At 37.8% G+C, this 131696-nt stretch overlaps 2 protein-coding genes across 2 annotated transcripts; one reads left to right on the top strand and one right to left on the bottom strand.

Annotated features, from left to right (window-relative positions):
* Positions 1-17753: 17753 nt before the first annotated feature.
* Positions 17754-92118, top strand: LOC127644952 (thymocyte selection-associated high mobility group box protein TOX-like). Its single transcript, XM_052128412.1, has 10 exons — positions 17754-18155; positions 58774-58839; positions 64560-64667; positions 74130-74375; positions 82052-82303; positions 83352-83582; positions 85510-85590; positions 86213-86569; positions 90242-90390; positions 90612-92118. The coding sequence occupies exons 1-10, from the start codon at positions 18057-18059 to the stop codon at positions 90646-90648; spliced, it is 1626 nt and encodes a 541-aa protein (XP_051984372.1). The 5' UTR covers positions 17754-18056; the 3' UTR covers positions 90649-92118.
* A 5868-nt stretch (positions 92119-97986) lies between these two features.
* On the bottom strand, positions 97987-103384 carry LOC127644953 (cytochrome P450 7A1-like). Its single transcript, XM_052128413.1, has 6 exons — positions 103248-103384; positions 100977-101217; positions 100258-100862; positions 99783-99913; positions 99485-99663; positions 97987-99166 (listed from the first exon to the last, which is right to left on the bottom strand). Exons 1-6 carry the CDS (start codon positions 103328-103330, stop codon positions 98870-98872), a joined length of 1536 nt encoding a protein of 511 aa, XP_051984373.1. The 5' UTR covers positions 103331-103384; the 3' UTR covers positions 97987-98869.
* Between the last annotated feature and the right edge of the window lie 28312 nt (positions 103385-131696).

Here is a 131696-nt window from a genome sequence, read left to right on the forward strand (position 1 = left end):
CAGTTCAAACAAAATCGATGTTTAATCAATCAAATCAAATCACTTTATTGTCACACTACCATGTACACAAGTGCAACAGTAGGTGAAAGTCTTGTGTGCAGTTCCGAGCAACATAGCAGTCATGACAGTGACGAGACATATACCAATTACAATAAACAAACACTGACCTTTAACACTTACTTAGTTTAATAATTTTAAACTATAAATATGTAAATATTTACATATTATAAAAAACTGTAAATATTACTTTAACTATACATAAGTAATATTTACATTATATTCATGATGTTAGTCAGAGGAGAACTGGCCCCCACAGTGAGTCTGGTTTCTCCCAAGGTTATGTTTCTCCATTAATCTACATCTTATGGAGTTTTGTGTTCCTTGCCACAGTTGCCTTCAGCTTGCTCACTGGGGTTATTAATACAATTATTATTTAATTACTTATTTTTAAACACGATTAACAATCGTATTTTATCTAATTACACAATGATGATTAATCGACATTATAGACATTACAGTTTTATCGTCTGTTATTGCCTGATCTTCTGTAAAGCTGCTTTGAAACGATGTGTGTTGTGAAAGGATCTATACAAATAAAATTGACTTGACTTGACTTTCTTAAATTTCTATTTATCAAAAACAGTGTGTCAAAATGATTGGTTTTCATTTCTGCTCTAAAGTGACGTCATGTTAGAGCAGGCCTCGCCCACGACTGGTGACGGACTCCACCCTATTATCATAGACATCCTCCCCTAAGTAATCTACACTCAGCGCTGGAGCAGATACAGTGAGAAGAATAATGTCTCAGCTTCGTAAGCATCATAAGTGTTCTGTTGTTGGCTGTAAAAGTGAACATAAGAGTCTTCATGTACTCCCGGTATCAGTGCCACTGAAGACGCAGTCGACAAGCTTTGTTTTTGAAGGAAATGTGCCCGAAAACATAAAACAATTTGTGTATGTTTGTGCAAATAATTTTGCACCGGACTGCATTGTGAATGAGTGTCAATATAAAGCAGGATTTAAAATTTTATTCTCAAGCATGGATCAGTACCAACTGTTCGTGTTCCAGCTTTATATCCTGAAGATGTAAGTACTGCACTTTATATTTTGTGAATGTTTGCAAATCGGCTTTCTGTATATGCTTGTTAGCTGATTCCACGGCTAATGCAGCAAAAGTTACCTAGGGCAGCTCATTTGCATTTAAAGAGACACAAAGGAAAACAGTGTGTTTTTGATTCCACCCAAAAAGAGGCATTTACAACATGGTATAATAAATGATCTGTAGGGTATTTTGAGCTGAAAATTCACAGACACATTCTGGGGACACCTGAGACTTATATTACATCTTGTAAAACGGGCATAATAGGTCTCCTTTAAAGCCGGCATAAAATGTAAATTCAAATTGTAAATGTAAAATCTATTTTCTAAATGCTTGTGAACAATTCATCCATGCATTTCTTTTTAGTTTTTTTGACCTTGTAATCTTTAATCAAAATGTAATAACTCAATCTTCCAGTGAAATGACAGACTTCTCTCTAGTGACATATGCAGGACTTCTCCAATCATTTAGTTTTAAGACGCGTCACTCGCATGTTGGTGAAGATGGCAAGGTGTATTTTCGTCTGTTTTTCTTCAAAACTATTGTTCCTTAACCCAAAGTTCATTGGCTACGGGTCAGCTGGCTTGAATTTATATTTAGAATGAGGAGGAATAACGGCGAATTCGTGGTTGTGTTTGAGACATTTCACGCCTGAATTGCTGAGGTAATCACAATGAATACAACTCTTAGAATGCCTCTGGAGTTTATTTATATTTTTGAATGCAATTATCTTGGGAGGCACAGCACGAGTAAGTGCTTTTTTCCTTTATAGTGTATTGTGATTCAAAACGTTTAAATGTGGTTATCTTGTACTCACTCCTTTTTCAACGACTATAGCCTCTTCGTATGCAAAGACCTCGATGTGCTTGTGCGTTTATGTTGTCAGTTTGATCATAAATGTGTTGAGATCGCTCCTAAATTTCACCGATAACAGGCTCTGATAAGAGCAACACTGTGGTAGGGGTGTGTGTGTGTGTCCACTGCAAACTCGCATTCACAATCCAATCAAAAAACAATGGATAAACGCAAATCCCCACCCTACATTTTTTTCTTGTTCGATTAGCTGTATCACTCAAAAACACGGCACAATACGGATGTAAAGTCAGTCACAACTTCCATTTAATGCCGACTTTAAACAGGCTTGTCTCATTTGTTCATAGTCTGTAGAGCTCATAAATAGTGTTAATGAATGTGTTGATATTGCCAAAAGATATGGGCTTTAGCAGATCTTATTGTTCCTCTTCATTTACATAGTTTGTAAAAAAAATAGTCCTGATATGTTAAAATAATCAATATGTTTTTATTTTTAAAATAAAGTTGATCAAAATATATTTGTTAGTTAAGGTTATTAAGTTAAGTTTTCTTCAGCCAGATCAATAAGCAGGAACTTATGGCCAGACCTTATAAATGTTAACCGAATATGTTAAAACACATTGTATTAATGGTGTTTAGTTTTGTTTTATATGTTAACATGTTCGTTACAATAAAAGTGCTGGATAAGATAAATATAGAAAAAACTTTTTTGGCCCTGTCAAGCACTCTCAAGAAAGTAACTGAAGAGTTCTGCTGTAGGTAAAAAGTTCTTCAGCTGAAATTGTTCTGTAATTATCGAAATGTGAAGCACAGCCTCAAGTGGCCAAAGCTTGAAGTGTTGTTGAACGTATGTATGGGCATGTATGAGCTCGAGTTTCCAGCTAAAATGTCAACACAGTGGCACCAAAAGCTTATAGTTTTTAGTTTTAAATCATGAAATAATCACCAGGAATGCATATTTTATTAACATATGCACTAACCCAAACCCAAACATTTCTGCATTCCACAGACATGAGGCAATTGGTTCTTTCAACACTAAATAGATTGCATGAGAAAAGAGGGGAGGGAGACTTCTTTAAACATTTATGACTAAATGGAAGAAAAAAGTGCTGGGACATGCATTGGAAAATAAGAAGCAAATGGTTTTGAAAGACTATTAAAGAGTCTCCTCAATCCTAAAGACATCATGCATCATTCAAAATCAAAAGAAAACTATTATTTTAACTGTAAAGCTTGTATTATTTACAACTCTAAATAGATAATGCTCAAACCATAGTGAAACTCTGCTTCTATTAGTTACTAAATGAAAATTTAATTGATCTTGATTATGGTTATGATATATAATTGTGAGTTAAACAAAAACAAAAGTTCTGTCACATTTGCAACAGTAAAATCTCAAGTTCAACACCAGAGGTCAATGTGCCCTTGAACTGTATGGCATAATGGTTTCAGGTAGTGGTTACACATGATCCTTGTTGTGTTTAATGTGTTACTTTCTTCAGTACCCAGGTTCTTTATGATATCTTGTATTTGTGTTATTCCATCTAGATTTGTCTTCTCCGTGTGTTTTCTATTTGCTGTTTCACATTCTTGTTACATGTTTGTACATTGTGCATAGATTTGCTCTACATTAATCGTAATTGGACTTATTACCTGTGTTGCAAATTTATGAGATTTAGATTATACAGTATGGCCTGATAATTAAGAGGATCCTGTTGTCACAGAATTGTAATTGTTCAAAATAAAATGAACATCAGTACACAAATCATATATTTATTTTTCCTGCATATGCATGGTCACATCTTGAATTATCACAGCTTTCTGATGGATCTAAGTACAGACTTCAGCTTATCTCATATGTCTAATTGTCCATAGCAACATCATAATTTTATTAGAACTATGAGAATAGACAATAGAGTTTTGCTAAATTAAAATGGATCTTAATTAATAGGCTATCCTATAGGTTCTTTTATCAAATGCTCTTATTGATATCTTACTGTACAATGATCTCACATGGTAGCTTATCTAGGAATCTTATCGAATATCTGGGTAATTCCTGTAATGCAGTACATTTCAGCTCTGACTTTTGGGTTAAAAATGAATATGTCTGTGTTGTATTTAAAGGAAGTATTTCTATGAAAGGGTACACCTGACATTCAGAGCAAAAATACTTAAACTTTATTAAATATAACTTGATTATTTACACAACGGCAAGAAAATTAACAGGATGCCTTTACAGGGAGGAAATATAAAGCTAGCCACAGCTTAGCAATGGATTACGAGTTAGAGGGTGTACACATCAAGTTAATTTCTATATGTTTAGCCATATTTTGGAATATTGTTAGTTTAAGGGAAATTTACAGAAATAATAGGATGGGAAGTGAAACTGAGGACACATGAAAAGTATATGAAATAAACAATGAAAACAATATCCTTAGGAGAACATGTTGTTTTAAAAGAAATTATTAGAAAAAGCTAGTTTGTTGTTAGTAGAAGGCAAAGATTATGCAAATTTGTTCACTAGATTGTAATAATGTGATCAGAGAAAACTAACTAATATGTTTTACATTAAATTTTAAATTTGTCATGGCTTCTTTTATCCCAACTTATCTCAACACATTTATGAAATAGTTGTGTTACTGTCAATTTTTTACTTTTAATCTGAATATCAACATTTGTGAGATTTATTTAATTGATCTAATTTTGTGATATTGAAAAACAGTCATCTATGACATTCAGCTCTATTGAATATTAAAAGTTGTTGTGTCTGTTTGTTAAAGGGGGATTGCAGTAATGTTTTTAGATTTGTGGAATAAAAATGTTGTTTAAATTTTTTAATTGGACGTAAAAAAGCTAAAGTTGGATCATTGGTGTAAGATGCCCCCTCAGAACTGGGGCAGAAGGCCCCTAGTGCCAGGTTGTAGCTAGTGTTATTTTATTTATACATTTTAATAATTAATATAATTAATGGGGTTATTGTTGAAAAACTCCATGCATTAGAAGTATATTTCAAACATCTTCACTTTAATTTTTATGATAACTTGTAATAGTATGAATTAAGACTAATTATAGTCTTAATTCATACTATTGCTATTTTGACACCCCTTCAATAAATATTATGGGTGTCTAAATATGTATGTATTCATAGACCTCGACGTTATAATTCAGAGAAGAAGTTTACCTTACAGAGGAATCTCTTTGACTGTGATTCTGTTATTTAATTTGTCTGTCATTATTCAGCTATTCAATTAGGCAACTAAATTGTGAAAATGCATAATTACACAGAATGTTTGATTTAGTATTTGGGGGCTTTTCATTTCATGCTTTGACAACTAAAGCAAACATTTCTGTTTATTTCCTGTGATACTCCATTCTAGGCTTAATCTAAATATGTTTCAATTTAGTGCACATTGTTTTCAAGGGGGCATCTTACCCCTATGATGGGTACATGAAAATGTACTGAATAACATAATGATCCGTTTATCTAATATCCTAGACCTCTGTATACGTTTTTATGGAGTATATTTCTAAAATGGTTGAAATACACTAAATAATTAAGCATTCTTTCTAAATTTGACTTAAGACCATTTGTGTAACATTACACAGAAATTCAGAGATTTCTTCCTCCACTGAGAGGTTTTTCCAGTTTTAGTCAAGGAAGTGCACCCAGAGAGGACTGGGAATGTATTTTAATGTATTTAGAGGAATGTATTTGTTTTGAGACTGTGAATGATGAAGAGAGGATGCCAGACATAATCTATTTTCCATGAGTCCCTGTGACATTATTTAATTTAATGATGATGTGCCCGCTTTAAGAGGCTGAATCAATCTCATTGTGTCATTGTGTTAGAGCGCTCAAGCGTTGAGTGTGTGTGTGGTGTACCAAGTTTATTTGTTTGTGTGTCTACATGTGTGTAGTCACTGTGCTGTGTATGCATGACTGTATGAAATGTGGTCTGATATTTGTGTATACGTGGGTTTGTGTGTGGTATGCTTGTTTTATTGGTTGTGTATGTGTGTGTGAGTTTGACAATGGGGTCAAATCAGACAGTAGAGGATGGAATGAAACCCAGTGGAACAAACTGCTGATGAGGCCGTGCTCCCCTCCTCCCCCTGCAAAGTATAACTCAAAAACTCTCTATCATACATCAGTACTAAACCCACACCTCATGCATACTTCATTGTCTTTTCATTGTGATACCTTTAGAGCACAAGATAAATCACTTCAAGAATTCCAAATTAGCTTAGTTATGTCGACTTATTCAGGAATTGTATATGAATGACGACCTACCACAGAGCAAAGGATGATAATGCGGTCTATTTATTTAATTTAAATTAATTTCTAGTTAGAAAGCATAGGGTGCACAACTGGGCTCTGATTCCTAATGTGTGAAGCTCCAGCTACTGACCATGTACACTGTAAGAAGTAGTAACCTGCAATTTATACCTTGCTGAGTTATGTTTACCTCCAGGGGCGGAGCCAGGGGTTTTTCAAAGGGGTGGCCAGGAAGTGGCAAGCGATCAGTCTGTGGTGGCACAGAAATGTTCGGGCAGTATTTTTATATCGTCGGACTGTGTGCGCACATGTTAAGTTTTTACATTTGTACAGAGATGATTTCACCTCTAAAGAACTAAATTGTGCCAAAAATGACCAAAAATTTACTAAAACAACAACTGCAGGTGTTGTTTAGTAGCTCCGCCACTGTTTACCTTACCTAACTCTTAGATTAGAATGAAGTCAGTTTGATCCCGACATGATAAATTATATTTTTGACTTGAGTCAAGCCAGTTAATTTAGATGTTATCACATGAAGCACAATGTTTTTTTTATAGTACATTGCAATTGCACAATAAACAAAGATCACTGCCTCTATTTTCCAAGGATTTAACAATGTATATATATATATATATATATATATATATATATATATATATATATATATATATGGTTTTCACAACATGACTTCGTGAGGTTATTAAAATAAAAGTCATTTTAATCATTTTTACCGCTAAGAAATACATTCGAATATCCATCTGATATGTAAGCAAATTACATTTTTGTGTTACTTTCTTCTTTATTACATTATATGACTAGCCACTGTTGTTTTTCTAATACAGGAAGGGAATGTGAAACAGAGTTGGCCTGTGAGGGGTACACATACACACAAACTTGCACACATTCTTAAGTAAGCACACAAACAGACATGTACACACACACACACCCACACAGTGTGGTTTATGCCGACAGCAGTGCACACATAAGTCAGTCACCAAAAACTGTCAGTGACATCATGTCATGGCAAAAAATAAGTCTCATAAGCTTTAAAGTGGTATCTGAGCAATGTATGATAAAATGATGTGGAACATGTGAACAGAAATGCAATGCAACTTATGATCACAAAAACGTTTCTAAAAGAGATAATATTACAAACAAATAACAAATAGAATAGCTAAAGTCTAACTCTTCTTATGCCACTTCCTTCCTGCTGTTTTAGAAATTATTTTAGAAATCCATTAGCTCTGTATATATTACACTATGTCTAGGCCTCAGGTTTTGAAAATGCAAGAGGACCCCAGAAATGAAGTTCCCACTCTTGTGTAAAATAGCAGCCTTGTCATATTCTTAAGTCTCCAGGCAATATCTCCAGTCTACACCATGTGACAGGCAAGAGACTTCCCGATCCAAAATCAAAAGCAAAATTGAATTTGATCTGATTGATTCAAAATAATCTGGTTGTCTTGGTGACGGATGTGAAAATCAGAAGCACAGGAGTCAGAAAGGATTGATATCAACAGAGAACTGGACAGCCTTTCATTCCTGGCAATCAATTTTTATCTGACACACTACACACACACACACACACACACGCACGCACGCACACACACACACAGATGTATGAAGTGCTTGCAAAATCCAATTGACTTTGTTATTCAGTATTTCCCTGCTTTACATGCAAAGGTAACTGTCATTGATGTCATGAGGCTTGGTAACACAAAAATCATAAAATACATTGTAACATGACAAATAGATTAATGTATAAACTATATATTCATCACAAAAATTATAATTTTATTATCAGTTAATTCTAATTAGACTGAAATGTAAGTTAAGTAAGTTAACATTAGCTATCAATGAAAACTACTTTGACCGCATTCATTAGGCCTGGTTAAAGAGAAAGTTCATTCAAAAATGTTAATTCTGTCATCATTGTTACCGTATGACTTTTTTTATTCCTGGAGCACAAAATATGTTACACAGCATGTTAGTCTCAGTCACCATTCACTTTCATTGCATCTTTTTCCCATATAATAAGAGTGAATAGTGACTGAGGATGTCATTCTGCCTACATCTGCTTTTGTGTTCAATGTAAGAATGTCATATGGGTCTGGAACAACATGAGGGCGAATAAATTATGATTGTTGTATCTGGAAGCATTAGTTAATGAACTAACATGAACGAACTATGAACAATAATATTTTTATAAATGAACATCAGCGCAAGTGTTTTTCCCCTCAGAAATACAAAAAGGCCACGAACACAACACAAGCCTCACATGTATTTAGCAGCTCTGAATGAGAGAACTGGTGTAGCACTAACAGGATATTCAGCAAGTTAACTCAAGTGTTCGGAAAATTGACCAAATCAAGAACAATATGATGTAAATATGTCACTGAATATGCGAGAAAATGCTCTGGCAACAAATGCATTCATTAATGATGAGATTTATGGAGAAGGAAAAGTGTTGAAATTCCAAATGCAGGATGGCCCCTGAGCAATGAAAGCGAAAATGTATTCAATGTACACTACTTGACATTCATATATTGAAAGACAGAAAGATCACCATGCAAGTGTGTATATGTGTGGGTGGGTGAAGGATGATTATATTTGGTGTTAGATACATTTTTTTATGTAACAGATAAACAGGAAAAAAGAAAAAGGAGTAGGAAGAAAGGAGAGAATACATTTCAAAGTGTGATATGATGAATTCAGCCTGATGCTGTGATGATACATCTCCCACAGCCAGCAGGTGAGATGCATACACTGTTTCAATGGATTAAGACAGTATCGTTATGAAAACAGAATCCTACATAATATATCTTCAGCAGCACACATGCATTCTATGATTTCATGGTGAAATGTGGATTGTCAGTGATTGAATGATAAAATGCTGATCCTGCTAATTCAGCTGAATGAGAATATTTAGTGCTTGATGCGCACTTTATAAGTATTTGGTGTGTATAAAGGTTGAGATATCTAAAAGGTCTAATTACACAAAGGTGCTTTTTCTTAAGCAGTGGTTTTGCATGTTGGTTTGTGTGTTTAATGTTGGTTTTTATGTTGGTTTTCAAAACTGTATACAATTAGAATAAAATTAGAATTCAATATAGATAAAACTTAAAATAAAAAAGTGTCAATATCATCATGATTTTGTTATACCGGTTGGGTGAATGTAATGTATTTAGAATGATCAAGTACTGTAAATATAATAAAGCCACACTAGCATACATAATATGGGTATTGTTTTCATGCCAATGTCCGCTTGGGACAGGTTGTCACATTTTTATTTATTTTAAAAAATCTCATAAATAAAGAGTTTTTAATAATCAAAATATTTGTTTGCCAAAACAATGTTTTGATATTCTTATGTTATTGTTATATGCTGTTGTTATATATTTTGTCAGTTTCATTATTATTTTGTGTGTGTTTCATAATTGTTTTTATGTTTTTTTATTACCTATATATTGTGACCAGTGCTGGTTGTAATATAATTATAAAGTAATTAATTACTGTAATCTTTTTTTCAAGTAGTGTATTACATTTTAAAACTCTTGTAATTAGATTACATTTACTGATATTTAATCAAATTGATTAAATATCAGTAAATTAGTGCTACACCAGTCCTCTCATTCAGACCTCCGGGCGACGAAGGTCACGGCGCGGACTCTCAGGCAGGCGATGTCCACCCTGGTAGTCCAGGAGCACCACCTTTGGCTAAACCTGGTCGAGACAAGGTTCGATTCCTTGACGCCCCAATCTCCCAGGAAGGCCTATTCAGTGACACTGTCGAGGACACTTTTGAGCAGTTTTTGACGGTTAAGAAGCAGATGGAGGCCATCCAACACATCCTGCCCTGGCGCGGCTCAAGATCCCGCACCCTCATTGCTCATTGCCAAGGGATGCCACGGGCTCCACCACAGCCCGCCCCAGTAGGCCGGCCCCGGCATGGAGCCACCCACAGGAAGAAGGTGCCACCTGTCTCATGACCAGCTGCTAAGAACCCGAGGAAGGCTTCAAAGAGTCCCTGAGAAGGGCGACCCAGGGAGACAGAGACCCCCTACACAGGAGCTGGTAAGATGACCACTCCATCCCCCGGTGGAGAGCCGTGTGGAAAATCCATGTTTATCTTTTAGAGTACATTTTCTGCATGGCTAAGGGGCTGCGGTACCCACATTTTCAAGAAAAGAGTGGTTTCCTCACTTCCTGGGTCACACATTCGGTGTCCACAGCCATCGTTGTCATGACCGGCAGGCACCATTCCTTTATGGTAGTTACGGTGCTTCAGGGGCTTCTCTGACCGAGGCTCCCTCAGCACAGATGTGCTGGCACACAGCTGGCGCTCCCCCAGTGAGCATACTTGCACAGATGCTGTGCAAGATCAGGGAGGACAAGGAGAAGTTCTTCCTAGTAGCACACTACTGGCCCACCTAGACCTGGTTCTCAGACCTCACGCTCCTCGAGACAGCTCCCCCCACCCAATGAATTCCCTTGAGGAAGGACCTTCTTTCTCAGGGATGGAGCACCATCTGGCACCCGTGACCAGACCTCTGGAATCTCCACGTCTGACCCTTGGACGGGATGTGAAATACCTGTGACCTACCACCTGCGGTGACACTATCAATCAGGCTAGGGCTCCCTCATGAGGCACCAGTATGCCTTAAAGTGGCATCTGTTTGCTAAAGGGTTTTCTTCCCAACGCAAAACCCCCAGTGTTTTCCTTCCTGCAGGCTGGAGGGCTGGCTGTCCCCAACCACCTTGAAGGTGTATGTAGCCGCTATATCGGCACACCACGATGCAGTAGACATGAGTATTTAGGGAAGCATGACTTGATCATCAGGTTCCTTAGAGGTGCAAGGAGGCTGAATCCTCCCAGATTGCATCTCGTCCCCTTGTGGGACCTCTCCATTTTCCTTCGGGGCCTATGGGGAGCGCCATTTGAGCCCCTGGAGTAAGCTGAGCTAAAGGCACTCTCTTTGAAGACTGGCCTGCTGACTGTGCTCACTTCCATCAAAAGGGTAGGAGACCTGCAGGCGTTCTCTGTCAGCTAAATGTGCCTGGAGTTCGGTCCGGATTCTCTCATGTGGTCCTGAGACCCCGACCAGGCTATGTGCCCAAGGTTCCCATGACCCCGTTTATGGATTAGATGGTGAAACTGCAAGCATTGCCTCAGGAGGAGGCAGACCCAGCCTTGCCGTTGCTGTGTCCAGTGTTTTACAAAGACAAAGTGCTTTACGCATCTATTTGGATCACACGCAGAGCTTTAAATGCTCTGAGCAGCTCTTTGTCTGCTTTGATAGACAGCGGAAAGGGAGTGCTGTCTCCAAACAGAGCATTGCCCACTGAGTCATTGCTTTGGCATATCACGTCCAGGACGTGCCGTCCCCTTACGAGCACACTCTACTAGGAGTGTGGTAGGCTCCTGGGCCCTGACCAATGGTGCCTCTTTGGAAGACATCTGGAGAGCAGTGTGCTGGGAAACACCTTTGCAAGGTTTTACATGCTCCGGGTGGAGCCGGTCTCGTCCAGTGGGTTGTCAGGTATGAGCAGGTAAGTTCCGGGACAGCTGGCCGGGTGTACCGCTGGTGCATAGTGCCTTTCCCCTGCTCGAGGTGAAGACGTACACTTTTTACCCCCAGTCGTGTTTGTGAAGCCTGTGGTAGACGAATTTATGAAGAAACTTGCTGCCTAACATGTGCTATCTAGGCCCTGTACTGGGGTGGGTGCTCCACATGTGCTGGTTGCCCGTGGTAAACCCGTGGTAACACTGTGTGATGTATATCCCGCCAAACGGTTTCCCCACTGGTAAACCCATGTCTTCCTTGGGCAGAGGCCCCTCTGCCCCAGGATACTATGTTTGTAGAATGCAGTAGAACGTACTGCTTACTTTTGTAACCTCCGTTCTCTGATGGTGGGAACAAGATGTTGTGTCCCTCCTGCCACAACACTGAACTACCCGCTGAAATGGCCAGGACCTTGTCTCGGCTAAGCACAAAACCTGAATGAGTGGTTGCAAGCCAGCTCCTTTTATACTCATATATCCGGGGGAGTGGCATGCAAATTCCACTCGCCAATTCCCATTGACCTTTTCTCAAAGATCAGAGGTGTTTGGGGCTCACAAGGGCAACCCCTAGTGTCACTACATCGACACAACTTCTCATTCCCTCCATCAGGGAATGGAGGTTACGAAAGCCTCCGCCAAAGAGACTGCTGATTACAAGATTTATAGTGAAAAGGAGTCACATTTCAGTCCGTTCTCAACCCAAAATTGATTGGATCCTTCCAAAAGACATGAATCAAATGACTGGATTCTTATGGATCACTTTTATGCTGCCTTTATGTGCTTTTTGGAGCTTCAAATATTTGGCCACCATTTACTAGCATTGTATGAACCTACAGAGCGGAGATATTCTTCTAAAAATCTTTGTTTGAGTTTAGAAGAACACAGAAAATCATAAATGGCTCACACACATTTGGGATGGAATGAGAGTGAGTAAATGACAAAAAAACTCATTTTTTGGTGAACTAATCCTTTAAAATCATTGTTTCATTTACATCTTTCTAACATTTTTTTAAAGATATTTTCTATCAGGCATTACCAATTCATTTTTAATACATTCCCCTGAATCTCACAAATCATTTAAAAACTGTTTGAGGTTTTTTAAAAAGCATTTGTTTAAAATGAGCAGTTCCTCGAAATCAAATAGAAATATGCTATGTGTGAATGTATGATTTATTAAATAAAATAAAAAATTTGAGAGTATGTGAGCATAGGTCTGTGAATGTGCTTATGAATAATTATTTAAGATAGCAGTTAGTGTGCTAGCATGCATATGCGTGTGTGATACTGTACAGATTTGTGACTACATATTTTCGCTTAGATCAAACTGCACAGTGCATGGGGGAAGGTATACATTTCTATAGGGGGAAGGGTATGTGTGAGGGGTAGTTTGAATTTACTTAAAAGGCAATACAGTGGGGGATGGGGAGTTGATATTCAGAAGATGGCTGTTTCTGAGGTAAAGTTATGATTCCAAGTACATTTTCTGAATGTCAACTTCTCATCCCCCCACTTTATGTAATGTATGATGGGCATACAGTGTCTTATTCATTGTGAATCTGTTTTCTCAATGGCATGAATCGCACTGAAGGCCTAGACTTAAAATGCATGGGCCGCGGCTGAGATCTAGCACAAGCACATGTTCTCTCAAATATACAAGAGATGAAATAATTGACCATCAAATTATCTGTTGCTTATACAATTACAATAAATGCTACCGACACCCCAAAACCTACCTCTGTAGACTGTATATATCCTCATTTGCTACAATTTAAAAAGATTCTGAATCTTTGATTGGTAGGAGCTCAAATCCAAACTCATTTTTTTTAACTTCATTCAGAGTGCTTTTTGATGAATATGTACAAAACCCCAAACATTAGAGAACTCTGAATTTCAGTGAAATTCCACTGTGCGGGCAGTCTGGTGCAGAAGTTTGTTTAACACTGGTAGTCATATTTGATGCTGCTGTATTAGATAGCACAGATACCATTGATTTTTGGTTCTGTGTACATCAGTTGAAATAACATATTGACAACAAAGGAACTTCCCCATGGACACAACCTCCAACCATTCCAAATACTCTGCCCAAACAAAAGCCACATAGTATTCTTCCACAAATATTTTGGGAATACAATTGACAAATTTTTTAAATAATGTGCTATTCATTTTGCATTGTTAACCTCTTGTCCTACATTTGATTAATTACTGTAACACTGTGTCAATTAAGTCTATTTATGAACTCTCTCATGATGTGTGTGATGGCTAAGAGTTAGTCTACCAACACAATGCTTCAAATGCCAACTGATTCTCAAAGGTTAATGGAATAGAAACCTCATTGTACATTTATTCACCCAATGTGAGCAACGAATTGTTCTTTAACAAAATGTCAGCATAGCTCAAATGTTAATGATTTCCAGAAAATATTTTCAGTTCTGAAATTATTCGCTATATATATCAGGCTACATTTTCACAAAGTGGTATCTGTACAGATTAGAATTTCAATGTGAACAGTACGTGTTGAAATCACCTACATTGTAAAGCCTATCGATAGATCCCCACAAGAAAATGTATTATTTCTAAATGATGTCTTAATGAACAAAAAAAAAAAAATCCATTGGCTTTTTTTTAAAGCCAATGGATAGTCCAGTAGTGTAATCCATCTCTTTAATAATAAAATAATAAACGTAGATTTTATGGCTGACAATGTCACGAAGCCAGGATAGCCTCTTTTTTTTTTTGGCTGCCACTCACATATTGTTCAGAGATTAACAGCCTTTGGGGGGAAAATGCTGACTTTGACCACAAAAAAGAGAGCTGTTGTGTGCACCAGCATTCAGTGTTCAGAGGGTCCACATCAAAACAGAACCAGAGAAAACTTTCTTTTACTTTGATGCAGAGAAGGTACTATAATGATACATTCTGATTTGGAACATTTGTTGCCAAAAACATTATACCAACAGCAACACTGCCATCTCTATCATCATCAACTCACCATCAAAATCATCATCATAATCATCAAAGAAAATGATGAATAATGCCAATTTCTCCACTGTAATTGACAAGAAATAGGACCACCTGCACCCTGTTCCTCTGTCCTCTTCTGCGCTCGTTCATTTCCATTCGTCTGAGGAAAACATGCTAATTTCCCTCCCCAAAAGCTTTATGCTCTGTCATGGGATTTATTTTTGTATTTCTCTGAACTTTTGATAACCTAGTTCCCTGAGAAATGAAAGAGAGAGATAATAATCTAGACACACAGACAGACAGACAGACAGACAGACAGACAGACAGGCAGGCAGGCAGACAGACAGACAGACAGATAGATAGATAGATAGATAGATAGATAGATAGATAGATAGATGGATGGATGGATGGATGGATGGATGGATGGATGGATGGATGGATGGATGGATGGATGGATGGATGGATGGATGGATGGATGGATGGATGGATGGATGGATGGATGGATGGATGTGGTGCAATAGTACCAGTCAATGTTTATTTAAAGAGATGTAAGGCAGGCATGTAAAAGCTGCCTGTGAAAGAATGCAAATCTTGAATACTGAGTGCAAAACTACAATCCAGAATAGCTCAAGCCCATCTCCTAAGCCTGTGCACAGAGCTGCTTAATAGACTGTGAGTTGAGGTCCGAGAGTGAGTAAAGCCTCTCAGCTTTCTATTTTAATTCTGTAAAAACAGCTTTGGCTATAGCTGCCTGAGTTTTGAATTGCTTTGATTCATCTTGATTGATTGAGAAATGTGCTTATATTTCTCAAGATTGCCTGACATTTGAGACATTGTCTGGACTGCATTAGAACAAACTATATAAGGAACTATTATTGATGTATTTTCTGAAGACACACACCCTACCGTTATATCTCAAAAACATAAGTCACATTCACAGTCAGCTAATGTTTTGGCTTGTTTTTAAGGTAGAATCAACTGCTTGACTATTTTTTTACCTGATCTACCCCTTAGTTTTGTTTTTTGTAACCTAATGTATTAAGGTTGATTCAGAAATGTTAAATAGTTTGTTTTTAGATGTTACCGGAAAAGCACATATTTTAGGAAGAAAAAAAAAACATCAAGGCATGTCAATTGTTTAATACCATATGAAACATAAAACAATTTCAAAGGCTGAGATCCACATAAATATAAACAATTCAAATTTTAACCTTCAGTAACTTGATTTAGAATTGCCGTTGCTACACTATAAAAAGTGGTAACCTGCAATTGTAACCTTAACCCTCCAATTGTCTACAGAAACTTCACCCTCCTTTTGTCCTTTGGGTCATTTTTGACCCATAATTAAAACCTTTCAAAAAGCATACATTTACGATTAGTGTAAAATGCGGCATTTAAGTCCACCCTAATGAAAATCTTTTTTGTGGTCCCAAAGTGTATAATGATAGGGGGGAAAAAAGGCAAACTGTGTATTGAATATAAGGTAACATAATTATTTAAGAATTATATAAAATTAAAATATTTAATTATTTAATTAAAAATTGAAAAAAAAAAGGATTTATCAATTTACGTTATTCAAATAATTTTTTGCATTTTATAATATCTTAACTATTTTAAAACAATTTCTGATTGTACATTTGTACTTTTTAAGTGTACCATTTTTCAATTTATATATATATATTTACTTGAACTGAAGATGTTTCTCTTTGGGTTTATACATCTATTACTCCAGCATAAGAAAGCATTAATAAACAGTAATAATTTTCCAGATAATATTTTGATAAATGATTTTGGCTTCAGAAGAATATAAAGTCAATTCTTTAATTCTGCAAACAAAAACTCTTCATAATATCATGTTTACTAGTCTATCACTCAGGGGGTCCATCAAATTTGGGGGTCCTTGGCACCAAAACATTTGAAAACCCCTGGTGTATATAATTAATATGTTTACTTGTAGTCTAGTGTTGTGAATAAAGTCTGCCATATAATCTTTTAATGTGTTGTTTATTGTTGTTTATTTATTTACAAAACATCTTCCTATGTGCTTTTCTCATTTAATTGTATCCGACTCGATTATGTTATAATTGACACATGTATAGGTAACTGACATGTCTGAATAAATTAGCAAAATCCAACAAGTGTTTCATTCCTGCTGCTCTTCCCCTTCATCACTGCTTGACTTTAGCTAAATGAAGCCATGTCACTTAAAATATATAACTTTATTTTAAAAAAAATTGCCTCTGGTAATTTTGCCTCTTTTTGTAAATAGAAACTAAAAAAAATATCTACGTTTTGTTGCATCCCTCAGCACAGCACATTGAAAGATCAGGAATATGGAAATTTGGTTACAAACATGGTGGCACATTCATACAGTGAATTCGAATGAAACAGATAAATACTTTTTAAACGGTGTGTATTTTAATGCTTATGGATGTGCCATTCACATACACTGTGAGTGTACCACTGTAACCCAGATTATTTATTTTTGTGTTTTTTTTTTTTTATGAAAAGGAGGGACAAGTCAAAATTAATATTTATGGTAATCAACATGCAACAAATGCTTTCGATTGACCTTAACTTGCATCAAACCCAGAATATTCCTTTAAGGATACACATTTCTAACCCTTTATTATTAGATGTGCAGGTGTAACCTACAAACCAAGTTTTGTTGTTTTAGCCAGGTTGATTCAGCTGTTTTAAATGATCTTTCCAAGTTGTACCAAAGTAGATTTCACCACATATTGCACATTTGAAAGGAAACATGTTTGTAATTGTGCTCAGTACCCTTCTTACAGCTATTTTCTATTTTCTGTCATATAAGCCATTCTAATGATGTGAAAGAAAACCCTGTCAAAAAGATGATTTGACCAGAGACAAAGGCACAACTAAACGGACTGTTTCCGCCACCATATGTTCAGACAGTATCATACGCAAAGTGATGCAAATCCAGAAGTAGATGCGCACATCACAGCGCCCCCTATATGCCGCTCACAGCCACAGCCGCGTGTCTTGCGAGTCTTTTGTGTGTGTGAACACTGGCAACTGCTCGCTACTCTCCATAGTCCATACAGCAGTTACACTGAGCTACAGCTGCACTGAAGATACACATCTCTACACTCAGCAGTCAACACAGACTCACCTGAGCGCTTTCTTCACCGGTGTCTCACTAGTGTAAGACGGATGAGATAGAGGTTCATTTAAAAGTTTTTGTGAAAACCGCGGAACGGATGTGAGGCGCAATAGAGTGCCTCAGTTAACACTTATTTGCGTTGCGATTTCTGAGTAAGCGAGGAACACGGTTTCTAGTGGAAAGGTAATAGGGACCGGTTTATGTTTCTTCTGAAATGGACGTGAGATTTTATCCTCAACCACCACCATCATCAGCAACAGATCCTTCTCGACTGGGACAGTCGCACTATTCGGACTCTCCGTATTGCAATAAGGTAAAGCCTCTCATGATGTTGTTCTTCACGAGCGTGTTTGTTTGAATGCAAAGTGTTTGTGTTTTGCTTGGCTGAACTTGAATGAAAACTACCGTTTAGGACTTGAGCAAAGTTTGTCCTTAACTGACTGTCAAAGTAACTCTGGGGAAAAAAGAAGTGAATGAGTGCGAGACCAAAAGGTTTCCAAACTGGGATCAGTTAATGACTGTATCTTTTCGTTATTTTATTTTCGTTAAGGTTCTCAAGTGAGGTATTTAATTGCTAAAAGCGAGTATCAGCGCATGTTCACGTGCCTCTAAACTTAAAAGCGCTGTTATTGGATGTCACAGTCTCGCAATGCGCGCGCAGACTGTGATAATATGGCAACAATTAAAGATCACCGTAATGAAGTTGGTAGCTTGAAGTGGCGCGCGCACTTTAACCAAGTACACCTGCTCATCACAGCTCCAAACGCAACATGGGCATAAGCAAACATACAATAACATAAGCAACAAATTACAAACGTTTATGTATGTGCATTAATTGGTGGTGCACATTATCCTTCACATTTGTGTTTTGTACCAACAGCATCATTTATTCTCCAGTTCCCTGTGGAACAACAGAGATATTTAGGGTTTGTATTCCTCTTATCTCTCCTAATGATGGTGCTGTTACTGTGTGCGTAGTGCATGTGCAAAGGAGAAAGAGAGAGAAAGAGAGATGGGGAAATGTGTGTGTGTGTGTGTGTGTGTGTGTGTGTGTGTGTTTGAATGAGGAGGGGGGTAGGGTTACTGTGGGGTGATAGAGTGGGGGTTGGGGTTGTATTATTCCTTTCAATGCTTCTTGATTTACTGCCATGGGTCTTATATCCATGTCTAAGTGTAGTTACATACACAACAAAATGTTTTATGTATGAATCACACATTTTTGGAGGCACTATTATGACAGCCCTAAACAAGGGGGGGAAAAATATTGAAAGCCCCATTTCACCAGCACTGTTTCAAGGATTCATTTATTAGATGTAATTTTGATGTGCAGCAATAAATTGTTAATATCTTTGCTGAGTTTATAAAACCTTTTCAGTAGAAAGACGGAGAGGGGTAGAGGTTGGTGGGGGTAGGGGAGGAAAGGAAGAGGGAGGGGAATGGCTTTCAGATATAATCTATATAGTGTAATTTTACTGCAGTGGCAAGTCAGCCTATATCAACTCCACTCGAGATTTTTCATTTTAGCATTCAGAAACATTGGGAGGAGGGGGAGCAAGAGTTTGGAGAGTGAGAAATGGGGTGGTGGTGGTGGAGACACAGCAGAGCAAACAAGTGAGATTATGACAGTGGTGTGTGGTATCTCTAGAACAAATAGACAGAAATGTATTGTTTGTGGCTAAACAGGGTTCACACTGCCAGTGGGGATGATTCAGTCTCTGCACATAGCCCCCATCTGATTATCTTCCTCCATACCTGCTGCACTGCTCTCCATAGATCCTTAAAGACAGTGGTCCGTACGGCCCCTATTTGAAGCATATAGAAAGATATAAAAAACAAACAACATACTGTATCTTTATTATTCATATGGTATAGATTTGAGTTCTTCCCAGTTTACAACTCTGCCTTGGAGACAGAGGCTGGTTTAAAAGCTTTCAGTTGCCATACATTTTGTTGTGGATTTTCTGCAGTTCAGCAAAACGTGTAAGTGCAGGAAGGTCTATGTTTGTGTAGTGTGATGCTTTTTGTGCCGTGAAAAGTACATGTTTCACAACTGAAGTTACTCTACTGGAAGATTATATGCGCTATTGCTGCTTGCAAGGATAAAAAAAGAAACTCAACTCAACTTTGAACACACTGACTGTCTAAACTTAATGCACCACACTTCCTGCACTATACAGTATGATCCTTATCGCTTGGTAAGAAAGTGTGTGCCAAGCAACTAAATGCAAAAAAGCTATTTAAATGTGAAATTCAGGAACTTGGACCCCATGAAGGTGGCACCATTGATATATGTTTTAATACAACAGTCACTGCTGTTGAGGAAGTCAAGAGTGGTCTTGAGGAGTGCTTAAGAGGGGTGCTCCGGAGAGAGAGAGAGTGTGCGGCATCATGGGTAGGGTCGGATTGGATTACAGTCTGTTTAAGATTATGAAAACCGGCAGAGATGCAGCCCCTGACCAATAATGGCCAACAAAACAACTTGGCTGAAGCTGTCCCATATCAAAGTCAATGATTTATTTCATGCCTAATGACTTTCAGCTGGTGTTCACGTCGCTGCCTTAATGGAGTTTGCAGGCTTGAAGTTATTACAGCCAATGAGATAATGCAAGCAAGCTGTTAACACTACACATGACTCATTGTCTATAAGCTTGTAGTTGATGTGGTTTTAAGGAATTGTGAGACAAGGTTTGTTCTTATATGTGCCCAAATTTCACAGTTTTTGCTAATTAATGACCAAACAGGAGTGTAGAGCTTGATATTGATACAGATTTCCCAATTCAATTCTGATTCACAAACTCTCGGGTGGATTCGATTCTGATTTCAATTCGATATTGATTCATATGGGTACATTTCAGTTACAGTGTCCCTTTTGCTTGCATCTGAAAGAACATCTCTGTTGTTAATTATACAGGGGACCTTCTAACTAGGTACATTTTGAAAATATTAATTTGACTAATTCAATTGTATTCATTATTTATTATTTTGGTCACATTTTAGCTCTTTAAAATGAACAAACCCATGTATTCATTCAATCAATAAATATATTATATTTAGGGCTGGGATAAACAATTATTTTTTAAACGATTAATCTAGCGATTATTTTTTCGATGCATCGATTAATCTAACGATTCGTTTTTTCAGTCCGATTCGATTTCGATTCGATTAATCGACTTGTGACAACACTGGTAATACCGGTTTCATCGGGGGTGGGGGTGTATAAAATGTAAAAAAAAAAATTTGCCGGGAGTTTGATTGACTGGCGATCTGATCAATCAATCATAATATGCCATTTTTGTCCGATAAAGTAGTCAGGAGAGAGAAGATTAACGTCGGTGGATTTGAATTTGAATAATGGATTGTAGGCTACTACAACAGTCCTTCTGATGTAGGCTACATTCATGTTTAGCCTATTTGATGCTATAAATTAACCAAGGAAAAGATGATCGGTTCGCGAGCAGCTTTAACTGAGGCAATCTGTCACGACACATTAAAGAGCCACAAAATAGTAGGCCTATTTATGGTTTAATTTTCTTTGAATGACCACATTTGAAAGTTGAGACTTTATTAAATGTTACCTGCTTGGTCCTGTCTGTCAGCGCGTTGTCAGTGTCCTCTATGTATTTTTCACGACATTCATAGCTATAAGCACATTATTAATAGCTATAAGCGAAAACTTTAGGTGTCGACAACGTACTATAGCCTACTCCAACATCGAGTGCAAAGTGGGGAGTTGAAAAAAAACTTACGGTGCTCTGTCATCTGCAGCTGCAACCGGGTGGCGCCTCTTCAGATGCTGGTGCATTGCCGTGGTGCTAGAATGGAAGGCCATCTCCATTTTGCAAAGACGACATATCAAGGAATTGTTTCCTTTTAAATTAAAGAATTCCCATACTTTAGAGGAACGAGTGCATGCTGCCTTGCACTTCTGATAGTCTGAGGAGCCACTCGTGTTGCTACTACTTGCCGGCGCCGCCATCTTTGTTTTGGGTCCGACGAATCGACGCGCATATTTTGAGTCGACGTATTTTTGGCGTCGACGTCATCGATGACGTTGAGGCGTTGTCCCATCCCTAATTATATTGCATATATTTGTAAGATGTTTATTGTTTAATTGCATAATTTGTACTTTTTACAGGTATTTAAATTTATTTTTGAACATGTCCTAAAACCAGTAGTCTCTTTAAGAAAACCGGCATTGTCTGTAAACAGTCCGTGAATGAACGCGTATAATTTGTTCAATGTATGATTAGAATTAAATGTTTATTTTTTGTTGTTTTTGATAAACAAATGACCATAAGAACAGAAAAAGTATTAAAAGAGACATTATTCAATAACAAATGGGTTGCGTGGATCTCGTCCTTGAACACAAATTACACGGAACTACTTTTACTCACAACACGCAATGAAAGGATCTCGCTGCTGAATACTCCACCACTATACTACACTATCACCGGTGAGTGAAATCTAAACATTTACCAGCCAGTTGCCAAATATATTCACTTTAGTCTCATAGCATGAAATTTGTTTGTAAATGCGAGTGGTTCCCTCTCATTGTATTAGAGGTTTGTGCATAAAGTAAAAGATTGATCTTGGGATTTAAGAATCGATATTGAGATTAAAATGTATTGTTTGAGCTGTAAAGTTGTTTATATTGAAATTTTTAAAGTTATTTTAGGGTTTTAGTGTTCGTTGACGTTACATCATCATGGCAATGAAGTTGTAAAATTGGCTATAACTTTCCACAGAAAAGGTTAGTAAGCAATTTTTATCTCTCTAAAATCATGTTAACACACATAATGTTTATGTCTTGGGGCTATACTTTTGAAATGGTGTGTATTTTAACGTTCACAAATAGGCCCCCATTCACTAAGTGCCTCACTGTAACCTAGATTTTTGCTTTTTTTAAGAAAAGGAGGGGGAAGTCAAAATAGTTTTTTGTGGTTACCAATATTACGCCACAAATGCTCTCAATTGAGCTTAACTTGTATTGAATCCGGAATATTCCTTTAATTGTCTGAAGTAGCTGACCATCTGGAATTATTACAGGCGTCTCTGAACATGTCATTTGTCAACAGAAAACCTGCAAAGCAACTCGAGATGAAACTAAATTCAAGCTTTTGATTAAAGTAAATGTGAATTGCCATTCGCAACCCATTTAACATTTTGTAATACTGTATTACATTTTTTTCTGAGTGAAACAGGATATTCAACCAGAAGAAATTTGAGGTTAAGACTTTATTTTATACATCTGGGATAGATTGGATGGTTCAAAGTGACATTGCGCACCAGAAAAGAGCCAGACCTGAATGTGAGTTTGCAAAAAACAAAACAAAAAAAACAATATAAACAAATAAGAAGAGAAAAGTTGTTTCAGATGAAGAATACATTTTTGGAATAACATGCACCAATCAATCATTCTCAGTCTGTATAGGTTTACAATTATAATTAAGCTACATTTTTGCATTGTTGAGCTGCAGTTTTCCTCTGTCTGTCCAAGTATACATGACACAATGCATACTCAAATATTTAAAGGAAGAATGTCATCTTTGGGAGTGAAATACATGCCTATATCTTTTGTCATAACCATGTCTTTTTAAGCAGGCGAGCAGCCCAAAGATCAGTTGTGATCCGATTAATGTGTATACATGCTGAACAAAGCCAAGCTACAATCAAATTATCTAGGTCTGTTAATCTGACTTAGCAAAAATCTAATTTGTGTTTATATGATATTTTAAAAAGACAAATTATTGGGGGCCTGGGTAGCTCAGCGTAGCTGGAGTCACAAGTTTGAATCCAGGTCGTGCTGAGTGAAAATGCTATCTACCATTTAAAATACAATATAATTTGTTTTAGATTTATGTGTGGAATTGAGTGCTAATATAGTGCTAAAAAAGGGTTTATTATTATTATTATTTTTTTTGCAATCTTTTTCTTGTATTTACTATATTAAATTCTGTGATATATAGGCATTGTATCGGCCACCCTGCTCTCTGGATATATTTGAATGGCATCGTCCATTAAAAAAAAACCCATATTGGTCAACCACTATTTTAAAGTGCATGTAAACAAACTTGATAAGACCAGGAACCTTAGGAAGACAGTAAAGTAGGGTCCATTTTACATTGGTTTGAAAAATATGGACAACTGTGTAGCCTCCAGAATAATTTTCTATGTGTGTGTGTGTGTGTGTGTGTGTGTGTGTGTGTGTGTACATGTTTATACTACATTGTTGGGACCAAATGTCCCCACAAGGATAGTAAAACCTGAGTCCACCTACCTAGTGGGGCCCAGCCAGCGGTCCCCATGTGGGAAATGGCTTATTTAACATACTAAAACTATGTTTTTTTTGAAAATGTAAAAATGCAAAAAGGTTTCTGTGATGGTTAGGTTTAGGGGTAGGGTTAGGGGATAGAAATTATTGTTGGATTGGTATAAAATCCATAAAATGCATGGGTCTAGAATCCCCACAATGATAAAAAAAACAAGTTTGTGTGTGTGTTTGTTTGAAGTAGTTAGAAATTACTCTGTGGAAGAAAAAAAATGGAAGAATGGTAATACATTCCAAATGTGATTCCTGGTCTTAAGCAGATTACATTAAAAACGGATGAGAAATTAGATATCTCAAATTTGTATTGCTGTCATGGACCATACGCTGTAATATAAAGTATGCTGTGTGTGTCTTAGCCACAGGCATTTTCAGTTAAGTAGAAATTACTGAGAACTTTGGTGGTGCTTGATGTCAGAGGGTCTCAGGATGTTGACCCTGACATAATACGCTGTCTTTTGTGTTTGATAGTCAAGCACAGTACTTAAACCCCACTCTGAAACTGCCCAGCCCCCCCAAAGACCTTAAACTACAGCTGCAATGAACATTACATGCTAGAGGTCGACCGATAGTGGATTTTACTGATACCGATAATTAAGTTGTGCAGTACCTGCCGAGTCAATCAACTGATAGTTTTAAAATATATACTGAAGGAAAAAATAACAATCTAAGTAAAATAGTGCTGAACTTTATTACAAAAAGAAACAGTACTGAACTCATTGCTTAATCTGAGGAATGCTTATAAGAGAGCAAGATGCCATGGCCAAAGATCTCCACAACTGTAAGTGGCTGTTTGCAACCATCCATTTGCTTTTTCTATGTAAATGCGCGCCAGACAAACGTCTTTGTTTCCCTTTGTTTTTGTTATTCAGCACTGTTTTTAGATGATGTGTCTAAATAAAAATAACTTTAAAAGCATATTGAGACACCTGCTTTCTGTTAAGCTGTATTTGTTGCGCTGTCTAGCCTTTTTTTATGGTAAGAAAATTATCTAATTTTGCAAGTCATCGTATTACAATGAGGGTACATTTTTTTTTATTGAAATCAGATGCGTTTCTGATTTATGCATTTCTCTCGGCTGCATGAAGATAATAATTTGCTTTCTCAGGTCACTAGCTTTAAATATGCAACTTAGCTGGCTAATGAATGCATAAATGTGACCAGCTGGATATAAACTAATGCTAATAGATTGTAACAATTGTGACATTTAAACATTTGGGTAGGAGGTGTATTTCTGTCACATTGCATGAGGTTAGCGTTCTCTCAGCCTTGTCTGCAAACATACTGCTGTTCTCTATTAATGCAGCACCTAGTCAACAAATTAATTACTTTATAATGGTATGACAAGGTGTACTGCATACATACCTTTTCGTTTTTTATGTTTTAATTCTTCTTCTGAAGTGTTCCGCTCCATGCAGAGTGTAGTCTCACGTGTCAAAACAAACACCACAAGGCATCAGTGAAGTGATAGTTTGAATTTTTTTCTCCAGAGGCCGCTTTCATACTGTATAACGACAGCGGGCCCTTCCCAGCCACTCCAGCACCGGACGCAACGGGGAAAAACTATCAGTGTGGAAATTTGTTGAAAAAGATAGTTCAAGAAATCTGTTATCGGTGCTGATTAATCAGCAAAACCGATATATCAGTTAACCTCTATTACATGTATGTGCATCTTTACCAAAGGAACTAATAGACTTATCATCAGAGCTCTCAAAGTGGAAGCTGATTTAATGATAAAGAGAAGGAATGAGGAGCTTGCTCTGATAATCTCTGTTTACCAGGTCACTGCTCCTCAGAAATTGATGTGATGACAGTGTGAGACTGAGTGGGCATTTCATTTCTGCCCCCTCCTGCCTCTGCCTTTAGAAGAGTGATCAGACCACACTCCTAAATGTGAGAGGAAATCAATGCATGCAGTAGTCTGTTTGGTGTAAAAAAACTGAAATGTTTATTGTTCTGGGCTCATACAAAATCCCTTTCAAGGCAAGTCATTTAACTCAGTGGCCATCTCTGGAATGCTCTCGGGCAAGGTGGGCAGCTATTTTCTATGTGGTACATAAGTACACATCCTATCTACTTGAATGGGGAAAGACCGAAATCTCCAAAACGGTTGGTCAAGATTATGATCAAACAACATATTTATGTTGTAAAATCTGACAACAATGGTATCATAAAATTGTGCTTCTTTAACTCCTATGCCTTTAATAAATGCTAATTTTCAGTCTGGTTCAGCTAATATGCAAGCATGTTGATTGACAGGTGATGTCAATATCTATAATGTAACTGGCTCTTTTACCTAGAAGACGGGACTTCCTTTTCTACATCCACTGGCCATTCCAATTTCTCCCATTAATTTTAATACTAGTGGTTCGTCTCTGGCTCAAACTGAAGCAAAAGTTATGTATTGTTATGAAGAAGAGAAGTAAGCAATAGGAGTTTATATCACAAAAATCTAATCCCTTGTTGGTGTTTAGCACTATTATTTTGATGCAGTGATCATGCAATTATGCACCAAACAGAGTTTCCCCAGTTTCCTAAACACTCCCCTATTTTCCATTGGTTGGACAAACCGATAGTCCCAACCCAAACTCAAGCCATCAATTCAAGCCTGCTTATTAAACCTGGATACAAGAATTTATTTTAACATTAATAACGCATTACCTTTAACAAACTCAAATGTAACACCTCCATGTTTAAATACTTTTGAAAGCATTGTACTGTGGCTAACACTCAAAATGTCTTCTGCTTCGGATTTAAAGACCGATGCCCTACCACTGACGGATATCTGGAAGTTTTTCCTGTGTCAACAGCTAATGTCAATATTACACTGGCCAGCCACACATGGGTGGATTGTCATAAATGTGAGATGTTTACCAAGACTGTGATCTTTGCTCATGTTTTGCCTAGGTCAAGATCCAAGCACAACAAGCCCTATGCTGCACATCATGGATGTGTCTTTTTGCTTTCCTGATGCTTTTCCATATGTTGTCCAGCACCACTGTATATCTTATGCAGTGCAGATATCTTGTTGGTGATTTAAATTTTCTGCTGTTCATAGATGTTGATGTCAGAATGGTCAGAATTAGTAAGTCCATTGCAAAGGCATAAGCATGACAACTAATGTGGCATGTTTGAAACATAATGCAAGTATTAGGTAGGTTAGTATTTGCACGATATGGGTGTAGTTTCTAATAATATTAGGTAACTTATATACTGTTGTCATTGCAGTAGGTGCTAAATCAATTGTCAATTATTAAACTAAAATTTACTCTTGATGAAAGAAAAAGCCAACACCGCAAGGCCCAATTAATATACAATATGCACAAAATCCATATATTCTCATTTTAAGTTCAACTTAATTGCATCCAAATTTGGTCTTGCTGGTAACAAAAGCCATTACTGTTTGAGTTCCTGTTCACTGGCTAGCTGGCATGGTTCATTGGCTACTGTCAAAAAGGATTTGCTTCTAATTGACAGCCACACTGGAATGTGAATGGAGTTTTAATTGCACATCATGTTTGCATATCTAAAAAGACAAGCTCTGTGGTTCATTACTACTCAACAGGTCAACGTACAACTAACTAATAAACACAAACACACTCATTACATGAGAGCATTTCATAGTGGCTTGTTTCACCTCACATCCTTTCATGTTGTCCTTTTATGTAGTATAAACTCAATTTGTTTGGTTTGTCTTTATGGACATGTCCAAGTATCATCTTCCTCCATGTGAAAATCACATACAAAATATACTGTACAAACACAGACTGGAACTGTAGCACAGCACCAATTATTTGCTCACCACATTTCAGTTTGTTCTTAAACGTGTACTCAGTTTTTTGTTTATTTTGGGCTGGCCAATATGAAAGTCATCTTAGATTTATAATGACAATTGATGGCATGGATGCAGCATAATGCAAAAGCAAGCTATTATTAATTTATTCTGAGTGAAAGTGTCTGATAATAAGGGGAATATCATAATAATGGATATAGTCAGCCTGATCTCATTAATATACTTAGCTATTTGTACATTAATATTTGTAACATTTAAACTTAAAATTTGTACATTTGAATAGATGCTAAAATGTACAATATGTAAGGTTTGAAAGTATCTAAATGTTTACCTATTTACAGCTTTAGAAACATAAAATATTTACAAATCCATTACAAATATATTTGAGTACATGAATCCATTATAAATATATTTGTATATTTTTACTGTTTTATAGATATTTTAAATCTCTTAATCCTACCCTGACCCCTAAACCCAACAGACAGATGAATGTACAGTGACAATACATTGTGTTGCTATATATTACATTAAATATATTGTACAGCAGCTAAATCCCACACCTTCCTCTAAACCTGTCCCTAACAATTTCTTAACCATAGAAAAAAACGTATAAAGTGGGATAAAGGCAGACTGCGGAGGATTGTCTCTCTCTCACTGCCGCTCCGCATTGGCCTTTATCCCCCTCGGAGGCTTGATTAGCCTGATAAGGGACCGGGTGTGTAGAATCACGACCCAGCCCCGCCCTCCACCCTGCCACACAGGCAAATACATTTAATCACAATAATTTATTCAGCAAAATGTAAAAATTCAGTACAGCAGTAGTTCAAAGGGTGATGCGCTGCATCCGATGTGCTCCCTGATGGCATACAGTAGCTTTATGTGAGGTAGAGAGTGGAATTTAAATGATTAATTACTGTAAATTCTTCTCCTGGTACACTCTATAATGGCCCTGTCATTTCTCATTCAACCATATACATTACAGAATACAGCATGTCGCAAACGGTTACAAGAGAAGTGAGAGCCAATGAACATTCGACATCACTGCCATAAAACTTGTGTCATAATGCTTGTTGAGTCTGCAATTTATTTTTTAATTGTTTGGATGCACTCCTCATACAAAACTATCTGAAGATTACATCAAACAAATAAAATGCTTTTATGATTGTTTTATGGGCACTTTTGTGGTTTATTTAGTTTTTGGCATATTCTAAAGTTAAATCTGAAGTATGTAACTTTTTCAGTATTAAAATAGTTTATTCTGTCCTATCTTAATGTAGAGACAACAATAAGTAAACCATTCGTAGGTTAATTCGTTGGATATTCTCAAATGACTTTTTTCTTCTGCAGAACACAATGATTTTAGAATGTTAGAAAATCACATTATGATTTTTAGAAGAATATTTCAGCTCTGTAGGTCCATACAATGCAAGCGAATAGGTGCCAAAGTTTTAATTCTCCTAAAAGTATATAAAGGCTTCATTAAAGTGGTCCATTCGACTCCAGTATTTTAACCCAAATCTTCAGAAGTTATATGATAGGTGTGGGTGAGAAACAGATCAATAAAGTCCTTTTTTGCCAGAAATTCTCTTCCCTGACCAGTAGGGAGCGATATGCATGAAGAATGTGAATCAACAAAAACGCAAGAAGGAGAATGTGAAAGTTAGCGGTGAGCATTGAAAAGAATTTATAATTAAAAAGCCCTTATAGATTGATCTGTTTCTCATCCACACCTACCATATCACTTCTGAATACATTGATTTAACCACTGAAGTCTTATGGATTACTGTTAAGCTGCTTTAAGTGATATTTGGAGCTTCAAAATTTTGGCCCCCCATTCACTTGCCACCAAAAGAGCTGAGAAATTCTTCTAAAAAATCTTGATTTGAGTTTAGCAGATGAAAGTGAGTCATACACATCCGGGATGTTATGAAGGTTAGTAAATGATGAGAGAATTTAAATTTTTGGGTGAACTATTCCTTTAAGTATACATATGAATTCTCATAAGATCACGTTGAAACAGTCATGGTCACTGGTCATGTGATCTCAACATGTTGGCCAGCATGAGGCAACCTCTAGAAGGTAACACCCCAGTTGCTGAATGTCTAACGAGAGTCGCATGCGACATTCACACACTGTGTTTATTTGGAGTCCCACAGAAACCCTACACCTACCCCTAAACCTAACCCTAACCTTGTCCCTACCATTACAACTAATCCTAAACCTTGCCTTATTAACAGCGAATGAGTCTCTCACAATACTTTGGCTTCTAGACACATCCAGGCAACATGCTCCATGTAAAATAAATAAGCTGAAGTTTCTGGCCTGAGTTTTCATCTTTTGTGAGAGAACATATTCTTCAAATGTACTTTTTATTTCAGGGGTAAATGTATTAAAGGAAAGAGGATGACAAATATACTGAGTGCACCTTTAAAACATTTTCAGTCTTACCTAGAATGATCTCTGGCCATTATCTCCAAACTCACAAAAAAAATATGTTTTCTTTTAGTGTTGTTAATGGATGCCGAAAGAATTATTGTTGTTGTAATTGCTTGTTCCACAGATCCAAATGAGAAAAGTAATGTGGTAACCGCAATCAGCCAGGGTGGCTTGGGAAATTTTTCAGAGATACTATTACTTGTGAATGTCAAAGTAAGATCTGCATAAGTGAAGTATCTTGTAAAGAAGTGAAAAAATGTTGCCTAAGTTAGATAGAAGAGACCTGAACTGAAGTGTTAGGACACTTTGTGAAATCAAAAAGATGTCACTTACTGTCTAGGGATGAAAAGATGTAATTTTGCTTGGTTATTATGCTCCATTTTTGACACACGAGCATTCCTGCAAGAAAGACAACATTCAGTTGCATTTTACAGGCTTAGTTTTTAGTGACATGTTTATGTCGTTGTCTGTGTTTTACGATGTTGTTCGTCAGCCCCAGCCCTCTCCAATCTTTGCATCTGCCTTTGCGTCTAATTCAAACAAATGTGACAGCATTGCAGCCATGATTGTTACAGAATAAGATTATTTTCTCAATATAATTAGCTTTCTATCTCTGCCACTTTATCAGCCAGTGCAGTGTGATGCATAAAATGCCAAAAGATCAACTCATTAAGTAGCTGAACATAATGATCATAAAATCTGAACATGTGTTCACTTTATTTTGGCAGGGGGAATTATTATTTTTTTTCCAAACATTTTCCGGCCTGCCATGCGCATCGAGGAAACTCTGGCACAAATCTGTGATTGTGATTCATTGGAGGCATCTCATTTTTTGGGGGTTTGCTTTGCCCAATGACAGTCTATGAATAGCTGATTAGGCTCCCAGTTTGAGGAAGCATCCAAACAGATGGCTCTGTGAAAACCAATCCAGAATATCTTAATTGTTTGGTTTAATCTCACTATGAAACATATTGCAATCATTTTCACATAAAGGCTTTTTTTCTCATAATGTAATGAAAGTTGTGGTGCAGATCCAGGATTTTGGAGCTGCATGAAAATACTCCAAACCTTTGCTAATATCTTCAAAGTACTCTCACAATAATAATTCATTTTCTGCTGTTGTTTGTAGCGTTTGAGTGCATTAACATACAAAGCAAAAAATGTTTCCTCTGTTTATGTATTCACTGTCAATTTATTTATGGCATCCTTCTCTGTTTTTGTATGTGTAACAGAGGCCAGCATCTGTTAAATACGTCTTTGTGTACAAGTGTTTGTTTGCATGGTCTGTGCTATTTTGGACAGAACAATAGTGTCAGCTTCTCCATTGTGTGGTGCTGTTGCATGGAGTGACTTCGCCCCATTGACTCCCAGCCACACATCAGGACTGAGATACACACTGCAGCTTTGAGAAGGAGCACACCCTGGCCTTTGTGGGCCCATCTGTAGGTGAACTAATGGCCTGTTGCGTTTCCTCTCATTCAGCTCAGTCTTTGGTGTTTAAGTGGCACCTGTCAGCCTTTTGATGCCTGGCCCCATCCTCCTGTGATCAGGAAGGACACACTGGGAGTTCCCGATCACTGTCTTGTGACAAGTGTGAGATAGCATTTCAGCAGCAGTAGAACAGGTGGGCCCCACACCTTTCTCTTCTGGAACATAATCATCAAAATGGACTCCACGCTCTGAGGCTTATCATTAGCTGCAATCAAAACCTATAAGCGCAGAGAGTAGGGTGCTGCTCATAACATAAAAACTGCACTAAACATGAAGTGGTTTCAGCATGATAGGAGAATTAATGAAACCTTGTTTTATATTACTATTGCTAAAAATATTTATTATGATTATATGTAATATCATGTAATGTTATATTAAGTGAAGTGTATATTATATTAAGTGAAGTGTATATTTTCTTTGACTAGTTTCACCCAATGGAATTGTAAAAGTAGTGTCTGCTTAGTAGGCTTATGCCACTGGTTGGGCCAGTGTAGTCTCATGACTTGAGATATCGTACTGCTTGGCTCATATGAAAAGGGACACATTTTATTCTCATTGAGACCAATCATATAACAAACAGAATTTCAAATCGATACAATACAGGCATCAAATTTCAGCTAGCATCCTATACAGTACTGAAGAAAGGAAATGTCTGTCAACAAATTTGGTTTCTCATTCCACTTTTTTTCTTCAACACAGATGACTAATTTATATCAATAGTGTGTAACATGCTTCTCTTGTCTCTTTCCAAGCCCTGATGTTTTCTTTTTTCTGTGGTAAACAAACATTTATTTTCCTATTAAAATAATGGTTAGGCTTAGGGTTTATGGTAAGGGTCTGGTCTTAATAGTTAAGTTTAGGTTTGGGTTTGGGGTTAAACTTGTATGAGGAAAAATCGTATGAATGCTTGTTCAAAACCCTGATGTTTCCTTTTCTTCCAGTGATTCGCATATTAGCATCATGGTTAGATTTAGGTTTGTGTTAGGGTTTAATAAACCTTTGAAAAACCTTAAAAACAATGTTCGTTGGTTTGCTTATTTTTCTCCATGGGAGAAAAAGTCGTATGTTTCTGTATAAGCCATCTCCTGCGATTTCACCATCTCAGAGACGGTTAAGCCAATGTAGCTGTGTTGGGCTGCTTGGGATGCTCAAACAAACAGAGTAAGGATTTGAAAGCTCCACAGAGTTTGAGGAAATAAACTTACAAATGTCTTGTAGTTGTCTTTGCATTTTAAGCTGGTGTAAGAGAACGTATTTTAACATTGAAAAAACACTCTTCACCTTCAAATATAGTGTTGATGTGAGTCATAGGTTTATTAATTTGGCAATGATTCATAATAAACAATTGGGTTTGTCTTTCTTTTGTTTATTATATTGCAATATGTATTGTTTTGTAAATTACAATTGGCATCTGAGTTGTCTGAAGAATTTCCCAAGGTTAATACACATTATTGCATTTGGTTGGTTGGGACTTTAATAAAGTCATAGATAAATGCTTTTATTGAAATGTAAAAAGTGTGTGTGCTTATTCTTGAAAGTCCTTTGGATGTTCCTCTGACATGCAAAATTCAAGAGCAAAAAGCATGAGATGTTTTCAACAAACATCATCTCTTTTATTTTTTCGCTTTTTTTGTCCTCACTGCGAGCAGCTGTGTTTGAGGTCAAAATCGACCCAAAATAACAGACAGAAAAGTTATAATTGCACGCTTGACTTTCAGAGAAACTCCCCTCAGTGCTTGTTCATGGTCTGCTGAAAAGCTTTGAAGCAAGTCATTTGCCCAAGTTATTATTTGAGGGGTTGGACTGATCGATGTTCCATATTTTGGGTGTTTGCACATTCTGCCAAACGGACTCCATGCACCTAAAATAAGGCATGAAAATATGTGTTCTGACTTCAACGTACAAAAGGACCATTAATTTTAGCACGGCAAGTACGTACACTGTTCTTAAGGAAAGGAGAAGGTAATTCAAAGAGACTAAACCCTTATCAGGAGAGCTAAAAGTGAATTGGAAATGAAAGGCAGCGGACAGAGAAAACAAGCATCTCATTTTAATAAGGAAAGCAGCAGAAAGTCATACTCAATTTTGTTTGGTATTAGTCATACCTTCTTCGTGGTTTCCAGCTGAAAGGATAGTAAATGGCCTCAAAAATAGTTCCAAACCCATTTGTTTTAAAGAAACACTAGGAAAAGTTTGTGGTTGGGGCTAACATTTGATAGGTTTGGATATGAGATTGTCTGTCATCAGCGTGCACAAAACTGCCTTTGATCCAGTCATCATTTCAAACTCTTGACATATAAATTGCCGTTGAGCTTTAAAGCCATTCATAACATTTTCAGCATAGCTTTGAATAGTAACACTGTCTTGTGGTCCTGATGTTTTAAAAAATATGATTTTTACTGTGTTAGAAGAAGGACACAGTATATTAATATATGGTGGGTATATTCAAGCCTATTTTGCATAAGAGTGCAAATGAGCCTGTCATGACAAATATTACACCAGATCTATAAAACAATTCCTCGAGCCATTCAGTTTTGTGACTTCCCTGTTTGTGTAAATGCAAATCAGTATTACACAGGTGTTCTATGTTCTTTAAAAGATGGAAATAGGTCCTTTGTCATTTTGATAATGTGGAATTTCTTTTATTAACCTCACAATTTGAAACGGTAGAGGTAAGCTGAACCACAAAATCGTCCCAATTTCAGCCTCTGAAATCGGTGGACACAGTATTTTGCTCTCTGCAAACAAGACCCTGAAAAGAGAGCGATACGCATGCGCACACACGCACACACATTCAAATATATGACCCCAGTGTAAATGAGGAACAGCTGCACCATTGTAATTAAACATGGGCAAAGAAAACTACACAAACAAATGAAGCTCACAGCCGTAGGTCCTGAGGCACATTAAGGGGATTGGAGAGAGAGAGAGAGGGAGAGAGAGAGTGTCACAAAGCTTCCTACAGGTGGTTAAAATGAAATTGCTTCTTGGAAGACAAATGAAGCACCCTATAAATTTGTCAGATAGGAAGTTAATGCTTTTAGTGCTGTTAACGGAGATCAGGCAAGCGCACTAGCATTTGGCCTGTTTAGATTCACTGGGTGGTAACACTGCTCAGCTGTAGTGAGATTAATCCAAATATTATTTTAAATCATTCTTATCTCTCAAAATGCTGTTGAACATCGTATAGTAAAGACTGAGATGCAAGCAATGTGAGCAGATGTTTTTCTCTTAGTTAGTTATTTTTAATTAAATGATTATTAAATATAAAAGCGATTGAGTGAGCATGTACGCAAGAAAAACCCTTCCTACAAGACAGATGGAAGTGCTCACATGAAATTTCTTTTAGCTTTGTTTTGGTTGTAATTCAGCAAGAATGAATGTGTCATCAAGGTTTTTGTGAGCATTACTCTATTTGATTAATATCCTCATACATCATGTTTTCCTTAGGAAACTTCTAAGTAAATTAGGAGCTCAAGTTCACCAATCAATACTGTAAACTGATAGAGATATTTTTGTCCTCTTAGCATATACGCTAGCTATTTGCAGACTACAGTTCAAGAGATGACTTCCAAGGCACCATTATTCAAGTAAGAGAAGAACGAGATAAAAAGGCAAGTTTTGTTTTTAGGTTTTCATCTAATCAATAGTTTTATGTACAAAAATACAATTGCAGAGTTGCTGTAGGCATGGCTAATAGGGAAACTGGCCTGTGGATGTCATGGAGACCTGTATAATGCTGATCAGTCCAAATCTCATTAGCCAGGCCAGATTTGTTCAATTGCTCAGGATGCTAAAATCTCACACCAAATGGATCTGCTGGATGCTTGTCATGGCAACAGCATGTATTAATAAAGCAATCCTTATTTCCTGACAGGGAACAAGACCTGCATTCTAATAGATGAGCTGTTGTTGCATCGTAGCTCGGTACCGTGGCATAACCGCAGCAGTCAAACTAGATTTAACCCATGCATTTCTCTGTTAATGTGTGGACTTCGACAACAGGCTTGATTGACACATAATGGGATGTTTGTGCCCAGTAGCATCTGAGCTTGTTTTTCCATGTATGTCTTTAGTGGCATCTCATTGGTCAGGCTTCATTAATTCCTATGTGTTTTCCTAGCAGGGGAGGTAATGAACAGGAAGGGATTGTGGTCATGAGTTCAGACAGGAGAGCTTGTGTCCCAGCATCCCTGATGCTTATCACCCACTACACCAGGGCGGCAGCTGCAGAGGAAGTATAAAGTGGCGTAGCAACAGCCCAAGAGATGAGAATGACATTTTTTAAGCATCAAGGCTCACAAAAATATGTCGCAAAAAAACAGGGCAGTCAAATCGCTCATTTGAAACTTTGGTAAAACTTTACAATAAGGTTGTAGATGTTAACATTATTGAACACAATAATTAACATTAAATCAAAATTAACAATAATTTTACAATTTAATATATGTTAAGCTCAATCAAAAAATATAATTTTGACATTTTTAATTACAGTGAGGCACTTACAATGGAAGTGAATGGGGACAAATTTGTGAACATTAAAATACTAATTGTTTTAAAAGTATAGTCACAAGACATAAACAATATGTGTGTTAACATGATTTTAGTGTAAAAAAAAATCACTTAAGGACCCTTTCTGTGTAAAATTACAGCCAATTTGACAACTTTGTTGCCATGATGATTTAACGTCAACAAATCCTAATTCCTAAAACGACAGTAAAAACTTTTTAGCTCAAATAATACATGAGTTTTAACAGAAGAATGAATGTAACTGCTTTTATAAAATTATAAGCTTCACAGTAGCCTTAAACCCTCCAAAAATAGGTCCCTATTCACTTCCATTGTAAGTGCCTCACCGGGACCATGTTTTTTGCTGCTTCTTTTTTTAAATAAAATACATTTTTGTAATAATTAACATTATGCCACAAATGCTGTTGATTGAGCTTAACTTGTATTGAACCCAGAATAGTCCTTTTAATGCTATTTTCTACATATACACCGATCAGCCACAACATTAAAACCACCTGCCTAATATTGTGTAAGTCCCCCTCCTGCCGCCAAAACAGCTCTGACCTGGCAAGACATGGACACCACAAGACCTGAATATGTCCTGTGGTATCTGGCACCAAGATGTTAGCAGCAGATCCTTCAAGTCCTGTAAGTTGCGAGGTGGGGCCTCCATGGATCGGACTTGTTGTAATTTGATTACTGATCACGAAATTGTGTGGAATGTTAAATATTTATTATATTATGTCATTGTAATCATGTAATCACTAGCATGCAAGCAACAGCAAGAGAGGATCAGGCTGTTTTATTTATATGAAGTTTTTCGCACCTGCAATCCAATCTACATCTTGATGTAATACTCATGATCATGCAGCATGTTTTCATCCGCTGAATGGGAGACTAAACGCTATTAAAGTGTGATGAGACCCACGCTGCACGTGCAATTTTGTGCTACAGTAGCTCTTCTGTGGGATCGAACCAGACGGGCAAGCGTTCGCTCCCCACATGCATCAGTGAGCCTTGAGCGCCTTTGACCCTGTCGTCAGTTCACCAGTTGTCCTTCCTTGGACCACTTTTGTTAGGTACTAACCACATCATACTGGGAACACCCCAAAAAAAACCTGCCGTTTTGGAGGTGCTCTGATCCAGTCGACAAGCCATCACAATTTGGCCCTCTTCAAAGTCGCTCAGATCCTTACGCTTGCCCATTTTTCCTGCTTCTAACACATGGAATTCAAGAACTAACTGTTCACTTGCTGGCTAATATATCCCACCCCTTGACAGGTGCAATTGTAATGAGATAATCGATGTAATTCACTTCACCTGTCAGTGGTTTTAATGTTGTGGCTGACCAGTGTATAGCTTGCATGTTTAACATTGAATGTGGATGTGTTAACATTAGTCATTCACCCACCCTCATGTCATTCCAAACCTTTAGGTATTTTATTTGTTCTGTGGACCACAATAGGAGATGTTAGGAAGAACGTTAGGAACTGACAGCCTCAGTCACCAATAATTTTGATTGTGTGGAAAAAAGATGTAATGGAATTGACTAGTGATTGAGGCTTACAAATTGCCTAACGTCTCCTTTTGTGTTACACTGAAGAAAGTAAGTCATAGGAGTTTCGGAATAGCAGGAGAGTGAGTAAATGAAAACATAACTTTCATTTTTGGGAGAACTAACATTGAAAAGTTACATGAACTAAAAGTATTACAAATAAACATCAACTATATTTAATAAATGTTCTAATAGTGTTTATTGTTAATTCATGATACCTAATGCATTAAATAATGTTAATGTGAAGAACCTTATTGTAAATGTTAACCAAAATATTTTCTGAAGCTCTCGTATACACTTTCAAATGTGGAAACTTCCAAATGTTACCTAAATGAGCTATTTTTACCTGTTCTAACCATTAAAATATGTTTTGTTGGTGTAACCTAATGGATTAAGTTTGATTCAGGGATTTTAAATAATGCTTTTGTCTTTGTTTACATGTTACCACATGAAGCACATTTTTAGGTTAATCGTTTCTTAAGTGTAGGGTTATAAACGTAGCTCTGACATAGACGAAACAATAGTGCACTGGTATAAATCCAATGCATGAGCCATAGATTGAATGGAACAAATGTGGAGGAGATGCTTTTGGATTTTTAGTTAGTATGTCCACTGCTGGTAGCATTCCTTGTCTCTCGTGTTGTGTTGCTGTAATGGGCAGGCCGGCACTGGGGATGTGTAGCACTGCTACACTGTTGACTGAAGCTGAGCTGAGAATGAGAGCACAGTGGCCCATTGTACAGTATTCAGATACTGAGCGCGATGTGTGAATCTGGTTAGCTTCTGCGGGGAGCTTTTGTCAAGCTACTACTTTCCCCCCTAAATACTTATGTTTCTGTGGGAGATTTAGGGAGGGGCCTCTCGTAAGCGAACATGCCTCTTTGGATTTGCCATCGCTGCCCGCTATGAGCTGCACATCACCCCTTGTGTCAGCGTAGTGTCAGGTTAAATTATGGATTAGCTCTCTTTGTGGCTTTTCGTGTTTTCAGCAGTTGGTAAGACCTCTGTAATTGATTACAACACTAAGATAAACTAAAATTAATGCAAACAGCCGAGTTCATACATTTTTAAAAAGTGACTTGTGTACATAATAAAAATAGCTTGTTAATTGTGCCCAAATGCGATGAGTTTCCATCTCCATGTCAATCAGTTGTGACAAAGTTGCTTCAGAATTCAAAGTAAGGCAGATTCATATTTTAATAAGCCTCATGCATGGCATTCAGCCATGAGGTAAGAGAAAAGAAAAAAAGTAAACCTAACAACTGAATTAATTGCTTTGGAGTTTCAATTCAATTTCACGTAATGGGACTTGGCACATGTTTTTTTTCCCCCTGCACAATAGCTGAAATTGCAGCCCTTTCAACTGGTTCTTGGCAGCCATCCACCCAGGTCATCCTGGATCCTGCCTTCTTGTTTTCTTATTTTCCCCTTGTGTATAAAGATACAGGCAGAAAAATTTTAATCCTTTCTGTGTATCGCACCTGTTGACATTTTTTGGGATCTATCTGTCTGGCAATTACCGTGATTTAGTGTAGCTTACTGCCCTGAACCAAGCAAGGCAAGACAATTCTGGGGGTTTGTGTCCATTTTCTTGATGCACAAGGACAAATTCTTCAGCCTGTTGAGAGTGATTAGATTTCTCAAGGGTCCTTGTCTCAGAAATACTACCCTACATAAATTACTCATGCTCTTCACTCATGGGCTCAGGGTCCGCCTGACAGCACTGGAACATATCAGCCATTTGCCTGTTGTTTGTTGAAAAGGTTTGGTGTGGTAAATTTAGTAATACAAAATTTACCACTCATCTTCAATGCACAACCGCCACTAACACAAAAATGATGCCTGAAGATTTTCAAAGTAGTAGTAGAATTTATTGTGAGTTAAAGGTGAAGTGTGAACATACTTGGATGTTAAAATAATTTCTATAGTCCAACCTTAATATGCAGCTAAACTACAAGTAATTTCAGCCTGATCTTGTGAACATTACGTGACCTTGTGAACATTTTTGCAAAGTGAAATTAAGTGCTTTATTACACATTTTGCTGCAGTTTCCCAGTGAAATATCCAGCAGGAGGCGCCAAAAGCTTATGAGATTATGTGGTTATCAGACAAGTTTTTCTATTTTTATTAGATGGAGGTTTTAATGAGTAAAGCATATCTCCCTAACCTAAAACTTTAACCTAAACCTTACCAATAGTATTCTTAAAGCAAATGAGAGGTGAAAAACAGACATCCTTACCCAAAACTAACAATTAAGCTAACCAATATTGTCCTATAACAAATGCAACATGAAAAGTACATTTTCTGAGGCAACCATGTTATTTCGTGTCACTTCTATTACACTTTCATGATCAACTTGCTTGGTGGGCTTGAACCGCGTTCTTCCAAGTCTAAAGTCCAGCACTCTGTGGGATGAGCTACTGCAAAATATAATAACATTGGAGTAAGTGGGTAAATGTAGGTGAGTCTGTAATACATGTGTTAAAATGTGTCATTGTTCAAATGATGCGTTATAGTAAAAGTGTTTACTATAGAGTATCTTAATATACTTAATATACTATACTTACTATAGAGTGTTTACTAGAGTAATAGTGTAACAATTAAGTGCTTATGAAGTCATGATCAGCCGTTGTATGATTTGTGTGAAAGTTTATAAAAAGCACAGTTGTTGAAATGCCTCTAGTGTGCATTTAATTTCACCTGGAAACTGCGGCGAAACGTAAAAAAGTGGCTTGCAAATCACTTTGTCCCATCAAAAAAGTAAACACTGTGGCTTTGTGCCATTAACAAAACATTGCTCTGTTTGTTTGAACATCATGACCAGCATGACACGTCAACATTGGCTCAACCCTTGGCATGAGTTTGGGGCGGGACTATCAGTTAGTTCAACCAGTGGAAGAAGGGGGAAAGTGTCCGTGAAAATTCATTTTTGCTATTGTTTGGTGATGCTAATTGAGCAGAAACTATACAGTTCACCTTTATTTTTGGTCTTTCACAACATTACTTTGCTACCTGAACAACACATCATGACTTTGATGCCATGTACACTGTGTATATAATAATCTGTGCTGGTAACAGTGGTCTGGTCACTATGTCATGAAGAAGGTTTCATGTCTATCTCTACTGTGGTTGAAGAATTAAGGGACATTGGTATAGACATATGTTGGACTACATCCCAGACACCATTGCAGCCTTAAATGTAGCACACACAGACACACTCACATACACACATTCACACACACTACTCCTGTTGAGATATATAAATAACGTGACCTACCTTTCAGCTGCAAACATCCTCAAGTGAGCAGATACACTTAAACACTCTCCCACACGAGTTAAACATTGTTGACCTTGCACAGCTACACCAAAATCTGCACCATTTATCAAAATATAGAAATGAAACTGACACCAAAGACAAACAAGGAGAATAAATGTTGTCTCTGGGCTTTTGATGCTGGAAAACACTTTCCACAAGTTCAAACAGCCTTATCAAACCAAATTTCCCCCTCAACCAATCGTAAAATATAGCAATTAAGTGGTCATGTCACCATCTATAGGTCTCTAGTGAAATATTCCTTAATTTACCTCCATCGGGATTCCTGAGGCAGTAAATTATGATACACTGTAATTTTGTCTCACTGTGAAAGGATATTTAACAAGCCACTGGCTGCTCACTCTGAAACTTAATCATTTTTATCCCCCATCCTTTTTTTTTCAGGTCAGCTCTGTTTTAGATGAGATTCAGTGTTGAAGCATATCTAAAGACCCAGTTAGAGGAAACAGATATTAAAGTTCTCTAATGATTTAAAGACTAATTGATGGCCCCTCTTTAATTGTGTTGGCACAATGAATAAGACCATGAGCTGTACAAACTGGTAAAGCACTTAGTCCCCATGAAATCAAAATAAATAAAGTTCTGAGGCTTTTAGATCTTGTCTGTTAGCTTTGAGGCCATCTACAGTATATGCTAGTGTACTCCAAAACATTGATAAAATATATTAAAACAGGAAAGAAATATTTCAAGCAATTTCATGGAGTCTTTAAAAAAGAAAAATGTCTGGCCAAAAGGTTTGTTTGAGGTCGTTGCGGTTGTTTGTAACAACTTGCCAGTGCAAACTCTTAAGGAAAACTTCGTACCGGCTGTTAAACACCTTCTTACTGCCATTGGTCCACGTCATCTAAGGGTGTGACTTGGTGCTTCACCTACTTTAATGCCAACCTCTTTTTTTCTGGTTAAAGGGATTGTTCACTCAACAATTACAATTCTCTCATCATTTATTCACCCTCATGCCATCCCAGATATGTGACTCTCTATCATCTGCTGAACACAAACAAAGATTTTTAGAATAATATTTCAGCTCTGTTGATCCAATCAATGCAAGTGAATTGTGAAGTTCAAAAAAGCACATAAAATGAGCATAAAAGTAATACAAATGACTCCAGTGGTTAAATATATATTTTCAGATATTATACAGCTGTGGCCAAAAGTATTGGCAGAGACATAAATGTTGTGTTTCGCAAATTATTCTGCTTCAGTTGTTGTGGTGTTGATTTACATTGTTTCTAGATTATTGTGCAGAGTGATCAGAGGCATTTTAAATAATTGCAAAAAACTGAATTGGCCAAAAGAATTTACTTTATCACAAAAACCCAAATTTCACAGTTTTTTGGTGCTGGCACAAAATGACCAGCTAACATCATTTCACTAATCATATCAGCAGCACCTGGGAAAGTGTGAACGAGTACCAGTCAGGTGAAATCACTCTATCATTCTGATTGGATTATAAGAGCAGACTGATTGCTATAATAGGAGGGAAGAAGTGCTTCCAATCATTGTGTTCTTACTAGCAATGGTTACCTCTAAAGAAAGACGTGCAGCAATCATCGCTTTTGCATCAAAATGGCCTCACATGCAAGGAAATTGCTGCAAAGAATATTGCACCTGAAAGAACCATTTACCGGATAATCAAGAATTTCAAGTAGAGAGGTTCAACTGCAGTTAAGAAGGCTTCAGTACGTCCCAGAGTGTCCAGCAAGCGCCAGGACCGTCTCCTCCTGAGGAGTCAGCTTTGGAATCATGTCACCACCAGTGCAGAGCTTGCTCAGTATTGGCAGCAGGTTGGTGTGAGTGCATCTGCATGCACAGTGAGGCGAAGACAATGGCCTGGTGTCAAGAAGGGCAGCAAAGAAGCCACTTCTCTCCAAGAAAAACATCAAGGACAGACTGAAATTCTGCAGGAAGTACAAGGATTGGACAGCAGAAGACTGGTGCAATGATATTTTCTCTGATGAAGCCCCCTTCCAACTGTTTGGGATATCTGGAATATCGAAAGTTCGGAGAAGAAAAGTTGAACGTAACCATGAGTCCTGTGTCGTCCCAACAGTGAAGCATCCTGAGACCATCCATGTGTGGTTGCTTTTCATCCAGGGGAGTGGGCTCTCTCACAATTCTGCCCAAAAACACTGCCATGAATAAAGAATGGTATCAAAACATACTGCAAGTGCAACTTCTCCCAACAATCCAGGAGCAATTTGGTGATGATCCGTGCATTTTCCAGCATGATGGAACACCGTGTCACAAGGCAAGAGTGATAATGAAGTGTCTCGGAGATCATTACATTGAAACATTGACATTTTTGCCAATAAAAGCCTTTATAACTCATGAAACGCTTATCATTGTTTTCCAGTATACCATAGAAACATGTGAAAGATAATCTCCAAATACTGAAGCATCAAACTCTGCAAAACACAAAATTTATGTCACTGCCAATAATTTTGGCCATGGCTGTAGGTGTGGGTGAGAAATATATCAAAATGTAATTCCTTTTTTACTATAAATATGCTGAGCTGAAATATTTTTTTCTAAAAGTCTTTGTGTTCTGCAGAAGAAAGAAAGTCATACACATCTGGGATTGCATGAGGGTGAGTAAATGATGAGAGAAATTTCATTTTTGGGTGAATTATCCCTTTCATTTCTTTACACAGTTGAGATAAGTCAACATGAACAGTTGGAGTGCACAGTTGCCAAGCTGGTGCAAACTCACCTACATCTGTACGTTTATTCTTGGAAAGAAATTTTCCAAGAACGTGTTATGAGATTTGTTTATTTGTATTATTATTTGTTTATTTGTATTATTTATAGACTAAAAATGGTTCAAGGAATGAAAACCAAAAACAAATATTTTAGCAGAACATAACCGAAAATGGGAAAAAGTCATTTTCTATTGTTCCAGAGTGAAATTTTTATAGTCTGTTAACCAGTTATAACTAGTTAATTTTGTTCCAATAATTTTTTTTTATGAAACCAAAGGCAAATGGTTTATCACAGTAAAGTTTCAAAATTACACCACTTCCTGTTGCCCAAAAAAACATGTCCATTGATCCTGAAGGAAACGGCTGCATCACACATTTCTTTGCCTAATTGCCTATTGTGGACATTGCATTCTGTGAATGAAGATCTTTTAAGCAACTACTGTCTGTAAATTCACTACAAATACATGTACAGGTAATCCAGATAAAAAGTACATTTCTCAGTTCACTGAATTATTGTTAGATATGATGCATTAATACAGGTTTGATGCTGCCAGGTTTTGACTGAGAAGCACATCTGTACTAAAAATGATACTTTAATTAACTGAAAGATTTTTATGATTTAAATGCTGATGAATTCATCACACCAGAAAACAATATGATGGCTTATTTTTACTTGTTTTGTTGAGGCTGGAGGCTTATTTTGTGCTTTTTTTCCAGACAACATTGCTTGTTTCTCTTGCTAGATCTGGTGAAATTGCAACTGGTATTTCACCCACCCCTTAGCACAGAGTACTGCCATTTTAAAAGAACGTTATTAAAATACAATAAAATATGGTAACAACTGCACTTTATGGCAATGTGCAAACCCGATCTCATGAAAATTCTTACATCATTTACGAGTGGGCTATTTTGTATGGTCTCGCACAATGTTGTTCGCATAAAGTCGTATGACTTCATCACGTCCAAATTCCTGGATGGCTAATGTGGATTTTAGCGCGAGTTCCGCATACAAGGTGTTAAGGACATACTTATTAATATTATGTCCTTACCCAACCCCCTTATCTAAACTTAACCAATCAGTAGAGTGTGTAAACATGATAGGAAGCTGTTGTGTGTGACAGAAGCAAGTAATTGACACATATTAAATGGAAACGATGTCCATTGGCTGCAGTGAAAGTCGTAGGAATTTCGAAGGAGTGCAGTCGCACGATATCATACAAATTAGCCAAATTTAGCAAAGTCTTATGAATCCTGATGATTTCACCATGAGAGTGTGTTGCAATGTGTTGACATTAGCACCATGAATGCAGAATGTATAAATGACAAATGACATATTATATACTGCATTTATTTGACTTAAAATCATCATCTAGTGGTTAAGACTGTTTTTAATCATCTCATGTGTATTCTGTTCATATAATGAGACGCATAGTAATTGATAACACATTTTATGTCACATTGCTTAATGTTTTACATGTAGTCTGTTGACAGGAAAATGAGCATCTCAAAGCTACATGATCCTCTAAACGGCCACCCCAACGGCATGGGTTGTGTCCGAATATTCACAAATAGTATTCCGTTGACCAACTTTCTATCTCTAAGCAAAGATTAAATAAAAAGTGAGTGTATTGCAGCCTTTCAGCTTCATAGCAACAATAAGCATCAATGTTAGCAATCTGAACATCACCTAAATGCATATCAATGGCAGAAACAGACAAGGAGAATTGCAGTATGTCATCGTTCATGAATCATTTAACCAATGGAGTAAAAAATGTCTTCAGCGGCCAATGTGCCTGTTCCGGTCTGGAATAAGGGAGCTGCGTCATCGTGCCATTCCCCCCTTATACAAATTACCATTCAAATATAAACTGCCATACTTCACAGATCTATGTCAGGCCATTGTGAAAATAATTGTAATATAGGAGGGTGGTTTCTCGTCAGCATTTGTCTCTCAGCATGGAGCTTACGCATATGCTCAATCAGCAATCAACTGATAGAAATTAATACATGCATTACGGTGTAATATATTCTAAAATAAATCCGCACAACAGCTTGGAGCCAAAGCGCAGGGGAAAAGCCCAACATGATTTTTCAGCTCGACATGAAATCGCACCAATTCAATAAGAGCTAGGCAGTGATTTATACTTCACCCTCATCTCTGGGCCTAATATCAGAGTGCCTCTATAGGTAGTCATGAAAGTCACTCTAGCTCCCTGTAATAAATTACAGTGGTGAAACATGGAGGAAGATGCTTTCAGTTCAGCTTCAGGCTCTCAGAAAATTGCCATTTTGAGGAGGGGGAGAAAAAAAAAAGAAATCACTTTGTGCCGTAATGCAGTACAGACAAAGGTTATTCATCAGAGGAATGATTTGAAGTCAAATATGACTGCCACTCTTGATATTGAATGCTAGGGAGCAAAGAGACCCCCCCCTCCCCACACACACACACACACACCTTCTCTCTCTCTTTGCCTCTATTTCTCTCCATGACGACCCTGACCCACTTTTGTGGCTGCTTATTATTCAGGCTACGGTTTATCCATGGAAAGTATGTGTGTAATTTTGTTTGACAACAAACCCCTGCATGTTCCTCCAAGAAGTGGTTGCTATCGACAGTGCCTCCTATTGAGTAATTTTTTCTTTCTTTATTTTAATAGAAAATAAATCATAATGTACTCATAACTGGGGAATAAGCTATAATTTTCGACACAGGAACTGTTTGAGTATGCACCTCGCTCAGAACTATTGCTTTTAGTAACTGCATTTGACCTTTAGATTTCAGCTGAAATGAAACCACAAGGAAACCTCTCCGTTTTGCCGATATAGTCGCTCTGCTGCATGCCATTATTTTCACATTTTTCTTACCCCCTCTGTGTTTTAAAAACGATGACATGTTTAGAATGTGAAGTTTCACCAGTGACTAATTACACCAGGGAAAGCGAAGGTGTACAAGTGGATGTTGATACTATTCATCACACCAGCATCTGCTGATCAGAAATGAAACGGAGAGCATTTCTGGCATGTCTCCAAGACAGCATTAGCATCTTGCGAGAAGGGAGAGGAATATTCTTTATTGACTGACATAGTGGGGCTTTTAAGGGTCTGTCCATGTTGACATAGGAAGGTCGACAGAAGGTTGGAAAGGCCACGTGGGTGCAGACATTTACGTTTAAGCTGATACAGAAAGGTAGATAATGAGACAACATGATTAATTATTTCCCTCTGTTTCCCAACAGTCTAATACAGGAGTAAAATAGTATTTATGTAATATTTCATCCCCTTTATGTTTTATATAGCTCTTCAGAAGGAGGATCTTAAATATAACCAGCTTGGAACAAAAGATGTTTTGTTTTCTCAATTTGGTTTAAGCTCAGACAAAACAATATCCACCACCATGACTGGTCCCAAAGCAAAGTAAAAATACATTTTTGCTGCACAATTGCATTTCTTGCCTCCCTGCTAGTTTTAATAGACTCGTGCTACTACTGTGTAAAATTAATTTGGATGCTATTGTGTTCTTACTCAAGTAAGAAACTAACAAATTGCATGAATAATAATTACAATATCATGTTTGCAATTTCATATCACACACACACACACACACACACACACACACACACAAAGTTAACGTAACAAATGTGCTTCATGTGGTAACACCTAAATTAGCTCGTTTGATTCATGTCAAAAGTATTAATTAACATCACAGAATCGACCTGAATAAATCAGGTTACACCAACAAAAATTATTTTAAGGGTTAGATCATGTAGAAATTGCTCCTTAAGGTAACAATTGCAGGTTACCGCTTTTTACAATTTACATGGATAGCCTACTTTTTTTTCTTCTCTTTTTATTTAGCTGATGCACATTTTCTTGCATTGTATTTTGCCTTTAACCAAACTGAACTAAAATTATAACTTAAACTCAAGTTGGTGTTAAAGACATTTTTAGTATTTTAGATGTTCCAAGAAATAAGACCTAGACGTAAAACACAGCCCTAATATATTTCACATTTAAGAAGCACATTAACATGTTGAAAAATGCATTGTATCCATTTCTGTCAGTTCAAGAGCTTTTTGTAATATACATTTTAGGGAACCTATATATTCCAGCAGCTCAGAGTCCAACATAAAAGGCTACAAAAATGAGCATGGTGCCGAGTAGTGAGTGCATTTAAACCACAGGGTGTGGAAAGAATACACACTCGCAGTTTGATTTTCCCATACCCTGACCTTCCATAAGAAACTGATGAGGAATGAAATTGGTTCCAGTCTCCTGAAAAAAGAACTCTGATTCACATCTGTACATCTGAGAGAGAAAGACAAACAACCACACATACTCAAAATGTCCTAGTTGGTGCAGCAAAAATGATTCCTTACTTTCAGACAATCTGCACTTGCGATATGAGAAAAGATGTCTTACTCAAAATAAGGACCTGTTCCACATTCCTGCCGAACAAATGCATTTACTGCGCTAAAACATTTGCAGGGAAAAAGATGATGCCATTCACATCTGCATCACATGGAATGAGTACAGCACAGCAATACATTTTGAGCACAGGTGCAATGGCAGAAATAGGATTGGTTATATTTATTATGTATCTGCCAGAGAAGCAAATGCATAAAGCCAATTTGACAAAGGGGTCAATGTACGGCATCCAATAAAAAATAAATCTACAAGATCTGCCAAGAGCTAGAAACATCAAAATAATGGCCCCACTGTTCAACAAATATATTCAATTGGCTCCTCTTTTCTTATTTGTTTTTTGGGATATTTGATATTTTTTGCCATTTATAAAGTCGTAGAAATCAAACATGATACATTATGGTGAAAAGTATGCCATGTCTATGATGATACGTTAGCCATGTCAGTACAGCAGGCAATCACAGGACATGATGCAGGGCTTATTGACTGCACGCAAGTTGCATGATTATGTTGCACTCCTATCTCATTACCTCTCTTCCTGAATGGCAGCCATTTTGATAGGGCGCCACTATACCAGATAGAATAGTGTTGAAACAAGAGAGCACCATCGGCCTTCAGTTCCACAAGAAATGTATGACCATCTTTTATATGTAGTTTCACCAACATGGAAATCACGCGAGCTTTGAATTTAGGGATGGGACGGCTTTAAAATGCCCTTTGTGTATAGTGTCAGTTGCGGACTTGTTTTATTTAAACCTATTCTGTCGCCAGTATGTCTGCAGCATCATATTTCTCTCCATAGTTCCCTTCCCCCTTTCTTATGATACAGTTTCTGTTTATATTGGATCTGTACAATATGAATAATGTAGAGCAACCAATCTCATTACCATGCGTAGATATAGAATACAGATTATTGTATAACATTTGCATAAAATTATGGCTCTCTTGTTGAGGGAGAGAGAGTGTTTCCTTCAGGAGTTGATTTATTAGGTTCATTTATGACGTGAAAGATTAGTTTTGAGCCACATAAAATTGGCTTGAATGTGAAATTTATGATACTTAAGTTGAAATTCAGCACTTTAAAATCCCATTTTAATTGTGGAAAAGTTTAGACACATTTCAGTTGGAATTACTTGCACATAGTATTTAAGAGAATAATGCACATCGAATTTAACCATCAGTACCACTTCCAAAAATATAGTTGTTTCATTACTTGGCACATGCTTATATTTTGCATCACCTTCTTTTTTCATAATGCATGCAATTTAAAAAGCCTGACACAGGGTTCCCTCGAATCCTTAACAAGTCTAAAAATGTCTTAAATTAAGTTTTTAAAAATTTGAGGTAATAAAAAGTCTTAAATATCTTACTTGAAACAACAAAAGTCTTAATTTTCATTTAAAGAGCTCTTAAATTGGGGAACGGAAAGACAGGAATCGTGATATGACCTAATGTGATTATCAAACATCAAAATAATACGATTTAATTAAAGAAATGCATGCGCTGCGTCCTTCAAGTGAAAACGTGGAACTGTTGTATTTTCTCCAGTTGAGTGTTATCAGCTGTTGTAGAGCAGTTCACAATCATCAAGCCATATTGGGAATTTATGACAAGCGATTACTAATGATCAACTGTTGATGATGATGATGATAGTGTTGATGAAATATGACAGTGTTTACTTTTAGTTGTTTATATTGCTATACGTTGTAGATTATTGTAGGGGTACACATTTTATATCCCTTAATTGTTTGAATGAGCAGCTGGAAGCAGTGAAGTACATACATTTTAAAATAAGAGTCTCACGTGTATTTCAAAGTTAAAGTGCCTTTAAATATAAAAGTTCCATTCTATGAATCAGTGGTTTGTTTTTGTATGTGGATACGGTAGTCATTTTATTTGTTCAGGTCTTGAAAAATGTCTTAAACAGTCTTTAATGTGATTTTAAAAACTCTGCAGCAACCCTGTGACAGATGATGTATGCTTCTCATATAGCAAATGCAACATTTTATAGCTGTTATAAAATTTTACACAATATAAAAACATATCAGATGGAATTTTTCTGGAAATGCAATATTTTGTTGCCTTAATGGGTGTTTCTCTGTCCAATTATGTTGCGTCTGCTTTTCATATTTTAGTCTGCTGCGCATAAATCAATAGCATATCATGTTAATATTAAGCCCGTAATTTTGGTTTGGAAAAACAGAGCCACGCTGTCAAATATATTTCTCTGTATGATTCGGGACAGTTTTACATGAATGCAGAACAATGTAATTAGGTGGAGTAGCCATGAACTTCACTCAGGGGCATAAACTGGTTATAACATAAAACAAAATGGTTCAAACTCGTCCCAGATTCACAGATTGTTTTCATCCCAGAGCCTTTCAGAAGTCCTTGCCCAGCTAAGTAGCAAACATTTAAGATTAGAAGAACAGAAGTTCCACATATATTTTTATAGAGAGTTGTGCAGGGCTTGTTAGTGCTTAGTGTTGGCAAGGTGCTCTGTTACCTTCCTCCTCAATAGCTGGTACACTTATATAATGGTGAATGCCAGAAAAAGAGTTTGTCATGGAGCAGGAGAGCTTGGGGGATGGTGTACACTCATAGAAGGGTTATATAGTTTTAGCCAGAACGTTTCCATTTTATCTGTGTACACAGTATAATTATGATGAGGCCAGGCAGGGTTTTTTTTTTATTTTTTTTATCAGAACTCCAGTTGACCTCTAGAGAGCTCGGTGGAATACACTGATACTAGCTGCTCTCAGACTGCAGGTGCTGTAAGGTATTACTCTCTAGAGCAGATGTCTCAAACTACTGGCTCCAGGGGCAAATTCATGCAGCCCCTCAATTGTTAAAGTGATAGATCAATTTATACATTTTCTCATCGTTTACTTACATCATGGCATCCCAGATGTGTATGACTTTCTTTCTTCTGCAGAACACAAACAAAGATTTTAAGAAGAGTATCTCAGCTCTGTTGGTCAAATTAATGTAAGTGAATGGTGATCAGAAGTGTGAAGGCCGTAAAAGGAAATAAAGGCAGCATAAAAGTAATTTGACAGTGGTTAAATCCATACTTTCTGAAGCGATATAATAGGTGTGGGTGAGAAACAGAAACATTTCTTTTATCAGTCCTTTTAAAAAGTCATTTTAGTGTAAATCAACATTTTTACTTTCATTTCCACATTCTGGTGTGGAAGTGACTTTCACATCCAGCCACCTACTGGTCAGGGTTGGTCAAAGGTGGAGATTTATAGTACAAAATGACTTAAATATTGACCTGTTTCTGAACCACACCTTATATATATATTTATATAATTATAAACTCTGAAGTTATGGATTAAACCACCGGAGTCGGATGGATTACTTTTTGTGTTTAATTTTGTGTTGCTTTTTGGACATTTGAGTCACCATTCACTTGCATTGTAAGGAACTACAGAGCTGAAATATTCTTCTAAAAATCTTTGTTTGTGTTCAGCTGAAGACAGAAAGTCATAAACATCTGGGATGGCATGAGGGTGAGTTAATGATGAAATAATTTTTATTTTTGAGTGAAATATTTCTTAATATTTGATAGTTTATCATTAAATATGGCCAGCAAATTACTGCATTTTGCTTTTGAATGCTATCTCACTTTCTTAATCAATTGAGAAACAGTGCAGGCCTAAAACATGAATATAAACATGCATTTGTAGCCAACAGTAGTTGACAACAACAAAAAAATGTGTTTGCTCACATCCGTCAAATAAGCTTGGGTATAAATAAGGGTGGCCGATGTAAGCAAATAATTATATTGCGATATACTGTATTTACATATTTGTTCCATGATGATATGTATCACGATATACACATATTCAAAAACTACTGAAAAACGTAATGACAGTTCCTTTTTTATTTAAAATAATGTCCAGAGAAATGGTCGACCTTGGCATCGTTCTCTTGTTTTAGTTGAACTTACATACAGTATAAGTGTTTACTTTGATTCTGAAGCAAAGCACGCCATCATTTGTTTGTATTTGTTTTGAATGTAGCCTTCATTTAGATACTGGAAGCTTTTTGGTGACTATATAGTAGATATAAATGCACATTTGATAAAGGTGTTATTTAATCATTCCTAAAATAATTTATTCAGTGAAGTCACTTCTCTCTCTATGTTTGCAGCAGAACAGGAATGCTGAGGTATCAGTTTTATTCTGTATATTGCCCAAACTTTTTGTTACATTGTTAATATTTGTTACACATGTGTGCCAAGTTGTACCTAAGCCTGTTTTCTGGTCTTAGCTGTTTTATACTTGTCAGCTAGCTGGACTTCCAGTCTGACCAGCTGAAAGTACCCCAAACCCTTCTAAAACCATCAGCCAGTCTAGGCCGATTTAAACCATTTTTGTCAGCACTGTGCCACTAAATTTAGCCTATGTAGTTAAAATTGATGTTTGTAAAATCACTTGTACCTGGTCACCAATGGAGAACACAACCTTGCTATTAGCCTCCAGGTAATTTGAGTTTCATACCCTAGCTCTAGAACAACCCTGATCCTGGAACAGCATACTGTATCTCATACAGTCATCTACTGTACATGTTAAGTTGAAACCACTCTCAGGTCAGTATCAAATACAACGTTTTAAACACCTTGCTTCAATTGAGCATCAACACTGAGACTCTCTGGTGTCATTAATTAGAATAAATTAACTGAAAAGCTAAATGCGGGTATTAGCAAATGAGCACATTTCAAGCCACAGTTCAGTCCCCGCACACTCTATGGTCCTTAGGCCTTGTCGCTTTGAACCAGGGGAGTCGTTTAAGGATGAACAGTTTAATTACAGCACTAATAAGTGTTGCCACAGACTTTCTAATATTATTCTGGAGAACACTAGCATGTCATTATCCTCCTCCCCTAGAGAAGCGTTTCCTATTAATCATAATGAGGAATTAGTTAGCATGTGGTCATGTCAGTTGGGATCAATTTCTTTTACCTAAGCTTCCTGTGAAGCTACCAGATGCTAGGGGCGGAGTGTGGAAGGGATCGATTTACAGTCCCACAGCCATAAGACCCTGTTTTGTTTTTGTTGTTTTTGTTATTTGATATCTCATTTGCATCACCTCAGCAGCTGCTGAACGTACATTGTAGTCGTTTGTTGACCTGCTTGCACAGATACGTTCTTTCTTTCACACTAAAAGTTTTGTTTATTTTAGGATGTAGCTGATTCCCAAGGCCATACAGCTAGATGATGGATCTTGTTTTTCATCAATAACGTAATAATTTGTGTAAGTAGTTTATGCAATCAAGCTGTCAGATTTGAGAATCAGAATCTACACTAAGTGTGGTTTTATTGGCCATGTAATGGCACCTCGGGTGTTGAACAAAATGCTACAGTGACATAAAATGGCTTCCAGATTGCCACAAGATTGAGAGACGCTAGTTCACATGAATCAAGGAAAACTTCAGTCACAATCGCCTGTAAAACTCGCAAAATGGAGTTCACACATGCCAAGGTTTGCTCTGAAAGCACATTCGGCATGAAGGTGAGGATGGGTGTTGGCCAACTGTTGCTGGATGGATTTGGTGTGAATTTGTTAGGTTTAGCTCCGAGGTTTCACTTTTTAAGCTAAGGCTGCCTCACACTTTCCACTGGCACATTCATATGCAAATAGTGTCTGGTAGAGGGTGAGAGCTAAGCAGAAAGAACAGTGCATGGTCACAGAGAGAGAGATGCGAAAGGTCACAACAGTGTGAAAATGGAAAGAATCTTTATATAAATGGATATGGCATGAAAGATTCTTGAACATTCTGCTATAAACAACTGGCTGCCATTTGAGTGGGAGACAAAGGCATTGAAATGAGGCATGAGGTTTTATAAATCTACATAACCCGACATAGGCTGTTGTGTGCTTCTGAAAAGACTGTAATCGTTTGGCAAATCAGGGTCAATAATTGAAAAAGTATAGCCACAAGACTATAGCCGACCGATATGGGATTTGTGAGACCAATACCGATTTTAGAGGGGGGAAATTTACAGATTACCGATATGGTGGCGATATAGTTAATTTTTGAGCTGGATTGAAAACAGACCTTTTCTATGTGGATTGTTCACTGATTTTGCTCCGATATGACTATGCAAAGGTTCTCAAAAGGCTGCTTCTTAAACAAATATTTTTATCAAAGTATATTTGATGTTATTATTATATATTGTCAACAAAATAAATTTTTTATTGGAAAATAAAAGATAAAGAATAAATAAAAATACAATAAATAACTTTAAAAAAATCAGTATTGTATGCTGACCATTTAAAAAAAGAATAAATAAAAAGAAAATAAATGGCTAAATAAACATCAGTAGTACTGTTTGGTATCAGTTAAATGCTAACTATTTTAATACTGCCAGTCAATTATTGGCAGGTTGTAAAAGAAGAAGCATCTACACCTGCCGAATCGAGAGATAAACAGCAATATTCTGCTATACAAGTTCAGTGTTTTCTGCATTATATGTTCTAAAAAAATTTTTATATCTGCGCATATCGGCAAAAGGCTAATATCGGCCGACCGATTTATCGGTTGGGCACTACTGTACACAAGACATAAATGTTAATATGATTTTAAAATAATTTACTAACCTTTTCTGTGTAAAGTTATATCCAATTTTACAACTTTGTTGCCATGAAGACAGAATGCTGTAAACCCTAAAAATGACTTTACAGCTCAAATGTAAATGTAAGTGCTATTAAAAATATACAGTACTGTGCAATAGTTTTAGGCACTTGTGAAAAAGTTTCACGTGTGGTGATTTCTTAGAAAAATAATTCCATAAATAGTTTTCATTTATCAATTAACATCTTACAAAGTTCAGTACATTTAAAACAGCTAAATCAATATTTGGTGTGAACACATTTGCCTTCAAAACAGCACCAATTCTCCTAGGTACACCTGGACACAGTTTTCCTTGGTTGTTGGCAGATAGGCTGTTACAAGCTTCTTGGAGAATTCACCACAGTTCTTCTATCTTTTTAGACTGTCTCAATTGCTTCTGTCTCTTCATGTAATCCCAGACTGACTCGATGCTCTGTGGGGGAAATGACACCTCTTGCAGGGCTCTCTGTTCTTCTATTCTAATCTTTTCTATTTGCAAAATACATTTTTGTGAGTATAAAATGTATTTTTCCTATTGACAAACTAAAACTGAAGATATAACTAACCATCTTAACCATCGGTACAAATGTTTTTGCGAAACATCTTATGTACCGAAGACTTATGCACAGTAATAAATGCTTCACTTTTTTGCACAAAAAACCTCCAAAAATTGTCTCCATTCACTTTTGTTTTTTAAATGTCTCACTGTAACATTGTTTTTGTCTTCGTCTTCTTTTCTTTTTAAAGATATGGACGAGTGAAAATAGTTTTTTGTGGTAATGAACATCATGTTACAAATGCTCTTGATTGAGTTTAACTTGTATTGAACCCTGAATACTTTTTAAATAAAGCAATAATCCATGAGAGGTTGTGCGTTTCAGTGATTTTACCATGGGTAAGGGGTGCATGACATGAAACCGAGTGCCAGAATCCCCCTTAACCTTGGTTGAATCACAGTAACGCACAGCCTATGATGACGTAATGCTTTTATCAAATATCAGAAACATCAATATTATAACATTTTCAGTTATCAACTACTTTTATACTTAATTGGGTCTTATTATCTGAATAAATAATTCCTTCGCCTTAATGGTTGCCCAGCAACATAGCAATTTGGCTCATTTTAATATGTGCGCTCACAGGTGTGTTTTTATAGTTATTTTACAATGGCTTTGAACGTAGCTCATCGTATCAGAATTTAGAGTCGGGACTATCCATTTTATAAGCTAAATAGAGTATATGCCTATAAGATATTATCATGGGTCAACACAAATGACTGCAGCTTGGTTGAAAAATGATGACACGCACTTTCAACCTTTTTATAGCAAACAATTTTACCAACTTATGAACAGAGTCTGTTACACTCTTGCCATAGGTTGCAGTATTGTTTCAAAAAGAAGCACATTTCATAGTTTATGAATAGCCACATCTTAGATCAACCTGATCACATTAATCACAATCAATAAGCTAGCATGAAATTAACTGTCATCCCTGCGCAAAAACCAATCAGATCGGGCCATCAACTCGCACACTTAAAAGGTCGAAATGTGAAATGCTCTCATTACGATTATTGCCATTTTATTTTTTATAGAATTATCTCAAGCAAGTACAATGAAATGAGATGTGATGCTCGGGTGAACAGAAATACAAATATTGAGCCATTGACAGGCCTCAGCCATGTGTCCCTGAGCCTGTCTCTCTTCCTTCGTTGTGATGCTCTCTCTCTCTTTCATAACACTCAAAAAATAGTCATTGATTTGCATTAAAGACAACCCTGTCCAGGAGAGTCTAACTTATTGACACACATATATTTTGCTTAAATGTAGTGTGTCAAATAAACATCAAACATTCAAGACTTCATTGACACACAACTCTGTTTATATATATTACACATTAAATTGTAAAACAGTACTCCCTAAATTCTGTGACAATGTTTTTGCTGATGTTTTCTATTGTCACATTTAAGCAACTAGTTAGCTTAGAAAAACAGGTCTATTTTCCCATAACTCTATTTTAATAAACCAAGCAAAGTTGCAACTCCATTCACTAGTGGATATATAACAGGAGCAGGGTCTCATTTCTTTCAATTTTAGTTAATGACTTCACTGACTTGATTAACTTGACCTCAAATCAATGTTGAAACTGACCTTTTCTGGGAGGGTTTGGGGCTCTGGGACCCATCCCCCCTTCAGCCTCTGCATCCACCACCACCAATCAAACATTTGTCCAGGACCTCTATATAACTGAGCTGAGAATGTCTGTACGAAAGTTCCCCATTCACTCATAGCCAACTGAAAACATATCTGATTTTTGCTATTCATATTAATCAGTCATTTTTCATGGGTTTTAAAAAAGTGGAGCAGATTTTAAATTGGTGTCTATTTGCCTGGCCCTTTTGTTAGGCAGACGTCAGCAGAATTCACTCTCTCTCTCTCTGTGTGTGTGTGTGTGTGTGTGTGTGTGTGTGTGTGTTGCTGAGTGGACCGTAGCAGGCAGGCAGTGTGGGCTGCTGTAATTTCCCAGGTGTGCTGCACAGCTGGGTCATCATGGGCTCATCCTTTATCACACAGTTAACCTGCACTGACTCAGCTGAAGCTGGTTATGTCTAGTGTGAAAGACACATGACCATCTGTGTATGTGTCATGAATTGATTTTGCTGTATGTGTGTAGGTTGCTGATTCATGCTGTCAAAATCACCAAAATACAGTACACAAAAATAAAAATGTAACCTAAAAAAATGTGCTTCATGTGGTAATGTCTAAATTATCATGACTGAATCAACCTGAATACATTGAGCTTCACTAACACAAATTTGAAATGTTAGATCAAGTAGAAAAAGCTGCTTACGGTAACAATTGCTGGCGACCACTTTTTACAGTGTACATGGATTTGCAGTCTTATAAAAACACAAGGAAATGCTGTTAGTTTTTTATCTATTAAAGCTGAAGTTTGTCATTTTTTGCAGCACTAGCATCACCCAAAGGAGCTGCAAAAAATAAACAGATTGCTGAACACTCCCCCACGTCTGCTATCGGTCAGAAAAAATATAGCCCTGCCCCAAACTCATCGCATTGGTTGAGCTAATGTTGCTGTGCTGGGCTGGTTAGGATTCTCAAACCAACAGAGCAATGTTTTGATAGCGTCACATAGGCAGAGCCTTTACATTTTTCTGGAAAATCAACCTATGAACCTACAGCTTGATTATAGTTGTCTCTGCATCTTAAACTGGGATAGAAAAAATACACACTTCAGCTTGAAATTTGGTGAGCTGATAATAAAATGAGTCTAAAATTGTATGTTGACAGGCTAATCTTATAATGAGTCAAAAGAGTGATCTAACAGGCTTTTGTTGGTTTAGATCCACAGTGAGTGTAAGTGCCACCTGGGCCCATCCTACACTCTCAGGTCTATCCATTTGTGGGCTCATCAAACTCGCTCATGACTCCCTCTCTGTTTTATTCCACTACTCACATTAAAGGATTTCATTCATCCCCCTTCAACCAGCCACTTTAATTACCACTGTACTAATTACATCAAATCACTGACATCTCCATCTGATACGGCAGAGACTTCAAAGACTAATTGTCTTAAAAAAGAGGTCTGCATTTTGGGGAGAAACAGTGAACGGCAACACAAACCTCATGTTCTGTCACTCTGCCTTATTCTACATCTGGGATTGTGGGTTATCTGAAATGTTTTACTATTTATTAATTGTTTCTTGCCTTCTCTTTCTGTCTGTTTGCAGTACGACAGTGACAACATGTTTATGAGTATGCCAGATCCCAGCCAGGACTTTGTGCCAGGGAACCAGGTGGGTTAATTACTGCTCTCTCCTTTTGTTTTAAGTTGTAATTAAACAAATTTAAGCCAGCGCATCGCAAATTAGTGCCGCTATCAGTCACCACCGCAATCAGGGACTATTATAACATGTAAACAAAGCATTTAAAGCTTTGTCTAGGCTTAATGAAATGATGCTTTAATGCATATTATTACCAGATTTCATTTCCTCCATTTACACTTTCATTAAAAATCTGTACACAGTATGGGCTGCAAACAAGGCCACAGGTCTATAAAAGGCAGCTTCTGAGCAACACTCTTCTAGTTACGGTCGTTACTCACTGAAGGAAGTTTATTTCAGGATACTTGCTTCTTGTTCGAAGCAAGATAAAAGACTGTTTCATCAGTGACTCAAGCTTTGCTCGCTGGATATTTCAGCACATAGATTTTTAAAGATGGCTGTCTTGCTATAAAAAGCACAGCTTCTTTAAATATTTAAAGTGAAACATGGAAGTCAGAGCATTAAGGTCAAGGGTGAACATGCATGCTTGAGGAGAGCATGTTGTCTTGGGGGACCTTTTACATATTTGCCTAATGAATTGAGGCTACAGATCAATTAGCATTCCTGAGGACACCTGCTGTGTTCTGTGGTATGTAAATGAATGTGGAAGGCGGTTGGATTTGCAGTAGACGGATTGATCATGTGTGCATGTGTGTTTAATCACAAAATAGATGGCATCATGAGTAAGGAAAATTGTGTGGATATATTGAAGCAACATCTGAAGTAATCAGCCAGGAACTTAAAGGGGACCTATTATGCAAAATTCACTTTTACATGGTGTTTGAACATATATGTGTGTTGGCAGTGTGTGTACACAACCACCCTATAATGATAACAATCCACCCAGTCCTTTTTTTAATCCCCATTATTCATAAGCACTGTCTCAGAACAAGCCGTTCTCAGATTCTGTACAAAGTGACAACAGGCCCTGCCCAATGACTGTTGACGGACACTGCCGCCAGACATGTTTGTTTGTGTGTGTTGTTTCGTTATAGCACATAGCGAACATTGTAACATTATTTGTGTGTGTGTTGCTCATCCATCATTGCAAAACTTCTGAAAAAAAGCTACAGCAAATAAAAACAAATAAAATAGCCATTTGGAAACTTCCTGGTTCATTCTCAAAGTTGTTAATTTTGACGTAGTCTCTCCCTCATCAGTGTCTGACTCCGGTTCAAACATATTGGGCTGAACACCACTAATTTCACTGTCAGTCATATTGCTTATGATGTCTAGTTATCTGAAGCAGAGATGTCAAAACTCCGCCCTATTCTGGATACGAGGTGGGGAGCACCAGCTCATTTGCATTTGAAGACACTCAAACAAAAACAGCTCGTTTTTATTCTCACCCAAAAATTGCCATTTTCAACATGGTATAATAAATGATCTGTAGGATATTTTGAGCTGAAACTTCACAGACACATTCTGGGGACACAAAGATTTAAATTACATCTTGTAAAAAGTGGTATAATAGGTGCCCTTTAAAGCTTGGTCGCAAATGGGTCTTCCAAATTTACAATGACCCCAAGCATAAAGTCAAAAATGCTTGTGGAAAAATGGTTTAAGGACAACAAAGTCAAGGTATTGGAGTGGCCATCACAAAGCCCTGGCCTCAGTATGAATTGAATTGAATTGAAAAAGCGTGTGCAAGCAAGGAAGCCTACAACCTGACTCCATTACACCAATTCTAGCAACTTGTTGTGATAAGCTTCTGGAAGGCTACCCAACAGATTTGACCCAAGTTTAAAGGCAATGCTACCAAATATTAACAAAGTGTATGTTAAACTTCTTACCCACTGGGAATGTGATTAAAGAAATAAAAGCTGAAATAAATAATTCTCTACTATTATTCTAGCATTTCACATTCATAAAATAAAGTAGTGATCCTAACTGACCTAAGACATGGAAAGTTTTCTATGATTAAATGTCAGGAATTGTGAAACTCTGAGTTTAAATGTATTTAGCTAAGGTGTATGTAAACTTCTGACTTCAACTGTACACAGATTTGATAAAGAATCTGAATAGACTCTCCTTTTATAAACTGGAACACTTTGATGCAACGCTTAATGTGACTACCATTTTACCGCTTGTTATTCAAATGAATGTAAACTCAGTGTTAGTACTTGTAAATTGTAACACAGCTCATATCATTATTATATATACAGTTTCATTATATAATATAAATTGATAGAATGTAGAATTTACATATTTTTAAAAAGTTAAAATGTGATTATAATAATGATGACAAACAAATTATATTAAAAAAAAAAAAAAAAAATATATATATATATATATATATATATATATATATATATATATATATATATATATATATATATATATATATATATATATATAAATTTGCATATTTTTAGGGACCGGTTCTGTTCAGTTCTATTTAGGGTTGCAATGGTATATCTGTTCCACGGTATACCACGGTATGAAAATTTATGGTTATCATACCATGTACATTTGCTTATCTAAGGTATTGAGGAAAAAATTCAACAGGATGGAGAATCTCACCTGTGCGTACACATCTCCTTTCTTCCTCGACTGCCTGTTAGACTCGTCAACTTGCACCACACTCGCACATGCAGCGGAAAAAAAATGTCAGAGAGAGGCGAGGGGGTCTTACATAAGTGAGTAAGTGTGTGAGTTAAAGCAGTGTTTCTCAACTGGTGGGTCACAGGTCTATTCGGACTGGGTCGCAGACAGCAGGAAAAGAACAATGCCATGGTTCTCCCATTGAAGATATTTTGGTGGCCGCCCAAGTGATGGCCTATTTAGGACTGCCGAGGCAGATTTAATTATAATCTCACAATCAGTTAAAGGCTTCTCATCTGCACTTTCGCACGAGTGTAATGGTAGCAGCTCGCGATCATGATCTGCTCTTCTCTCTGGCACGCGCATGCAACAACCGGGCTTCCCTCGATATTGCGGAGCGCAGACCTCAAAACTGATGTGACCAATTTGAATTCTAGTGAGACTTTTCTAGTTTAAAGCGTTACGGAGGAAGTCAAGTTGAAACTCTCAAACATTAGGCAGTCCTGACATGCCAAATAGCACTGAGGAGAAAAAGAGCAACACTGTGCTATGCGCTAAATTTTTTCTCTCATTATAAATCACCTTTACAAATAGGTCTCATGATTTTACATGAGTAAAAAGAACTGTTATATTTTGACAAAATGTTATAGTTTCATATGAAATAATCTATAGGTAGAATCTATTAGACCTCGTTTATATCAACAGTGGCTTTTTTCAAGATGTGTTTCAGCTAGTATTTATTTTTTCATAAATAATATAATTTGTTGTTATTATTATTACTATTATATAAGACTAGCACACTCACCTAACCATGGTAATGAGGAGCATTTCCTCCTGTGTAATATGTGTGTTCTGTTTGAATGATGTTTGAAATTAGAAACAAACAGGATAAAAATGGGCTCATAAGTAAATACACCCTATAATTTTTGAAAGGGGGAGAGAAACTTCCAGTTGCTTTTGTTGTTGACGTCCACATAAAAATAATGTCACTTGATGCATGTCCTTGTACTTTAAAACCATGAACAAAACTATGCAACATAAAGGAAATGTGACCCAGGATAAATTAAATACAGGATACGGTTTTTACTATGGTGGGTCGCCACTTGATTTCCAATGTAAAATCTGCGTCCTGAAGCAAAATCAGTTGAGAACCATGAGTTAACGGTACAGACAGGAGCAGTCTGGCTGCGCTGTTGCGCACCTACAGTATATGTTAACAGTTAATAATCACAGGACATTACTTTAAAAGCTCACACAGCTGATGTTATTTTTCATTTAGTAGTTAATTTAACATGCTATGCTAACATGTGAACTAACTTGCTTTTTATAACATGTTATAGTTACATGCTATTTTATTATCTTGTATATAATTCAGTTTATTATTATAATTCTGTTAGCTTTCTTATTTATTCTATTTATTTTAATTACTTTCAAAAGGGAGACATTTTTTTTGCACATACTTCCATTAAAAAAAAATGGTTTTAAGTTTCAATTATAATAAAGTGTTTGCTCAGCCAAAAAATCAATACATTCTGTTTTCACACCTTTAAGGGTCATTGTAACTGATAATAGTAATTGTGTAATATATGTATACATATAAATGTATACTGTGATATTTTCGGAGACTGAAAATCTCATACCTTTGCAACCCTATTCTATTGCATGTTCATGCACCTGATGAGCCTGAATGTAGCCCACTATTTTTGAATGCTTATTTGTTTGAGATTTTTTATAATAGAAAAAGATTAAAGAACAACTTTTATTTAAACTTTGAGTATTTAAATTGTGTATAAAATAACTTTATTTTGAGAAGAAATTGTAATGTGCATTTTCCTCAAAGATTTTTCAAAACATAAACACACTTTTCTGTCATACTTGGTCATTTAAGTGTTGTAATTGAATCAAATTTTTTTAGAATTGTAAACCTCATATCATATATCGACGCGAATCATGAGATATCCCATCCCCACTTTCAATTGTGATAATAAACAACTAAATAATGTGATTTCTATCTTTTAAAATTGTGAGTTTAATATTTTATTGAATATATTAAGACTATATGATGGGGACTTGAAAATGTGCCTCAACACAATAAGCAATTAAATCTCTAAATGGGTTTTTGATTCACAAGTTTGGCCTTTATTGTTAGACATGTAGACATTGTTTAATAGCTCCCTCTCTAAAATAACTCCCCTACTCCACCCCTCCATATCTCACTTGTGTTTTTCACATTGCAAGTTACGAAAGTGGTAATAGTTCCATTTGTAAATGTACATTTAATAATAAAACACATTTAAAAAAAACTGTCCATATGATTTGGCACTCTGCTCTAAACATCTTCTGTCATTTGGTTTGACATAAGTAACATTTAATAGGTCTCTGTTCTCAGGAAACTTGCAAAGGAGCAATTCACACCTTTCTTACTCGTGCCAAAACTTGACTTGACTCAAAAATTTTATATTTAAACCTAATCAGAACACATTGGAGCTCTTTATGAACTGGCAGAAGTATAATCAAGTTTGTTTGGCAAAGACCTGCCAATCACATCATCTAAGGTTATCCTTTAAAAACACTCTGCATACTGATCAGCACATGACATATACATAATTGAATGTGATTCACCCTAGTGCTAAAAGCTATCAGATAAGCATTCACAATGTGTTGTGATATAGAGAATTAGTGGGAATTACAGTATAACCTGAAGGCAAGGATAGAAACTAAGCCTAGTGGTGTTATGGCTCCCAATAGTAAGAGGAAAAATAAATAAATTATATTTGAGTCATGTATTATTTAGCATGTTCTAGCAAGGAAAGAGCACTAAATTACTGGTCACTTGTTTGTTTCAGTTTATACTAATTTAAACAGGAAAGACTGCACACTGTTCTATGCAGCCACCCATTACAGGGACAGAAATTGATTTAAAATGTGCATTGTCTGCATTGCAAATCTCTGGTCACTTTGCTCATGCTACATGTTTGCTGTAGCTTTAATGCCGGTAGAGATGAAAGATGCGTTGACAATCTAATGCAGCGCCGAGCCAAAAGAAAGGATTGCAGAGTGATGAACGTTGAATGGAGTCTTGCATGTGCTATCGTTTCTTGTTATCCTGCTTGCGTCAGTTAACCCCTTTGCCTTGTGTCCCACTGTAGTTCCGCGTGCCTGCCAGTCCCAGCCAGATGCAGCACAGCAACAAACAGGCCGGCGGCCACTGGAAAAGAGAGACCCCAGTACACACGGATGGCCCCCGTCTGACATGGGTAAATAATCCCACAACAATGCCAATCAGACAAACGTCCATTAACTGTATGTGTGTCTCATCTATATTGTGCTGCATACAGTCTTTACACTTTTATTTGTCATTAATCGCCGCATTGATTTCAGATGGATGAATTGGATTGCTATAATCTTAGAAGGTCTTGAAGCGTAACGCTACTTTAATGTTTCTCTTTGAATATTTAAATGGAAAAATAGGAATATTTATTCACCTTCATGTTGTTCCAAACCTTTATGACTTTCTTTCCTCTGTTTGGCACAAAATAAAATGTTACTGTAGGCAGAATGACTGCCTCAGTCATCATTTACTCTAAATGTTTGGAAAAAAGAAACATTGAAAGTGAATGGTGAGACTAATATGCTGCCTAACATCAAATTTTGTGTTTCTTGGTAAAAAGAAAGTCATACAGGTTTGTAACAGCATATGAGTGATTAATATATGACAGAATTTTCATTATTTGGTGAACTCTTTGATGATCTCTTTAAGCTTTTAATCTTAATACATAATGACATGTACTCTGTGTGATATGCTACACTCCATCTAAAACTATTTTGTTTATATCAGTTACAGGACCTAAGAGATCCAATTTCCCTGATACATGCATATACATTTGAACCTAAAATCCTAATGTTGATAAAATAAATGTCTGTGGACAATTTATATGTCAGCTACTCGCATATTACTTCCTCTGGCTTCTGTTCTGTAGTCTTTATTTTCTACTGTTTTCTCACTTCTTCACTCTTCCATCTTGTTCTCTCTTTCTCTCATACACTTCTCTCGCTCTTTCTCGAATTCCCTCTCTCCTCTGTTGGGAACAGGTAATTACTTTTATGGGCAACAACAGTTGATTTCACCTTGACCTGTGTGGTGCGCAGCCACAAAGCTTTTTCTTGCTTTTAAACACACATTAACTGAATTAGAGAGAAACGGACCCATGTGTCTATTTTAAACTTCACACTCAGGAAGCCAAAACTGAATCTGAAAACCACCTTCAGCTCCAGAGCTGAAGGCAAAATATGCTCTACAGCAGTTTGTCTTTTAATCTCCTCTACTGTATATTACAAACCAAAGGCAACCTGGAGATCAACCAAGGCCAAATGCAAGGATCTTGACTATTATATGACCAGTTAGGGAAGAGTACTATTGGTTTGGGCTAATAATATACATTTTGGTTCTTACCTCAAATGAAAGATCTAAAGCCTTCCATGGTTTGTGAACTGGTATGAATGATACTGTTATTTGCATTAGGTGGTCGTCACTGTGATTGGAGAGCTCGATTACGTTTAATGTATTGATTCAGATGTAATATGTGCAGAGATAGATCACAGCTATAACACAGCGATATGTAAAGTAAAAGTGGTCATGCTGCAGATGGCTGCTGTTGCATTGTGCACAGAATTTGCAGAGGTTAAATATAGATTTTGAAGGAAGATCTGGTGTTGATCCTGGCACCACTTTAAAGCTTGCATATGCTCTCTAAATTGGGCTGAAATGTGTCTAGTGGATTAAACAAAAACTTGACTGGAGCAAACACTTACAAAAATAGATTAACAAATTAAATCCTTTTTTTTTACTTAAAGAAATTGTGGTGCAACTCCGTTTCGGATCGTTCCAGCCCAGATTTGTATTTGATAAATTTGTAAAGCAAAATATAAAAATGAGGCTACTATATAATTAATAAAAATGAATACAAGAAATGTAAACAGGTACATTCCAAATAAAATGTAATTTTGAGCATATTTGGTTTAAATAATGTAAAAGATTTAGTGGTTGGAATTAAAACTCGAGAACTTGTTAAAATGGTGTTAATCTTTGGGTTGAAGTCTGGTTGGCTTTTCTCCATCAGAACATTCCTTCTGACCGACAATACTTTTTTAAGCCTCAATCATACTTGAAGTGATAAAAAGTGATACTGTTATCCATCAGAGCATCTCTTGACAGCCTGATCTCATTAATATACCTAGCTATTTGTATGTTCATATTTGTAACATTTAAACGTACATGTTTTTATACATTTGGATACTAGACACTAAAACAATATGGACATTTGAAAGAAAAATATTGATGAATCCATTACAAATATATTTAAATACATGAATTTGACTGAATTTGATTTGATTTTAGATCCTTTAACCCTACCCCAGCATCTAAACTTAACCTCATTTCAACAATATAAAACATGTAACAAGTAGATTAATGTACAATATCAATAATTATTGTTACAATATATTTGTTTATTTATATTTTACAAACGCTAATCCCACACCTACTCCTAAACCTAAACGTAACCATTTATTAAGCATATAAAACATGTAACCGGCAGATCAATTTAATCCTGAAAATGTATTGTGATACCTCATAAAAAAAATATACATCGCAGAATACGGCATTTCGCAAACAGTCATTAGACAATGAGCATTCAACGTCACTGCCGTAAAACCGCTGGTCGTAATGCTTGAGGCGGCAATTTTTGCATTTAAAAAGGAAACTGTTACAACGGGCGCGACAACGCTATGGTGAATGGAGAAGGAGATCGTTGAATAAAAGTTTTGAATTTGGGTCTGTTCTTCACATGAAGCAGTCTGAAGATTTGTATTATATCTAACAAATATATGGATTCATTTTATTATTGTTTTATGGTGCTTTTTTTGGTTTATTTAGTTTTTTTGGCATATTCTGAAAATTCCTTTTGTGTCCCATGGCAAACAAAAATAAAATGTAAGGCTTAATAAATTATTAAATGATTACAGAGAACTGAATGAAACCATTAAAATGTCATTATTATGTCAACTGCTTTAAATAAATGTGATGGCATTTAACTAATCTCCTTGATTATAAATTAAATGTAATTAACTGATTAAGTCTATGAACTATTCTATATTAATCAGTTCAAACAGTACACAGAAACATTTCTACTTTCTGTAGGTGTTAATACATAAAATGATAACGTTTAAATGCTGTCAATACGTCAGTATTGTACGTGTCTATGCAAACGTAAGAGAAAGTATGTGTGCTAGAACCAAACTTTACGTAAGAATACATGATTACTCATGAGATCATGTTGCTTTGGACATGCAGATCCGTTCCTTTCTGTGAGACATAGCAATAATAACAACCCAGAAAAACGTAATCGATAAGATGTTAAAATACACAGTGCATTCATTTGCCGGGTCGCAGACTCCACCTTGGAACAGAGCGCGTCTGTTGTCTGTCTGCTCACAGGTTCTCTCCTATCTTACCATCTCTTCTCTTCCCCCCTTCTTCCAACCAAAACCATGTCTTTCTTGGCCATTAAATAAAAGCCACATTTATTAGCCCAAAATGGCGAAGTGCTGAGCGCATGCCAGCCCACAAGCACTCTGTTTCACAGTTTATTTATTTTAATGCGGCAGCAAGAAGAAGTGGAGTGTGCCAGAGATGCAAGATAAAGCCGACTACAGCATACATTCACCGAACACTAAAAATATACACAGTTCTCTTATTTCTGGCATACACTCAAAGACACTACTTTACCAAGAAGTGAAAGTGCTCACTTTGACTCATAAAGCAAGCAATGTTCGTTAAACAACTGTTGGTTTTTGTTTGAATATGATAAGATATTTTTTTGATATTGCATTGAGTTTTTGGTTGGCTAAAATCATCTGATCCATGTTATAGAAGATGCAATCAAAGCAATGTACAGGAAGGGTATTTGATGTTAATTCTATCCCTAAACTACATATTTTAAGCCTGGTATAGACTTATATGGTATGTTATTTGTTTGTTTCTTGCACAGAATGTATTTGAATAATGTAATGGTTTTTGACATGAATATAGACTCTGATGAGGGGGTTGTCAGATCGGTGTGTGGGTTTTGTACTCAAGGAATCTCCATCCCCCACCCCTCCCCCAGATGTTGCAGAGCTCTTGGGGGACCAGGAGAAAGCTGTGCATTTTAAACATGCATAAACTAACCTTGTGTTCTCTCCTGAGACTGAAGAGGCCCATTCTTACATATGTGTTTTAGTGTGTTTCAGACACATGTTCTCTTGAGCCAAACTAATATACATTTAGAACTTATAGTATTCATAGAATGTTTTGACAGGTTTAGTGTGAGTTTTAATCAGTCACATAATCTAGCAGCAATGCATATTCATGCATGCATAAGCCTTAAGCCCCTCAAATGCAATGATGCAGTGGACAGGGGAGTTGTCTCTCCTCACAGTTCCTGGACTGCACAAGTAGTAGCTGTTAATATGATCTTAACATTATAGCGCTCATGAATGTCCACCCAGCGCCATATTGTAGGGGAAGATGGGGGAAGATGCCTCTTGGCCATAGATGGCTCTAAATCTCATCTCAACACCTTTATTGAATGTCTGTGCTTCTCTTAATCTTGACATTTCATCTGAGTATCAATATTTGTGAGATTTATTCCATCCAAACAGTTTTGAGGTTAAATAATTGAATTTTCTGTCATTGGAAAATAGTGATCTGTGTCATTTTATTATTATGGATATTAACACTTTTTATGTCTATTTGTTAATGGGGGATCTATAGACACAGGAAAGTATTTAGATTTTTCGAGTGAATTTATTTTTCATTTCAAAGTTTCAAAGTTTAACCGTCAGCAAAAAAAAAAATTTAATACATTAAATACTGAGTGACCCTAAAACCCTTCCTTCATCTATTTCAATTGACATTGCTTTTCCAGTGTGTGTTTTTTTTTAAAGGTTTTGTCATTTGTCTCCTAAATAATTTGATTAGATGCTGCTCAATTCCAAATATCACACACTGTTACTTTTTGAACAAAAGTTTTCCTTTGACATAAAGCAATGAAATATGACATACGGCAAAACAATTGAAAGGCATAATTCAGAAAAAAATTGTAATAGACACCAGAAATATCAATTGAAACATTAAAATAAACAGAATTTTTTTCATGGCTGCATTTACAGATATATTTTTAATTTCCTGGAACAGAATTGGGGTCTGAAGGGGTGAATAAACAAACAAAGGTGATGTGCAAAATATTGTGAATGGCAGGATTGCTTAGATTCCATGTAGGCTTGTCGATCGGTTTATAAGAGACTCGGGGTGTATATTCTTTCTAATGCCATGGCTCAGGTCAGACAAGAAGACAAGGAGGCTTCACACGCCCTCACGTCACCCCCATTAGACAAAGTAAAAACCTCCTCCAAAATGCTTGACCTTGATGCTTGCACAAGACAGACAAGCCCTTCTCCATTTATCCAGAAGCTCTCAACAGTAATCGGCTGCTCAGCAGGTCTGAGGTTGTTTTGGGGGCCCAGCCAATGAATGTTGCATTCAAATGATCACCGCCCCTTGCTCCCAGAGGTATTCATTACAGGCTGAATTGCTTTCGTTGCTTCTCTCTCACACAATCTCAGCCTAGATGGCAAATGAAAAGCTGGTTAAGAAAAAAATGGGGCAGCTTATTAAGTTTAACTACTGTAGCATTTAACCTGACATCTTCATTATTCAAAATTGCATTATGAAAAGGCTGCTTCATCCGTGCATGCAGGTTACTGTTGTTTATGCTTCCTTTCTGCTGTTCTTTGGCTACTTAATTGGCGGAAGGGCATGACGACGTGTTATAGCGCCCCTCGTGCCGCATGGAGCTCTGGGTAATATTCCATAGCCAATCCTGGAGTGGTCATTTAAATATCCTTCTGAAAAAGTCTCATAAATCATGTTTCAGCAACAATCAAGACCATTCATCAGAAAAGAATCTTCCAAACTTGCATTATGTTGCACAATGATGGGGCATATACATTTTCAATTTAGTACTTTATTTCTTTATTGACATGATTGTTGTACATATTACATTGCCAAAGCATGAACACACATAAAAACAGAGATAGGAAAGAGAAATATATAAATAAATATAAGGTGTTAGAAATGTTAATTATAATAATATAAATGTCAAAATAATAAACAAATATACATACAATAAACGATTGTATAATATTTTATAAAAATAAAACTGATAAATCAATAAATATTATAATATTTATTATAATATTTTAATAATATATTTATTTAAATATTAAAATATATAATATAAAATTAATTTAAATAATAAAATTAGTAGAATAAAATAAACTTTCATTAAGATAGAAATGGACATTAAGTCTACCCTATTGTACAGACAATGAATGAATATAGAGTACAGAGCAGTGGTTTCTGGTCATATCTCTTATCTCAAAAATGCACATTTCTCATCCAGTGTGTGCGCCTCTTTTTATAATGACTAGCTGATTTATGCCCGTCAAGATGGAAGGCTTATAAACAATCTACATTTAATGCATAATTTCTGCTGCTGAAGCATTTCTGCCACTCACTACAACATGTTAAAAACACAAGGGTTCTGTCTCTCATTTCTTTCCTTATTGTTAGTATAAACCACATCAGATACATGACTGTCCACCCACTTCACCCCCCGCTGTGAAGCTTTGATTGGCTGCTGACTGTGAAGTTGCCCATAGACAATGATTCCATACAGCCATTATGATCATCATCAGTAATTGATAGTAGATTTAAATGACTCTCCTGCTCATTTGCCATTCATCTCCCACTATTACCCTTGTGCAATCTGACAGGCAATCACCTCCCTGTGAGATTTGTTGTCCAGTCAAAATTATGTCACATGAAATGGAAGAGGACTGGCACATTTTGTATCTCAAAAGTTATTTTTTTCTCCTTTCCCTTTGCATGTTTTGCGAGTGACAGCAGTTGGGAAACTATGTGTCATGCAAAGTCTGAAGAATCAAAGGCAAACGATTTACACAGAAATGGCAGTTTTGTCTTCAGTTGTTTCATTTATTGTTAAATGAAAAGCTAGGTTTTAGAGACAAAGCTCACACACGTGGTTTGGTTTTCAAGCTAAATTATGGATGGAAATGGTACATGACATTAGATCTGAATGTACAGACATTGTTTGGGGAATTTCCCAAATTTTTGACTCAATATGAAAACCAGTTTATTTAGATTATGTTCATTTTATCCGATTCAAATCTGCACTTTCTGAGCCTGAAGGTTTTTGATTCTGTTTTTTAAGATAACACAAAAATATTTCAATTACCACAGACATTGCAACATAATGAAGAAAATAGCATGTTCAAATGTTTCTTCTTCAAGTGCAGTTCAGAGCTTGGAATTAAAAAATTAATAACTGGCACAAGTCATTCATTCAGGGAGAAAATGTATTTATTCAAATAAGTTGGAATGTTTTTGCATAAGTAGGTCTGCATTTGATGACACTATGTTTGTATCTAAAGTATTTTGCCTTCAGCCTATTTTTCATGAAAAACACGCTGGTGCTAGAAATGTTTGCAATGCTCTTAATTTTTGTGCATTACACTGTTTTTCAGAGCCACACACCACAGCACAGTCTTATTTATTTCCTGTGTTCTCTTTTATGGCTGCCTGTTTACGCATCTCAGTGGCACAAAACAAAGGTGTAAAAAAAGGATACACCCCCAACATTGTGAATAACCTTTAAAGTACATATACATAATTTCACCTTGACTCGTGTGGGCAAAACAGTCATCCATCTTCTGCTTTTATATGTTTTTCTTATTTTCACAAGAATATAATAATTTTTTACAATGACAATAATTACAAAAATAAGTACATTACTTGCAAGAAAGCCACCGCTTTTTTTTTCTTTTTTTTTATTTGGCAGTAGAAATATTCCTCTAAGGGCCTTACTGTATGAATTATGCCAGCATATTTCCCACAAAACAAACGCAGACATCTGTGAGGCACAACACAATCAGATATGCAAATGAGCATGATACATTGGCTTTTGGAGGCAGAAGTAGGAAGCTCATTAAAACGATTATTGCAATCCTTAAAAGTAACAGTTGGACCGTTATTTCAGTTGAGTTTGAATATGGAACAAATTTCATACCTAATTGCCTGTAGTTGGCTGTCTGACAGGTTCATTTAGTTTGCTGCAAATAAAACCTATGTATTAGAGATCATAAAGCACCCAAAAAGAAGAGCCCCTTTGAAGGTAAAAAAAAAAGAAAAAAGAGAGGAATCATTTGCGTAATTTCAAGCTGAATCAGAGGCATATTTGCTGTTAGCTTTTCCAGAAGTGTACTGCAATTAGAGTTAAATTAAAAATAGACGGCCGTATACTGTTGGGGAAATATGGCTTGATATGTTCTCCGACGAGCCTTTGGTAGAGATAATTTAACTTCATACATGCAAATGCAGCTTGGATCTCTCTCTCTCTCTCTCTCTCTCTCTGATAACTGTATATTTTTATACAGTATTTTACTCCCAGGGAGTGTTTACAGAATAATTTATGATTTTGCTTGGATTTGTACAGCGTTTCATCTCCTTATCTGCTTTACATCTTTTTCATCACAGTCTAAACTGACAAGGGCCGCAGGAGGCAGTGCGCAGGGCAGACTGTTTGAAAGCAGGCAATATTCCCAGCCAAAGCAAACTTCACAGCCAAGCAAAAGGGACTGTTCAGCCTCATAAAAGCAGCATTTTGTTATAGTCTAAAGCGATTGATTGACCATTTGCATATAATTTGACTTCATCAAAGGCTCAAATTGTAGGAATGAATCATAGTAATGTTCAACATACTTTGGTGTACTTAATTCGCTGTTTCATTTACTCTGTATATAGTTGTGATAAGTCCTATTTCTGTTATTGATACAGCGTGAATCATAGTCGTAGCTGACTCGCTTCAGTGGCGGAATGTAGAACATCAAAGAATGTTGGTTTTTAACAAGAACTAGCGATTTTTCTGTTCATGTCATAACCCATTTCATTCTCTTATTTATAAGTGTCAAATGGACAGTCTGTCCTAGTTCTAGCCTACAGTTCAACCCCATTGTGCAGTATTTCAAACTAACTGTTTGGAGGGCCTTTTCATCCTACCATTGGAGACACTCTGACAAGAATGTTCATTGAATTTCATTCGGTTTTCCATTTTGAAGTTGCAGTGTGAATTTGTTGTGGCAAGATTTACAATGTCAGACCATTTTTATTGTTATTTTTTGCTCGCCTATAAATTAATGATCGTAGACATAAAAAAGGTATAGTTCCTTGTTCTTTATAACGTTTATTATAACTAATAGCATTCAGTGCTTATATAAGCCATAAATTAATCTTTTTAAAATTGTGATCATTTGCTCACCCTCTAAGTTTTACTTGGCTTCTTAAATAGAGCACAATAGGAGATGTTAGGCAGAATGACATCCTCCGTCATCATTTACTTTCATTGTATGGAAAAAGATGCATTAAAAGTGAATGGCAACTGAGGATGTCATTCCCTAACATTCTTCCTTAATTTTTGTGTTCTGCAGAAGAAAGAATGTCATATGAATTTGGAACGACCTAAGTATAAATGATAAGCAAATCAGTTTTCTGACAGATCACATAACCTTTGTCTTGTCTGTATCTCTGTTCTGCTCTACAGTCCTATCCAGTGCCCAGTCTTGGGGACGAAGACTTCAATATTCCCCCCATCACTCCACCCACACTTCCCGAACACATGATGGCACACTTGCCCGAATCTGAGTCTGGATCGTACCATCCCCTATGCCCCCCTGTCTCCCAGAATGGACTGCACCACTTCCACCTGCAAGGAATGGACCTGCCCGGCATGGCAGTCCCCAACATGATGGGCCAAGATGGCAGCCTGCTCACCAACTCCCTTTCGGTGGTGAGTACTGTTTGGGCCCTTAGGCTGTGGAGAATCTTTCTTGATTATGGAAAGTGACCTAGAATACAAAGTTTCTTTCTTTGTTGAAGAACCTTCATTGTAATATTGACATCTTACAGCAAACAAAAAGAACAGTGTATGCTCTCCTTTGAGATGTCGTTAATGCATTCTGCGTGGCGAAATTATGCAACACCAAAGTTGTTTCAGTGCCCAAACCATTATTTTTAATTGACACAAATAAAATACCTCAAAAGAGATTATAAAACGTTGAAGCAGCATAGAATGATTGAGATAGCACCCAGCAAATGAGAGCTAATGTGATTTAACGCACAGTGAAACAATGCCAAATTCCCATTTGGATTAAGTTAATTAAATATAATTAAGCCTCAAGGCACTCCTCCTAGTGCAGTCTTCTTGCCTTGTAGCTGTACTATATAGTTATACAGTACATTCAGAAACAGCAGATAAATAGAAAATCTACTTTTGAATTTGTTTTAGGTCACTAAAAACATGTATTTTAAATTATTTTATTTAAATTAGTAAATGTTTTTATTCATTGAATTTATCATTTAGATTTAAAATGATAAAATTATTTAGGCACAGATTTTGTTTAAAAATATTTTTGTCCACATACATTTTTCTTCTGATTAAATTTTTATTGATTCATATAAATAACAAAGAAAAGCCAAACAAATTTACACAAAAACCTAATTTAATCCCCACTATTACCCCTCACCCTCCCAATCCCCAACCCCATCCTGACCCTCAACAACATCCCTGTGGTCACATGATTATAGACACAATATAATACCAAAAAAAAAAAAACTTCTCTCTCCACTGCCCCTCCCTGAGAGCCCTCCAAAAACACCAAATAGCTGCCCCATTTCCCATCAAACAAATCCAAATTCCCCAGCCTTCTACATGAAGCTTCCTTGAATGCCGCCACCCTCCCTGTCTTAGTGCACCATTCTTGAAATTAGGGTGCTCCAGCCGACTTCCATTCCCTTTTTTGTCTGCCAATCATAACACTAGTTCTTTGTGTTTATCCCCTATATTGATGACTGCCCCATGGCCTAAAATACAGAGTCTTGCGCTAAATGAAATTTGAGTGCCCAATAAATCACACATAAAACTCTGAACCTTCAACCAAAGTTCTTGGATCTTAACACATCACCAAAAAAGTTGTTGTGTCCCCATCTTCTGATTGGCATCGTCAGCAGTTGGGTGTTTCTTTAAGACCAAGCCTATACAATCTAGGGGGTTCAATAGAATTGATGTAAAATCTTGAATTGCATAAGGTGCACCCTTGCATCTCTAGATGCAAACCTTTTTTTTTTTTATCCTAGCCCACACTCCCTCCTCAATACCAAGTTTAAATCTTTCTCCTATAATCTCTTGAGAGAAGTTAAAGCTCCATCCCCCAGACTCTGAATTAGCAGGGTGTAATACAATGATGCCTCATGACCTTTTCCAAAAGCAATAATCACCACTCCCAGAGTATCTGCCACTTTAGGGAGGTGTGTGCTACTCACAAAAATAATACAGAGGAGGTAGAGCAGCTGTAAATACCTAAATAACAGAGATCTGGGAATCCCAAAATGTTGAATCAAATTTTCAAAGGATCTCAACAATTTCCACATGATATATTTTTGATTTTCTCCCCAATTTGGAAAGCCAATTTCCCAATGTCCTCTAGGTCCTCGTGGTGGTGTAGTGGCTCACTTCAATCCAGGTGGCGGAGGACGATTCTCTGTTGCCTCCATCTGAGACCGTCAATCTGTGCATCTTACCACGTGGCTTGTTGAGACGTAGCACGTGTGGAAGCTTCACGCTATTCTCCGCAGCATACACGCCACGTGCCCCACCAAGAGCGAACCACATCATAGCAACCACGAGGAGGTTACCCATTGTGACTCTATCCTCCCTAGCAACCAATTTGAATGCTTAGGAGACCTTGCTGGAGTCACTCTGCATGCCCTGGATTCGAACTCACGACTCAGGGGTGGTAGTCAGCGTCTTTACTACCAGCTACCCAGGCCCCCACTTTAGACATTATTTTTAGAGATATTTTTATTTTGAAAATTATTTGTTATATTTTTTATTTACATTTAAATGAATGCAATTATTAAGGCACAGGTTTTATCTCAAAATCCTTTTTTCTACATTATTTTAAAAGCTATTAAAGCTTCAGTTATTATAATTATCATTATTTTTATATATATATATATATATAAATAAATAAATAAATAATATATTATATTATATGAAAAATACATATTATAAATAAACAAACATAAAATAAAGTTAAATAAAAATCACCTCAAACCTTTCTTGTCTTTTTACAATTGTTTTTATATTGATCATCCAAATTATTGCTTCTTCTGGAGAAATGAAACCCAAACCGTAAATTTTGGTTAAGTGAAAGAAACCACACTAATGTGATTCTGACGCATATCAGGCACTGGTGAGCTGTTGCTGACTGTGGTTAAAGACGGATGGGAGATGTGCTTCTAATCTGATGCTTGAGTCAAACTGAAACTTCTCCTCTTCATCTCTCACCTATTGTTTTCCAACCACTCCATGTTTGGGGCCAAACTTAAATATTGAGCATTATTTTCTTGCATTTGTGTCATGATAAACCACAGAACAGCCCAGCTTATGTTGCTTTTTTGTATTATTATCACCATAGTTTCACCATCGGAATGATTATGTTTGCACAAATGATTTGTCTTTGATGGAGCCGCTTTTTTTTTTTTATTTATTGGAAATTAATAAATAATACTGCCACATATTGGCCGCAAGAGAAATAATAGTATGTTCAACTGATGTTTTAGATTCTCATTGTTGCTACATTAGAAAAACACTCATGTACCTTCATACTGCCCCTCTTAAACTTTCACGTACATCAAACAGATTTTTAAAGAATAAAATACACACGGGTGACTTAAAAACATAGAGTGACATGCACACTGAAAGATATTGAGATTCACAAAGGCATTTGTTCTTTTCACCTTAATGTTCTCAGTGCTTGGAGAACATCCATTTAGAGCGGCTATGAATTATGGTTGCCAGGCAACGGGACAGAGAGCTTGTAGCTGCAGTGGAGAATGAAAGCTGATGGAATTAATTTTCTCCCAGCATTAGCCTGTTGGAGCTGCCTTCTCTGGTGGAACAGAGAGTGCATTTATGTGTCTCCTACATTTTGCATTCATTTTATAAGTCTCACAGCTTGCATTGTTTAGCCAATGGAGAGAGTTGAGTGAAATGTGCTTCACTTTAAAAAGTATTAGATTAAAAGGAAAATTATCTCATAAGGTTTCACGGTCCTTCTTCGATGCATTAAAAAGAATGGAAATAAATGGAACGGAATAGCTAAATGGATCTCCCAGTCCAGAGGAACAGTGAAAGGTTTCTTCTGTGCTGCATTCAATCGAGCAGCTTTTTATACACACGATGTGAGTGATGAGATCTTATCTTCTATTCTGATGAGCTCAATAATTCACCTAAATGCAACAAATTTCTTGGAAATGCTCAGGCCAGGTTTGCTTTCCGCTTTGCACTGACATGTCCACTTAAATAAGCACATGTTGATGTGTGTAAAATGTACAAATCTAAACAGAGCTAACAGTGGAGGAGAGAAAAAGAGAGGGAGTGAGAGCGGTAAAGAGCAGTAATATCGTCCATCATCAGCTCAGAAAGCCACTAAATCCTCATCCAGCACTGGCCTAAATAAAAAAGAGACAGTAATGGACATAAATCTCAATTTATTGTATATTTGCAGCAAAGCCTACAGTTTTTTTTTTTTAGTTTTTGCAGTACTTTGCTGTGCACTGCAAAACTACCACATTTGAGACCTTGAAAGTGCAGTGTGACATGAAATGATATGAGTTACTTCTAATAGATTGCTTATGCATTGATCATTCACAGTTACTTTTAACAAGTGGCGAGTATTTGCATGCACTGACATAAACCATACACTTGAATCTTGGAGAAAAACAAAAGCAAATCTGAAGCATTACTTAAACCATGTAGTTAAGATTAATTAATAAAGCCATGATGTTACTTCTAATAGACTGCTTATGGATAGATCATTTACAGTGAAGTTTAATAAGAGACAAAAGAGATATTTGCATGCAGTTATATGAAATTCATCCAAGAGTAATTAAACTCTGGCATGTACAAATGACAGCTGGTGTTATGTGCCTTTACCACACTTCTCATATGTACTTCTGCATGCCATAAATATTGGGTGTTTTCCATCATACAGACTTTGACAAGCTATTATTACTAAAACTTAACAGCCTGAAGGGGAAAGAAATTAATAACCAAGATTATGCAAGTATATTAAATGAATCAGTTACATTCTAATGATCAAGAGTGTAAACGAAAATGTGTGCATTTTAGCTTAATATATAGATAATACAGTCTAACAAAAGGACATGAAATAAAGCCTCATTATTCTGCCTGGAAAAGTCCTTATCATTGGGCTGTGGTTTTATTACCCTGAGCAAACAACTGGCTCTGATCTAGTCCAGCACTTAAGCTATTTATACCTATTTAATGGAAACAGAAGGACATGAAAGTGCCCCTGAAGTGACAGCAGCGTAAAGTAGACATTATTTTCTTCCCTTAAAAATGTCATTGGAGTCCATGGAAAAGCTGGGGTTCTCTTTTCTCTTTCATACATCTCTTTTTCACACTATAGGAAGATAAGTATGCAAATATTCCCCTCCTGTAAGTGTGATTACAATTTGCTCTGTGATATAAAAGAAATTGATATCAAATGAGTATGACCTGCTTTACAGCATGGGTCAGTGATTCTGATGAAAAAATGCATCCCAGCCAGGCATTTGTTATTTAAAACTTAAAAAGTGCAGAACAGGCAACCTTTAAGGCTTTTGTCTGTGACCTCGTCACGTGACCTCTATTCATCCAGAGCAAGCCTTTGTCCTCATGTAGTTGAGATTAATGGTGAGCTCAGATGATAAATACCATCACAAGCTCACTCTGACAAATGCAATTCAATATTGCCTAGCAGCCATGTTGATGTTCTTGCCGTTAAGTTACTATTATAAATTTGTTTACATTTCTTATTGGGAAATTTAGATTGGATTTAAGAGTCTTCCAAGTGGTATTTGATTCACTGCTTTGATAAAATGTGATGTTGTATTTGATTTCACCCTTTCTGTGAAAGTTACCTGAGAAAGCTTGTCTTGCCGCTAAGTTTTGTTTTACCAAGAAAAGAAAAATGACCTTTTATCAACATGAGTGGTTCTTAAGTTTAGAGTGTTCTCTACCACAAACTGACCACATTATCTTATTACCCTATTTGTGACAAAAAGTGTGTATTGTCTGGTTAATGAGAGGAAAGAAAAAGCCCCCCTCAACAATATAAAAATGTTTCTCAAGAAATTGAGTGGGAAGAGTTTGAGTACTGCAAACAGAACATATTAATGTGGTGTGTACGAAGGTAAACGCATTTCATAGAAAAATGAAACTTCCTCCTGTCCATAATTATCGTAATGGAACCCATGAAAAGTTCTTCTATTGAACCGTTTTCCATTGTGAGCTTTTTTCCAACCATTTCATGAGAACATGACATTTTCACCTGTATCAGTTTATGATTAGTCATTTAACTTCTAAAACAGCACGGATTGGAGATTTTCCACTCTATTGCTGGTTAATATCACGTCATTAACCGTACACATCCAATCAACATGGCATCAGTCTCATCTCAGCGCGAATACCAATGTAATCTCATAATACTAACTTTTGCTTTCGGAACTTTTCAGTTAATAGAGAGTCTTTCAGACACCTCATGACATGCCTTTGAAAAACACTTAATGTGTTCAGTTGATGAATCAAGTTTACAAAACTTTTGCTAACTTAAAATAAATGAAAAGGGAAACTATATGTACCATACTGCACAAATACTAACATGAACTTAAATGACCATGAAGAACTGGTGCAAGCTTAGGCACCATTACTATAACGATAATAATTTTTTATCATTGCTCATACATAGAATAAGGGGGTTTTAGAAATCCCTAATTGTATGTATTAAACTAACTCCTAACTTTGATTTTTGGATCAGAATGTATCAGACAAGTGGAAGAACCACCCACAACACCCTAGCATCATGGCCGCAACTTTTGCATGAGCAACATCACACACATTTTGTACTGAAAGTGCTAAAATTATAATTTTTCATTTGTATTTTCAATTATTAGACATTTTCCTCCATGTTACTGTACACTTGAGAGTAAGAAATTTGTATTAAATCTAACCATTTGCATTCTTCAGTGCTCTCAAAGTCTTTCTTAGAAATAAGAGGCAGTTCGAATGAAAATTTCAATATGCATTGTTTAATGTGTGTCCAGTGGCTGTGAAGTGTTGAGTTGGAGAGGGAAAGTCACCTGTCCTTCAGGTAAATGCATGTGGCCTGTAACCCCAATGCTCCACCCGTTGGGGGCATTGTGTTCGATACAATGGTGGGCGTATGGTACATTTCGGGTCACCTGTTGCTTCAGACAGTATCAGGTGACAGACTACATCTACTGGGCTTGTCCTTGTCGGAAGTGATTTATCCCCAAGATAGTGTTCAAAAGCAATATTTTCTACACCCTACAACTACAACTGAAATGTGACATTTCAAACCTGTCACAAGGAATGGATGCAGAAATTAGTTCTAATTAAAGGGATTGTTCACCAAAAAATACAAATGATTGCATATAAATGATGCATTATTTACAGTACTCCCCCTAATGTTGAAGAATATCCTGGCCATACTTTGCCATATACAGTCATTTACCATATAATGAAAGTGAATGAAGACTGGGGTTTTCAAGCTCCAAAATGATAAAAATACACCATAAATGTATCATAAAAAACTTTTACAACTATATTCGCTATGTTCCAAGCCTTCTGAAGGTGTGGTGTTTGGGTCTGTTCCAAAACTTTGTGAGCTTCTTTGCTGTCTCCTGCCTCTATGGCAGCAGCTAACCTAAATGGAGCCTCATAAGAGAGCGATTTGGAATCTCTACATAAGAGGCAACCCTTCACGTCATTCAAGAAGCACTCCTCACATGCAGCTAACAGGAGACTTGACTTGCAACTGATTTCAGAACAGGTGACGTGAGAGAAACAACAGAATCCTCTCATCAGCATAAATATACATGGCAGACACAAATTTTGAGAAGGAAAAAGTAATTTTTCTATCATATTAAACAATTTCTTATTGATATTTTTCAGTATTGAGTGGATTAAAAGTATAATTATAATCAAAATGTATCTTGATTCGTCTGCCAACTTGGATTTATTTTTCTACCAAGCTCATGGTGCATTTTGGGATTGCCTACCAGGGGAAGGATACATTCGATGATACCTTCATCGAATGTACCCAAAACAAGATATCTTATGAGGCAGCATGTTTAAGATACCCACCATTTCAGACTGCCTATTTGTTGTAAACTATTCCTTTAACATCTGTATTATCTGCATATCTACAGCCTTGCAAAAGTTTGACCTATAGGGAGCTTCTTCTGTAAAATTTCAGTGAGAATAGGATCAGTTCTTCAATAATTTTTAACATGCAACCAACAGAAGTGCCCAAGGTTTGTTTTATTTGAAAGATACAGTTCATTCATTTCTAGTCTGGATTTGTTTTTATCTTCTAGATGCAGCAAATGGTCAATTCAGATTCCCGTTATGGCGGCCACCCTCAGATGGACACGCTTAGACCAAGGGTCCAACCAGGCATGGTTTCGCAAGGTCAGCTGACCACTATCAACCAATCGCAACTCAATAATCAGTTGGGGCTGAACAACAACAATGGCACCCATTGCTCCCCATCTCCACCAGAGAGCAAGTCGGCTACACCCTCCCCCTCCAGCTCGGTGCATGAGGACGATGCAGATGATGCTGCCAAGGTGAGAGAGGGAGCGTTACGGACTCTATGATCTCATGAATATAAAAGCTTATCTTCCTCTCACATACACACACATGCACAGTTATGCACTATGCAGTGTATTAAATGGAAAGTGTCACTGCTGACCTTTTAGCAAATTGTATTGCCATGTTTCCTTAAGCATAGAATTCTGTTCTCCACAGCCCAAATACAGCACATTTTCTTCAAAACTCTCGAAACTGATCTTCTGGAAAGTGCGGCTGTTTTGATATTTACGATTATGGTTTTGTAAGACATTGAAAAAAATAATTTATTTGGGGCCGTTCTGACCGAAAACCTTCTTGTGAAGAAAGAAATCCAGAAAAAACTAGACACAGCATAAAAAATATAATGGAATGCAGGTGTCGTTTATAAAAGTTGACGTCTACAAAACATTGAAAATCCTTCACAAATCTACAGTGAGTTCAAACAGTTATTTATTTGTCTTGTTTTTAGTCAAATATAGTTACAAATCCTTAAAACAAGTGAGATAAGAAATTAAGCCTTGTTTTCAGAGAAATCTGACAAAATATTAGTGAGATTTATCCTTAAAACTAAAAAAACTAATTTCAGTGGAGTAAGAACAATAAATTAAAAGAGAAAACGAAATAGTTAATTTGTCTAAATAGTTAACCTCTCGAAATATTGTTAGATTTCTATGAAAGATTTAATACCCCATGCCATTTTGCTTCTCAAGTAAATGTGTCTTGTTTTAATGCTCTTTAGATATTTAACTGAAAAACAAATAAAAAATACTGAGCAAGATAATAATTTTTTACTGTGCACAGAAAAATTGGTTCAGCATAAAAATGTCAAGAGTTCTAAACTAACACCATTATATATCAATGATGAGTTGCTCATGCTTATATACAAATAATCCACGGTAGACATTAAAAGTTGGAAATAGCTCCAGTATTGGAGACTAGGCTCACTAACTATAACTTTATGAAGATGATTCATTAATACATTTGTTAATATCACTAAATCTTACTAGATATCTATTGTTTACTAATAATGAGCTCTTCTTTCAGATGAATGGAGCAGAGAAGAGAGCAGCCTCAGACATGGCCAAGAAGCCTAAAACCCCCAAGAAGAAGAAGAAGAAAGACCCCAACGAGCCACAGAAGCCAGTGTCTGCCTACGCTTTGTTCTTCAGAGACACCCAGGCAGCTATTAAAGGTCAAAATCCTAATGCCACATTTGGAGAGGTTTCCAAAATAGTGGCCTCCATGTGGGATGGTCTGGGGGACGAACAAAAACAGGTGACTATCTCTCTTTAAAGGTGTACTATCATTTTATGTTTATGTTTGACTGGCTGATATGGCAGTCATCTTAAGACTTTTAGTAGTGTACCATGCAAAAGTAACAGTTTTTGGTTAGTTTGGGGGAAATCCGCTATTGGCAGTTGCAATATAATAGGTGGATTACCAAGATGGCAAGAATATGTATACGGTATGCAAGAGCGTAGTATTTGACTGGTCATGTGATCTAAATATGGCGTCCCCTATGAGGAAGCCCAACTCCATGTTGAATAAAACAGCTTTTTTTCGGCTACTGATATGACTGAAGTCTTCACCTCAGAAGAGTGCACATGTTTTTAAACATATTTTTCAAAAGTACTATTATTGTTTTAAAAGGTAAAACTTTTGAATAGAGGAACATATTACTGAACACTTTTACCGCACTTTTAAACCACACTCACGTGCAAACTTTCCCTTTATCTGTTCAATCTTGTGGTTGACACATAGACTGAAGTACAATGCCACAGTTTCTGCAGAACAAGCATTGTGAGTGTTGTTCTATCCATAAAAATATTTATATAAGTTATTATCTACAGTGTACAATATTGACAATGATTTGTTATGGCAGCAGATGTGATGACGCACATTTTGGTCAGAACATTTGCTGATTTCCCCTTATGCAATTACACAGTAACATTAACTGTGCATTCTGTGTACTATGGTCTAAATTCAGTGTGGTTGTGCATGTAGGGGAAAGTCTTAAATAAGCTAGGTGTGAAAACAGTGCAATATGTGAGATTTTGTTTTATAATGAAGCCTGTCAAACAAAGGTTTTGTGGGGTCTGGTAATCATTCAGATCACAGTTTCGGGACATATTTAGTGAGAATACAAATCTGTGTGTAATGCTCATTTTTGTTTTCAATCATCAAATGACTATTTACAACACACATTCCCAACAGCATTTTTATTTTTTGATTGATTGCGTTTTATAGATTTTAATGTTTGAACATGCGTTAAAGGGACGTTTTAAGGCACACGGTCATTTAAACCTATAGTAACATACAGAAAATTGAGGAATGAGAGATACAATTTCTCAGTAGTTTCTTGTACTATTTCAAGCATTAAATGTAATTAATATTAGATTTAACAATATATAAAGTAAATAATATTAGATGCTACAACAACATTATTTTCTGTGCATTACAACAAAACTAGGTACAAAGGTATTTATCAAAGTGTATATTGGACCTTATGTTGCCTAAATTTGTAAATGTACATTTTGCTACCGTCATTCATCATCAAGGCTTCTTTTTGTATTGGAAGCAGTAACAACAAAAATAATTAGCACTACTTTAATACTTTTTCTTTAATTTAGGTTTTGAAGAATGTCATGACTACCAGCCTACTGTAGCTTTTCATTTCATGTCTTACTGAAGCCACCAGACAGTCATAAAAAGCTAAATTAGTCTCTTTTATTTTTCTGTAGTCGTTGATTTTTGTTCTTTTTTTTACTGTGTACAACACTCAGCCAGTGAAGCTGATGAAAACACTTAACAGTCCTTTTACTCAAGAGAGGATGTTTGCCTGATAAAAGAACATCATATCTCTCTGCTGGTTTTTTTTCCTGCTTGTCTTTTCCCCCCTCTTTGTAGTAGAGGTCTATTGGTTCGAGATAATAACAGCACAGATGTATTGATGGGCAAATAATTACACATATGGCCCAACACAAAGGGGAAATATGGACAGTCCATAAAGGCAGAAGAACAAGCGATGGATAAAGAGGGCTGCACTCAAGCACCATTTCAGTGCTCCACCAACAATTACACATTATGGCTCATAAATGGACTGCCATTAGATAGATTTCTAAGAATAATTGTGCACAGGAACATGGAGAATGGCTGTGGCCTCTTAATATATTTTTTTTCTTTGTTTGTTTGATCATGACAGGTGTACAAGAAAAAAACAGAGACTGCAAAGAAGGAGTACCTCAAACAGCTGGCTGCCTACAGAGCAAGCCTTGTGTCTCAGGTATGTAAATGACTGTGGGTTATTGAGATATGCGTATGAGTTTTAGAACGGTCATGTTTATTGTTAAGGCACATTTTGAGATCTTGTTTCACTGGATAAAGAACATTTTATAATAAAAAAAATAAAAAATGTATCAGTGTTTTTGTTTTGTTTTCTAGTAAAAAAATCTGAATTTCCTTAAAACGAAGATATATTCACTTGAGATGCCAACTTGTGTATGATGGACTTTACACTGTAAAAAGTGGTTACCTGCAATTGTTACTTTGAGGAGTTATTTCTACTTGATCTGATCCTTAAAAATGGGTTTTGTTGGTGTAACCTAATGTATTAAAGTTGATTCAGACATATTAAGTTTATTTTTGAATAAATTTATATTAAGTTAAATAGATTAATTAGTTAAATAGATTAATTTAATTTAGATATTACAGTACCACATGAAACCGTTTAGGTAAAAAATAAAATCAGAATACAGAATGTTTTGAATTGCGTTTATTTTTCCTACACCATTTCCATTACACCAAAATACTAATTAAGAAAAGGACTTTTTGCATTATTGGCAGTTTAGAGATATTCATTTTAAGGCAGGTTGAGCTTCAATGTTTCTTTCATTCTCCCACTCTAGAGCTACAATGACCCAGGGGATGTGAAGGTATCGCAGGCCTCTCAGATGCTCGGACCCAAATTATCAGTGTTTTCCGGGGCAGGCCAGTCTCACCCAAGTATCTACATGGGTCATCCATACCACCAGCAGCCAGGGCTCAGTCCCCACCTGTCCCCAATGCAGCCAGGCCTAGCCCGAGGTGGTTCGTCCCGGCCCAGCACATCCATGCCAGGAGCGGTGAGCATGGGCAGCATGACTGGCTCATCCCCCCCTCCACTGCAGATCAGCCCCCCCTTACACCAGCACCTCAGTCTCCACCAGCAGCAACAGCAGCTTGGCAGTCACCCTCTGCCCATGCACTCCCCCTCCATGGCCCAGGTGAGACACACATTAATTACATAACACTACCTTATAAATATTTTCTGAACATCAATGTACAAAAGGAGTAGTGGTAGCGTAGTGAGCTAAAGCACATAACTGCTAATCAGAAGGTTGCAGGTTCGATCCCCACAGCCGCCACCATTATGTCCTTGAGCAAGGCACTTAACTCCAGGTTGCTCTGGGGGATTGTCCCTGTAATAAGTGCACTGTAAGTCGCTTTAGATAAAGGCATCTGCCAAATGCATACATGTAAATGTAATAGAGCTTTGCTAGTGTTACGCTGATAGATCGACCAGGCCGACTAATTAATAAGATGATCGGCATGTGCCGATTTATAAATAAACTAGTTTAAATTAGTGTAAATTAAATTAGTTTAAACAATTTTAGATGCCATGTCAGTTTATCATTATTCCTCACCCACACATCCGAAAACCCAAATATTTAAAGTCATACTGTCAAAGCCACAAACCATGAAAATAAAATTTATCCTATTTACATGCTTAAAACAATTCATAAGTGCATATCATTCCACAGAAATAATGCTCAACCTCTGTAACAACTATCTTTTTTGGATAATGTCACCAAGTCCTCTTATTTTTCAACCCCTCCCTGTCAATTACCTGTCATTTAGAGACCATTTAACACAATCTAATCAATTACCGCTGGATAAAATCAAGTCCTACCGTACAGTTTTTAATATCCTTTTTCACACTGAAATGCGTCACACTACAGAAATAAATTGGGTTGCAAACAGAGTTTCATGTAAACTTAAATAAAGGGAGACATTACCAGCCTTTTCAATATTATTAAGCCAAGACCACAGAGAGGTATGACAGACAATGGGTCGGGCCAATTAAAGGGTTTGCTCCTCCGCCAGCCTATTTTCCATAAACCTCTTCAAGAAACTGTGTTGTCTGATACTCTCCAATTTCCATTGTACATTATGGTAGAACAGATAGCAGAGTGTGTGTGTGTGTGTGTATAAATGCAAGAGTGGAGGAAGTGCTGTTTATGCAGCAGATGCTGCACCGATTCATTTTTCATCATTTCCGGCCCCTTCAGCCTATCTCTCGTGCTGGCGTATGAGGTCAAGAGAGAAACCATTAATATCTGCCAGCTTGTTTTATGTCCACGCTGTGCAAAAAAAATCCCAGCGTATCACACAGACAGATTTTCAATTTTCTCTCTGTAATAAACAGATGCATTAGGATTTGGATGTGACTTAAGGTTGCACAAAAAACCCTCATTGAGATTGATGAATACATCAGTGTGGAAGACAAAACACTGCAGCTATCTGATGAAAACAGTTTTTCAGACTGGGCGAAGGAAATGAAATTAGTTCTCTGCTAAAGTGTATAGGAGAAGGCTTTTCTTTTGCTCACCAAACAGGGTTTTGTTTAGCCTTTTAAGGACATACCCCATTGGAAAATCCATCTTATGGTAGCTAGTTTCTAGCTGGTCCAACCTTGTAGACTGTCTTGAACCAGCAACCAGCTAGTCATATGTACCATCTTAAGGTGGTCAAGCTGGTGTTTTGAAGCATGGAAGCTGATCAATCAGCCAGCTAATAAACCGCTAATAAACAGCTACAATGTTCCAGCTATCAGCTTAAACTGGATTTTTCAGCAGGGTAGATAACGGCAAAGAAGTGAAACTAAATAAAAGCTCTACCCATTCACATACATACTCGCATACAAAAGAAAATCAAATTAAAGAGAAAATGACCTCCTTTGAAATAGCCTTTACTGGGTTTATTGCCTCCTCTGCTTTAACATGTGAGGGAGGTGTTTCAACAGCTGCCTTGTGTAAGCAACAGCCCGTTTCATCAATCCAGAGTGCACTCAGTCTTATTAGCACCAGTGCTAATTAAACCCTTGTTCCCCTAATAGAGATCTCAAATAGAGGTGGTTAAAGAGAGGTTTGAAGCCTAAGTCTCCTTAAACACTCACTGTGATGGTGAGAATGTCGTTAAGAGTTCCATGTTGATTCGTTTCACATCTTAATAGTGCCTGAGTTGTGCTGGAACTTCAGTGGGATTGAGATGAGGTTGTAATGAGGTCCTAATGAATAGTGCCCTTGTGCTTTCAAGCTCTTTAAGAGATGAGCATCAGCTGGGAGGCAGGACTGGCTGGAGAAAAGGGAGGGAGGGAGGGAGGGAGAATCGCATTGTCTTGCATAAAAAATAGGGTTTAGCTTCATAAAGAGAGAAGATTCAGGTGGTAAGGAGAACAGGTGACACGCTTATCCTATGACAGGTGTTTGTTCTTTGAGTGATGTGCTACCCTGACAATGCATTGTATTGTTTTTGTTATTTTTGTTGGTGTTTTGTTTTACTTTTGTTGTTTTGTTTGGTGGAATTTTATGATAATGTATTGATTCCATCAAAGACCAAAATATTAAACATTTTTCCAATTGAAACTGTTGCCGTGAAAAGTAAAGCATCTATATTTAAATATGAAAGGCCTACTGTTGTAAGTTTGTCTTCCTGAGCCCGCTGGGAATTCTGGGAAACATTGTATTTAAAAGAGCAACTACTTGATTGAATTTCTTGTGCTTCTTTTTATCACTCCTTAGCAGGAAAATTAACTAACTAGTTCTGTGGATGATCATTGTCATGTGGGGGGTCTGATTTTCATTTAGATTGTAGTGTGAATTTGACTGTAGTCCAATTTTAGATTACCACAGGGCTCCTTGTATGGGTATGTCAATCTTTTGGAGGAGAGTGTGAATGCTTAAACTTGGCTTTTCTCTCCTTGTGGGGACTTCTTAAGCCTGTTCCACAGATTCTGCCTTTATGGGAGAGTTTTAAATGCAAACAGTAGTAATAATCCTCGTTCATTTTTGCATATTTGTGAAGAGCAAACAAAAACGTGCAGTTAAACTTTTTCGGTGAGCCGAGGCAGGGTGGGGGAGGTGGGGCGGTGTTGGGGGTGAGGGACACAAAGGGGCAGATGGAGCCTTTGTGATCGAATGAAGGAGAAGAATTTGAGGAACAATTCATGAATAGGTAGAATCTCTGGAGGGGGAAAAAACGCAGCCACCTGCTGTCTTGCTCTTTCAGGCAGATTCTCTTGTGTACCACTGAGATTAACTTCCCGTTCACATGCAGTCTTTCTTAGGCTAAGAACAGAGAAGAAGTCTTCAAATCAAAATATGTGCTTCGTTTATTTTTCGTCTATCCCCACCAACCTAACCCCCCTCAACCAACCACCGAATGCAATTCCTCATTAATGCTCAATTGAGGCTGGTTGCGTTACACTGTCATCATGTCCACTTCACATCGTGTAGGATGTTTGCTACATTGAATTAGATTGGACGAGCTGGTTTGTGGTTTGGTCTGGTTTCTCACTCACTCTCCAGAAAAACAGGAAGGCTGGCTAAGCATTCAGATCCCAGAGCTTGATTCAGCTCAACGTACTGTTTTATTCATTTTTCACTTAACATTGTGCTAAATACAATGATTTTAAAATTTTTGTTAACACTAATTAAACTAATTTTATTGTATAGAACCTTATTATAACGTGTTACCCATTTCTGGAACACATGTAATTATTTGTACTAAACAATTCCAATTTGTTTTCCAGATTTCTGCACTATGAGCCTAGTCTCTGTGGGACCTGCAATATGTAATATCTAATATGTAATTTTCCATTGTGTTCTCCCTCTCAGGGGTTTCCTCTTCAGGCAGAGTATCAGAGCATGGTAAATGTCACATCCTCCGCTGGACCCGGTCTATCTCCTTCAATGGACTACCGCACCGGCTGCAGGAATGGACCGACTCAGGGTCTGGACTGGACCTCTGACTACTGCGGCAACGGGTGAGTGCTCAAACCACCCCCACCCATTAAAATATACCACAGGCAGTAATGCCCACGTAAATCTTGGATGCTTAATTCAATAATCCAGAAAATAATAGAAATTCATTCATAAAATCCTTTAATGCAACCTTTTTTAAGGTGTCTTCAGAAACCGCTGTATCACATAACTGCTTCTGATTTTTGTGGCAGCCATTTTGATGTGTTTATATTTCCCTCCGTAGAGCTCTGCAGAGGGACAAAGCCCTGTATCTGACCTGATTGAGACCCTCACACTCCTTCATGCTCACAGGACCAAGGCAGTTCCTCATCCCAGTACAGCTGTTCAGGGCCTGATTATTCAGGCACTATTTTAGACTAGACACAATCCACGCATCAGCAAAACATTGTTTGAATGTTTTCTTTCTCATGACTAACACTTTAGTGCACCCTACCGCGGTGGGTTTGGAATTTGTATCTCCTTTTAGCTTCTGACATTCAGACATTTTGGATCGCTAAAATAGAATTTAAATCATCAAAGCATGAACATGTAAATTGTATGCTAAAAAGTTGTTTAAATGCAATCACCTCTCTCTAATTATATTGTCTTTTAATGCCCTCCTATTGTTTGGTTCCTTGTTACATACCTAATAAGAGGCAGTGTATAAAAAAAAAAACTCTCTAGATGTGTGTTTTATTTGAGATTTCTCATGGTTTTAAGAAAATAGCATTGGTCAATTTGCCTTGCAGGACGGGTATGTCAATCCATCGGTTTCTAAGCACTTATTGCTGTGTGTCAGAGACTCCAAGCTCTCGCTGACAAACAGCGGAACGAAAACCAAAACAGAACTTCTTTTATTGTATAGAGGAAAAAAATAGCAATCTGAAAAACAAAAACCCACAAAAAAAGAATGTGGATGATATGACTCCTGCATTTTCCCCTCTCCGACCCCTCCTTCCTCACACCTTTTCTCGTCGTATCATTCTTCCTCGCTGTAATGATCTTTTCTAGTCAACTGCCTTAGAAACAGAGTTCTGTTGCAAGTATAAAACAGTCACTCATAGGAACATTATGAATGGCCAGATGGGTTGTTTTAGCCCTCATTTCAAGCTGTAAATAGAATCTGTGTTACTCCTAGAGTAAAATAATTAAACTTTTTTTTTTCTAGTAACTATGTGATTTTGAATTGGACCACACCAGTTCATTTAAAACTCGAAAAGGGATAATTAGCCAAGAGGGGTAATTTCTTGGCATCGGGAGTCCCCGTTGATTAAAATGAGACTGAATATTCTTTTCCAAAGTTTACTGAAGTAAAGGTTGATTCCATCAACCTGCGAGGTAGCATGAAATGATTCATTAAGGAAAGTCCTAAAGAAAAGTTTATTTTGTATTACACAAAATACTTCTTTTGTATCACTTCTGGCATATTGATTAATGTCATCCAAACTATGTGTATGAAACTCTCAGATGCTTATACGGTGTTAATTAGAAGAGACAGTGGCAGATTGGAGAGTTGCTGTATAACCCTGGCATATGGCTGATCATTTACTATTCCTCTACACTGTGTCTATATGAGATCTTTTTATGGTACTTGCCTATTTATGAAGGAAAACAATAACTGTAGGTGTTTTTGAGTAATTATGTTAGAGTTCCAGGGATATTTTTCTGTTCATTTGTTTTGACAGAATTGATCCAGGCAACAATGTGAATAATTCTTATTTAGTTTTTATTGTGTTTGAAAATAAATAAAGGCAAACCTGCATTTTTGTGCAGTAATTAATCAGTGTGTCAAGTGTGATCATTACTTGGAATTAAAAATATTTGTATTGAATTTTATCTGAAACATTTATATTCTCATAATATTTTGCACACTAAGAAGAGTCAAGTCTGAGTTTATATATAATTAATAAAACTAATTCTCTTCCTCAATTATATCTCATAACTGGGTCACAGCACTGTTGCTACAGAGTATAATAATTGATCTTCCAACCATGAACACAGCACAAATAAACCACCCAATGTCAAGACCACATTCCTGCCCTGCCATAGAGATTCATAGTGAGACTAAACACTGCATGAACTTATCTAGCTTTAAAATAAAAGTGTTCCTTAATGTTTGTCCTGCTAATATATAAATCTGCATATCATGGCTTTTCTGCACAGATTGTATCTATAAATCTTTTATCTCCATTATCCACAAACATTAAGGACATCAAACTAATGAAACAATATAATTTCATTTAACATGTGTTAAAGTTTCTAAATCATACTACAACCTTACATTTACATACTGCATATTCAAACTAATGCATAGAGTTGAGGGATAATCAGAGGACTGAGTATGCTCTTTAGTCTCCAATGTCCCTCCTGACAAAATCATCTACTTTTTCTCTCCTTCATTCTTCATGGGAACTGAGATGTAACTGATTGTTGGTCAGTCCCACATATGTTTATAGAGTCTTGAAGATTAGAGTGGCAGGTTAATTATTTCCTGCCACAGAGGCTTATTAAAAGGTCCCACTGGATCTAGATTCATAACAATATAAATCGTTAATTATGCACAGCTAGTATTGTTTATTAGATATAGTTTGAGGTAAAACAAGGTTGAGGTTTTCTAACGTCATAGCTCGTCATGGTGTTTTACAATGGCAAAATATTTCCATCTAGTGGTCAAAGGCAGGAATACAGTAGACATGTGGCGTGATTTATGGTGTGGACACATATTCTCACGGGTTGCCATAAGTTCTAATATCATTCATACGTGCCTGTTTGTTTGAACAAGATGCTTTCATTTTTCCCCGGAGTAAAACGATGAGTCATGTTCTGGATAAATTCTCTTTTTTTTTGACAGCTAAATAGTATTTATTTTTTTTAACAATGAGATTCACCAATGTGACTAACAAAAGGGTTAGCAGATGGTACAACTACTGATACTTATCACTTCATCCAAATCCTTCCACTGAGACCACACCCTTTGTAACTAGCTATTCAAAAACAGTTGATGATAAGGTATCCATGCAAAAAAGAAAAAAAGAAATGAATTAGTTAAGGTCTTGCTTTTGCCTTTCAGTTGAAACCATAACAGTCTTATAATAGCCTTGTTAAAGGGATAGTTCACCCAGAAATGAAAATTCTCATTATTTTCTCACCTTCCCAGCATCCCAGTTGTGTATTCATTTCTTTCTTCTGCAGAACAAAAATTAAGATTTTTAGACGAATATTTCAGCTCTGTTGCTCCATACAATGCAAGTGAATGGTTGTCAAAATTTTGAAGCTCCAAAACCCACATAAAGGCAGCATAAAAGTAATCCAAGTGGTTAAATCCATGTGTTCAGGTTTAGATGAGAAACAGATAAATTTGTAAGTACATTTTTATATTAAATTCTCCTCCCTGCCCAGCAGGGGGCAATATGCAGGAAGAATGTGAATCACCAAACAGCAGAAGAAGAAGAAGGTAAAAATGAAAGTTGGAGATTGGCTGAGCAGGGAGAAGAATTTACAGTAAAAAATAACTTTGATATTGATTTGTTTCTCACCCACACCTATCATATCGCTTCAGGAGACATTGATTTCACCACTGGAGTCATCTGGAGTACATTTTTGTTGCCCTTATGTGGATTTTGGAGCTTAAAGATTTTGGCACAGATTCTAAAAATCTTCACTTGTGTTCAGCAGATGAAAGAATAAATACACATCTGGGAGTGCATGAGGGTGAGTAAATTATGAGAGAATTTTCTTTTTTGGGTGAACTATTCCTTTAAGGTTAAAAAGATATACAGTATATAAATGTTTCTAAACCAATGAGAACAAAACGGGTCACTGCCAAATTTATGTTTGCAGACCTGAATCCCAATTTGCATACTGCACTTCTGTTTCACTGGTATGAAAAGTATGTACACTAGTGGTTACAGTTATACTGTATTTAATAAAAAATTATCTTAAAACCATTTGTTATACCCCTTCTATAAAGGGGTCTTGACCAATATTAACCCCCAAAAACATGTGCAGATAAATGGTTAAATGGTTCCCATAAATCTGGAAATAATTTCCTTTTTATATATATATATATATTTTTTTTACACACAACAAAATATGATATTTAAAGGAAATGTCATAAAAAAAAAGGCCAATATTCTGACCTTTGGTTGACTGACTTTGTAAGAGGTGACTGTTTTTTGATGGCAGTGTTTGAGCTTGCCCATGATGGTAATCCTATTGTCTTAAACAATTACGGTAGCATGTCAGTTATTGAGAAGTGAACCACAGAGAGCTTACAGCTGTATTTTAAGTCATTTATGCCTGGTTTCTTCAGATCACACTTTACTCCCACTCTTAGGAATATAATGCTCTGCTTTAAATTCCCCATATGCATTACCAGAATAAATAGTTTCTTTAATAACGAACAAGTTTCAATTCCTGCATCTGTATGAGTAAATAAACCTCATGGGCTTAAGACAGAATATACTGTACATTTCACTTCAGCTCACAGCAAATATTACCCTGAATGTACAGTACAGGTATTTGCACAAATGATTAGAGTGATATTCTTTATAAAACTACTTGTTCCAAATATTACAAATGGATAGATTAAAAAATGAAACGTAATCTAAATGAAAATTTAGAAAGATAGGTAGTTCCAGTCCTCTGGTTGGATGCCTCACTGTATCACAAATTATCTTCTTTAATATATATGATAAGTGAGTCATACATTTTTTATTTTTTAAAAGAGAGCAAAAGGCCAATATTCTGACCTTTGGTTGACTGACTTTGTAAGAGGTGACTGTTTTTTGATGACGGTGTTTGAGCTTGCCCATTATGTAATCCTGTTGTCTTAAACAATTACAGTAGCATGTCAGTTATTGAGTAGTGAACCACAGAGAGCTTACAGCAGCATGTTAAGTCATTTACACCTGGTTTCTTCAGATCAATTATGCAATAGTTAGTTCCAGTCCTTGAATCTGATTGGAAGCTTCACTGTCTCACAAATGACTTTATTTGATGTTATGATAAGTGAGTCATTAAATCATTACTCAGCTCATTACAAAAATAGAATTGATCACACTTTTGGAACTATTTTCACTGGCGGAGAAGAAATGCATGAACTAAATGGCCAATTTTTGTTATTTAATAGGATTTACCTATTTGTTAAGATCCATCAAGCACTCAGTAAAAGGGATCAGCTTGTCAAAACAGCAGAAACTTTTGTCACTCAATAATCCATATCCATATCTGAATTCCATATCATTACCCATAAATTACAATGGCCTTGTGATTATCATTTCAAAGCTGTTAAGATAATATAACATAATGGACTACTCCAGTTTTCAATTACACCCTCTGTACACTTTCCTTATTAAATTAAAGGAATGTTCAGTTAATATCATGTTAAGCTCAATCGACAGTATTTCTGGTATAATATTGATTACCTCAAAAAATACTATTTTGTATTTCAACTCATCCCTCCCTTTCTTAAAAAAACAAACAAAAAACACTTACAATGCAATTGAATGGGGGCCAGTTTTTGAATGTTAATAGTCCCTTTTTTAAAAGTATAGACACATGACGTAAACAATATACGTACATGTAAATATGATTTTAGTGAGATACAATCGCTTACTAACCTTTTCTGTGGAATGACTGTAAAAATTACAATTTGAAGAAAATTTACAGCTCAAATAATAAAGTTTTAACAGAAGAATGAATGCTTTTATAAAAATATAAGCTCCACATTTCTGCCTTTAAACCCTCCACAAATGTGTGACCTCGATTTGTGCCTTTTTTTAAAGGAGGGACGAGGCAAAATTGATTTTTGTGGTAATCAACGTTATGCCACAAATTCTGTCCATTGAGCTTCACTTGTATTGAACCTAGAATATTCCTTTAAATAACAATATATAGAAACTCAAACCAAATGGCTTTAGTCTAAAATGCCAAAATGTTACTTGGAATTTACATAATTTATAAGCTACAGCATAACTGATAATAACCTACAATGTGCTAGTGTGTCCTGACAGACTCTTGACAGACTTGCACAAACAACTCAACTCCAGTCCTGCTAAAAAATAAAAGTCATCGAGCTCGCAAGCAAACAACTAATTCAGATGTGTTATTTACCTTGGGAAACAGCATCTGTCTGCTTGCTCTGTCATCAAGTTCAGGAAAAAGGCAAAAGAAAATAATAATAATAACAGCATCTTTTCATCACTGAACTAATTTATTTCATTCTTTCTCAGTCACTGGATCTTTACCCTGCTACATCTGAAGTGTTATTTATATATTCAACTATTATTGAATATGTGTATCCAAGGGATTGTTTTAAATATAAAGCAATGTTATTGTAAGGCCTTAATACTCATTGATGTATATGATGATTACAGTAATTAAAGTCAGCATTAAGATCATTAAGGCCACCATATGTCTGAGCTATATAGATGTTCCAAAAAGTATTTAGACACTTTTGAATGCTTAAGTCACACTTGCAAATGTGACATCTGCAAACAAATGATGATAGACCTTTACTTGCACTTACTCCACTTTTCTGAGCCTGATCTCAATGTAATTTTCAGTGGATTTATGAAGTCAAGTTCACACAGGTGTCCAGAGAATCCACATGTGTATTCCATGTTCCACCAAAGTTTGACAAACAGAAAGTATCCAAATATTTTTTTTTATCTCAATTTTGAACAGGATATCTATTGTTTTGTCATTTTAAACCAAACCGACTTCTTCTAGTTAAATGTTTTGCTTGAAAAGTGTTCTTGTGCTATCTGTCTTTACAATAAATTCCATTGGTTTGATATTTTGTTATCCAATATAATGGCATTCCAAAATTGTTAGAGTGGCTTATCTGTCCTAATACTTTTTGAACTGTGTAATGTTATAAATTTAATCCAAACTTCCCATTCTTTAGTAAAGTGTACATATTCATGTGCATGTTGGCAGGTCATTTATGTAATGGGATCAAAGGTCAAAGTGTACAGCTGGGCACTAAAGTGCACACGAGTACACTCTTTCACAATGGATAGTCGGATTGTCAGTTCAGGGTTACTAAGAGTCACTTTAATATTTATATACAATTTGTCTGGCACAACCTAAATATGTTAATTATACTAGATTTAGGTCAGTGTCAGGATTACTTTTGACAATTTGTGTGCTTAGATAATGCTAACAGAGATTATGGACAAGGTTAACAGGTGTGGCCTAAGGTTAGAGGACCCTGCACACTAGCCCACCACCCCTGACAGATGTCAACTCACTGAAACGTGGTGATTGTGATGGTGTAAGAACGCAGGAGGTAATGAATGTAGAACATTAATTGCTTTTGCTGGTCACATTCTCATTTGTAAAAATTTTTGGATTAAATAATCTTGTCTGAACAGTTAAAAATATACAAACAAATTCTTTTTGAAGTGATTGGTTGGATTATATTTTTATATAATTCAATACTGTTATATAAAATATAATTTATGGATAGACAGTATAATATATAGAAAACATCTGGTATAATGTAAAATTGTTCATTTTACTGCTACTTAACTACAAAATTACTAATTACTACTACACTGGTTGATCATCAATACTATAATCAATTACCAATACTAATACTAGGAAGCAAAATCTTTTTTCTCTTTTTTTATGAAATCTTGGTTGGTTCCCTTAAATGGGTGCATTTAAAGAATAAAAAACACACTCTGATGTTTAGGTTAATAATTCAATATGCACACAAGCATTATAAAGCACATAACATAAGAAAAATTGAAAAAAAGCCAATGAAACAGGCTGGTACTGATTACATTTTCAAATTAATGTACAATAGCATATTTGTTTATTGGCCAGTTGTTATACAAATCAGAAATTGAGTTGAATGCTATGGACACGGCTCAAGTGCAGTAAATGTAACTAAAATTGTAAAAGGAGTGTCTTTTTTTTTTCCTCTCCCCAATTTGGAATACCCAATTCCCAATGCCTACCAATGTCCTCATGGTGACATAGTGACTCAATCTGGGTGGCGGAGGATGAATCTCAGTTGCCTCCATGTCTGAGACCATCAATCCGTGCATCTTTTCACTTGGCTTGTTGAGCGTGTTACCACAGAGATGTAGCGCGCGTGTAGGCTTCACACTATTCTCTGCGGCATCCACGCACAACTCACCACGTGCCCCACCAAGAGCAAGAACCACATTATAGTGACCATTAGGAAATTACCCCATGTGACTCTACCCTCCCTAGCAATTGAGCCAATATGGTTGCTTAGGAGACCTGGCTGGAGTCACTCAGCACACCCTGGATTTGAACTCGCAACTCCAGGGGTGTTAGTCAGCGTCTTTACTCGCTGAGCTACCCAGGCCACCTCTTCCTTCTTTTCAAGCTGATATGTGAGAGATTTTAGGAAGTTTGGAAAAAACAACTGAATCCTATTTACATTCATCTGGCTGGATATGACACAAAATATACATTATTTACAGTTCACGGTTGAGTCAATAAATAAGTGTTCGATCCTTATTACGTTTTGAGTCTGTATCGAAATTCGACATCATGGGTAGGTTGCAGAATACCCAGGCCGGCTCGAGACTGGTCCAGTGGCGGTTCTTTCACATCAGAGTCCGAAAGTTGCATCTCAAAATACGAGAGAATTAGAGAAAGAAACTGCTTCATCTCATGCACAGCAAAGAAGCGGCCCGGACACTTTGTCACCCCAGAGCCGAAGGGCATGTAATAGTAACGAAGCTTGCGTCCATTTCTGTAAAAGCTGGTCTTCTCCTGTCCATTCTCGTCAAGGTATCTATCAAACTTGTATGTCTGTTTGCGGCAAAATTAACATAAAGCATAAACATTTATGAGGAGAATTATTTTAAATTTAATACACAATACTGTACAAATCCCATATTGGTAATTGACACATTTCAAGTTCATATTTCAGACTTTTTTTGTAACCAAAAGCTTTAAAGGACATGTCAACTTTCAAACATCTTGGGTAGTTGACATCAAATACCTTTGGAAAGTTGACATACTGTACATACTTACTCTATACAGGCTTCTTTGGACATATTTAAAAAGAAGCTCAAGAAAAAACTGTCAATTTCTTATTAAACACCAGCTAATAGAATATATACTCACCAGAGGATCGTCATAGATCTCAGGATCAAAGTGAAGCATCGGGGGGTACAAAGCTATTACATCATCTTTGCGGATGTGGTAAGACTCTTTGTTGTCCAGGTGAAGAAGGAAATCAGTCTTGGCCACTCTCACGTTTAGGGATGCACTGGACAATCTCATAGCCTCTTTAATGATACTGTCTGTTGTTTACGAAATCAAGGGGAAACTTTAGTTCTCATGACAATTTTTGGTGCGTTAATGATGTCGCACCAAAAATACGTAAACATAAATCTTTAAAAATGTTCAAAGTGCCACCCACCTAGAATGGGCATATTGTCCAATTGTTCCCTTGTCAGTACAAGTCGATTTTTTGTGGGATCAACTTTCTGATAAGAACTTTCAAAAGTTCTCCTCACCTCCTCGCTTGCAGCCTTCAAGGCCGCAGGGCACCTGGAAACAAGCAGAGGTTTCATCAGCAACTAACAAGTTGATTAGTGCAACTTTTCTATGTTGCATTATATTTTTAAAGTAAATGAAAATCATTCTACAACATTGTGAGTCAGTTTCATGGTTTACAGTTATCACTTTCTAAGGAAACATTTGTGCCTATGTATACAGGAACAGTAAAAGTATTTGCCATGATCAGCAGTTAAGAAAGAGTTATCGGATCGAGTCATTCTTATCTCCACCACTACAATCAACTCATTTATCAGTGGTTTCCCATTTGCAGAATGATAACCTTAGGGAGTGACTACTGTGCAGAATGCTTTGCACTTGCTATCTTGGAGTAGTACCTGATCATATAGAACAGAGTCCAAAAGGTGGCAGGCAAAGTGTTGGCCTGGGAAGCCCACAGAATTGCCACATGGGTCCTGGCTTTGCTCAGCTCGTTGAAGGTAGATAGTGTGTCATTCAAGAGCATGCGCAACGAGATAAGGTCAGACACATTGGCGCGCTTGCTGAGGTTCTCGTGGAGCATAGTCTTGGCTAGGTTCTCACGGGCACTGTAGGCACTTTTGAAAACATGAATGGGGAGTCCAGCGATCAGAGCAGGGAAGATTTTGTCAAACTCTTTAAAGTTCTCCAGAGCATTGAGCACCAGAGCTTTTTGAGCCTGCTGACGTGCAACAGTCTGGTCCCCATCCAGTTCCTTTCCGAAGAGGGTCAGGTAGCCTGCTTCAAACATGATCTTGTAGCAGAAGGCAAAGATACCATCAGTCTGCCACTCAGAGGGTTTTGCCTTCAGCATGCCTGGTTGCAACATGGTGCTTTGCAGGTTTTCCATCATGGTCTCAATTAGAGAAGGCAAGGCCTCTCCTTGCAGGGTCTTGAGGAAGGTCTGATGCAGATTCTCTGTGGTGTAACCATGGCTAGGATCCATGCTTTCATGACCAAATGCCTGCAGAAACACATGCACATCTTCACATGCACTTTTTCTTGCCAATTTAAGTAGCTAAAATAATAGGCTTCTTAATTGCGATAACTGCGATAAACAAGCATGTATTTCCTGTACCTTTGCAGAGGCATCAAAGTGAAATTTCTTCCAGTCCAGATGCCTTCCTTGGCGGATGACAGCATGGTAGGAGAATGGATCACAGAGGAAATGGACATACTGCCCAGCAATTTTGCATGTAAAAATGTGACCATATTTCTTCTGTCTGCTCCGAAGAAATTCCAAAGGGTTGGCCCCAAACTGAAGAGCACAACCAAGGTAAGGGATCAAGCCATTTTCCACTGGAGGCTCCCCAGGCTGTCTGAAACACCCACAGTGTTATACAATTTTAGAATAGCTCAAAATGCATGGTTTAAGATCTAGCAAGTTGGCAAGTTCTATCGTGTAGATCAATTCACCTTGGACATACTATATGTGTGTATTAGGGATGTTAGATTACAATCTGCGAAAAAATTGCGGTTAACCGATTTTATGATTATTTGCAAATGTTCGTTTTATGCAACAGCACTAAGGCAATAAAGGCAAATCACAATTTAATCTGTAAGTGGACGTTTCTCAGGGATATACAGTATGGACTCTAAGCACAGACATACAAAAGGAAAACAGCTAAATATGAAATAAATAAATAGAAGGTATAATAAGAGACCCAGCACCGCTTATCTGCATCCCAGGCGCAAGATGGGCGGCTGTCCAAGTCGCTCATGCCTAAATCTGCCCCTGGCTGTCAGCACACTTAAACATTACAAAAAGTGGCTTCTTTCAATTCATCCTTTTAAAAGCACCACAGTTAAAAAAAAATGTTTATCTCACTAGTTGATTCTTGGATGACTAAGTAGAACATCCTGTCCCATTTGTAGGATGTGTAACTTTATAGGGTAAAATGGGGAATCAAGTTTCAAGAAATACATTTATTTGTACAGAATATTGATGGAGCATCATCATTTGTGTGAAAATAAATAGTTATAGGGCAGAATTTGTCAACTTATGCAAATACTTTTAAAAATAATGTGCTTTTTTTGAGAAACAAATTAAGATACTGCTTATTTAAAATAAACATTTCAGAAAAAGGTGAATCATTTCTTGTTCAATTCAATCACATTTGACATTTCATTATATTTCAAGTATTTTTTTAAATGAATCTCCACTGTGATTAGATGAGTTAATGTGAGCCCAGTTTGAACATTTGTTATAACAAATCTATTCCCCTCACTGTGTGTTTAATAGTAAACATTTTACCCCAAATACTATCCTTTTACTTACTGGACAGTTATTGATTTGTTTTGGGATATAATCACCTTGAACAAAATTGAAAATGACAAATAATTATTTTGTCTAAAAAAAATATATGATCATTTCCAGGATATTTGTTAGCTACATAAATGTACAACATTTAAAAAATATATTAAATATTAGATCAAATTGCCTCAAAACCTTTAGATATTACATGCAATAATCTCAATGAACAGCAACATTTTGCAGTGCATAGTGCCAAACATGTGTTTAGAAAAGTCCTGTGTTATTTTTTGATACTATTTAGTGTTTTGGGAGAAAATAAACTCAAAGGAGCCTTTTTACCCCATGGAGCCTTTAGCCCCGTTGAACCCTATGACTTCTGTCTTCATTCAAATTCTTTTACACAGCCAAATTTAAGTAGCTTTTTCTGTGTATACAAGTCTGGTAGATTGAATTCCTCTGTAGTGTTTTGGAGTTTGTGTGTAAGCCCCAGTGTCACGTGAATTGAAAGTTCACGTTCAGTCCGCTACACCTGGCCAAGCACCACACAGTCACCCAGGGTCATTTCAGAACGTTTTGGCACCCTAGGCGAGATCCCTATTGGTCATCACCTTTGGGGGAGAGGTGCATTGTGGCAGCCTCCCCCCACCCTCCTCACCCCAAGCAGGTGGTGCCCTAGGTGACCTCCTAGTTTGCCTATGCCTAGAAACGGCCCAGCAGCCACTATTCATACAATAGTAACAGCTGCTCTAACCATCCAGGCACAAGCAATGAGATATATATATATATATATATATATATATATATATATATATATATATATATATATATATATATATATATATATATATATATATATATACACAGTACAGTTGTTGTATACAGCATATATGCTTACCTTAAGACAACTGAATCTTGATTTAATTCAATACCAATCAAATAAATAAATCAAGATGGAATTTAAGATCATAAAACATAAGCAACATTTACCACACCAGGTAATTTGACAACCTTTAGTAATTTAGCAGGTCTAGAGATTGGGATTTGAGGTAACATCAGTTGTCACAACATTTCAACAACAATTCAGTGGTTATTTACCTTCTGCGTATTCCTGTGATAAGCCAAAGACAACAACAGAGCCCTACCACTATGGCCCAAATGAGGGCAATACTTAAGATCATGACTGCTGGAGTGAAGAAACTGGTGGACCTTGAGTGAGGTTGAAATTCTGGAAGATGCTCTCATAAGGCCTCATATGTCTTAGAACTCTTTCCATTTTTATATGGTCTGCCAAAAGCCACAGCCATTGACGTAGCTCAACAACTTATGACTGACCCCCACCCTTTTTTCTGACAAAATGCCAGGTGCCTCTAGGAAAAGATTGTGCATAGGTGTGTGTGTGTGTGTGTGTGTGTGTGTGTGTGTGTGTGTGTGTGTGTGTGTGTGTGTGTGTGTGTGTGTGGCGGGTTTGGGTGGTTTACGAGGACATATGTTTAGGTTGCAAACTGGTAATTAAAAGGTTGTTATGCTATAATTGTAATTTATGAGGACATTTCTATTGTCCCCATAATTCAATTGCTTAAAAAAACATACTAACATTTTTTTTTAAATGAGAGTTAGGTTTAGGGGATAGAATCTATAGTTCGAGTATTAAAATCATTATGTCTATGGAGAATCCTCATAAGGATATCTGCACCAACATGTGTGTGTGTGTGTGTGTGTGTGTGTGTGTCCTTGAACGGAGTCCATGGACACCTCCACCTGAGGGCTGGTAGACTGTACTTTGATAGTACTGCAGAGTTGGGAAAGAGCTTCAAGGTCTTTGATTTGTGTGGTTTTTAGTATGTTTAAACATACTGAAAATATTTTGTTTATTGAGATATTTATAGACAATATAGAACAAGCATTACCTTTCCCTGTATACATGTCTGTTGAAGTTGCACTATACTTTAATAATTACATGTCTGTACTTGTTGATGTATTTATATGTAAATCCTTAACCTGTACTAGTTGTTCTGTTCTTCCAAACTTTTGGAACATTGTCTCAAAACAAAACTAGTCTTAAACAATGAATGTTCAGACCTTAACTGTTCTTGATGTTTGGATTGCAACAAAACCTAATTGATGATGAAAAGTCAAAGGTTACTATATCAGTGTTAAATTTAAGGCATTTCAGATGTATTTTCCATTTTCATATATAAGCTTGCATTCAATACTAAAAAGCTAATCCAATCTGTTATTTGAATAATAAACAGAAAACATTCCATTGCACTACAGGAGGTAAAAAACATAACTGAAGAATAATAATAAAGATCTTTTTTGTCCCAAATACCATTTTGTTGTGTCAGATCAACAAGTATAGAGAATGATTAGTCATATTTTGAACAGAGGTTTCCTACTGTAAGTGCATCCTTCTCTTGGTGATGAGATAAGGTCGGAAATCTGTATGAATTGGTAGAATATTTATTTGTTTTTTAAGCAAATATAATATTTTTTACAAGTTAAGAGGTTTAAACTGTTGCAACCTTAATTTGTCAAAGGTCACTTCTGGATAAAGCTTTATTGACAGTGATCTGATTGTGACCGAGACCTGAAACCTTCGTTTACATTATCAATCAATGAGTTCAAGCTTTGACACACTTTTAAAAATTCTTTATGTAACTCAAATGAAATTTTAGTTTTCATTAAATGTTTTGTTTAATTGAATAAAAAAAAACATTACATTTAAAATAGAAAAATGATAATAAATGTGAAAGACAAATTGGGGGTAAAGAAATATTTAGTTTAATATTCATTATTTTAAAAGAAAGAAAGAAGTAAAGAATTAATGAATGAAAGAAAGAAAGCTGTGTGGCATTTATCTTTTCATATCAAATTTATTAAAATGCAAGTGTGATAATTAAGATTTCAATAATTTATACATTCTATTTGGATATTATTGGAAATTGAACCCACTAAAAAAAATCAGCTTTTAGTCCTATTCTGTTTCTGATCTTATCAAAAGCAATCTCAATATCTGACAATATGACTCCTCACAATGAGTTAACTCTTTTGATAAGGGCCAGATGAAGGCCATGCTCATCAACTTTAATTATTAACACCGCAATGGTCAGGCATGCATTTGACCTTGAAACTCAAGATAAAACACTCTTGATCTGTTTGCAGTCAATTCGCTCAATACTGTATCCAGAGAGAGGGTGTCTCTTTCTGCCGTGTTTTTCAGTTCCAGCTCACAAACAGCCACAGCATGTTTGTCTGAACAGTTTACTGTAGTATCACCTGGGCAAACCAATAATAAAAATCAGTGTGAAAGGGTTCACCTATGGCATTAAGTTATTCATAAAGCTTTACAGATACTGGAACTTTTCATGTGGATTCAAAAATAAATTTTAAGGAACACAGATTTTTACACGTTTTTCTTTATATAATAAACCATCATATAAACCCATCTAGTCACGTTTGTGTTTCTGGGACAGTGAAATGCAAACTTATAAATGCTCAGTTGTAATCATATACTACACAGGATCACACTGGCAGCCAAAAGTCTGGAATAATGTACAGATTTTGCTGTTTCGGAAGGAAATTGGTACTTTAATTCACCAAAGTGGCATTCAACTGATCACAAAGTATAGTCAGGACATTACTAATGTAAAAACCAGTACCATCACTAACTAAAGGCATTTTTTATTAAATCTAGACGGGCCCCATTTCCAGCAGCCATCACTCCTTATCCTTTAAAGAATCACAGACATTGGACAACAGATAATTGGAAAAGAGTGTTATGGATCATAATCCCATTGATCTTTTGTGGGATCAGATAGACTGTAAGCTGCATGAGAAGTGCCCGACAGGACAGACACATCTATGGCATGTGCTACAGGAAGCGTGGGGTGAAATGTCACCTGAGTATCTGGACAAACTAACAGTTAGAATGCCAACTCTTTGAAGTAGTTTAAGAAGTTCTGAATATTATTATTTTTTTCAAATTGTAATAGTAATTCTTCACATTATTAATGTCCTGGCTATACATTGTGATCAGTTGAATGCCACTTTGGTGAATAAAAGTACCAATTTCTTTCCATAAGAGCAAAATCTGTACATTATTCCAAACCTTTGGCCACCAGTGTACTGTATGTACTGTATATAAAAAGTTTTTAATAAAGCCTTAATCTTCTTAAACATTGCACCACCTTATCAGATTTACTAGGGACACACAGGGTAAAAACACCAGTTTTTATTTATGTTAGAAAATAGTAGGTGGTTTGCCACTAAAAATTACAATGCATCTGCTTTTACATAGGTAAAGAAAGAAAGAAAGAGCTAAAAATATGACGATGAAGAAGAAAATTGTTTAATAAAATGTTCCTTCAGCAGGGCAGATCATGTCTATTTGCAGGCTATATGCTGGAGGAAATTTGGTTGAGAAGAATTTCAGCAAGCACATACACTGTGCATATTTTGCCAATTTGATATTTGTATCATGAGCTGTGCATTTTCTCACTTTTAATGTCTGCACATGATGTTTTCGAGTCACTTTGAGTACTGATATGAAGTATATTGATATTAATACAGTATGTAGGAGCCTAAGTAAAATTAGCCACTAGAGGGCAAACACATGGGTGCTGGGACCAGGGCTCTGGAATAGGTGACAAGGACTTCAAGTGTTAGCAACCAGACAGGTGTGGGTGGTGGGAGAATATGGTTCTTACATAGCCATGTAATTGTTTGGTTTTATCAGTAGAGTTTATTGCAGTGAATAATACTTAATTTATGTAAATGCAGCTTCACTGAATGACAATAACCAAAAAGACATCACTGTGTGGACATTGTTTATTTTTCTGTGAGTAAAGAACACCTCTACCACCCTTGCTTTACCTTATAGGAAAGCCTCTAAACAGTATATTGATTATTTAAACCTTAGATACATTCATTATTTAATCACAAAATATCTTAGTGATAGTCCCCCCTAATAACAGCTGCCGGTACACAAGAATAGCTGTCAGTACTGTGATGTCATTTTCGCATCATTGTCAGGATAGAGTACCACACTTCTACTGCTGATTTAAATAAAAACGCTAAGAGGAAAAAGCAATAATATTTTTTTAAGGTTTGAATCATCTATATGTTGACATGTTGTTGTTTTTTGTTTTTTTGAAGAATGAATAACAATATTTCTTGTTTTAGTTGGTTTTAGGCCCCCACAGCATTGATTTGGTTTCAAACGCTTTATGATTCTGTCGAACCCTGGCACATTTCCATACAACTGACATCATTGCACAGTGTACATGATGGAGAATGCAACATCACTATATTTGTGTTTTTTTATTGATTTTGCATCATTATGCACCCCAGAGTGAAGGATACTTGCACCACTCTGCTTCACATGCCATAAATCAGAAGATGTGCATGTCCAGGAGAACTAAGGGGAACAAGGGGGTTAAATCTGCAAATGGTTGAGCAAACAATCTCTTTTACAAGGAGACAGTTGGTTGTTAGCAATGCATTTGCAGCCCTGCTTACGTTCCCCTGCTACTCATGGTGCACGTGTGTGTTTTTGTGCAACTAATTCTTAAATCGACAAAATGCATGCGCTATTTGCTTTCCTTCCTGAACAAGTGTGGTCCCAAGTAACAGTTGCGTTCTCACATGCTTGAACCATGTCACAGTTCCACTGCAACCACCTCCTACAGATAGACTTGGGTTCGGTACTACGGTTTGCTCCCTGGTCTGAAAAACAGCTTTCATTTACATAATTTTCATGCAAACCTTACCTGTATTTGGACTAATCTGCCAGTGAAAGGCCTTTAGTGAAATTGACAACACTGAAATCTTTACTTCAATCTTTACAAAATGATTGTCTGACCAGCATTTTCGTTTTTAAAGCATAAAAAGTATGATGTGTCCTCTGTGCCATGAGCATGAGCTGGTTGTCTGATGAGAGATAACCAGCCAAACTCTGAATTGTATTTAACAGTCACTTTCATTGGATGACTGCCAGAGAAGATTGTGAGATGAAAGGGAGCCTGTTTTTGATAAATGGATAATTAGCTGCAAATCTGAAAATATCATGAGCCAAGCACATTAAAAATGTAAACAATTAGCATTTCTTGCACCTCTGAAAGTGCATCAACCACAAAAGAAAAGTTAAAAAGAAAAGAAAGCTGGATAAACTGCAATGTAGGCCTGATTCACAGGAAATATTCAATTTAATAGAATATTTTGTGTGTTCAATACTGTAATATGACATTCATGTCTGTCAGCATGCGTCACATGCACTATGGCCCTTACAGAGCCATAAAAGAAAAACAGAAACCAGGAGATTAAAGACTATAACTAACCTTGAAGTTGCAATGGCAATGTAGAGATAAAAGGGGAATTGTTAACTGTAACTTAAAAAGAGTTCTATCTCAGTTCATCATGGAAGGAATAGAGATCAGACAAAGAACTGGGGGCAAGCAGGTATAAATGTAATGCTTATTTACATGTGCAATAACTTAATGCATAGTGCACTGACTGTAGACATATCAGGTCTATGCATCTAAATTTCTGCTTATCGCGCCTTGCTTCTCACTGATTTTCACAAAGTTGCGAGTTTAAGAGCTAGAGCTTTACGCTCGCGCTGCTTTGTCCGTTGAGCCGTATCCATCTACAGAGCCATACAGGTGCATTAGCCGAGGTTGTGCCTCTGCCTGTGTATTTGACGCTGCTAAACCAGATATTTCAGATGCATTGCTAGACTTCGAAATCAGATGAACCATGGTACAAATGCGAACCAACCCGTATAATTGAGAACCAACTGATATACTCCAAATCTAGATCAACTTTTTGATACAAAGAGGAACTTGACGATAGATTTGATTATTATGACTGATAACACCCCCCCCCACACACACACATTTGTAATATAATGCCCCCCTCTCTACTAATTTGCTCTCAGCTACTCATGAATGGTTAATAATTAGCAAACTAGTCAAAGTCAAAATCAAAATATTTTTTCATCGGTTTCCAGAAATAAACAAATTGGGCTATTTTATTTTTATATTATAAGGTTTGATGTTAGCACACTTGAACATGTTGTTAGAGATCCCTGGGTGTCCTTTTAATTTTCCTAAAAAGTCAAAACATCTGACCAAAGAATACATATTTTTCTCTTTAAATGTATGGTCAATACAATCTTATCCCCAACAATGACTCTTTTTATACCAGCATGAACCATGTCATTGTGTAGGTGTCCACATGCTTTTGCAGAGTGTTTTGAGAGTGTTTTGTGTTGCATAATCCACCTATGGTTCTCAACATTATGTTTGCGGACCAAAGCTTGTACGTCAGGGGACAGTTATCTTTGTAAACTGTGAAAAGAGGAGCATGCATGAGGTAAACCCTGATATTTTCACAAGTACCCAAATTCATGGGATGAAGCTGAACTGAGCTAGTTTCTTTCAGCTGCTTTGAGGTCCTTGAGCGATACTCAGTAACTTTGTTTCCTATTCTGACATATTCTGAGACAGCCTCAATAGTATTATTAGCCTCTCTCAATAGCAAAGTGGAGCATGAAATGTAAGCCAGTGTGTTTACAAAGAATCTGTTTTGATGCTCCTCACTTGTCACTAAGGGGTCAGAGTAACCTTAGTATCTCTCCCCGTGTGTCTGTCTCATTATGAATGTTGGTGCCAGGTAGGACGCATGCTCTGTAGGCAGCCTTATACCAAGCATCCTCAACTTAGATGGCCTTCGTAGGACAAATGGAAACAGAACGTATCATGGTTGCTATGACAGCACACCTTGCTCTCAACCTATGGCAAGGGAGTTTCTAAGGTAAACTTATATCAACTATGTAGAAAGAAAATAAAATGATTTTAACAGCTGTACTTTTATATATGCTACTTATGAATAATTTCTTCATGTAATCCTTTTTAACATGATATATTATTATTTTACATATTATAATTTATACCTGTCTAAAAAAGGTAATATGCAATGAACTCTTGTAATTTACATGTCAGTTGCTGTGCTACACAATTTATTAGGGGTTTTTATTACTCAGTTTGTATTCAATGGATATTAATCTTGTATAACATCTCGTGCTTAAAAGTCACAGATTGGTGTTGTTAAATAAAAATAAAGTCACTCTCCAGACATTGTTTTGCCCAAACACCAGACCATTACTGCTGATTAAAGGTGGTGGCAGCATCTACAGTATTTGATGTAACTCGGTTAACTACAGTTTCCTTCTCCACGACAGCCATTTAAAGTGTATTCAGTGTAATCTGACAAACCAAAGAAAAAATTGAGCAAGATTCTGTTTTTCCAATTGCCATTGTTCATTTGCAGCTGCCCAAATGAGTCAATCCTGAGTCAGGCTTCAAAATGTGCAATAGTAATTCAGTAAGCTGTAAGAAATCTTACATTTGCAAACATGCAACACTAAATGTAAGTCAAATTCATCTTACAGATGCAAAGGAAATAATAAATACTGTAAATTGGCATTTTCATTCAATAATTCATAAAAATAAAACACTTGATGACACTCTTAGCTTTACCTAGAATTGAGAAATGACCACCGTTTTTTAGAATTGAGTGCCAGCTCTGGTAAATGTACATATCTGTTGGCACTTGTATTAGTGGTAAAGTGCATATCTGTCTGTTATAGATTTCTGGTTCAATAAGCAGATGAACCTGCAAAAAAGATACTCACAACTGCTGCCAACACCGTCATGGTAACCTAGAAGATCCTAAATATAATGTGTTCCTTAAGCACTTTTTTAATAGGGGTTTGGACAATCAAACTAAATGGATGCCTTATGATTTCATGCATTGAGTTGATTTGCCGGCTTTAAATACATACTTTACCTTCTGCAACAATGGCTAGTGGCTCTATGTTTCTGTTTTGTTTTGTCTGTATTATTTTTATTGCTAACAACATAAGCATTTCATCCGATACTGTATTATCAGTGAAAAGGCTTACAGCATTTCAAATGTCTGTAGTTCAAGGCTAGGACCTAATAAATTGTGCATGTAAACACATTCTAGATGTTACAATGTCTGCCTACTTAGATAACACCCCCTTTTATTTCAGTCATATTGGCCTTTATAGAACCTGCTCAGATGATTGACGCATGCAGTGTAATGTGCTCATTTACTATACGCTGTAAAAAATAAATTTGGTGTTTAGTTGTATCAATATGCTTTTTTGAGTTGACAGCTAACCATCATCAAAAACATAAAATGTTAAGTTGTCATTGTTTCAACTAGTTTTTTTTAAGTTAACAGAAAAACATTTGTTGAATCAACTACGTTGGTGTCAAGTCACTCTTCCTCATTTATCGTGAGATCTTTGATACTAAGAAATGTGAATTCCTCTGAATCAACATGAAAACACATATTAGACAATTTCACAAATGCTGTCCCAACAAGCTTATCGAAGCTGTCTAAACAAACAGGTTATTGTTTTGCTGTTTGATGATATTCTTTACAGAATGCTGTTAAATGCTGTTTTTGTCATTATTGTTAGTTCTATCGGGAAGACACGCAGGCTTGAGTGAAGTTTAAGATGCCATTTATTTGATAAATGTAAAACAGAAAGTAATGTCTCTCTCTTTGGCGTAGGCCGCGTCCGGCGGTCTGAGGGAGTTGTGCCCGGAACCGTCATATCCTGCCGGAGATAGGAGGCAGGGGCGAGGAGCCTACCCCCGTGCGGGACAGGGCTCAGCTGGTGGTGGTGGGGTGGCGGAGGTTGCCTGTGTTTTAGCGCACTGAAACAGCAATGTGATAGATTGTGAGCAGACTTATAAAGCAATGGCTTACATGTGATTGGCTAGGAATTACCCCGCTAATGAAGTGATGATGGACTGCTGCTGGTCTTCCCGCTAGAACTACGCTGCACTACATTGCACTTCCATTTCTATCGGGAAGACACGCAGGCTTGAGTGAAGTTTAAGATGCCATTTATTTGATAAATGTAAAACAGAAAGTAATGTCTCTCTCTTTGGTGTAGGTCCCGTCCGGCGGTCCGAGGGAGTTTTGCCCGGAACCGTCATATCCTGCCGGAGATAGGAGGCAGGGGCGAGGAGCCTACCCTCTAAAAGAGAGAAAGTAGTATACTACCCCCAAAAGAGATGATCCTGTTTGGTACGAACCGGGTCTTGTGTTGGGCGTTCATTCTGGAGAAGAAAAATAGAGATTTGACATGAAATTTGTGATATCTCTGGTATAGTTGTGTGAAGCCTTTGCAATGGGAAGGTTTTTTTTTTGGTGTGTTTTTGGGCTCTCCATTGAGGCCCCTGGTTGTGCAGAATCTGCCTCAGGCGAGCAGCGTGGTATGCGGCCCTACGTTAGGCCGGCGTTGCTGTGCAGTCCCTTTGTTGAAGACATTTGATATGAAAACCCTCCGGCGAGGGAAAGTTGTTTGGGGTATCTTTGCCGAAGGTGGGCAACGTGTATAAAGCCATACGATAATGTCAACGTTGCTGTGCAGTCCCTTCATTGAAAGACATCTGATATGAAAACCCTCCGGCGAGGGAAAGTTGTTTGGGGTATCTTTGCCAAAGGTGGGCAACGTGTATAAAGCCATACGATAATGGCAACGTTGCGTGCAGTCCCTTCATTGAAAGACATTTGATATGAAAACCCTCCAACGAGGGAAAGTTGTTTGAGGTATCTTTGCCGAAAGGTGAGCAACATGCGTAAAGCCATAAGGTTATGGCGACGTTGCGTGCAATCCCTTTGTTGAAAGAAAACATTTAATATGAAAACCCTCCGACGAGGGAAAGTTGTTTGATGGTTATCTTTGCCAGAGTAAACGCATACATAATGCCATACGATAATGGCGATGTTGTCGTGCCATACCTTGTTGAAAGCCATCTTGTTATGGTGCGAGTTTCCGGAGAGGGCGGCTGGTTTGAGCAATACCTATGCGATGGAACTGTGCTTGAGATTATGGGAGCCCGGCGAGGGGGAGGATATAGTTATGTGCTGTCCTTGCAAATGGTGAGCTTGCTTGAATTGAATCATTGTGTAGATAAGGATGAGCTGGGGAAGAGCCACCAACCACCACCAGATATGCATGAGAACTTATGGCTGATGGGGAGTTGAGCTTGTTTGATGATTTGGGTCAAGTTGACTATTTCAGGTACGACTGGGGAGAGCAGCGGCCGAGCATCTTCATAGTAGATTCCAGTAACCTCGAAGGGTGCCCGTCGAGCTGGTCTGTGGAACTCCTTCGAAGCGAGGGAGGGAAGTTGAAAAACCCGGGAATGTGTCTGGCTGGGATGATGAAGTTACAGGAAATGCTCTGCCATGTCAGACGTCTCATAGGGGACATGATGGTTCGAGGAGGGCCAGACTTTATTGATTGTAGTAACGACTGCGGAATTGTCGCATGACTACGATGCGTTTGAGTTTCTGGAGGGAACCCATATGACGCTGGCCGTGATGATGGGTGTGGAATAAGAAAGGCCTATTTTAAACTTCTTTTGTAGATGTAGCTTGCTGTGTAATCGCGGAACGAGGCTGCAGTGGTTCTGCAATTGTATTTCCTATTTCTGAACTCAAACATATATTTTACCCCATATAGGGTAAAGAACCATTTCATTGGAGGGTAGAGGGGAAGGTTGTTTGCTGGACCGTATGATGAAGCGCTGTATGCATGGCAAGGAAGGATTTGAAGCCAGGGGTACAGGTCTCTGTGTCATTTCTTCCCTCTGCGGAGCTGCATCGAGACTGGGATTGTAGATCGAGAACATTTGTTAAATACATTCAATTATGAAATATCTAGCAATGGGATTACTTATGAAGAGAGCGTCTGGAGCGTAGGAAGCTATATTGAAGAAAGTATCATTCTGGCCATTCCCCTGTGAACCATGGTCCTAGACAGCAACCCTTGAATCCTATGGAGGGAGCCATGTCCGAGAAATAGGGGCGTGTCGTCCGGAAATTCTCGCCAGCCATCATCGATTGGTGGGTAGGAGAGGCTGTCTATGGAATGAGCTAGTGTGAGGAGGCAGAAAAAACGGCGGAGTGGCCTTGAGGAATGATATGCATGGCAAAATTGAGGTGGCCTGATGAGGCTGGAGATTGCGTTAGGAGACCCAAACTGACCAGGGGATGATGTGAAAATAGACCTGATCCTGTCATGTTTCTTTAGGGGGGAAGCTTGCATGGTTAGAGAATGTGTGTGATGTCTAGAATTCTAGACACGTGGCTCGTTGTTGTTTGTTTTTTTTTTGTGTTTTTTCTCTCTCTCTCTCTCGCTCGCTCGCTCTCTCTCTCTCTCTCTCTCCTCCCTCTTATTCCTCGAGCTGGAGCAAATACGGTGAGAAGAATAATGTCTCAGCTTCATGAGTGTTTAGTTGTTGGCTGTAAAAGGAACATGAGAGTCTTCATGTACTCCCGGCATAGAGCCCTGAAGATGCAGTGGACAGTTTAGTTTTTGAAGGGGGTGTGCCCCAAAACATATGAGAATGTGTGCATGTTTGCACAAATCATCTTGCACGAGACTGCTTTGTGAATGTGTGTTGATATGAATCGGGATCTTCAAGAATGTGGTTCTCGAGCATGGATCAGTTCCGGCTGTTCATGTCCCACCTTTACGACCTGAAGATGCAGTATCGCACTTTATATTTTGAGAATATTAGCAAATCTCCTTCCGAATGTGCTGATAGCTGATTCGACGGCTGATGTGCCAAGTTACCATTGTCTCGGAGACCAGATACACGTACGCCTAAACATGTATGGCTGAATTCCGGCATTTACGCTGTCGATCATATTGGTTCTGATTAGTTGTTGCTGTAGTGGTCTGACCACGATGACTGAATGATCTGTGAAGACATGCCAATGAATTTCTGCTCTTTGATGATGCCTGAATGAAATAAAATGGAAGTATGCCATGAGATGGGAATTACTCGCTGTATGACCTGATCATAGCGAAATGCCTTACGCTGGTGGTAGATAATCTGGTGAATAGGGGAAGGAGTGCGGAGCCTACCGCTAGGTGTCAGAGGCGCGCCACAACAGTGGTGCTAGCGATGAGTACATGGAAGTACGTCTGGAGTAAGAAAATGCTGCGTTTTATGGATCGCGTAAATGCGCCCTTGGAGGTGCTCTGGGAACCTCATCGAATGCTGTACTGAACGAAGTAAATTCTTTCACAAGGCTTGGTGAAGGCTATATTAACCCGTTGATACGTATTTGTTTGCACTCGGGAGTGAAGTCACTCTGCTTACGTATGTAATTTGCATGGTTTGTGCTCGGGAAGAGTGGGTGCACTTCGACGGGTGAAACTGTGAACTCCCTCGGAATACTCACATCGTGGGCTCGGTCTTCCTAGTGAGTAGGGCATAGGGAAGATGAATTGGATTGGAACGCGCTATGTGATTTGGGCGAAGGCGGCCGCAAAATGGGGGAATCTTACTGAATGAAGTAATGAGAGCCTGTATGATAAGCGTTGACTGTACATGATGAAATGCCTGAATAATTATCTTAATTCCCCGATGGGGAACGCTTGGCAATTGCTTGCCATACTATGAGAGTGAATGCGATGTTGACATGAAATACTGGCTTTTGATATTGATGCGAATGCGTTATGATGAACATGCAGCGTTGCAACTTTGTGATGAACAGGTAGCATGGCAACGGAAGGTCTAGACCCATGACTAGATCTGAATGCATTTGATGGATATGAAAATGACTTAGCTTATTTCTGATGGAAGCCGGCTGCTGCCTGAGCCGATGAGTGCGCGCTCCTTCCGCGCCGGGTCGTGGAGGTCTAGAGGTTGCACAGTCACTTCCAGGACAGCGGTGACACGCGGCGCATGTGGCAGGGCATCCAGGCCATCACCAACTACAGGACAACATCAGTTGCCTGTGACAAAGATGCCTCCCTTCCAGATGCGCTGAACGACTTCTACGCTCGGTTTGAAGTACAGATTGACGTGGTGGCGAGGAAGACCACCCCCCTCCCAACGACCAGGTGCTCTGTCTTACCATGGCAGATGTGAGGAAAACTCTATGTAGAGTCAACCCACGGAAGGCTGCTGGACCAGACAATATTCCTGGCAGGGTGCTCAGAGGATGTGCAGACCAACTAGCAGATGTTCTTACTGACATCTTAGTAGCTGCATCACTGCCTGGTTTGGGACTTGCACCGTTTCGGACCGCAAAGCCCTGCAGAGGATAGTGAGGACAGCTGAGAAGATCATCGGGGTCTCTCTTCCCTCCATCAAAGACATTTACAAAAAACACTGCATCCGCAAAGCAACCATTGTAGAGGACCCCACACACCCCTCACACAAACTCTTTACCCTCCTGCCGTCTGGCAAGAGGTACCGAAGCATTCGGGCCCTCACGGCCAGCCTTTGTAACAGCTTCTTCCCCCAAGCCATCAGACTCCTCAATACTCAGAGACGGGTTTGACACACACACACACACACACACACACACACACACACACACACACACACACGTGTCCTGAGTTGAACTTTAATTACTGTCACTTTAGAACTGTCTGCTACCTCAATAACTGCTATGTGCATAGAACACTATCTCATAGTATGTTATGTTTATGTTTTTAGAAACTGTCATCTTTTTGCACTACTGTGTACTGGTCGGTGCTGCACTGTCTCTCACTGTGCCTATTGTCCTGTTCATTGTCAGAAATATCTTGTACTGTCCCTTACTTTTTGCACATGCACTTTATATAGGTATATATAGGTATTTTATATAGGTATTTTATATAGTTGTGTAGTCTCATGTGGTCCTGTTTTTGTCCTGTTGTTTTAATGTAGCACCATGGTCCTGGAGGAACGTTGTCTTGTTTCGCTGTGTACTGTACTAACTGTATATGGTTTAAATGACAATAAAAACCACTTGACTTGACTTGATTCTGGCTTTACATATCAAGACAGTGTCCTCTACATTAGTTCAAATTGCTGGATTTTCTTGACACATAAGTCAAGCTCATAAAACATTAATAGTGATGGTATAAACAGATACCGGACATGTTTGTCTCGAACTAATGGGAGAAATTTCCGCAGGGCAAAAAATATATTCAGCATCTCTAGGCAGTTGATGTGCCAGCACAGCGGGGCCGCTTTCCAACGGGAGGATGCCATATGCTCCAGGAGCCTCTGGAAAAGTTTTAAAGGGACCGTTGCGCCTGGCCTGAAGGTGGCGAGGCAGTCCAGCACTGACTGCGCATGCTTGTTGGTGAGACATGCTAACATCGAGTCTAACTCCATGCCAAGAAAAGAGATACTCTGAACCGGGGTGAGTTTGCTCTTTTCTCGGTTCACCTGAAGCCCCAAGCGGCTGAGGTGCCTGAGCACCTAGTCTTTGTGAGTGCATAGTAACTCTCGAGAGTGGGCCAGTATGAGCCAGTCGTTGAGGTAATTGAGTATGCGAATGCTGGCTTCTCGGAGCGGGGCAAGAGCTGCCTCTGTGACTTTTGTAAAGACGCGAGGGGACAGAGACATGCCGAAGGGGAGGACTTTGTACTGATACGCTGAACGCGAACCATAGGAAAGGTCAGTGTCGAGGCAGAATTGAGACGTGAAAGTACGCGTCCTTCAGGTCTACCGCTGCAAACCAATCTATATGCCGGATGCAAGTTAGGATGTGTTTTTGCGTGAGCATTTTGAACAGGAGATTGAATGGGAGTTTGTACAAGACCCGGTTGAAAACTTGCAAGTCCAAGATTGGTCGTAGGCCAGCGCCTTACTTGGGTACGATGAAGTAAGGGCTGTAGAAACCCTTCTTCATCTTGGTTGGAGGGACAGGCTCTATCGCATCTTTGAGTAGAAGAGTAGCAATTTCCACGTGCAGGGATTTGGCATGTTCGCTGTGTACTGCGGAGAAGCGGACACCCGTGAAGTGGGCTAGAGGCACAGCCCCGTGTAGGGGGTGCGCAAATTAACAACATAAATAAATTCAACAAAGGATTCTTCTCCCGGCCCACCACCGGGGGATGGAGCAGTCTGCTTACCTGCTCCAGAGCTAACGTCTTGGTCCCTGGGTCGATCGCCTCAGGAGTGCCTGGAAGCCTTACGGGTCCTCGAGGGGGTCCGTGAGGCGGGGGGCATTGACTTCCTGCGGGGTGCTCGACGCGTGAGCTGAGAGCTGGGCCCGGGTTGAGGCGGAGCAGCTTGGCATTTCCTCGCCGCAGGAGGACGCCCTCGGTGAGCAGACGGGGAATGGCCCACCGCGGCAGGCTTGCGGCGGGGCAGAATATGTGAAATAGCCTCTGTCTGTTTCCTCACCACGGAGGAAACAATCAATTTGCATTTGTGATGCAATGAAAATAATAATAATTACGAAACAGAAATAAACAAACATCTCTGTCTGCATGTAGCTGTAGCATCCCCGGATGTCATAGATGAAGCCAGGGTTATTTCACTGTGTTTAACCCTATAACGCTGTATGTATCAAATATGATACACAATGTTTGACGCTCCTGTTGCATTCTCTGTTCAAGCTGAAAAGCCAAAAAACATATGGTATGTAAGTTTCCATGTTTATGGTGCCATCTAGTGTTTTTTTTTTTAAAATGTTTATATCAATCTATTCAAAATGGCTTTGCATTATTAAAATGTTGTATATTGTTTTATTTAAAAAGCCAGTTGTAATTATCAAATAAGATAGAGCAGGTTTTTGAGGTATTTCTCAATCACCATTACATAAAATCTTCTGACATATAATTTTTATGTGTGAACTAATATTTCAGATAATTTTTATATAGGCAGCCTGCTTTGCCATGATAAAATGAGACGTTGTGTCAAAGAAGCATCACTAGGGGTCTCTCTTGATAGATTAGCGCATCTCTGAATTTGAGAAAAGGCCATGGAGTTTCCGGAGGTCTAGGCGCAGATGCCAGAGGGTGCCCCGTCCCTGAGAAAGAAGGTCCTTCCTCAGGGGAATTTGCCAGGGAGGGGCTGTCGCGAGGAGCACGAGATCCGATAACCAAGTTCGAGTGGGCCAGTATGGGGCCACCAGAGTGACTTGTTCCTCGTCCTCCCTGACCTTGCACAGCACCCATGCAAGAAGGCTCACTGGGGGAAATCCGTACTTGCGCAGCCCCCAGGGCTAGCATGTCTGTCCCAAGGGGAGCCTCCGTTAGGGAGTACCAGAGCGGGCAGTGGGAGGTCTCCTGGGAAGTGAACAGGTCTACGTGTGCTTTGCCAAACCGTTCCCAAACCAGCTGGACCGTCTGGGGGTGAAACCTCCACTCTCCGCTGAAGGTACCTTGTCGCGGCAGCACGTCCGCTGCTGTGTTGAGGTTGCCCGAGATGTGAGTGGTGCACAGTGTTTTGAGTCACTGCTGGCTCCAAAGGAGGAGATGGCGGGCAAATTGTGACATATGACAGGAGCGCATGCCGTCTTGGCGATTTATGTATGCTATTGTCACAGTGTTGTCTGAGCAGATCAAGACATGCTTGCCCTGAATTAGCGGGAGAAACCTCCGCAGGGCAAGAAATACAGCCAGCAACTCTAGGCATTTGATGTGCCAACGCAGTGGGGCCCTTTCCAGGAGCCAGCGGCTGTGTGCCCATTGCACACGGCACCCCAACCCTGTTTGTGGTGACCAGAACGCATTGGGACACTTGATGTAAGGGGACTCCTGTCCATAGAAAACAGAGGTCTGTCCAGGGGTTGAAAGTCTGGTGGCAGGCGGGGGTGATGAACACACGGTGCATGCCGCGGCGCCATGCCCATCTCGGGACTCGAGTCTAGAGCAGTGCTGAAGCGGTCTCATATGCATCAACCCCAGTGGCGCGACCGCCGCGGAGGATGCCATATTCCCCAGGAGCCTCTGGAATTTTAGAGGAACTGCTTGAATAAGGCGAGGCATTTCAGCATGTACTGCTCGCAATCGTCGGTGAGGCGCGCTGTCATTGAGACTGAGTCTAACTTCATGACGAGAAAAGAGTATTTGTGCAGGGCCCGGTTGAAAACTCGCAAGTCCAAGATCGGTCGTAAGCCGCCGCCTTTCTTGGTACAATGAAGTAAGTGCTGTAGAACCCAGGCTATAACGCGTCTTTGAGTTGAAGGTTTGCGATATCCGCACGCAGAGTTTTGGCATCTCGAACTGAATCGCGTAGCCGAGTCGGATGGTCCTGGCTAACCAGCGTGATGGGTTGGGAAGTGAAAGCCCTGCGTCCAAGCTCTGTGCGAGGGGCACTAAGGGGACGATCGTTTTCGGCGTACCTGGCGAGGCTTTGCAGGGGGGCGGAGCAGGCAGTATGGCATTGGGAGGCAGAGGCGCGTCCCGAGGCTCTGTTGAAGAGAGAAGTCTCGAAGTACTTATCTAGCTCCACACACCCATCAAGGGGCGGGTTAGTGACTGAGGAGGAGGTCCCGTGTAGGCATCCTCTAGTCTCGTCAGAACCGGCTGACCGGGGGGCAGCAGTCGTGGGTCCGGAGGCTGGGGGTCCATGTCCGGAGTGCCGGGATTGTTGAGGTGTGCACCGGGTTGCTTTGAGAATGGCATTTGCGGGCCAGGTGACCCAGAGAAAGAGGAAATTGCTCTTTTATTGAGAATGTGGGTACCGCAAAGAAAACAAACTGAAATGAAGATTCTCCTCCTGGCCCTCCACCGGGGGACGGAGGGATCTGCTTCCAGCTCCGGAGCAAACATCTCGTTTCCTGGGTCATCCGTCTTAGGAATGCTTGGGAGCCTTCTGGGTCCTCGAGGACATTTGGGAGGTGGGGGCGTGCGCTTCCTGCGGGGCGCTCGGTGCTGGGGCGGAGCTGCACATTTTCTGGAAGCCGCAGGAGGATGCCCTCAGCGACCAGACGGAGCACGGCCCACACTAATGGAGCGGTGGGACATGATGTGAGAAATGGCCTCTGTCTGTTTCTTCACCGCTGAGAACTGCTAGGTGAAGTCCTCCACGATGTCGCCGAAGATACCGAACTGGGAGACAGGGGCATTGAGGAAAGCAGGCCATCGCCTGCCCGATTGTCTGCACTGTGACCTTCGTGGCCCTGAGCACGAGGTCGGTCGCTGAGCGCAGTTCCTGTAACACGTCGGGGTCAGGACTACCCAAGTGCAGATCTTTGAGTGCCTTGGCTTGGTGAACTTGCAGGAGGGCCATGGCATGCAGGACGGAGGCTGCCTGTCCAGCGGCACAGTAATGACATCATTCTACAGGCCTTGGAGGGGAGCACCGGGCGATCCCACCAGGTTGCGGTGTTCTCGGTGGATTGCAACTGCTCTGTCCACCTGGGGGACCGCTGAGTACCCGTGAGCGGTGCCCAGACCCGAGGAACCAGTCATCTAGTCGTGAAGGCTGTGGGGAGGACTGAGGGTTCCAGTCCAACTCCATGCTGACGGCGACCCGGGCAAGCATGTTGGCTATCTGGGCGTCAGCCTCAGACTGGGCGTGCCGACCCGAGGGTGGCAGCCCAATCGAGTCTTCCCCGTCAGTCGCCGCAACAATCTCTGATGCAGTGGTGAGCTCATCATCCAGCTCGGGGGGCTCAAGGGTATAAGCAGACTGGTCGTGAGGCGAACTGCTGTCACCCAGAGCCCGGGCAGAATTCAGCGAGCATGCTGGGGGGCAGGTGGTTCGTGGGGAAAAACCCGGGTGGTTCTACCCGGAAAAACCAAGCCCGCTGCCATCCCCAAATCGCCTCCATCGCCAGCCGGGCCGTCCTCAATGCCGTGGGAAGAAGGAACGATGCGGGGGGGCGGCTGGAGTGGCGTTCCACTTTAGGAAGGAAAGCCGCGACTGCAACGTTGCCATGGTAAGGTTCTCACAGTGAGAATATGAACCATCCACAAATGCTGTCTCGGTTCTGTGACTGTCAGGAGCGGAGAGAACTTGACCGCATCCAGGAATTACACAGGGGTGGAAGGGCATCATTATAAAGACGCGTCCTCTGTATTGCTCTCTTAGAGAAAATAAACTCTTTTAGGGCAAATATTCTCTTTTAACTGCGCTGTCTAAGCGCCAAGGGGCAAAGATGCATTGTTGTGCAGAGAGGGGAAAAGCCGCTGATATGCGCCATAGATCCAACAGCATACGCTCTTGTAGAGATGAGTGAACAGTCGGTGAATACAGCTCGCTGATCACACAACCGCTTGGGTCTGAAGGAAAAATCTGAATGGACAGATGCATATTTCCCTCCCTTTATACCCGTATGTCCGGGGGCGGGACATGCAAATTCTGTCTGCCAATTTCTCATTGGCCTTTTCTCAAGTTCAGAGATGCGTGGGGCTCTCAAGAGAGACCCCTAGTGTCACTTCTTCGACACAATGTCGAAGGTTCCTGAGACCCAGCGAAAAAAGTTATATAGTTTCGCTTTTTAAATGTCAATATAGTGTTGGTGAATCATAAAAAACATATGATCAAAATTGTATACTGAAAAAAATATTTTATTCATATTTTATTTGATGTATTTGACATTTCAACCCATATTTATAGAATAAGGAGAGAGAGTTGTCATGGCCAAACTCTCAAATATTTGGTATCTCTGAAAAGCCCAGGGAGTCCTCTGATAATACCTCACGATTTACCACTGTAGCATGTATGGGCTAAGAATAACTTAAATGACAAATGTCCAACACAAAAATGAATTGCTGGGTCTCTGGAGGAGAATGATCTTTAAAGCCTATATATAACCTTTGAAGGATCTTTAAAGCTTATGTATCAAATGTGCAAACACATTCTTTTATGATTTTTTTTTTTTTGTTTGTCTAGTGGTACTAAAAACGCTGTAATGTGTACTATATATATATACAGGGTTATTAATACAATTATAATTGAATTACTTATTTTCTACACGATTAACAATCGTATTTTATCTAATTACACAATGATGACTCATCAACATTATAGACATTACAGTTTTATCTTCTATTAATACCTAATCTTCTGTAAAGCTGCTTTGAAACAATGTGTGTTGTGAAAGGCGCTATACAAATAAAATGTTATTGAATTGAATATATATATATTTAAGCAATATCACATGAGCAAGAGTGCAATATGGCCCTACATCAGCACTGCTGTGATTCGGCCGCAGTCACGAGGCCGTAGGCCGAGTGCCGTAGGTAATTTAGTGCTGATTTAGGGCCATATAGCATGCTTGCAAGTGTGATATTGCTTATATACAACAGTTAACAATGAACAAGTACATTTAAAAAAAATTGGAAAAACTGAGTACTCTACAGTCATAAAAACGCATTTGTGCTTGAAACTACTTTCTTACACAACCAATCAGAATCTGCCGTTGCTGGTTCAAAACAAATGATGCGTTCAAGCCTCCATTAGTCATTCAAAAACTTCAGAAATAGTATCACGGCTTGTGCTTTTGGATCATTGGATAAACAAGGATAGACAGATGGATGTGTGTGTGTGTGTGAGAGAGAGAGAGAGAGAGAGAGAGAGAGAGAGAGATGGAGCATGTGCGATCACCTGTTGCCACACCCAATCAGAGATGATGACAGCTTTCTGAAGGTCAGCTTTCTCAGTGGAAAATAGACGTCCAAGTGGGGGTATTCCTCTCTATTTCGCGGTAGCCGATGTGCAAGAGTCATTCACTATAGAAACAGCGATGTCCTTTTAAACAGTATGTATCCAATGTGGAAACTCCGATAAAAGGTAACTCCGATAAGCACCTTTTATAAAATCAGTAATAAATCAGTCTGTTGTGTCTCTCAGCAGTGATGAGCCTTAATCCTGAAGTTGTCCATTTAAAGACGTTTAAAGCTATTTCCTAGCTTTGGTAATATTAGTAATACTTCGTGCCCTGGATGTGCATCCCACAAATCTCCATCAACTGCAAGATGCTATCCTATCAATATGGGCCAACATTTCTAAAGAATGCTTTCAGCACCTTGTTGAATCAATGCCACGTAGAATTAAGGCAGTTCTGAAGGCGAAAGGGGGTCAAACACAGTATTAGTATGGTGTTCCTAATAGTCCTTTAGGTGAGTGTATATATATACACTCACCCAAAGGATTATTAGGAACACCTGTTCAATTTCTCATTAATGCAATTATCTAATCAACCAATCACATGGCAGTTGCGTCAATGCATTTAGGGGTGTGGTCCTGGTCAAGACAATCTCCTGAACTCCAAACTGAATGTCAGAATGGGAAAGAAAGGTAATTTAAGCAATTTTGAGCGTGGCATGGTTGTTGGTGCCAGACGGGCCGGTCTGAGTATTTCACAATCTGCTCAGTTACTGGGATTTTCACGCACAACCATTTCTAAGGTTTACAAAGAATGGTGTGAAAAGGGAAAAACATCCAGTATGCGGCAGTCCTGTGGGCAAAAATGCCTTGTTGATGCTAGAGGTCAGAGAAGAATGGGCCGACTGATTCAAGCTGATAGAAGAGCAACTTTGCATGAAATAACCACTCGTTACAACCGAGGTATGCAGCAAAGCATTTGTGAAGCCACAACACGCACAACCTTGAGGCGGATGGGCTACAACAGCAGAAGACCCCACCGTGTACCACTCATCTCCACTACAAATAGGAAAAAGAGGCTACAATTTGCAAAAGCTCACCAAAATTGGACAGTTGAAGACTGGAAAAATGTTGCCTGGTCTGATGAGTCTCGATTTCTGTTGAGACATTCAGATGGTAGAGTCAGAATTTGGCATAAACAGAATGAGAACATGGATCCATCATGCCTTTTTACCACTGTGCAGGCTGGTGGTGGTGGTGTAATGGTGTGGGGGATGTTTTCTTGGCACACTTTAGGCCCCTTAGTGCCAATTGGGCATCGTTTAAATGCCACGGCCTACCTGAGCATTGTTTCTGACCATGTCCATCCGTTTATGGCCACCATGTACCCATCCTCTGATGGCTACTTCCAGCAGGATAATGCACCATGTCACAAAGCTTGAATCATTTCAAATTGGTTTCTTGAACATGACAATGAGTTCACTGTACTAAAATGGCCCCCACAGTCACCAGATCTCAACCCAATAGAGCATCTTTGGGATGTGGTGGAACAGGAGCTTCGTGCCCTGGATGTGCATCCCACAAATCTCCATCAACTGCAAGATGCTATCCTATCAATATGGGCCAACGTTTCTAAAGAATGCTTTCAGCACCTTGTTGAATCAATGCCACGTAGAATTAAGGCAGTTCTGAAGGCGAAAGGGGTCAAACACAGTATTAGTATGGTGTTCTGAATAATCCTTTAGGTGAGTGTATATATATATATATATATATATATATATATATATATATTGCATTTTCTGACAATTCATTCAAGTGAAGCCAATTCGCTTGGCACATCAGATCATATGCCACTGCTTGAACCTTGGACTTAGGATGGACCTCACCAAAATGACCGGCCAGTTGAACTGTGATGCAACTCAGTGATCTCTGCCTACATCACCTCGGTCTAATGATGGACTACACTCTTGAAATGGAATACATAGACTATCAATTAATTGCTAACAAAAGCCTTCATCAGCCAACTAAAAAGGACAGTTGCATCTATGTGAACTTCTGCATTTAATCCAGGATGAACTTCAAAGACATTAGTAATTAATCTTACAGTTCTTACAAAATCTTTGTTTTAACACCAACCCTTTCACTTACTTAGTTTACTAATTTAAACCATGACTTGCACTACACATAGCCTAAATTATTAATTTTGGAAAGGTTATTTTTCTCCATTAACTAACATCTTATTGAGTTTTGAGTTCCTCGCCACAGTCGCCTTCAGTTTGCTCACTGGGCTTATAAATACAATTATTATTTAATGATTAACTTAATTATTCATTTTTAGACAATTGCACAATGATGACTCTTAAGACTTCATAGATATTACAGTTTAACTTTCTGTTAAAGCATGATTTTCTGTAAAGCTGTTTTGTGAAAAGTGCTATACAAATAAAAATGAAATAAAAGTCAACTTGAATTGACTTTACTAAAACAGTATATAAAAATAAAAATACAGAAAAATAGTATTAATTTTGGATATTAAGTATTTTAAGGCATAATGTGTTTACACATGTAGGCTTCTGCAGTCTCTTGTGGTCCACAATGTGTTGTCAGTTTGAACTGGTCCATAATAGCTTGATGCATTAACTGTGTAACTTTTTAAATAGTCCAGGAAAGCAAGTCTAAAGAGATAAAAAGCAGCTCTATTCCATATAATAACAGTTTATTCATAAAGGACAAATACTATAAAGCACTGTTAAGGGTTCAGTATAAAGACACTGGGGCACTGAGGGACAACTTGGGGTAGTAAATCATTTTGTATATTTTCTTTTTGCTAATCAGCTGACACAGTCATGTCATTTTACAGATACATCATTGATGAAAGGAAATTCTAATTCCATTAATCTTTTCTTTGAGACAGCACAAAAATGAAAGAAAAGATGACTGAAACAGGCAAATCACTAGCAATGCAGACACAGTGTTTGTCATATACTGTGTGAACTTCAAAAACATATAATTTAAACCAAAAATGATCACATTTTGGTTGCATTTAAAAAACTCAACAGAACTCAACATCAACAGAACTCAATAAGAAGTGTGTTGAATGACAGTTTTGTCTTCATACACCTAAAGCATATACTTTCATTCTGAAACCACTTTGAAGTTTTTTCAGCAGGATACCAATCATAAAATATATATGTGAAATGCAGCAGAGCTGTTTTGTTACATTTATATTGACAAATAATTTTTCTCAGTTGTGATTGTAAAGGTTAAAATAAGCTTAAAGTATTGATGTTGAGTTTCCTGTTACAATTTTTATTCAGATTCATGAACAGATTATTTCGAACTCCACTCGGACATGACTCGTATGTAAGGTAGACTCGAACCCAGCACTGCAGGTTGACACTACAGTTAAATGGCTCTCAACATTACCTTACCCTTTGTCCTTTGCAAGTTTTAAACTGCATTGTAGGGCAGATTAAATAAATACTTATTATATATATTAACTTTATTATCCTTTCATACAGTGGAAGTGTTCAGTTCTGTTATCTGCATTTTAATGGAGTTCATCTTAAGTACAGATCCTAACCTAACTGAGTTGTATCTGCCTTATATCAGCAAAAATGTCCTTCTTGCTTGTTGAGGATCATGATTGTGTGTATGCTGCCTTCTTTACGTCTGTGATTTGTCTTTGCACTTTATTATAGTTTCAAACTTAAAACATGTAAAATGAAGCACAGTATAAACAAGTTGTCACTACACTGTAAAAATTATAAGACAAAAAAAAAAAAAAAAAGGCTTTGTAATGGATTGCTTTGTGTTTTCAACAATGTAAGAAGGATATAGCACCACAGGGGGGCAGTCTATATTTGTCATTATACATTGTTGAGGTTGTCTGGAACAGCTGTTGCTCTCTGACATCTGAGCACCTAGAATAAACCAATGTGAAGTTTGTCATCACATATACACTGCTTATAGTACAATACAATTAATTTGAGATCTAATATTTTATTATAATTACATCATGGCTTGCCTTCTCAGCCATAATAAAAACCTCTTTTCCAGATCCATATAGGGTTTGTCTTCCTTCTTTGTGCCAAGGACTGAGGACTGAAATGAATGCTTTTAGGTCAATTACAGTCCTGCATGACTAACCATCCATCCTCGGTACTGTGACAATAAAACAACTTCTGCATTGTATCCCTGCTACACTGTATACCATGCAACTTCTGTTCATAGACACATTACATCTTGTTTCTTTTCAATATTTCTGAGTTGATTTTTAAAAGGTTTCTCTACCACTGAAGTTCAAAGATAAAGTATGATATCACAGAAGTTTTCAGATGCACAATAGGCTAAGTCTGTCATAAAGATGCATACAGTAAGTACATGTCACTATTTAATGTCAGTTCATGTTAATGCATCTGTACACATGCATTTCGGTTATTATTCTATACATACAAGTAAATTTAACGACATATTCCAAGTAATACTTCCTGTTGTTGTTTATATTTGCCAGTGGCATCACCCAAAATTTACAGCCAAAACCACAGGATAATTGGTGTAGTGTGTATATATATATAAATCAACAACTGTGTTTGCTACCACAATAGCCCCAGACATGAAGGGTTAAACCCTGTATGGAGAGCTCATGTTCATGGCCATGATATAAGCTTAATTTAATCTGCAATTCATATGCAGAAAAAACATTATATAAATCACTCTTATAATATCTGCACAGCGTCTCAGTATAATGCACATTAAAGGTATTCAGATACATTTCTCATCAGAATAATAAAGCCTCAATCAGATGATTAATGTTGTTGGTCATATGTGACTTTGGCTCTTCAGTTGAGGGAGATGCAATGACAATCTGCTATAGTTATGTTGGAAACCATGATTCCAAGAAGAGGCTAAATATGTTTATGATGATTATATCTATCTGTAAACATATAGACTGTTTACTTCAGGCTGAAAGTGATGGACAAGGCATGATAATCTATGTGGTGTAATTAGAGAAAAGACCAAAGTGATACAGAGCCAAATTTGTTGTTGTATCATTAAGGTTTTCAGCTCTTTTATGAGGCCTTTTCAGTCATTGGATGCTAGAGAGAGGATTCTTGGAGCAGCTGATACTGGTTAAGTGAGGGCTACCATTTGAATTTCAATTTCAGGAGCATTCATTCCACACAGAGCTCTATTGCTCTCCTGACACAACACAAGTGAATGTGTTGACAAAAGATTTAACAGGCTACTGGAATTTTAATGATGAGTGTCCACATACTTTCTAATGATATTTCTTATTGACAGACTGATTATGTTTGCTTGATAAACTACAACCAAACACTAATGATTAATTGTCAAAATGAATCCTTTAACCAGACTTGATTGTATCTTTCAGGGCTTGATTGAATTAAGAGAGCTTGATGACATATTGGTGAGGCTGTTGACAAAGTCATGGTAAAGGAAAGACAAAAAGCATGAAAAAAAAAAACATGAAAATGTATCAAGAAAATATACTCACCTAAAGGATTATTAGGAACACCTGTTCAATTTCTCATTAATGCAATTATCTAATCAACCAACCACATGGCAGTTGCTTCAATGCATTTAGGGGTGTGGTCCTGGTCAAGACAATCTCCTGAACTCCAAACTGAATGTCAGAATGGGAAAGAAAGGTGATTTAAGCAATTTTGAGCGTGGCATGGTTGTTGGTGCCAGACGGGCCGGTCTGAGTATTTCACAATCTGCTCAGTTACTTGGATTTTCACGCACAACCATTTCTAGGGTTTACAAAGAATGGTGTGAAAAGGAAAAACATCCAGTATGCGGCAGTCCTGTGGGCGAAAATGCCTTGTTGATGCTAGAGGTCAGAGGAGAATGGGCCGACTGATTCAAGCTGATAGAAGAGCAACTTTGCCTGAAATAACCACTCGTTACAACCAAGGTATGCAGCAAAGCATTTGTGAAGCCACAACACGCACAACCTTGAGGCGGATGGGCTACAACAGCAGAAGACCCCACCGGGTACCACTCATCTCCACTACAAATAGGAAAAAGAGGCTACAATTTGCAAGAGCTCACCAAAATTGGACAGTTGAAGACTGGAAAAATGTTGCCTGGTCTGATGAGTCTCGATTTCTGTTGAGACATTCAGATGGTAGAGTCAGAATTTGGCATAAACAGAATGAGAACATGGATCCATCATGCCTTTTTACCACTGTGCAGGCTGGTGGTGGTGGTGTAATGGTGTGGGGGATGTTTTCTTGGCACACTTTAGGCCCCTTAGTGCCAATTGGGCATCGTTTAAATGCCACGGCCTACCTGAGCATTGTTTCTGACCATGTCCATCCCTTTATGGCCACCATGTACCCATCCTCTGATGGCTACTTCCAGCAGGATAATGCACCATGTCACAAAACTCGAATCATTTCAAATTGGTTTCTTGAACATGACAATGAGTTCACTGTACTAAAATGGCCCCCACAGTCACCAGATCTCAACCCAATAGAGCATCTTTGGGATGTGGTGGAACGGGAGCTTCGTGCCCTGGATGTGCATCCCACAAATCTCCATCAACTGCAAGATGCTATCCTATCAATATGGGCCAACATTTCTAAAGAATGCTTTCAGCACCTTGTTGAATCAATGCCACGTAGAATTAAGGCAGTTCTGAAGGCGAAAGGGGGTCAAACACAGTATTAGTATGGTGTTCCTAATAATCCTTTAGGTGAGTGTAAATAGGGTAAATTTTCATGGTGGAAAAAAATCACAAAAATAAGTAAAAACGTATTATAAAAACTTATTAATAAGTAAAAAATGACAAAACATGGAGACAAAAGATCAGGCTCCTTAACAAAAATCAATATTTATTTATAAAAAATTATATCCAATCTCTGACTTGAATAACATGAACAGCCACAACGGATCTTAATCAAGAATGATGCCAAATTTAATTTTACGAGTGAAAATGAGGCTGTGAGGGATAGCCATTCAGTCTGGGTAATATTCTTGCACCTTGCGGTTCAGCTGAATAATACAGAGGATAAACAAAACTCCAGAAAACTTTCTGAAAATTAGATGTGACTTAAGGCAATAAGACAACCTTTTTGTACTGTAGGTTTATCCCACCCTAACTCATTTTCATTTGTCAAATATGTCATATGTAATATCTGACTAGGGTTGATAGATATGGTAATATTGGTATAGACAAAAGTAAGGATTGACTGAGGGTGCAATTATAAAATCCTTTGTTCAAAATCGATATGAGGATTTAACTGTAAATCTTAGCTCATTTATTAAAGCTGAAGTGTTTATTCTTTTGTTAAAATACGGTTAAATAACAACATAATATATGAAGCAGCAACTATTAGTAATGTTTAATTGATTTCCTAGAAAAGTTCAATCTTTTCAAAGCATCCCAACCACAGCCACATTGGCTCAACCAATGGCATGAGTTTGGGATGGGAGGATCTTCTTTTTTTCCTACCAATGACAGTGGGAGTATTCAGGAAACCTACTTGAAAACAGTCATCATTTTTGCAATTCTTTCTTTTTTTTTTATGCCAGTGGTTCAGAAATTGCTCACTTCACCTTTAAGCCTGCAATGCAATAGACTAAATTCAAAGCAAACAAAAGAGGTATAATGAGGTCACACTCAGCCTGTTGTGATGCCACATGATGACTGTGTGCCTCTGACCTAAGAGAGATAGAGCCGCTGAGTGGGAATCTAGTGTCATGTTAGCCAGCAACTCTAATCACTGGGCTTAAACTGTCTGCAGCATTAGAAAAGCATGAGTCAAAGCGATGTAAAAACTTGCAGCCTTCGTGGTGCTGAGGGAGGAGTGCAGAGTGAATGATGACAGCCAATGAACCCCAATAACCATGTCGCAGCATCCTTCCAGCAGTGTGAGATAGAACTCAAACAGAGAGAGCAGAGACCTTAAACATGGCTTGCTTTCATTGCCTAACACTCTGCTCCAACAGGAGAGGGAGAGAGGGGGGAGGGCTATAAAAGGGCATTCATCAATGTCTCTTTTCTCAGGCATGTAAGATGGAAGTTAATGAAAGTGGTTGGGAGGGGGCTTTGGCCACCTTTATTAGTGTAACTTCAGGAAAAAAATTGGAAAATTAAATTCACCTACTC

This window comes from Xyrauchen texanus, chromosome 6 (assembly GCF_025860055.1).
Source record: "Xyrauchen texanus isolate HMW12.3.18 chromosome 6, RBS_HiC_50CHRs, whole genome shotgun sequence".
Taxonomy (NCBI): domain Eukaryota; kingdom Metazoa; phylum Chordata; class Actinopteri; order Cypriniformes; family Catostomidae; genus Xyrauchen; species Xyrauchen texanus.

What these genes read in the sequence shown, in the direction of transcription:
- LOC127644952 (XM_052128412.1), top strand. Translation starts at nt 18,057, where the DNA reads ATGGACGTGAGATTTTATCCTCAACCACCACCATCATCAGCAACAGAT. An exon ending in TCACCAACTCCCTTTCGGTG is followed by an intron (nt 74,376 to 82,051) that starts GTGAGTACTGTT and finishes TTTATCTTCTAG; the next exon opens with ATGCAGCAAATGGTCAATTC. An exon ending in TGGGGGACGAACAAAAACAG is followed by an intron (nt 83,583 to 85,509) that starts GTGACTATCTCT and finishes TGATCATGACAG; the next exon opens with GTGTACAAGAAAAAAACAGA.
- LOC127644953 (XM_052128413.1), bottom strand. Translation starts at nt 103,330, where the DNA reads ATGATCTTAAGTATTGCCCTCATTTGGGCCATAGTGGTAGGGCTCTGT. An exon ending in ACTTTGATGCCTCTGCAAAG is followed by an intron (nt 100,863 to 100,976) that starts GTACAGGAAATA and finishes GTGTTTCTGCAG; the next exon opens with GCATTTGGTCATGAAAGCAT. An exon ending in GGACAATATGCCCATTCTAG is followed by an intron (nt 99,664 to 99,782) that starts GTGGGTGGCACT and finishes CGTAAACAACAG; the next exon opens with ACAGTATCATTAAAGAGGCT.